This window comes from Balearica regulorum, chromosome 1 (assembly GCF_011004875.1).
Source record: "Balearica regulorum gibbericeps isolate bBalReg1 chromosome 1, bBalReg1.pri, whole genome shotgun sequence".
In the NCBI taxonomy this organism is placed as follows: Eukaryota; Metazoa; Chordata; class Aves; order Gruiformes; family Gruidae; genus Balearica; species Balearica regulorum.
This window is the reverse complement of record NC_046184.1, coordinates 55,056,921-55,172,854: the sequence shown is the minus strand read 5'-3', so window position 1 is coordinate 55,172,854 and position 115,934 is coordinate 55,056,921. Positions and strand designations below refer to the sequence as shown.

Here is a 115,934-nt window from a genome sequence, read left to right as displayed (position 1 = left end):
TGGCGGCCGCGCCGCCGCCGCCTCCCCTCCTCCCTCCACCTCGCGGCTGCCCGAGGGCGGCCCGTTGGCGCCAGGGGAGCGGCCTCGGCGGGGATCCCCCCCTCCTCTGAGGCGCGGCGCGGCCCCGCTGAGGCGGGGCGGGAGGAAGGACAGCCCCGGCCCGGGCTGCTTCGTGCCGACGGGGCGGCGGGAGCCCTCGGCGGGACCGGGGCTGCCCCCCGCCACCAGCAGCGGGTGTTGACGGGGCTGTGCAACGCGTGTCCTTTTGGGGAAGGCGTGGGATGGCTGCTGGGGCCGCGGGCCTGCTTAGAGCGAGGTGCGTTGAGGCCTCTTGAATTTAGCAGCTGTAGGTCAGTCACCGGAAAAAAACACCCCTAAATCCTAAACATGATCGAGAGTTCAGTTGCGAGGGAGACCGTTTCCAGGCTGCGAGGGCATTGGTATGAACGTGGCATCAGCACGCGCCATATGATGTGCTGCTGGATCAGCGGAGAAGATCAGGGTTTGACAAAATTGCTTCGTAAAGGGTTGAGCCCAGCCTGCTCGGGCAGGAGCGCAGGCACTGCTCTGGTAGCCAGGCTGACCTCTGAAGAAAGGTAGCTTGTTCTGCAGCCGTGCCTGGGCTGCAGGGTACCAGCTCTGGTTTGCAAGGAGCAGTTGTGGGTTGGTGAGGAAGAGCTGTCCCCTAGATAGGGGACAACGAAAGGAAGGCAGGGTATGAGCAGCAGTGAGACTTCCTTCGTGAGCAAGAGCTGCCTGCAAACAGTGCAAGTGTTTCAGTCTGCCACCACCTACTTTGACAGACTGATGGCTGGTATTTCCAGATGGAGATGTGCCACCAAGGCACTGCTAAGTTTCAGGAAGCTATGAACATCTTCGTGTGCACTGTATTCTCCAGCTTCATTGGAGCAGAGAGAAAGACGTTAACATTTGTTGTTCTTTTTTTAGCCCCTACTTTGTTCTCTTTTAAGAATGTACTCAGGTTATGCAAAGCAAACATAATTTACATATGTGTATTATTTTCGATAATTATAGCAGACCATTCTGTTCAGCACATGATTCCACTTTCCAAACTGCATTCATGACAGTGCTTGATGTTTTCCTCTTACTGCATATGAAGTCTTTCGACCTAACTGCTTACTTTCAGCTAGACTCCAGAGAAGATTCGTGACACTAGAGCAGTGTTACTGAAAGTTACGATTTCACAGACAGGGATTGGAGGACGTTCCAGAATACTGCTTGCAGGAGGAAGTCAGTGGAATGACTGACCTGAGCTGGGAAATGTAGGCTGTCTCCTTTTGAAGCTTGAAAGGCTTTGTTGCGCTTTATAGTCAAAGAGACTTCTTTTATCTTAAAACCTCGTGTGTTCTAGTATGACTAGCAAGTTCAGTAGAGGTAGTCCTCAAATATGTTTTTACTTTCAGCATGATAATAAAATTATTTGGAAATCCCACTTGTTCTCCTATTGAGAATTTCATACAGCTATCTGTTTCTGAATTCAAACTGAGTATCACTAAGCTCCAGATCTGCACATCCTGCCAGGAATATTCTAGTTCTCATCAAAGTTTCTATGTAGTCTATGTCAGTAAACCTTGTGATAGTAGAAAGGGGAAAACAGCAAAAGAGCAATTTATTGCTCAGCAAACAAAAGTCTTACATGGAAATCATGGGGTCTTCTGCAGCTCTGCTGAATGCTTGGTTTCTGTTACCAGATGGGAGACCAGACATTGAAATAAGTACAACAGGAATACAACAAATTTTTTTTTTGCAGGTAATACTTGGACATATCCATGGAAAGGGGTGAAACTAAGCTGTGCAGTTTAAGTATCCAAACTAAAACTCGGGTCGTGGTTTAACCCCAGCTGGCAGCTAAGCACCATGTAGCTGCTCGCTCATTATCCCCCACAGCAGGATGGGGGAGAGAATTGGAAAAGTGAGAAAACTCATGTGTTGAGATAAAGACAGTTTAATAGGTAAAGCGAAAGCCACACACGCAAGCAAAGCAAAACAAGGAATTCATTCACCACTTCCCACCATCAGGCAGGTGTTCAGCCATCTCCAGGAAAGCAAGGCTCATCATGTGTAACCATTACTTAGGAAGACAAACACCATCACTCCAAACATCCTTCCCCTTCCTCCTTCTTCTTCCCCCGGCTTTATATGCTGAGCATGATGTCATATGGTATGGGATAGCCCTTTGGTCAATTGGGGTCAGCTGTCCCAGCTTTGTCCCCTCCCAACGTCTTGTGCACCCCCAGCTACTCACTGGTGGGGTGGTGTGAGAAATAGAAAAGGCCTCGACTCTCTGTAAGCACTGCTCAGCAGTAAGGAAAACATCTCTGTATTATCAACATGGTTTTCAGCACAAATCCAAAACACAGCCCCATAGTAGCTACTATGAGGAAGATTAACTCTATTCCGACCAAAACCAGCACAACTCAGTTCTGCCTTTCAGTCCCCTAACATATGTATTCAGAAGTAATGAATGTAGGACAAGTACTCCACAAGAAAACGAGATTTGCAAGTATCTGAATTCGGTCCTTTAAATTGTCTTGGTTGTAGTGTAGATACTCCTGGAAGCACATCCTGGTCAGATTTTTAACACTCTTTTTTAGTAGGAAAACAATAAACTGGATAGGAATAACTCATCTGACCCATGACAGGGTTACAGAGAAAACTAGAAGTAGTTCTTGGGAACAGTTTCAGGTAGCCCTTTGTTCTAAGTTATGAGATTGCAGACTGTGATAGTAGAAGTAGCCTTTCACATCAAAGGTTTTTGTAGAAATTTACTGGTTAGTTTATATAGCCCCTCTTCCTCTTTCTGGGAATTTAATTAGAGAAATAAACCCTCATGTTTATATGTTATCTAACCTCTGAGCGTCTTGCAGCACACATCTTTTTTTTTTATAAGGCTCAACATTTGTTTATGCGACTGGACAAGCAGTAGTTCTGGATCTTTGAATTTAAAGTGAAGTTACCAAAGACAGCTTGCTCTGGATCTGAGTATCTGAACTAAATCAGAAAGAAACTTGGCAGCAGATCCAAGCATAGCAGTTACTGGAATATGTTATCATTACATTTGGTTTAAGATACCGGAAGCACTCAGAAAAGACTCCCAAGAAACACACCAAATCTGCTAGATCTTAAGTTCTCCGGGAATTTAGTTTTGAATACACCAGAAGAGTTCCAGGCTTCTGCCATATCAAACATTTTCAAGAGGTGTGAGATTTCTATTTTTTTCATCATTGTTTTTCTGTTCTGCCACCTGTTTTGTTCAGTGGTGTTAAGCTCTGTCTCAGGTATTGTTTGTACGTAGTATAATGTGCTGCACTTGTCAGTGGAGCACAAAATAATTAGATATGTTTTGCCAATTATTTTGCTTTCTCTCAGGATGTCGCTATGATAAAATAGTCCAAAACAGAATACAGATTCCTTCCCCATGTATGTTATCTGAAGGACAGTTAATAACGAAAGCCTCTCTTGGAAGAGGCACATTAAAGGTTCTAAAAAAATGTAACAACTGCAGAAAGAGAGTAATTTTCATGTGAATTTGAAGCTGTTTTTTTATTTCATTGATGAAAGCCAGTGTGAGCAGATCACACAAAGTGGATGCTCAGGACCACAGGTGCTACAGCCACATCAGTGAGTGGCAGTTTCTTGACCTGACTTTGTTTCAAATACAGAAAACGATGGAGACAGCCAGGTAAGCCACCAGAGGCCTCTACCCTGGTACAGGTGGGATCTTCCTGCTCTGCTTTCTCTTTTGTGAGAATATCCTCATTTTCCATGGGTTGCTTCCTCACTATATCTTCCTGGTATCTTGGTCTCTTATGGTCCAACCAGGCACCTTGTTGATCCTCATGGTCCCTTCACTGAAACTGCTGCCACAGCAGCTGTGACTTCCATTGCTGTGTCAGGAGATGATACAGCTGCAGGTAGGATGGTCTTTGTGTAGCTTTTACTAGAACTGCTGCTGCATCACAAGAATCCACTGCACCAACAGTGTGGCTGGCATTGCTGGGTTTCTATTTAATGAGACTCTCTGAATTAAAGCATGCTTTTTTTTTTTTTTTTTTTGAACTTGTTCCCTCCTACAGTTTTACTAAGTTGCTGCCAGATCCGGAATCAAGGAATAACAAAACACCTCTCTTTCTCCAAACCAAGCACCAATGCCCTACAAACCATTTTGAAAAATAATTTCTTTTATCTAGAGAATCCCTCTCCTTTTTTTTTTTAAATAATTTTTAGTTATTGTAATTAAAAATACTGTTTCCTGCAGAACATATCTCTAGCTTTCTCTCCTCAGGCACGTGTACTTAGAGTTGTTACCAGCTGGTCTGCCACATCCTTAAAAAGTTCAAAGTACTTTATTCAGACAAGTAAACAGTGGTTTAGAAGGGCTGTAGACAGGTAGAGAAATGCCAGATGTTGGGACTAGCAAAGGTACATTAGCTTCAGGTAATTAGGATATATTTTAGGGCAGTAATAATACTCATTTATCACCATTTCAAGGCAGAGGAACCGTGACTGTGAACTTTACCCCGTGAGCTGTTGTATTGCTCATGGGGAACCGGTCAAACCTTACTTCTTGGCAAATAAAAGTTTGAGCCTATGAGACAGTGGACTCCTTTCAAGAACTTCAGGAAAAGCTTTAAACAAACCGGATCAAAAGTTGAAGGTTTCAATGACCATGGGAAGTTTTAAGAGTAGCAACAATTTTTACGCAAAAGGTGGTTACTGCTCCTGTGACTGGAAACACTTTTTACCTTTAGAAGTGGATTTAGGTGCATCTTTTGTTCACTTCCTGAAATGAGGGATGGTCTTCCAATAGTGTGCTCTATGCCAGGACGGCGTAAATGGCAGTACTATGTAGCTAGGAGGTAGCTCACAAAACCAAAATGCTGGCTTTTATCTCATGTTAAAAATAAGCTAGAAACCAGGGCAAGTCTTCATGTTAGAAAAGTAAAGGGATTTACAGGACTGCATGTGTCATGGCAGCGTGAATTCCGCAGCCGAAGGTGGGGGTGTTATCTATCACCTGTCCTGTTCACGTGCAACGAGAACTTCAAAAGTGACACAACTTCTGACTAGTGATTTTTATGATCTACAGAATATTGTAACATTCTGTAGGCTAATAAATAAGATCGTTAACTTAAAGGAACCTCAGAGAAAACGGAAAGCTTCAAATGCTGCATTTACATGGGTTAGGAAGAAAAAGAGATGAGAGAAAATGGAAAGAAGAACTTCATGTTGACCAAAGAAGAGCAAGCTGCTCCAAGAAGCTGCTGTTGGGAACAGCTTTTGATCCTCTCCTCTGGAGAGGAGGTGAGATATTAAGACATTAAACATCAGCTCTTAAGTGGGTGCATTTACCAAGCAGAACGCAGGTAATGTGTTCCCTCACATAATGGTAGCAAAAAGTCAATTGTAATGAACAAGATAAGAACACTTTCCTAGTTACACCTTATTTTTTACGTAATTGTTAATCACTGTTTCTGCTTTGGGTGTCAAGATTTCTTGCTGGAGCAAGCATGCAACTTTCATCTTTAAAATGTTAACATCTTTCCTAATGTTAAGGGTGAACTCAGTTGAGGCTGACAAATAAGCTGTAAACTTCTCCAGTAGTAATGATTGTAGGTGAAGTGGTGTGTGGATTCCGTGTCTTAACTGAAATTAATTTGGGAATGTCAGCATCTGAGAGGTTTTCTCTGCCAAGCAGTGAAGATTAGTTTGACATCTAAAATCACTCCTTGCAGGTTTACTCTTTTCTGAGAAGGAGGAAGAAATAGAGGCACAAAAAATTAGACACCTTCTAAGTGGTCACAAGAAAATTAAAGCCACCGAATTACCAAAGATAAAATAACCTTTTAGCTAAAATCCTGGAATTTTCTTGGAGATATAAAGAATAGCAAGAAAGGGTACATCAGAAATAAACACAGAAGAGATTTTGTAGAGGAGTACCTGGTAACTAACGCTAACACGCACACCACACGCTTTTTTTTCTTTAAAAATACAAATGATACATAGGGAGCAGAATTCAATGAACTGGTGAAGAAACTTATCTGCCTGTCATGTGTTGATTGTGACTAACAAAGCCACTTAAACCGTATTTAAACTGAGTTTAAAATTGAAGAGGGGCTGCCTTTGGAAAGAATAGATTCCCTTAATGGTAGCTCTTTTATGATTCACACCTGCTCATTTGACAGTGTAAAAACCACCTAGATATTTACAGAGATTGAGAGGGATTATGTGCTCTGGAGGGGGTTGTCCCTCACTTTTTTTCCTCATTTGCACCATTTCTTTAAAGATACTTTAAAGTACCTTGGATGTTTATCTCTGCTGAAAAGCCTGTTCCATCAGGCCAGCACCCCTGGAGGCAGCTGAGGATTAGTAGCCCGTCTGAAACTTTGGAGTCAGGTTATTGTCTTATCTCTGTATTGTTGTCTGCTGGTTTTATTCTTCCAATAGTAATTAAAACCACACAAGAATAGATAAGTCGCAATTTCAAGTAGCTACCTCACCCACCTGTAACACGAATAAGAAAGATGGGCGGTGTAGGGAATTCTCAGCTCGAATGGCAATTTCTACGCTAAAAGCAGTAATAATGCTGGTTAATGAGGTAAAAGGGTCTGGAAGTAGTTCTTGGCAATGCAGAAGGTAATGTGCCATAGACTTGCTCTTGCTGAGGGTTCCTCTTGCGAGTGCGAGTGCGGATTTAGGACAAGACTCTCTCAGTGCCCATGAAAACGGAGCCTGTCAGACCACCGCAGGCCAAATGAGCCTTGGTTTTTAATGAAATACAAATATTTTAATAATTATAAAAAAATTATTTCATGTATTAAATACTGTAATATATTAAAAATCAGTATAGTAGCTGTTCAGGAAACAACTGTCAAGCAATGTTCATGCTCCCAAAAAAGAGAATTACATATCATACATTTGTCAGTTGCAAAGCAACCTTCTAGGAATCATAAAGACATGCATCATACTATTTGGCTCTGATCTTGGAGGAATTTTCTTTATTTTTTTCTCTAGTATCTCCTTTGGCTTTGAGACTGATTTTACAAAAAAAATCCAATTTCCTAACCATTTTCTTTCAATACCTGTCAGCACTTTGGAAACCGCTTTTACTTTATGTAAAGTTCTACATCTAAATAAGTGCACATTATCACAGACAGCTGAGGGTGATTGCATAAACAAATTACCACATTTTTAACATTCATACAAGCTTACGATCAGAACAGTCAGAAGCATACTTTGCATGTGCAGTTCAGCATTTTCATACTTCCATGATTTTATTTCCAAGCCAAATTGCCTTCAAAAAGCAAAGCACATATTCATCACTGAGAATTAACTACATACTGAGCTTGCAGATTCAACACAAAGCTGCTTTTGAGTTGCCACAGCATTAAAAATAGCATCTGAAAAATTACTTATGAAAAACAATTTTCCATACATGAATAATTTACATAGGCAAATGGAATTTTATTAAACTCTGTTTTCTTACCACCTCAAGTTGTATTTTGAGAAGATGTATGAAATTTAAAGACTTTTGGTAGTATTGAAACAAGTGTAGAATAGCAGCAACAGCAGCAACGATTTTAAGAACAGAGTGGGTGCTACATGTCAGAAATGCTTGTGTAAACAAGCTACGTTTTCTATAAGATAGCTGTGTTTCGAATGTCATTTTCCTGGCCTTTAAAGAATTCCCCCTTACATTGATAAGTAATTGTACAGTCAGATTTAACTTACATTGAGCACTTCTCTGAATACTTCGTCACCGTTTTAAGAGATCGAGTTATTTCTTAGTGTCGTGCTGATTTCTAGTCCTCCATAGGACTTGGTATATTTTACAAATCCGACCAAATCTTGCCTAGAAAGTCTGTGAAGCAGAACAAGGCAAGTAATGCTCAGAGGTGGGGCGAGGGGAGGAAGAGATCTGTGGAAAGCAGCAGTACTTCGGCAGTACTTTGTGGTAGTCCTGTAAGGCCAGTCACATGAGCGGGCAGATGGGAAGGGAAAACACTTGGCAGGGAAAGAAAATGTGCAGAAATGAAAAGCAGACACAGTGATAAAACCTGTTTGGGACTAACTAGCTGAACTGAGTGGGAAGTCTTGTAAAGCTTGCCTCAAAAATTACTTTGCTGTGACCTGAAAATAGCTCTTCTGCCTTTAAATGGTGGGGAAAACCACCATTGTTTTATATAAATAAATAACTTCCCAGTTTGTTCAGTGATGACTAAGTCAGCACACGTGGCATCATGAACAAGTCAGACAAAAGTAAAACTGAACTTGTAGAATACCAGTATTATGATAACCATCAGTATTGGGAACGTACCAGGTGGTTTAAGACCTGGTTTATCAGGTTTTGTAATTTAGTTTTTCTATAGTTTTCTTAGACACAGCTATCACACACGGATTGATATTAGAGATACATTTACTTCATGTGATATGAACTAATTCACCAGCTCTGCAAAGTAAGACAAGGTGTTTTGTCACATAATGGCTACCCATATAATGGCCTCACCCACTGATGTGAGGTAAGAAAAAGACTGCCAGTAGCTTTAGAGTAGACGGGCATAACGATCCCATCACGCTTAAGAAGGACAACATCGTCAAACAAAATTATAGCCGTTACAACGCACAATGTAACTGTTTTAGAATTGAAGCATCGTTCTCTTCTACATGACATAAACCACCTCAACATTATTATATGTATTCTTAAAAGATGTTATTGTATATTATAGAACTCTGCATTGTTGTGTGTGTTTTTTCACAGAACTGGCCACATGGAAGTTGCTTACAGTGATCAAGGAAGAGATGGTGGAGTCTGAGGCTCATCACTCTCCCCTAGTTAAGGGCCAGCTTAAAGTGTGGTTTGAGGACTCCAAAAAAGCAATGCAATTCCTAGGTCCATGGAAGTGCGATGCAAAGACAACAGCACAGGTAGTATCCCACCCTTCAGATAGATTTAGCTGTATCTGAGAACTGCTACAAACTATCCCATAGCATATTTGCTGTCAAAATAACTCAAGTCCCAGGTTCTTGAAGATCTACTTGTAAACACACTTTAAAGACCATTACTTATTTTACTGCATTCATTATTTTAAATCTTCTTAAAGAATTACTAAGAATAATAAAATGTGGAGCAATTAAGCACAATACAATGTGTAAGCATGAACTGAAACAGAGGTTGTCTTTTTATTTGAAGAATACACTGTGTCTTCTCAAAAGTCACATCTCTTACTAAATATAGGTTTTTATTTTTAAATCTATAATTAGATGCTAGTGTAATTCATCAATTAAGCAAGACCTATAAGGAATTTAGGAACTGTCCCTTGCCCAGACATGTGAAATGCCTGCTTTATTTGTTCCAAACAAAAATTTAAACTCTACAAAGTCAAAAGTAAACTTTTGGTGTGTGGCGTCTAAATGTGACTATAGGGAAAAAAATGTTGTTTCAAATTCTGCAAGCAGTCTTGAACAACTGGACTCCATCAATCTTTCTGGGATGCAGTAAGGCTCATCTAACAAAGAATGAACGGGAAGTATTAGCTCCCATGACATGGATCTTTTACAAGTTTAGCTGAATATTGCAATTATACAAATGTAATATATACATTTCTAATATCATATACTAATTTAAAGAATAGCATAATACAGTTTCTGTAAGGTACATGTTAAATAAACTGAGAATTACAAATTATGAAAATTAGCCATCAGTCATCATTAATAGAATGTTTTGGGGGTTTGCCTTAATAGGGCCCTGGAAGGATGGAGGATCCAACATATCCCTTGGTGATCCAGAAATGTAAAACAGCACTAATAAAAGGCTGCAGAGAAACAGACTAGTAATTAGTGAGGATAAGACAGTCACACAGAGTGATCTGCATAAGCTGGAAAACAGCTCATTCAAAGAAAGTACATTTTTTGTAGAGCTAAAGGTAGGCTGTCTCTTCAGAAAGGTGGACTGTATCCTGGAAAATACCAGTTCTGGAGAAACCCTAGATGTTGTGTCACAGTCGAGAAGCAATTTAATGCAAGCTCCCCCTGTGATAATATGACAAAAAGGGTGAATGCAGTCTTTGAGTACACATGTAGAATAATGAGCAGCAGTATGGAGGAGCATAGTCCAGCGTCACATACAGCGATAAAGTATGCCCAGTGCTTCATGGCCATATTTTTTAAAAAAATCTGTTGACAAACTGATTGCCAGTTTTCCAGCCTGGAAAATATCCTTACAAGGGATGCTGTCTTCAATACAGACAGAGGTGACTTGCTTGCAGTTTATGCATACTTAAAGATTGAAAAAAAAAAAAAACCAAAAAACCAAACCCACTGAAACAAAGAATGCTAGGCTTTAATATGAGTAACAGCAAAGATGAACATTGGATGAATCAAATATTAGAAAACAAGGCCAAACAAGCTGAATTTAGAACGAAGGTACAATTTCTAGAAGAGCAAAGGTAATTTAACCATTTGAGTAAATTGCGAAGTAAAACTATGGATTTTTGTTAACCACCTTCAAATTAAGACTCTTAAGTTTTTCTGGCAAATATTTTTATGGAAATCCAAGTTATTGGATTCAACACAAAGATTAGCAGATGAAATCTACCATGTTGCAATATGCAGGGTCAGGCCAGATTATCTAGTAGCTGATTGAAGAGTTGATTTTAATGGTTAGTGGTGACACTTTCATGTAAATATCTGCTTAATCAGTGATCATACCATAGAATCATAGAATGGTTTTGGTTGGAAGGGACCTCAAAGATCATCTAGTTCCAACCCCCCTGCCATAGGCAGGGACACCCTCCACTAGACCAGGTTGCCCAAAGTCCCATCCAACCTGGCCTTAAACACTTCCAGGGATGGGGCATCCACAGCCTCTCTGGGCAACCTGTTCCAGCGCCTCAGCACCCTCACTGTAAAGACCTTTTTCCTAATATCAAATCTAAATCTGCCCTCTCTCAGTTTAAACCCATTACCCCTTTTCCTACCACTTCACTCCCTGATAAACAGTCCCTCTCCAGCTATGAATAGGTGAAACGGGGAGAGGGAATTCTGGAAATGAACCTCAAAAAAGATTGACTGGAAGTTACTTCTGGACATAATACAGTGAAAAATTTGGTTAGAGAGTAAACCAGTGGGCAAAACCCAGATGTTTTTCTTAATGTACATACAGCTCCCATCTAATGAAGCTACAGCAACAGCTGTACATGTAATTGTTTATGTCGTATCTTACTAATTAACGGACAAGTTCCTTATTCAACCTTAAACAACTTTCTTATGAAGATCAATGAGCGATCTTCAAGCTGAGAGAACCACATAAACCTAAATGCCTGCTGCAGCCTACAGAGGTGGAACGTGACACAACTTTTCCTTCACGGTGAACTTGCCACCTCCAGTTTAGGTTTACATTACTTGGCCCCAGCTGTTACTGTGCTTAGAAGTTATATGCTGGATTCCAGAATTAATCCAAGAGGGCTGCTGCTATATTGGATCAGCTCAGATGCTGGCCAAAATGGATGTTATCCTGGAACTCGCAGCAACAGACAGGATAAACGTCCTCCCGTGCAGTGTAATTCACTTAGATGTTATTGGCAAATATGTTGTTCAGGTATGACCAAGCTTAATTAAAGGTCATCTTCTTTATCTATCAGGAATGGGTCAGTGCCCAACTAGAAGCAGTTACACACTGTTTCAGGTTTGGCTTTCTCTACTAATGATATGATTGCTAGCACAGTACCTTCTCTATATCCTATTTTTCAGAATCAGATGCTTATTCCAAGTGCAAGAAATAACTGTGTTTTCCATACTCTTCCTTGAAATTCTAATGACGCAGCAATTTCTTTCTGCCTTAGTCTCTCTTCCACTACATTATCTGAAATGCTCCTGTTATCAATTTTATATTCACTTACTCCTGACCCAATAAACTTAGCTGTTTCTCTGCCTCTGCACATGCATTCTTCACCGCCTGTTTGTTCTGTATAGGTCACTGTTGTTTTTCTCTACATCTACCTTCACTCCCAGCTGTACTATTTAGAGTACCTTGACTCCTTAAATTCCCACAGTTCAGGGAAACGGCAGGGATAAAACTTTGTTAACCCAACCTGAGAAACAGCTTTAGAAATTCTTATTAACTTCCCTTTCTGTTTCATCTAAGGCAACTTCTATTCACACCTCTGTTCTTTGAATATGATCTCAGATTAAACAATGGAAAATGTTCTTAGAACATGTTTCTAAGGTAAAATAAACACCACTATTTCAGCACTTTTCTTGTTCTGTATTTTAGTAGTACCTACATATCTGTTCCATTACCAAGACTCTAAATGCTAGGACAATGTGTAATATATCTTTTACTTTACCGTTGCTCAAGGCAAAGCCCTGCAGTACTCTGTTCTTTCAAGACATAAAGACGAAAGCTTTATTACTGGTCAATAAAATGCACTGTGCTAAACCCCACATTACTTAACATATCAAATATGACTTTGTGACTATAGTTAATAGGTGACGTTTTCAAAACCTTCTTCACTGGTCACAGACAGAGAATTTAAAATTAGTCGACAAGCCCATATGCTGTAATGCCATCTCATTTATTTCAGAAGATTCAACCAACGGGTAAAATGGTCTGCAATGGATTTGGATGCTCTTCAGCCCTCCTGCAGGTTAAGCTTCAATAAAGGGAGGAGTAATTAGTGCATTTAACATCTCTTACAAAGCCACCAACATAATTTTTTGAAGCTTTGTACCAAGACTCATAATTGTATTCCGGATCTGTTTCCAAGTTAATTAAACTGGGTGGAAAAGAAAAATGCCATTTACAAATGAAAGGTGTTTTCAGACTGCTTTCAGTGAAAGTACTGCTCCTTTCACACCTCTTTTGAATCAGTGTAAAGTTGCCCCTGCTGAAAGGCTTTACTGTTGTTGCTGGTATGATGGACCAGTATTCTAGATGTAAATACATGTAAATGCAAGTAGCCACAACTATCAATGTACTTTTAGATACTTGAATGATGATACCCACAGTTTTTGCTTAAAGCAGTAAAAACACACACATGCTATATGGCAGAAAGGTGTATATGTTCCATATACACCCAGACTCCTTATTTTCAGCATCAAACCACCATAAATCAGGACCAAGGCCATTGGCTTGCCTTCGACTGATTACTGACCAGACATTTAATGACCAGTCACAAATCTGCCCTCTTCCACAGCAAAATGAATATACACTATTTCAATTTCTGTTGAAAAGCAGAAAAGTATGAAGCAACACAAGACCAACGAGACATTCAAACTGTAGATTCAATTAAGAGCTTTATTCAAAGCAGAGACAGTAGAGAAAACAGTATTCTGAGTTCCCCCCCAAAAAAGATAAAAAAATAGTTTGTAAGTATTTTACAAATTGTAAATTTTCCTTTTACAAATAATATACAAATGTTTTTCGCTGCAAAACATATAATACATTTCTATGTTACAACTGCTGCATTCTTTTAGAATTATGTATTCCCTGAACTGTTTTCCTTAGAAAACAGGAGAGTATAATAAATCCAAAAATATAATAAATATATTGCTAACTAGGGTGGTAAATGCTGAAGAAAATTATTCAAAACATCCAGTTCTTTTATCCATCAGATTGCTGAACTAAAGGTATTGCTCACATGAATTATATTAACATGAATAAATATTTTGAGATTCAGACCTCAAAGCAAGATTGAACAATAGAGTTGGTCAAATCTCCATGGTCTGAAAAAGATGGTCATGTTTTGCTACCAACCTAGAAAGCAGATAAGCCACTTTGGAGCTTAGCATTTTGGGTTGATTAACCCTCATCATCAGAATTAAGGGTAAGAGAGAAAACAATCCTTATAGACAAAAATAAGAGATGAAGGTATTAGTTACTGAGATTTATCCAGAAAAGGACAGTGCTCAGAATACAGTTTGTATTTTACCCTGGACAGGTAATATATAGAAGTCTTTATGTATTATCTGATACCCTAGTACTGGCTTTTGCTTGTCACCATCATCCCCTCTACTTGCCACATTCCACCTCTTGCTGAAGCAGATTTATCTCAGCCCTTTAGCAAATGATTCTTCTCCAGAGGCCAGAAGACCTGTTAGGAAATCTGGGGAACATCTGAGGAGCACTTTGACTTGCGGACAGTTGGAATTACTACTAAAAACAATGAGAGACTTTGAATGAGGAATAGAGAGTAGTGCAACAGAAAAAGTACCAATAAAGTCGTAATTAAAAAAAAAACAAACCCAACAAAAAAACCCTTGCTGAATGTTTTGCAATCTCACTGCACTACGCTGCTCCTCAGCTGAGTCAACCTGCTTGATAGTCTCAAGTCCTGCAAGGAAGGTGATACCCAGAATGCACAGGAGAAACCAAGATCTACACCTTACAGTCACACACACAACAGTAACTGACCCAGTTCATTTTGTGGCACTGACTTAAACAGGGACTCTGTTCTCCTTGGCCCACTTTTTCATGATGCGGACAATGTATTCTACTTGAGAATTACCAGTGCTCTTCAGAAGATGCAATACTTCCCGTAGAGTCTCTCTACAAAAGTGAAAAGCAAAGATTTAAATGGGGGTGAGACCCAAGCGATACAATAAGCAACTACCCACATCCAAACTATTTTGCAAAACATGGTTTCTAGACAGACAGTCCATTCATGTGCAGAGTAGGGATAGGTAAAAATGCACAGTAGATTAGCACCCAGGGGACCATAAAAAAAAAAAAAAAGTCTTGTATACAATTGCAATAAGGAGAGAAATTAAAAGAAAAAAAAAAAAGAAATCAGCAAAATGTAATTACTTTGGAGTTTAATGTGCATGCGCATGTGTGTATTTATATATAAATCCTTACTCTTGCAAAATAGTTCCCCACAACAAGACAAATGTTTTTTTGTCTTTAATGCTACTTGCTAGTCTTCAGTACGGCAACATCTAGCTTAATGCTGCCAAAGCACCTTGCACATAAATTCAAATAACATGGAAATGAACATTAGGATAAACCAGTATGAAGCTGTGGTTTGCCAGCTACTTTACAGCAAGAACTTGTATGCGTATTGAAAAATAGGCAAGCTATGTGTATTTTGCTGTATCTACTGTAGTAATTGCTAAAAGGACACTTGAAGGGTGCAGCAAGTTAATGAGATGATTGTTCCAGCAGAGAAGGGAATACAAGGAAGATGTAGAAGCCAAGATACACAACTGGTAGGTGTGTACGAAACAGCAACTTTGGCCAGGGGAGAATGGCCATCCAGCATCACAGCAGAATATTCATGAGGGAACAGTTCTTAAATACAGCCTCACTATTTTCTCTCGTTCTACCATCCAATGAAATGGGCCAAAAGCAAAATTATCAGTAACACAGATAACCTCCTTTAAGCTTTCATCAAGTGAGTATATTTGTCTGACATGGACAGCGTCTTGAGAAAGCAAATTTTAGTGAAAACACAGTCTCATCTACTCACTGTTTAAAGAAATCATGTTCTTCCTACAGCGCTGAGTAAATGTTTCCTTAGTTCTGTTCTATGAACCTTAAAATGTCACAGGACAGTTTTCCATTCTTAAGCCATGAACATGAAATGAGGTTCTTTTCCCTCAGTTCCAACCCAAACCATTCTATGATTCATGAACAAACCACATTTATAACTTAGCTCTTCCTAGTATAATGACTAATATATTTTGGATTCCTACAATTCATAGCATTTGCTGATAAGTTATTCTCCACCATATATTTTACAACTGTTGGTGTGGAAGATGATACACTTCAAATTGAACAGTGCATATAGAACCACTGGCCAGAGTGTCTGTTCTCTGAAAGGTCAATAAAGAATTGGAAGAGGATATGTAGTCCTAAAACTAAGATTATGATTCTGGCTTAACTGGAAATAGGAAAAGAGCAAAACAAATTCAGATACAACACAGAATACTCACTTTGCTTCTCGGCCAGCTAAGATCATTTGAAAGACGCCCACACAAGCACCTCTCTTGCCTTCCCAGTATTCAGGATTACTGTCCAGTCTCTCCAGAACATCAAATGCTTTGGCTGAATAGTAAAACTGACGCATCTGCACAGAAAGTGAAACATTATTCCTGATTATATGACCGTCTTTCAGAAGGGGATTAAAGTTTTTGATCTCAGTTTTCTGAAATCAGCAGTAAGTCATAGAAGCAATGGACATTTTCCTGTTTTTCTGCAGGCAGCAAGTGACACAGAACAGACACGTTTCAGTTCTATGTAGAGAAACAGGTGGTATTATAACATTACTGCTCTATGTCTTGGAACATATTATAGACAAACTGCACTGTGAACTTTATTAGTTGGCAACAATCAGCACTGTTGTTTTGATCATATATAGATAGTACTAGCTTAAAGAACTTCTCTTTAATGAGGTGCCCTATCTAGTGTCATACCAACTATATCAAAGTCCTTAATAGAATATCAACTTCAAACTTGTCCAAACGTTTGAAAACGGAACCACTTTTCCTCATCTAGAGATGGTCACAGAGACATTTTTGGATGTCTTTTGGGTTTAACTTAGAGATAATTCTTTTTTCTTCATTGTTACAGTACACTGCAAAATAAGATTCAGGGACTCTATAATCCAAAATTTTCCTGAGCATAGGAAAATCCACTGTGTACCCTATCTTTTCTGCCTTGGGTTCTCTACGTGTAAATGGGAACAAGCAGCAAGTAGTTTGGCAACAGTCAGTGCAAAAAGAGTGACCACAGTAACTGTGGCTTTTGAAGTCAGCATAACTCATGTGAGTCGTATCTGTGACTGAGTGTTCTTCACTTAGACAAGCCTGAATAGCAATCTTGTTTGTGGCTAGCATCTTCCTATGAGAGAGCAGAGGAGGTAGAATGAGCACAACCTCCCATCCTTTGGTGGCTGGAAGCCTGTATCTGCTGAGAAAAAAAGGACAGGCTGTGGGAGTTATGTTTGAAAACTTCAGTCAGAGAAACACAGGTACTACTGAATGAGTAATAATTCCCTTTTTTTCACATAAACAGTGATTTTAACCACAGGTGACTCACAAGCACTTAAATGCACTAAAAAATTAGAATAAAGGTAGTGAGTATAAACAGTATCAGATGTGTCAGCTAAAAAGAAAAAATTGAATACCGATTTCTCCAAACTGGCATCTGATGTAGTTCCACTAAGCAGATACCAGTTTAATGTCCTCCTCCTGTCTGACATAAAATGCTTCGCCCCAAGTGAAGTGCTGTTCCCTATATGGATAAGATGGGCTATTGCATGAAAAGCAGCAAGAAAGTCCTGCATCCCAGCTTCCTCACTGAACAACTTCTATCAGCACAGAAATGAGGCATCAAGGTATGCCTAGTCTCAGGACACTGTTGACCTTGCTCTATCCATGTTCATTCAGCATTCTGTTGAGTGAAGTCTAGTGCAACTGCTTTCTTAAGCTACAGCTATGCTGCTGTTTGTGGATGTCCAATATAACGTTTCAGAAACAACTGGAAAATTCTACATAAACTCAAATAACATGGACCTTGCCATTTATTGGAAGAGGTACAAACAGCTGGTAGTGTAGAAAGACAAGTTATAACACTACAGTAATAATTTTTGAAATTAAATTCCTTGTGCTTTGGAGCAGTCATCAATGGCCATATCTAGACATATAATTAGGCTGAAAAATTTAGTCCTGGAAGTGCAGTTTTCATGAGCTCTAGATAAATGCAAAGTGTGGAGCTGCTTCTCCTCTAGAGTACAATAAGGTTTTGAGAAGAATTTAGGCAAAGTAATCAACTGATTTAAGTGAGACTTAAAATGGTCTAGAGAAAGATTTTACATAAGGTCTGATTGTCAACTTGCTTTCACAAATTGCAGCTATGGGAAACACCAGAGGCATAGCCGCTTGCCTGAGCAACAAGACTTTTAGGGTGAGATGGTTGATTGAATACTTGAAAGATGTGCAAGAGAGAATTTGCTCAGTTTTAGAAGAATGCTTTTGAGATCACAAGGTAGATTTTCTGACTTTCAGTTATGTGTTTGTTAGAATGTTGAGAACTTGTTACTTTGTCAGACGAAGGAAAACAGCAAAAAAAGTGTTACAAATAGTACATGGATATTGCTGCTCTTTGGAGAGCTTGGCTGAACTGAGAATCATTGGGAGGTTTTCCAGTAGGACTTAGTTTACTGTCTTTCTTCTATGATGGCAAGTTTGGTCATTGTATCTCTAATAAACCTATGCTAATAGCTGCCAGCTCTTAGCCAGCTGGCATCAGACTCCACTGAACCAGCTCCATGAGCTTTACATGTATTATCTGTGTTCTGCTCTTCTCACATCTGCCTTCTTAAAGCAGTGAACTACTATATTTACACAATCACAAAATTACAATCTGTCTTTACATTCTATATTTAAGTTAAATTAAATCTAAAATGGTCTCTCCCCAAATAACTTCAGTCCACCTTCTGGCTCTGGCCAATACATTCTGAAAACTGGATGGCCTGTGTCTCACCATGACAGTTTTCCAAAGAACATCCTTTTCTCCTATCACTTGCTACTCCTCTAGGTCCCAACACAGTGCAATCATCCTTGTAGACGACAGACGGGATGCCGGATACAGCATTCTTTAATTGTCTACTGAAATCTTGCACAGCAGTACTCTGCATAGGATAACCAATTTTTCTTTCTCCTATAGTACCATTTACAATCCTGTCAAACAACTTTCTGTTACATGCCTCTACATCCATCCTATGGATTAAGCTCTCATGTTGGGTTTTTTCCATGCTTTGCAAAACAGCAAATAACTTGAACCAGAGCTAAGTCTCACTGCGTATAGACACCATCTGAAGAATTAGATGTTAGGAATTTAGGCAGAATTGTAATCAGCTTCCCAAGATCTCTTCACCATTAACATAGCTTTGTATAAACTAGAATTTGGAGGTGTGCCAGCAGTGTATTAGCACAGAGCATCAGAACTACTAAACACAATCTAGCTCAGTACAAGTAAGGTAGCATATATTTTAACTAGTTCTAAAATGCCCAGAGCATCCCTACAAAAGTGGACATTGTCTTGTCTAGCTTGACTTTTAAAAATGATAGACAGCTTAATCTAACCTCATCTCATTAAAAGTCCCCTCTAGAAAAGGTTCAAAAGAAGAACTATGATGAGTGAGCAGGGATCCCCACTGCAGGCAGTTAAGCTTTTTTCTAAGTAGTTTTATGCCTAATGACTACACACGTCATGTGTCTGCCATACTTGGGCAGATAGAATAGTAGTTGTGAGAATTCTCTTTCCATTTCCTTATGATTAACAAAGGAGTATCTCCCATTGCTATTACAAACTTTAAGGAAAAAATAATGCTGTCCCAGAAAAAACGCAGCATAAGCTTCATTGCTGAATCTATGCTAGATTTTTTTTTTCTTAAAAGTTTCTTGTCATTTCTACCAACAATGAATCCCTAGTAGAAGAAACTGTTATTGATAGCTCAAGCATGCAGTAATTTACCAACATTTTAATCAGTGGGTTGTCTACCAAGAAGGCCTGTAGGTTAAAATACTGACTAGTACTTAACAACTCGTCTACACTATTAGACATCCCGCTGTTATAGGAGAAAGTGCACTAGTTATGACAATGATGGAAAGTATCCAAAAAATGGCTGTTGGTACAATCACTAAATTAACATGCCATACACCAAGTTCTAAAGAGAAGACTCACTTTGTAGCAATCATTTGCAATGAGTTGCAATAGGTTAAAGGACTCCCCTGAGGTCTCCATCTTCAGATAGAGCTTCCAGGCCAACTGTGGTTTCTTATTCATAATATCTGCAATAGCAACAAAAAGCTGGGATTGTGAAAACAATACGCCATGCACAATACTCAATGGCAGATGGAATAAATGTTCCTAAATTTCTTTGCTTAATGTAAACACATGCCTCACCCTGCAAGCATGAGGTTGGGAAGGGAAACTTGTTCTTATCTGCTGCCTTACTAGAGATAACAGCCAATTCATCAGAGAATATCAATGTCAAGAGGAATAATTATGGCATTTACATCTCAATTTCTATTTCACAGATACAGCAATAAGCACAACTCTCATGATTTCAGATTTGATTAAGGAACAGAATAGAAAGCATTAGAGAAGTTCTTTTATGCAGGACAATGAACTGTGGCAATCCATTTAGATGGTGAGATTTAGGATTATGTGTTCTTACACATAGACAAATTTTAATTGGCACCGAGCTGAGGTCTTTAATACTTGGTGCCCACCTCAATCTAAACATTCAATTCCCAAGATTCCTAACAAACCAAAAGCGAGGAGGGGACGACACACAAAGCCCCTCCAAGCATAACAAAACTTGTCATTATGTGTCTACTAGAAAAAATGTTTCCAAATGCCTGAGATTTGTCCTGGAAATTTGTCTATATGAGTAGAATTTTTCATTGGCCTTTAACTTTAATCATCCCTGCTATACACAACTAGAAATAAAAGAATCTGAATCTTCCATCCCAGCTATACTATTTTGCATGTGATGCTGCAGCACTATCTGTACTGAGGTGTAGTCTGCAATGTTTTAAAAACTGACTCAGAAATACTAAATAAAATTTTCTGTAGAATATTAAACATAGCAAAAATGTTCCAGTTTCAAGGAAAGAATTGAAAAGTTTAAGGAAGAAAAATATGCTGGAGATAATAAAGGACATCCTTGAGGCACAGGAGTTTGAACAATGCAAAGAATAATGTGATAGGAAAAAAAATACCACATATGCTTGCCTGATTCTTCTCTTCCCTAGGCATCTGACACTAGCTACTCTTGGAGTTAGACAGACCCTTGGGCCTGACCCAGTATGGACGCTTCTATTTTATGTTTTACTCTGAACATTTTAGAGTTGTAACTCAGTTTTTAAAGACAGAAAATCTTCACTCAAGCAATTGAGTAGACAAGGAGAAGAAAAAGGTTCACTGGTTAGGACAATGCTGACGGAACTACGGCAGCATTGCACTGAAGCAGTAATTGTTTGCTAAAGCCAGATGTATGAAAGGTGCAATAACCACCCACACTATAACTAGTGCAATCAGCTTTTCACTTTTGCAGTTCTGAATCCACCTACAACATTAAATTCAATTAAGAAAGTGGATTGCCAAGACTGATGCAATAGAGGAGGATCTGTATTCTGCAATGTTGAGGGTAAAGTGACTCACAGCAGCGAGCTAGCCAGCTAAGGTAAACAAAATCATTCTTTATCTTCTCACTCTGGATCAAAAGGAACACCTGCAGGAAGAAGGCAAATAAAAGATTATACATGCATGTACTTTAAACAAACAGAAGGCAGACCTGCCTCGTTTCAACACGCAGCTAAGACTTAAGCCACACAAACAACTGCTTCATGAGAAGAGTTAGTGTATGCAAGTGCAGTGCAGGGGCATCTCTCTGTATCGGGTAGGTGGAGGATTCAAACAGTGCCACGCTTATCTAGGGACTTCTGCAGCTGCAAAACGCCAAGCTGCGCGGAGGGTGCGGCCTGCTCTGAACAAGTGCCAGTGGGCGGCCATGCAACACGAACAGCACAAAGGAACACTGGGCCTGTGGGAAAAGCTATTTGGAATGTGTTTGTTTAGAAAGCAATGCAAGCAATTACATTAGCATCTTCTTGAAATACCAGAAGTTTCACATATATATAAGCCTTTCCTCCCCATACATGTCAGAGACCATTCCAGGTCAGCAATAAGCCATTTCTAATAATTTTGGTGTCAGTAAGGCTCCAAGGCAAAATGTTCGTCTTTTCTAACTTGCTGTACAAATTCAGGTTTATTATATTCTACATCTAAAGTGATGCATGGGGGGAAGTTATAAATTTTAAAATGTACTCTGGCTTTACTCACAGAAAAAACCCCAACTATTTATGCCTCTCTGGAGGTATATTTGTAACTATACAAGGATGCTACTGGCAGAACTTAAAATACCTTTATAGGAGCAGATGTATGTACTGGAACAATGAGTTCCACAAATTACTGACATTTTTATTGGTTAAACATTGCTGACCCCCTAATTTTGGGAGTGGTAAAGGGAAGGAGAAAAAAAAAAAAAAAAAAGGAACATTATCAGTGTAAATATGACTTTATCATAGTTTTGGGGTTTTTTTTTTTCTTCATTATGTCCAGCGAGGTAAGCTTCTTAGTAAGTTAATAAGTGTTTTATGTGGAGATATTTTACAAGTTTATGAAACACTGGGGAATTGTGGTGTTTATATGAAAGCATCATCACAAGCAAAGATCAGACATTAGGACAGTCTAATCAATTTAATTACATAATCCTGTTATTTAAATGCATCAGCTACATAACACAAGTTTACATAGACTCATTTGTAGGAATATAAGAGGAAAAATGTGGATTAACAGCAGTTTACACCTTTGTGTTTCTTTGTTGCCTGGCTGTAGCTAAAGCTTACTCATAGCATTATCATTTTTATCAGCATAGCCTGCTAGCATAGTTTTAAGATACTCACCTGCATTTTCATTAAGCTAACTAAATTAAGGTGGGTGAATTGAAATATATATACATTTTGCCTGACAGTCTTGGATATTTTTCTCAAAGAGAGATGCAATTTCAGCTCACAGAAATTAAGGGAGGGGGGTACTGGGAGGAAAAGAAAAGAAAAGAAAACAAGAAAGAAACCCCCCAAAACCAGGGGGCCTCTGTTGTCAAGAAACAAGAGTTAAAAAGTTAAACAGGAAAAACACAAAAAAACCGCAAACCAACCAAACCTATATGATTCACTTTAGACTACATGGTTGTTTTTTTCTGGCTTGTCTTCCTTCTGGTCTTGTGGAAAATGTTACTGCCATCTTCATAATAGCTATTTGCTTTTGCATATTTTAGTTGTAATTAAGGTTCTACTGCACATAGACACAAAAAATGCTGTGCATAGAAGTTAATCTCTTCCAGCTGCATCTGGATGCTGCTGAATAAGATAGTGAGCACTTCCTCTTTTCCTCCCACATCTCCCAGAGGAAGAAAATTTTTTTTAAACACAAATTTCCAGGGACACCTAGAAGGTCTTAACTATTCAGTGTCTTTTACTCAGCATGCCCTAGTCAGTCTCAACAATAAGACTGCCTGGGATCCCAGACAAAGCATAGGAAATTTGATTAAGAGGGTATTCTTTGATCAATTAGAGATAGCTGCAAGCACTCTTGTGATGCACCACAAGCAGCATGACTCCCCATATACCTCACATTACAAGATTAGCAAGATAATCTTCTCTGAATAGTGTTCACTGAGAGTTTCAGTTCCTCTAAGAAGGGGAAGATGATGTTCCACCCAACCTGCTTATTTTCAACCAACATGAAGATCTGGAGGGAGAAAAGGAAGGAAAGAGGAGAGCATGTGGGAAATATTTCCATTGTTGTTTTTTAAAGAAAGTAAATACATACCTCTTCAGCCTCACTAAAATTGCCCATGGCAGCTTTGGCTTGGGCGTAGTTGAAGTTAAAAGTGTCATCGTTGTAGAAGTAACTCTGGAAAATAAGCCATACAGACAAAACCCAAATAAAACAAACAAAAACCAAACAAACAAAAGTCCTGCCATAGTATAACAACATTAAAAATACCCCCTTCCCCAAAAAATCTGAGTCACACTATATCAAGACAATGGGAAGGAAAAAGAAAAACCCACATTATGAACATACGGCATTTATAAACAGTGGGTAGAAAATTATGGACTGGCTTTTCCATCCTACATTCGTGACTACAAACACAGCTGGAACATTCCACAGTATTAACCATGAGAGATCTGGAAAATGCTCCAAGCTCAAAATTGCAGGGGCAGCTTTTGTAAGTGTAATTTTCACTTTGGGCATGTGAAGACATGCTGTGCTGCCATGGTGTCTTTCACCTCCCAAGCACTTATTTCACCACTAGGGTGGTAAATACGCAGTTGAGTCCCTAATGGCTTAAGGAGACGAACAGTTTGTTTTTCCAGGACTTCTCAAGGTTCAATAAGAGATCCTGTGGATCTGGTTATGTGACAGATGCTAGTCTGACACACTGGATCACATGATGGAGGTGGAGCCATAGTACCAGGCTGTAGCCAGGCAGCACATAATGCAATAGGACTTTCTTATGCTCAAGCCCTGCTCACAGGCACCCTTCTGTCTATCTGAAGTGCAACACTAAGTTTTTCTCTCCCATAACATTAGACTGGACACATCTGGTTAATGATAGATCAGGTTGATCTATCTGTATCTTTTCTGAAAGGCTGCATGGGTCAAAGCAAGAAATGTAACTCTAGGTGCAGGTGAGCCTGATGTTTGGGTTTGACCCAAATAACTTAGATTTGATCATGGTCAGATGTCCAGATTGAAGTATAACTCAGATGACCAAAGTCAGCTGAGCGTGTTCTACATTGAGCACTGTCCCACACTGCTGCATGGGTAGACCTGGTAGAGGTAAGGTGAAACACAATACCACAGCTACAAGCGTGGATGGGATTGAGGATCCCTGCTGAGGAGAGGTGCAGTGCTTGTGAAAGAGCATGGAAAAAAAAGCAGGGTGGTTTATCCACTGTAGTTACTGTAAGAAAAGCCTTCCTGGGTGCATAACAGCAGAGTGTGTGGAAGAAAAAATGTTTTTCCTTATATAACATCTATAAAAGAAACAAAACTTGTGTAGGAAGATCAAACTTTTGTTCTCTTGCTAAGGAGTAAGGAGGAGGTAAAAAGCATAGTTGGGACTGTACAAAAAGATATGGGAAGCAAGGGGCAAAACCCTTTCCCAGTGCTTTCTATCTTCTCTCATGATGTAGGGACACTGGAGGAAACTCTTCCTTCCCCTATCAAAGGCAGTCAGCAAAGGGTACTGATCCAGTCCACCTGCATACATCAAGCTAATGCCTTGAGGCGTCGGTGGGGGATTGCCACCATTTGCTGGATGTCTGGGCTTCACAGAAATAGTCTATGTTAGGGTCCAAAAGCTGGCAAATATAGCAAGCTATGTGAAAGCATGAGGATGAACCAATCAGGTGAATCTTAAGCTCAGTTTGTGAAAACATTTCAGTACCCTTAGGGTGAACTAACTGGTTTCACCATATGAGAATTACAACACTTCACTGTATTCTTCCTCAATGATAGTTTCGTGTGAATCAGCACAAGTCCAAGGTTAAGCAAAGCTGGCGAGCAAGATCCTAGTTTTACTGCACAAACAGTTTTGTCTGTTTGAACAAAATAGCCCTCATTGTATTTTTGAATTAGAACAGAAAGGAAACTCTGTCAGCAACTAAAGTAAAAAAATGCATCATTCTATCCTAGATGTATTAGTGCTAGAGACCAGACCTGCCATAAAAACAAAACCGGTAGAAATGAACTAGTGCTGCTGGGAGTGCAACACATTCACAGCAGCTAGATTTTTATTATTATTATTTTTTATTTTAAAGCCACATTACATGTGCTGGACTTCACTCTTTTGTGGTCTTTTTAGTGGTATTCAATCTTTTCATAAAACTAACTTTGCTCTGAGTGATGTCCATTTCAATGAGATGCTCAGATACCTAGTTGAATAATGAAGCAGTTGTTGTGGCCAGAACTCAGCTGAGCCTGAATTAGCTTGTCTTCTCAGTTGATCCTCAGTGTTATAATGTCACCCTCAGGGCAGCTGGCAATACATTTATAATAAGGTGTCCTTTGAGACATTCTCATGCCCAAAGCAGTTTTAATCAATCATGGATGAAGGTGGTGTTTCCTGAAGGAATATCATGCAAACAATCTCCACAGAGTGCATAGCTCCACATAAAGTGCTGCAGAGATTCTGCTGAAGTTTATTGCTGTGAATGAAACACAAAGGTGACTGTAATGCCATCTAAACCTTGCCTGTAACATGCTACAGGAAGAATTATTTGCGTCTCTGTGACGAGAAGGGGACTGACCTAAGTAAATCTGAGCAGTGGCTAGATTCAGCTAAAAAAATGATGAGAATGATCAACTACTTCAAAAGGACCATGCAAGGAAAGTGGTAGTAGGCAGAAAACTTTTGTCCTTAGTCCTTGCTATTTATCAACTGCATTATCTCTCAAGTTATCAGTACTTATGATTCCCTTCAAGAATTTACCAAATATGTATTTTACTTAGGCTTGATAATTTTGCAACTTGCTAGATACAATCTACAAAACCTTCCAAACTTGCAACCTCAACCCTACCTTGAACTATGACAAATTCCATAAGCCAGCTGTGTTTTGAAAGGGACAAAATGCATTTTCTTAGAAAAGACATTGTGAATTTGCTGCAATTCCAGCAAGCTGTATCTTGTTTTCAGCCTCTCCTAACACAAATGGAGGTTTCAAATCTACCTTGTCTATTCTAATCCTCATTTTGTATAATTTTATTTTCTTAGCTTCGCTCTACAGCAAATAATATCTATCTTCTAATTCTCTTAAGACAATAATTCAATTTCTAATTATTCTCTCAATCACATTTGAGGGGGTAGCGGCCAGTATTTCAAATAAGAGTACACCACTATGCAATGAAAGACACCAATCTATAAATACATTCACATTACAACTGTGAAAACCAGGGGAATATTTAAAATATTATCTTTGTCTAAATATGGGTCAAATCAAAATAGATATATGGTTACTGATGCTGAAGGCATGTATATGTGTACAAGTCCAGTTCGCAAGCTGAGATCCACACATATATGTTATAATGTGCAACAGTAGTTCTACATATTTTCAGCAGAACAGCTAAGTTTTTAAACCAACCAAAACAAACCACCCAAACAAGCAGTCAGATAACCCTTCCCTGCTCCTATGCACACATAATAAAATAATTTCTCCCAAATCTGACAAGGTAAGAATGCTCCTCCTTCTGGTTGATAAATCTAGCAGGATTGAAGGCTTGCATACCTGTCACTATTTTTGCCTCCCTCCTGACAGTTTTTAAACATTAAATCTATTCCTCACCTATATTTCCCTCTGCATGGGAAATATCCAACATCTTACAAAATAACACTGAGTGTTCTGTGCTTTTCCTTTTCCCTGCAGATTTTCTTTCCAATCCTTCCCACAACACTTTTTGCTTTATACCCTCACAGACACAGAATTATCCCACCTAAAGCCCTCCCTGTAGCACTTCTCTTGACTCATGAGTCTGACCTATCCTCTGATCACTCTATTGCCCACTTTCACCTTCTTAATTTCTGTTTAGTCCCTTGTTCGTTTCTGGCTTTCCTCTACAAACACTAGCCTTACTTTCTGATATTAATGACAACTCCATTTGCCTCCCCAGATGCTATTCTTCTCTCTCTCATTTCTAAGCTTTCCCATATAACTTGGAGGTGGTGAGTAATCACATTTAACTAACTTTTTCAGGTTAGAACTAGTTGTTTAAGAAAGTTTCTAAAGGAAATGGAAAGAGCTGGGCATTTCTGTGGGGTGACTCATTCCATTCTAAGATAAGTGCAAGAAACACACAGGATGAATTCTCCTCTGGAGATTACCATCTGCCCCTGTTGGCTATGGACTGAGACCAGATGATCAGTTATAACTAGAAATTTGACTTTTAGATGGCTCAAGTTAGGCAAAAAAATCTCACTGTTAGTTTCCAGCTCTCCTTTTCTTCAATTACACACACACACTCCAATTTGGGGGTGGTGGTGATGGGGTGTCTCTTCATTCCGCTACAGTGGAGCCATTCCAGTGGCTACAGCCACTTGGGATTTCGTCAATGACCTCTTTCCAGACAAAGCTTAAAAAAACACTTCACCTTCATAATTTTTCACCCATTAGTTTCTCTTGGCACCATTACAACCACACATTTTTCTTTAGATCTCACCCTCCTGAGAACACTGTAATTGTAATCTCCTTAATAATTTCTTCTTAGATTCTTGTTCCTCTTCCTACCAAATCTAGCGTTCTTACAACTCTAGTTTCAAATCACTGGAACAAGACAGCAATCGCTTAACCCTATAATCACACTCCAGCCTCTCTTTCCTCACATCTGACTTATAACTGGATATCTGTAAGTTAAATCCATTTTATCCGTTGAATACTGGTGATCTGATAAAGCTGTATTATGATAACTGCAAACTCCTCTTATTTTGAAAAATGCAACATTGCCTGTAGGGTACCACTGAGATTACTTCTGCAAAAATAATATTCTCAGTTGATTGCTTTGGTAATACTGCCCTAACTTAGCTCTTCATAGACTGTTTTCCCTGTAAAATATATGAGCTATTACTTTCAGGGTCCTTCATGTCCTATCTTCCTTACACACTTTTGTTCATTAAAATGCTGTCCCCAATTATTAACCAGTGACAATAATCTCCATCACTCATTTGATAAGTTTTAAGAAAACATTTGGGTTTTTTTTCTCCATGTTGCCCACCACATAAAGATCCACAAATTTTTTTCATTGTCTTCCTTTAATTATCTTCATCATCTTCTGTGATGCCACCAGGAAGCCAGATAATGCTTAAATTGCAAGTGTGATGAGACCATCATACCCACCATGCTGCACAATGCTCTTATAAACCGCTGCTTTATGTTTTAATCCATTTGCTGTATTGACTAGTTATGTCCCACTGTTGTTCCTGTGTTTTGTTGTTACTGTTTCATTTCTGTATCTTTGTATGTTTACACAGTGTCTCACACAGCACAGTCTAACTCCATAAGTAGTGATTCCATGCATTAGAGTACTACTAATACTAAATACTAATACTAACCTTGACTGAGTTGAGGTAAATCAGGACATTACCAAACTGTCTAAGAAGAAAGAAGCAGGAGGACATGCACTGTCTCCCTGGAATGGTATCTAAAATTCAAAAGAGAAATGCAGATTTGTACAATTTAAAAGTCACATGGTAATAGACATCACTGCCAAGATTGCTGGCAACTACGAAAGTAGCTAACTTCTAAAAATAGTGTAACTTGCCTTTTCAGGCAAAGGGCCATATGAGAGGTTAGAAAAACTATTAGATCATCTTGTCAACTTTCTCTACAGCATACAATAACTATTGCAAGACTGTATTCAACAGCAAATTATACGGAGACAAATTGTTTAAGCAACAAGCCTTTTGCATGACACAATTTATGCAGCATAATTTTACCGTGAATTATTCTTACTCTTAGGAAACAACACTTGATACAAAGCCTGAGTTTGTTATTCCAACCTCATTAGCCTTTTTTCTTTAAAATTATGCTTTTCAGTTATCCTGGACAAAGAAACTGAATAGATTTTTAGTTCCAGTAAGAGAATAAACTTGATACATGGAAAATATTATTATATAAAAAAAAATACATGCACAGGCAAAATACTCAGTGATAAAATATAATACGAAAATTAAATTGCATGCATTTGGGATTACCACGTTGCTCACAAGTGGTAAAGCTATAAGCTAGGCATATCAGTTCAAATGAGCATCAGTAAACTTTGCTGCTATCTATGTCATCATAAACTTTGCTACCATCACACTATGCTGTCATCTATTCTGAAATTGCAAGCTGTGTTACTGAAAAATTATTTCAAAGCTTTTTTAGGGATTCTGAAGTTTACTATGACTAATTTTTGTTAGACCCAACCAGCAGAGATTAGTCAGAGATGGATGAACCCAAGTAGCAGCTGGGAAGGCATAAACACAAGTGATGTCAAGTCACTACTGTTTCACTATATCAAATGATCAATAGAGAGCGTGCTGCTCTGAGCACTTTGGTAGGGTGACAGGAGATAAGATTCTAAGGCAACCAAGAGCCCTGAAGTAATCTGCTCCTGTAGGTTAGTTACCATCAATCCGTCCACACTAGAAAATTAAAATATCTTTTCTGTAGATAGAAATTTCAAGTATCTGAAGACCAATATTTTGACTCCATACCACAGCACAAAACATAGCATTCCACTGGGAAAATTGTACATTGCCTTTAAATAAGGTAGGGTAGTAATTATTTCTGGAGAGCACTACATAAGATCTCAAAATATATTTCAAAGGAAAGCAGAATATTCTCATTTTTTCTCTTTTAGCACTAGGAGATACAGGACTTGGTTGTTCTGTCATTTCCATATAGAAACAATCCATCCTTATCTATGTCTGAACCACATAATTCAGTTCTCCAGCTGAAGAAAATTATTTGGTTATTTATGAAGTGTTCACCTGGGAGCAGAAACTTGCCTGTATATTTATCTGTCCTTTTTTACATGCAGGCATACTTATCATGACACATATATGCTTTGACAGGATAATAACAGTTTTCCTCAGTATTCCTATGCTCTTTTTTCTTCTTTTCTTTTATTGTAATGAGAATGCAGGTACCTCAAAAGTGCTCCTTTTTTTCTCACATTCAGTTTTTGAAGTTTACATAAATTCACCGCAACTGATTTTAAACAAAGTTTTAAAAAATGCAAAGAAACATGCAAAGAAGACTTAAACTTGAGAATATATTTTCAGTAAAAAAGAATCACAGTAACAAAATATTAGAACCACACTTTTCTTTTCCCATATATGATTGGAGAGTTTCTAAGTTTTAGTATTTATTCTTATGTCCACGTTTTGTCAGAAAATTTTGTTATCCCAGCATACTATCCTGCATATACCTTTAGTGAAAGATTTCATTAAAAAAAACCAAACAAGTGAAACATCTGTAAATCTCATACAACTCAGGAATGAATACTACTAGTGACAGGAAAACTAGAGTTTTATAGTTCTAATTCATCCCATGTGATTCATGCAGCTTCCTTTTTCCAGGAAAAAGTTCTCAATTTGAAAAATTACTTAGGGTGACCTAAGAATACCCCAAACAAAAGACTGCACAAAGTCCAGAAGAAATATTTCATTCCTCCCACCCAACAGTAGATATGCCTGACTCGGTCCTAAAAGATGACCACTGAAAATGAAAGGGGTGGGTTTCTCCATTATGCTTGCAGTGTTTTAGAGCAGTTTGTAAGACTTACGTTAAGCACTAGAAACACTGCATTTAATAGAAATGTTAATGTTCACTTACTTTCAGTAATGTTCCTTTTGCCCCATTTCCTTCTTAACTTATCTCAGAAATCTGATCTGTTTAATTTTCCCAGTTAAGATTCTGGGAGAAGCGCATAAGAATTAACTATAAAAATCTAGTTATATCCTCCTTTGTAATGCCAATTCCATTTTGTGTCATTGGGATTAAGATTTTTTATTAAGTTTAAAAAAAAAAACCCAGTAAACAAAAATCTGCTGTTCTGGGTGTTATTTACTGCTGCTAGAGGGTGAATATTGGCTCCTATACTGTAAGTGCTTCCTGTTTTGGGGGGGGGGGGTTTGTTCTGGGTGTCTCTAGTCCTCTTAAAGTATATCTTCCAATATGAGATGAAACGTTACATGTATTGGAAAGAACTTTCACATTAAGACTGTTTGTTCTATGCTCCTTGAACCTCCAAGTCAGAAATCTAATTAAAAATAGCAAAGGGATTAATTGATGACTCCGAATGACTTCACAAGTACTTGATACTGTATTCTTCCTAAACTGTCTGTTGCTGTTTTTTTTCTTAATGCAGTCATGGGATTTCTACAGTTAATAAAACCAAGTCAGAAAGACAGGACCTTGTTTTGAAAAAATAGTCCACATCTTCATTTTAACCCATTAATTTTTGATAATCCACATTAAAATCAGAAGCCTTGTAGGCCCAGTTGTGAGCAAAGACAGAGCATAGGATTTCCTCACTCTAGCGAGCACAACCTACTTTTGTGTTATAAATCTGCAAAGCAGCTAAATAACTTGATAAAGATCTTAAACAGACAATCTAGTGCTACTAGCTCCTTGCAAGGATTGGCACAATGGCAAGTGCTGAAGCATAACTTACATGCTTGAATAGCACAGCTGGCTACTTAGCAAAAGCCTCAGTATACAAACAGGGAGAATTCTGTTCTCCATTCTAAATCCAGCAAAAGAAAGGCAGCAGATCAAAAATGGCCACAAATATACAACAGAGTGGCTAATAAGCTAAGTTTCATGAGAACATAAAAATGATTATATTGGATCCAAAGACTATCTGGCTCAAAAGTTTGCTGAGTAAGAAAATACAGCTATTGAAATAATATAGTCTAATTTCACATATAACACGTGCTGTGGTATGTAATGCCACTTCCTTTGAAGTTTCTCCCAGCTTCCAACAATCTGTACTGAGGACTTCCTAATCATCACTGAAAAAATTGTGTTAAACTGCCAATGGACTTTTCTTCTACAAATTTCTTTATACCTTCTGGTTCTTGCAACATTCTGTATCAAGTAAGTTGTGTTATGTGAAAAAGTAATTTGTGCTGTTTAATTGTCTTACATGATGATTTATTTCAATGCTCCTTGTTTTTTGTATGTAAAGTAAGTAATTCTTCTCTATTCCTCTTCTCCTTGTCATTTATGATGTTCTGTATCACGAACACAACCAAACCCAGTCATCATTTTCCAGGCCATATATTCTCCTTTATTTAATCCGTAGATTAGATTGTTCAAGAAGCTATCCCCTTTCTCTGATCATCCTTGCTGTCTTTATTGTACCCTTTCTTGTTCTACCATACTCTTTTTTGCAATGTAAGAACCAGAATTGCAGACAGTATTCAAGAAAGGGAACCACATCTGTATACAATGACACTAATTATTTTTGGTTTGTTCTCTCTTTCCTCATCAGTTCCTAAGATTCTCTTTAATTTTCTGATAATTTTGCAAATATAGTTAGTTTCCCCCCATGTACTACTTCACATTTATCAAAGCTAAATTTAATTTGTATGTTATTGTCCAGCTTCATATATTCTTCCACAGCTTTCATCACTGTGGAAGCTTTCATTTTTCCTACTGTGGGTAATTTTGTACCATTGGCAAATCTAGTCATGTCATTATTTGTCTCCTATATCTCATTAATTATGAATACAAGCTGTTTCTTTAAAGAAACAAAAGGTTCTTTCAAGTGTTCAAATCAGGTGCATTTTATCCTTTCCACTGCTACTTCACTGAAAATTTTCTGTTAGAAGTGAGAAAGGTTATTATGTAGCTTCCCTTCCTGAAATTAGTACTGTGGAAATTTTTTAAGGTATTTGCTAACACATGGACTTTGAATTTGATTATACTCAGATCACTGTAACAGAATTGGATTTTCATAATAAAATTTCAAATCAGGTTCTATGCAACCTCTGTATTGGTCTGGAGTCACCTGTTCACTTGTGTGTTCCCTAAGATGAAAACTTAGCATTTAAAAATTAATTCTCTATATTGTGCCATGTCATTGCATTATGGGTCAATATAGGCAGAATAGAAGTCTCCAACTATTATTTAATTATCTATCTATATAAAAATCTCTAACCTTTTTAATATGCCAGTCACTGTTCCTATCCAGGCTGGCTGGTGAATAATTTAGCCTCAATACGATGAGTCTCCTATCTGAGCAGGTAATTTAAAACAATTTTATGTTACTCACTGATTAAAAAAAAATATTAAAAAAAATATTTACTTTATTTTGAGAGAAGGTTTCTCCAATGTGTAGAACCATTTTTCCACTGGCATCATCTATTTAGTAATACCCCATTGTAAATTAAATAAGAACAATATCCTACATGTTACCTTCCTCCTATCACATTTAAAAATTATATTAGGTTTATAGCTTCCTCTTCTAAAACCAAGTGTTCCACTTTATTCATCTTCTTGTAAAAGATTTAATATTTGTATAAAAACACCTACATATTTGGTCTTCATGTGTTTGTTTTTTGTTTTGTCCTATCTAAATTGAACTCTGTTTGCCTCTTCTATTTCCTATCTACAGTTTGTTGACCTCCACCTGTCCTTCATTTGAGGATGCCAAAAAAACCCTCACACTATTTCACCTTTAAAGGAGGAGTTACCTTGACCTGCATGCGCTTCTGTAGGTCAGCTTTCTCACGCAAGTTTTTAAAAAGATGACAAAGCAGTTTTCACATGGAAGTACCAAGAGTGTAAGATGTTTGCAGTATTAATGTTTCCATTTACCTTTATTTGGAACCAATCCTTTCCGGAGGCTCATTTTTTCAATTGATCCACCTTCCTAATCAGCCTACATTTCTATTACCTTCCCCCTACAACCATACCTCAAAGTCTCAGCATCTCTATCTTGTTTTGCATATGAGTTTAAAAATATTTCACAGTAAAATTAAGACTTTTAGCTTCCTAACAATTTCAGTTTTGGTTTTGGGCTATATCTTCATGAGACATCGTTTCAGGATGTCTTTTCTCAGATTATCTCTGTATTATTTTTATCCATGTGTGCTACGGTCACTCATCACATCTGCATGACTGGCATTAAGAGGTCCACCACCATTGTAGCAATCATCCTGTGACTTTACTGGCATCACAAACTGAGTTAGCTATATGCCCACCAACCGAGTGCTCCACTACTACAGTTCATATTGTTTCTCTCTATTAGCTGGGATCCCAACTCCAAAAGGATAGCCTCAATGCAAGAGGAATGTTTGGGAAGGCTCATGGAGGGAACCACTTCCAGCCTTCCAACCTGAAGCTCTCTGCTGCACAATCTCAACAGTACAAGGGCTGTAAGGGGAACAGAATGGCTCAACAGTATTTCTGAAAATTTCATCAGTGCTGCCACTTTGTCTCTTGGGGTCCTTCTCTTTAGTCACCATGGACACAGGAGACAGCATTCTGTTGCTGAGGACCATGAGCTGTCACATCAAAAACATGTATAAGTTACCCACCTAAAGAAATAGTCCTACTGACAATGCCTACAAAGGAAACTGGGAAGCCCTGTTTCAGCTGAATTTCTGTGTTCCAACAACTGGCTTTTTTGATTTGGGATTTGTGGGTTTACTTTGGCAAGGGGAAGGTAAGACAAGGTCTTGTTTTAGTCTATTATTGACTAGCAATCCTAGATTTGCACCTGTGAGTGCCTATACCTGTGAGGTTTCAGCCATACACTTCATCTAATTAGGCTGTTGTCTTCTGTTTCTATAATGGGGATTATCAGTCAAAGGCAAGCTGCCACAGCATCTATCAGTGAAGACTAGCAGTTTGCAGTATAGTCTCTTTTCCAATCAAATTCATACAGTAGGGTTTGGAATTCATTGAGCCTTCTAATTTAAACTTGCAAATTTGTTTTAGACTATAAATTAGACCTGCTGTTACTCATACTACAGCAACAAAATGCCTAGCAATAGTCATGCTAACAGTCAGCAGTTAAACAAAGATGCGATGTTATATATTTGGACATTGTAAGAAGGATTACATAATGGAGAAAGAACATTTCAAACATACCACATTCGCTGGCTGATTCACCCACCAACTGGAAGAACTGCTGAGCAATTTTCAGATGATCTCTCTGGGAGAGGAAAAAAAAATCCAATATGAGTTCCAGAGTTGATGCTACAGTACACAGTGAAAATACGCTCCGAGGAACAGATGGGGAACAACTAACAGACAAACCAGGGCTGAAGTAAAAACAGAAAGAGTAAATGTGCAACTGTACATTCCTAGATACACAAGAACACTTAAAGCAAAGAGGTGTTTTTGGAAGCAGGACAGAGAAGCCAAATTCAGCTCGATTTATTGTCAGGACTAGCAACAGAGATTTGCATCTTACTCATTCTGGGCCGAGTACTGTATGGAAGAAGATTAAGAGACTTAGAGATCCTGCAGTCTAAATGAGAAATGACTTCCTCTGTCACTCCATTCCAGTCCCTACAGATCTGATCACATCCTACTGTTGGAGAAGCTGGAGAACCTCATGGGCTTCACTCACCGAGCCCATTTCTTGTCCAAGCGCTGCATTTACCACTCCTTTGAGAATGTACTCCTGAAAAAAAAAAAAAGTAAAAAGGATCAGAGAAGACAAGGTGAAGATTTCAGAAGACACATAAAAGCCTACTTGCACATTATTTTCTTCCTAAATTCAACTCTGTCCCAATTCAGTTTAATAGGTAGCTGGTTACTATGATAGTGTTTCAGCACAGTAGTACAAAGTTAACCCCCCAAAGTCCATTCTATTTGTTAGCTAGTCACTTCTGCTAAATATGTGGGATGCAAAGGTGTAGTGTGTTTTCTGATTAACTCTTATGCTCAAAGACGATGCACCAGAAGAAACGCCATAATATACTATCACCCCCTCTTCACCATCATATGGCCAATAATCAAGTGCAATGTTGTTATCTTAATGCGCAGATCCCACTTCAAGTTAACCATAACTTGGTTAACCATAACATTGGTTAACCATAACCACTATGGTCCTTGCTCCAAAATGCATAGCGTTTCCCATCACGGCAAAAATGTTCAGAGGTTTGTGCTCTGTGGTCATGTTACTGTACTGAAATTAGGAATAGGAGTACACTACCCTGTAATCTCTACTATGAGATACAACTATAGTTTAATTCTTCTCTGAGCAAGATCATCTCAGCATCTAACAGACTCATTTGTTTTATTCAAATCTTACAACAATTGAGAGTTACAGCTATAAACCTGCTGAAGTAGGTATTCCTGATAACCCCTGACAGCCCTGTCACAGATGTAAACATGGAAAAAAAGACATGTACACAGACCAACAATGGAGTGCAAGGAAACAATGCGAGAGTACTAGCCAGTATGCTAAGTAATAATTTTAGCATACCAACTCTCTTACAGATGCCAAATTATTATCCTATAGATGTCATCACAAAGATGAAATTTGAGAAGGACAAGTAGTTTTGCAAGTCTTAGCAGGGAGTTCCTTCCAAGTGTGAGTGTGAAAATGGAAAAAAAGCACAAAGATACTAATTTCAAAATGTGATCAAGAATGATATCATGTTATTTATATTAGGCATGTATATAGAGAAAACAGAGGCTAAAGGACCAATAGCTGCAGAAAACTGTTCAAGTCTTGCTATACTGAAAAATGCAAGAAGTGAAAAGCAACAGCAGAAGACACTCCTCAGCACAGAATCACCAGATCTGTTTTCTTGAAGTTTTCCTTTTCCCTCCCTCCATCTAATCCTCACACAGACTCATGAAAGGTCCCTTTCATGCCCAGCTATGTGACCTTTGGAAAATAAACTGCAAAGAGGAATAAATCAGAGACTAAAGATGTTGGAACAGCAACAAAAGAAAATTACAGTAGCAACCAAGGGACACTGCAGTTTTCACTCATTGCAGCCAAAGTGAGGTGGAATTAGAAAAGATCTATTATTTAAACTGTTTAATCTAATCTAGCTCATTTTTACTGAGATGGCTTCAGGACAAACCACATGAGCACATGAGCTAGTAGATCTGAGGGATGGCAACAAGCACCAGGGCAGAAGTGACAAGTAGCTGTAGTTGGAAGAGGGCTTTTACCTATGCACTAATGGTCAGCTCACTAGAATCAAGTCTGCACACAACAGAACTGTATTCTTATCGACCCCAGGTGGTACAGCAATAAACATGCTAAGTACTCATATATAATACTTTATACATGCACATTAAGTCTATTGTTGATACAAAGAAAACACAAGAGTTTTAAAAGTGGGAATGGGCAAACTGTATCCTCAGGATACTAGTTTTGTATGTGGCAGATTTCATACCAACTTATAAACTCTGTCTTTATGTACCATGACATGAGTTTCCAATTACCTGTGGAGCTGTAGGTTCCAGGTCCTTAATCAGGTTATAAGCCTCCTGCACATCATCTGAAATATCAGACGTTAGAATATATGACAACCCATAGCACACTGTATTAGAACAAATCACTTATCCTCTACCACATTCCCCAATAGTTGCAGACTAAGAAATAAAGCATTTAGACAGGAGGAGAAAGGTAACTATAAATCACTGGAAATTTATATCACAATGGTGATGGCTTTCTAGAACTCAAATAACAAACACAGAGTGAGTAATAGGTTCTTTATTACTACAATTTTCCTAGTAGAGATGACTTGGCCCCTTTGTTCATAATCCAGTGGCTGCCTTCTCAACAGTACAAGGTCAAGATAATAAATCCATCATCTTCCTGTCTTTTCTCTTCTCATATTTATTTACCCCTCAAGGAGGATAGGGTAACATGATTCTGAAGGGAAACTTCATCTTTTCCTTATCAATATTTCAAAATCTTTTCAACAGCTCTTACCTGATCATAATTTTAACAAGGAGGAAACATTACTAGTGTAAAAGTTTAAATGTAAAGTTTGAATTCAAGAAACAACTTCATTTCCACCCAAGAAATAAATAAGTTGAAAAGATCCTAAGCTTTATCTAAATCAAAAAAAGATGTTGGCACTATAGTCTGCTTAGTAACCCAACCTAGTGAAGATGCCCTTTTTACTGGCAAAATTTTGTTAACACAGCATTACACCACCTACCCATAGGAACAAGCCTTATCAAACAAAACTTTTGGTTTTTTTGCTAGTACATACCACCCATGCACTGTGGGGACAATACTCCAGGGTGACTTAAGACAATACATATTGGAGCTGCCAGGCTCCCATCCAACCCCTCTGCTTTCCTGTCCATTCCCCTGAGCAGTCATGTAGTAACCCAGCACAAGGTACTACACTAGCCAAAAGTCATCACTTTTTTTTTAATAGAAATAGGCTTTTTTTGTTATTTTTGCTAGCTCAGCTCACCACCAGCAAAAAAATGACAGCAGCCTAAGCAACAAGACAGGTGGGGAGCTGAGTGGCTAAGAGGCTACCTGGGGGTCCTGACAGACAGTGCGCCCTTGCAGCAAAGGAAGCCAACTGCACACTGGATCATATGAGCAAGAATGTAGCCCTCAGGGCAAGGAAAGGGATTCTTCTCTATATGATGCTTGTGAGATTGCACCTGGAGTACTGTGTCTGGTTTTGGGATCCCCTGATCAAGACAGACATTAAAATACTGCAATGAGCCCACCTGAGGGCTCCCAAGGCAGGTAGGGGGCTGAGTAGAGATTGAGAGAACTGCATTTGCTTAGTTTTCAGAGAAGGCTGCTCAAGGGAGATCTTATCACTGTCTACAACCAACTAATGGGAGGGTACAGAGAATCCATAGGGTAAGATGAAAGGCAGTGGACACAAGGTGGAAGAGAGGAAGTTCTGACTAGAAGCGTGTCTGGACAAGGCTCTAAGCAACCTGATCTAATTGGACCTGCCTTGAATAAAATGTTGTGCTAGAGACCTCCTGAGGTCCCTTCTCACTAATAATGTGATTCTGTTATTTACCTAGAACTCTACAAACTTATACAATATAAGGCAGGTGATAATGTACTTTTAATAATATACAATTGTGTGTCTAAGTGGTGTAGCAAGTCGCTAACCGTTTCTCCTTGGATTATGGGGACTTCTTTCTGCCCCCATCTTACAACTCAGGGGACTGGGTACCCAGAGAACAACTGCTCTTAATATTAAAGACAGAGGCAAAGAAGGCATTAAGTACCTCAGCCTTTTCCTCATCCTTTATCACTATGTTTCTCCCTGGCATCCAATAAAGGATGGAGATTCTTCTTAGCCCTCCTTTTGTTGCTAATGTATTTATAGAAACATTTTTATTGTCTTTTACATCCATAGCCAGATTAAGTTCTACTTGGGCTTTGGCCCTTCTAATTTTCTCCTTGCATAACCTCATGACATCCTTGTAGTCCTCCTGAGTGGCCTGCCCCTTCTTTCAAAGCCCATAAACTCCCCTTTATTTCCTGAGTTCCAGCCAAAGATCTCTGTTCAGCCAGGCCAGTGGTCTTCGCCTCCAGCTCATGGTGGATGGCCTGCTCCTGTGCCTTTAAGATTTCCTTGTTCACACTCACTTTGGCTTATATTCTCTTTGTGCGATATTTACAGAAATAGTGGTCCTTGCCTTCGTAGGACATACACCTACCATTCTCACATATTCCAGCAGAGGAGAGGTCCTCTTGCTACAAACATATAAATACCACCATCCCTAAAGCCATCTCCTGCAATCCAAGGAACCTCCAATACTCTGCCAAAGCAGATTTATTTGACTGCATACAATTAAAGCTTTTCTCTGCAAGCCATGGAAACTCTTACATCACTACTTTCCAGAGGAACAGAAAATGAAATAAATTACATTTTACTGCAAATATTAAAAATCCCAAAACATTTCATGGAATAGTCAGTTGAGATCAGACGAATGAATATCATCCCTGAAGTTATGAAAAAGCCAGAGGAAGGTGTATTTACCTTGCCGGAGATAGTAAATGACAAGATTCAGTCTTGCCTCAGGAATAACATCAACCAGAGGAGGCAGAACCTGCAAAGCCCCTTCTCCTCCTCGGAACACCACCTGCAGAGAAAAGCAGCATATTGATAACTGTGTATCAAAATCTTGTCTATGATCTCTTAATTCAAGGAAATTAATCCTTTAATTCCTATATTAACAGTAGAAAAAGGTCAGTGGTACTGGCATTAGCATAATCTCTGCTTTAATATAACTATAGAATCACGACATGTGGAAATCTTTATTCTGAAGAATATAAAGTATTTAATCTATCAGTAAAGATTAACTTATTTCAGCCTTTAGCAGCTCAAAGCAGTGATACATTATATGTCAAAGATTTTAAAGAATAATATGGACTGAGACAAGAGTGAGGGGAACACATACAGAATTACAATTTGCTTATGATATATTCATACGAAAAAATCAGGCTAACAACTCTACATTTATTTAGAATGCCACAAGATCCTAAAATGATCAGGTGCAGTCAATTCTTTATACTTTGGTTTCACGTAACAGTTCCTCCAACAAAATCTAACAAACTTATTCAATGTTGGCAAAAAGACCACCATGCAAAATAAAGAATTACCAAAGTCCAGTTTGAAAGCAGTTTTAACTCTTGGGGAAAAAAGTGTTAGCTTTTTGTGACTGCTCTTGAAAAAATGACAAAGCAAGCAACTGCCCATCATTACAAAAGAGCAATCTACTGTTACTGGTTGTTCAGCAAAGTAGTAACACTACTGCAGGGAAAATTAGTGACTGCAGATGGTTAGTGAATCTTTTACTGCAGAACACACAAGTATTTTGGCTTTTGTCAGCATCTTTCTCCCTATGAACTCCTTGTTAAGTCCTTTTTGATGAAGACCATTTTCAGGAGTTATCTTAATTCCACTCACATCTTTGTCATACTAAATAAGAGTTCAGGGTCATGCATTCTGACTTGTTTCTACAATATCCTTACTGACTAAGCTCCACAAAGTATCTTGAAAAGGTATTCTTACAGGACATAAATTATTTTAATATGTCTTCCGGGGCAAAAGCAACAGCATTATTATTTTCTTGACACAGTCTCAAACTGACAGGGAAAAATTCCAGGAAAAAATAATACCCTTGACAGCACATTGATTATACAGGTAGGATTTCTGGAATGGGACTTACATGGCAGCAGAGATTCAACTGGGTCTGCAGTTCCCAAAACATTACATTTTATGAATCATCAAGAAAAGCCCTACAAATGAGTGCAGTTCATATCAAGTCTGAGAAATACATTACTCACCAGATTGTGCTTAATGAGCTCCTTCCCAAACTCAAAAGATGATGAGGCACTGTCTGTCAAGTTCTTGAGCTCTGCCTGGAATTATATATATTCCAAAATTTTAACATCAAAACAGAAAAAGTACAAAGCATAATGAATAGAGCTTCATATGAACCCCAAAGCTGATAGAAAGACATCTCCAGCAGTGCTGGATCACTGGAAGATTTTTGCCTTCCCACTTCCATGTGATGATTTTAGCAATTGGATAATACATATAGACACAAGGTCAAAAGGAGACTGGGAAAACTGTAAGACCACTTTGCACACATGTGGACAGATAGCTTAATACCAGGGAAACTGAAATAGGCGACATTCCTAAGAGAAGGACACAATGACAAGATAAAGGCCATTATCAACATTACTGATTAAGATAGATAACAAGGAAAAGAAACCTATATGAAATCTTTAACTAAAATAAAGGTGAACTGAAGGGCTGTCCAATAGATACCTCTGCAGCCTTCCCATTGTAAAGTCGGAAATGGTTACAAGCCTTAAGGTTAAGAGCAATGGTGCTGTCAGGAACTTGCTGAAGATAAACAGCTAGCACTTCCTGTGATACATCATAGTAATCCAGTTTGTAATAGCATAGGGCCACATATACATTCAGAGCCAGGTATTCCCTGCAGGAAAGAGGATTAAAGAGAACATTTAAATCCCACCAGATAGTTATACTACAGAACATTAAAATCAGTAACAAAGCTTTCACATGTCTATACATCTTTTACAAGCACATCAAAACTGGAGTTTCTAAGAAATGCTTATTAGGTATGTTTAGAGCTCTAGTTTGTTAGGTAAGATTGCACAGATCCAGATCCACATTTTTTTTTTCAATGGCAGCTACTGCAGCTTTAAATAATTACCTACAAAACTGTTGGTTTTCAAATCTGGGAAATGGTGGCAACTTCACACTAAGGAAATGCACTGAACACGAGCATTGTATTTGGTGTGGCAGAACAGGATTTTCTATGCAGTATGTGCAAAGGCATTTAATATATACATAAAACTTTGAAAATATTTTAATGGATCTTATTATCTTATACAAAGTACAATTATTTCAAAAAATCCTTGCCATTACAAGCTATCAAGCCAGAACTAGACACAGAAATAAGGGTATTTGTGGTAACAATAAATAAAAGGATAATTGTTATGAAGGTTACTCATTTAGCTTTGAGTGATTGCTTCTACAGAGGACTTGGAAGTTAAAATCTCTTCCCCAGGCATTACATGACATACTTAGATACATTATGATGGACTTCTCTGAAGCATTCAGGAGGAGATACTGCCAAAAGATAGCTACATATTCTGGGACACCAGTTTCTCTTTTATTAAACAATACTTCCAGCCACTTCAGTACTAAGAACTTGCAGAATATGATAGAAAAACACATCAACAAGTGTCATAGCAGGATAAATATAAATGGAAAGAATTTTGGACTTAATGGAATGTAAGGAACTCTCTACCTAAAACCTAAGAACTGAACACTTCTTAGAAAGGTTAAGAGATGAAGGAGAAGTCAGTAATCACACGCAAGGGTCATCAGACTGGCCATCAGAGGAGGGAAAAGACAAAGCAGGTACATAACCATATGTAACATAATTTCAGAAGAAATAAGTAACAAAATAAAAAAATAAAGATCTCAGAATGAACTACATGAAAATATCACTAAAAGAAAGCAACAGAGAGAGGACTTATTTTTAAACATGCATTTTTCAATAATGATTGGCAATGAACAAAATTGAGGGGGCTGCAAATTGTTCACATTTTGCGGTAGGAAAGGGACACAGTAATTGGGGAAAATTCCTACTTTCAGAAACCAAGCAGCTAAATGGAATTCAAACACCAACAGTATCAGAGACACTGCAATAAGGTTTAGAGTAGAGATGCCCACCGATTATCGAGAAGAATGCGTTTGTAGATATCAATAGCTTCTTGGTAATGGGACCGCATGTAGTGGATAGATGCCAAACTAAGCTGATCTTCTGTAATGTCTTGCAGATTCTGGTGAGAGCTCATCAGTTTCTTCTCATCACTGAACTGAAGAAGAGTGTGACACATTCTCAGAAGAGTTCAGTAAGAAAAAAAGAAAAAAAAAAATTAAGTTAATTAGTTGGATTAGTTTTGTCCTTGCTGGCAAACAGCAGGTGATTCATATTGGAAAAACTCCGTTACTTTAAAGTTAATTTGACCAGTGGAGAAAGCCAAACATTAAAGAGACAGACCAGTTGAAACTAGATAAATGTGAGGCTAAAACTAAGTATGCATTTTCCTTTAAGGTGTGATTTAGTACATAATTACATGTCATATGTCTTGATGGATAAGAGGGAAAGAGATGAATTAATTATTTCACAAACAGAATTTTGCAACACAAGATTTGACTGTTATTGTTCAAACCAGCAGAAATTTTGCTGTTTGTAGATCCAAATCTTATTTCTCATGGATAGCAGAAAAATGTAAGACTTGCCAACAAAACAGCAGTAATTTTCAGAAGACTTCTTTACAGCACTAACAAATTCTCTTTCATCAACCCCTTAAAATTCCAGGTTTTTTAACTGAATGGTTTTTTTTTTAAAAGCGTTGCTATACAGCACATAACACACAGAAGGATAAAAATAAGGAACAGAGTTAAACATATCCATTATATTTGTATTACAATAGTAAAGTTGAGGCTATTCACCTAATCAGTCTGCTCAAATCACTTATTCCAGTGCTTCCCTTTACTTATTTTGCTGATTCAACAGTAATTACAAATTTCTCTTACACACAAATTCTATGTTACATATTTTTAATTTATCTGCTCAGCTTTTGACAAATCCTTTTTCCTTCCTCTGAGCCAGTCACAAAATGATACTCCAATACAAAGGCAAGAGAAGTTGCTTAACAGAACAGCAGCGGGCTTCATAGTTTTGTAAACCCCATTATTTCCAAAAACTAACTAATGAACTAGAAATTATTCAACTTCTCTTTATCACAGACATCTGTAAGCGCCAGTGTCGCTGCAAAAATGTTTTAAGATTTCTCTCTTAAACTTGACAGTTAAATAAAGAGAATCTGACATCAAAGCTAACATTCAGGATTTATACTTTCTTTCACATAAACCTCAGTCTCTTCAGCAGCACAGTACTTGTTAAGTATAAAACAGGATGGTACAAAACCAAATTTATAGTTATGTGTGGTAAGTGAAATAAGCATTTCATTTTTGTTGAAGTATATTTCACGCTATAAACAAAATTACTTCTTGGATACTGAATGACTTTGGAGGATCAGTAATAGCATATATACTATTTTGCTCAAATTGCTAAGTATAAGACAGCTGCAAGTTAGGAAAATTTGGTACACTTCAAAGAAAAATAAAAATAGTGGCTTATAAATTTCTGTTTCTATTCAAGTCCCAGGTTCTTCATAATCAAAAATACCATCAGGTTCCTGTTGTATGACTTATGTGAAGTGAGTTGGTAAAACTTTCCTTAGATACATGCTGAGAGCATCTATTCTGAGATCATGTTTTCACACTTACTTTCTCCTCCACATTTGAATACAGTAGGGTGGTTGTGGAAAACGTTTGTTCTCCTGCCACCACAGGAGATTTAAGTATTCTGCCAGGTTGCCAACATGAATTACACATTACCCAATTGAAACAAAAACAAACAAAGCATGAGTGAAGAAAAGACATCATACCTTATGTGCCAGGTGAAAGAGTAAACGGTTCTGGAGACGACTTTTAGGTGCTGTAAGAAAAAAAAAATAATCAGTAAGTATCGCTGCAGAGGACAACTCAGGGTGTCTCTTTTTATTTTTAACTCCCTTTCCCAATAGACATACACGCACCCATATTCTTTCATTAACTAGCCCAAGTACAGTTCTTTGCAGGTCATGCCCTGGGGCAGGTTCTACCAATTTTAGAGTGGTTGAAAGGCTTTCCTGCTTCCTACCTTCATTCCCTGCCCATTTCTTTTGAAATTCCTGTTGAAAATAACTTTTCATTGGCCTCTGCTTTCCATGAGCCTTAAAACTTTTATGAATTGCACCATCATTTGCCTGCAGGTCCTTCTGGATAGTTCTCTGGTTTTGCACAAGTGACACACAGCAGAGCATAGTATCTTACAAAATAAAAAGCAGCAACAGACAAACTCATAATCAAGGCTCCTTCTATGATAAGTTGTATTTGAAGTTGTGATTCATAATTCTTAGAATCTTGTCAACTTGCAGTGCATTGCAAAACCCATTACTGCTACCATTTTGTTGTGTATGCACATTATGTTATACTTAGTTCTAATATTTCTTCTGTCTGTAGGAACAAAAGGCACATGAAAGAATCCTGCAGTCAGAGCAGATAAGATTCCAACTAAGATATGATGAGAGATTTAAGGGAGACACCTCCCTTCTGGAGCCACTAAAGTTCATGAAACTTCTTGCTCTAGCAGGATTAGGAATTCCTTTTAACCACTCCATATGACACAAATTATTAACTGTAGAGCTTTAAGTCACTAGAGAGAGCCTTGTGCTTCACCAAGAGTGACAAAGGTCCTCGTCCAACAGAGCTATTAATTTCTTTTGCAAGCAGTCTTCCAAAAAGCCTTCCCTTGTTTCCTGTATTTTCTTTAGCCTACTCAGTTAATGAGCACTTTCATTCTTGCTCAGACCAACCAGCTGGCAACCTATGTTCCACAGAAAGGATGTACATGGAATCTTTACAAAAAGCAGAATTACTTTCTGTGTTTATGAGACCACAAAAGTGCAGAGTTAGCAAAGCAATGGCCTGTAACACAAGGCTGTAATTCTTCTGACATCCTAAACCATGAAAGAGGGCTCAAACCACCAAAACCTCTCCCCTCCCCCCTCCAAGACTGAATTTTCTAATAATAAGTTAGATTTTTATTTTTTTAAAGCAATTTAGGGAGATATTTCCAGACCTCTTACTCTTTCTCCACATAGTAAGAAAGCTTTGTACCATAGTGAACAATGCCAAAACCTAGGCCATTCTCATCAGGTTGGCAGCGTAAGGCTGTCCACCTACTTCTGATAGCCTGGGAGGGAGAAATAATTGCTGTGCCTATGTCATTTAACCATGTTCGTAGAAAAAGAGGACAGTGAACTGTATCTCTAAAGAATTGCTAGAACAGAGAAGTCCCAAAAGGCAAAGGCGGTATGAGAGAGTTCTCATAAAACCACAACATCTTGCAAGGTATTACTAACAGAGCATCAAATTGTTAAGAAGCTAAATGGTCTTCAATCTAGGATATATGTGGGAATTCTCATTAGCCTAATTAATAAAGAGCAGAAAGTTTTTCTGTTCTACAATCAATATTGTATAAGCAGCAGTAGTATAACTGACACGATAGTACATTCTAAAAATGACTTCATCCATTGAGTTTGAGTACCTTAATTTAAACGTATGTTCTTCAAAATGTTACCATAGTATCATTGCTGACAACTCCACACGTAGCCCAGCGTGAATCGATAGGTTTTAATATCAAAGTTTAGAAGGGTTGCACATGGACCCCACATGTGCTTTTGTGCGAAACTTCAACCAACCACAGCCACCCTTCACAATTCAAAACATTTGGTCATCAAAGACTCCAGAAATACAAGCAGGACAGATTGTGGGATTTACACTGAAAATAACATATTTTATAATCACAGTACTATGGGTAAAGACACCAATATTCCATTTTGAGTAGGTTTTGTTTCTTTTTTTTGAGTGGGTTTTAGCATTAATTTCACTGTGAAAATTGTGACTTGCAGGCAATACTCCCTCAAGAATCTAAACCGAGGAATTCTTGTTTCACTCGTCAACCAATGACTGCAGTGCTGCCCTCACAAACCTGGCATCTGATCTGACATCAAAATTATTATTTACTTCTTGGTAAAAGCTGGAGGGTCAGTCCACATTATTTTACTCCAAAAAACAGGCAAAAGGAGAAACCTGAGTTCTGATGGTGTGCATGGATATATAGAGGGAGGAAAAAAAAAGTCCTGCTTCATATGGTATTATACGATACTATCATTTTGATATTCTTTAAAATAAGACACTTCTACTTAATGCCAGCCAGAGAAGGGGAGGGGCAAAACAACAACAAAATATAGTCCTGTTGATATAGTAAGCAGAACCATGGAAACATTTAATATCAGCAGTTTCTTTTCTCCCAGTGCCAAATGCAGGAAGACAAGGAAACAGATGAACAAGGTCAGAAGGTCAGATTAGTTTCCAGAAATAATTTGGTTACAAATATTGGATAAAGCTGTTGTCAATCACTGGAGCAGGAAGTGATACAACTGCCTCAGAGACAATGATTTTTAAAGGGATATTAGGCTTGCTCTTTTATTACTCTCTGCTCTACCGAATTTCATTGTCACTGATCTGTTAATGCCACAAGGAAGCAAAATCTTCTTCTCCTGTCCTACTTTTCCAAGAAGATGACTGGGTTTTGGTTGTTTTTTTTTGTTTGGTTGGGTGGGGTTTTTTTTGTTTTGTGGGTTTTTTTTAAATCAGTACTAAGCAATCTAGGAATCATAACAAACATGACAATTCTGCATGGCAACAAACTGGATCCTGCTTCCAGATGCTGAAGACATCACTGAGGTAGCTAGATAGCATGTATCTCTTTCCAGCTAGGAAACACACTGACATTCCTACGCTAGAATTTTTGGCATGATCAGTGCTGATATTCCAGGCACTGAAGTCATAGTTGACATTGATCTTAAAAGTGTTCTGTTTATTTTTATGTGCTGACACTGAACAGGCATCTAGCGAAGCATTTGTTAAAGTATAATAAACAGCTACAATAAGAGTGAAGACACTTATCTTCACTAGTTATTAAACAAAAAGTTAAGCTCCCTAGAAATGGGAGCTCAGACTCTTGGTGAGTTCCATATTGCTGCCACAGGCATTAAGAAGATAATGAAATACAGTCATGGACAATCTGGCATTTGTGCCCTCTTGTAAAAGTGCAAGGCAATGCTGGTCACGCATCCAGCATTAACAAATCCCATCTAGCAAATATAATGCATATGCAATAGCAGCACTTCACACATTAACAGATGTAGAACACATCTTAAACATACATAGGCAGGAGCTGGTAGGAACGGAACTGTGCTGAGAAGGCTCCAGCCAGACAGCACAGAAAATAAGACCAGAGGAAACCTTATTCTCCTGTGCCTGAGAAACAAGGCCCTGCTCACCTGAATACAGTAGCTGAATGAAGCCCTCTGTGCCACAGAACCACAGTCTCATTGGTGGAGGGGAAATGCAAGGGTATGGGAAAAATGGTTGGAAAAAACATGGTCCAACAGTGAGGTTCACACACACACTTGAATAGCTCAACTGTTCAGAGTTTTTTTGAATGAAATTTACAGAGGACATTGATTGAATTTTTCCCATTCCCAAAACACTTAAAAGCCAGTTCAAATATGCTCAGGTATTTGCAATACATTTCATTTCAGTCATGTCTAAGCACAGTAAGTTAAAGATCATCAAAACAAAAACCTATCAATTATTCCTGTTCTGTAGCTTCCACTATACTTCAAAAAGAAAAACAAGAAAATAAGGTTAGTAGTTTTTAAAATTTAAGTATGTATAAATTAATATTTTCACTTGTTCACTTTGAAAGTTCCATGTATCAAACTCTGCTGGTTCAAAACTACAGCTAAAATGCAATGAAAATTAACTACTGTTCTCAAGAAATACAGTACAAGCAGAAAGCAGATAATTTTGCATGTAGGTGAATGCAGTCTATAGAAAAAGAAAACCCAGCAACTTTTCCATGCCCACTTGTAACTGCACATTTTCACTGGTGACAACTATCTGATACCTGGCAAACATTAGTATATGCATAAGCAAAAACGGTTTGGCAAATGTCATTGTTCTTACTAACCCATCTCTGTTCTGCTTTTATACAATATTGCTCCTTCCAGTATAGGCTGTGAAATGAGAAGTATCTCTGCTCAGTGAAACCACATGCAGATCTGACACACGCAGGGTCGGGAAGAAGTAAAAGTAATTACAAAGCTTTGCCCAAGAAAAATTAGAAGGGAGAAGAAAAAAAAAAAAAAAAAAAGAAGAGAACTTTAATGACTGGTTTAGCAACACAACCGTCTGTGCATGAAGTTTAAATTTAATTGTAAAATTCTGTTTATCCTAAAAAGACTGTTTTTCATAACAGATTTAACTGCAGCCCCACTTATGTGCACATTATGTGGTTTAAAAAACACTGTTAGTTCTTGTGTTTTTCTTAATGCAGTGTTAGCCAACGGCTTCTGAGAGCACTGTACAGGCTTCTAAACACAAGGATCAGTTGCTAGGATCAATGTGCAAGTGTGCCAGGCTGAGTTTCTGGTACTTGTCCTTTGCAAGGCACAGGAACTGGGAAATACAATATAAGATTATTTGGTTTTATAATTTAAAAATGATAAATAATTATTATTATTATTATTTAGTAAACCAAGATGAAAACTTTCAGCTTCATTATCCTAAGACTAGATGGGCTAGCATACCGCATGGAAAACATATGTTCAGCCAATGTATGACAGCACAGATTCAAAAGGAGTAAACAAAGCATCACTGGGGAGCTTCACTATGGGACAACTATGAAACAACAGTAGCTGACTTGAAGTAACTCTACCTTCACTTCAGATTCAGGAACATTAGTAACTGTAATGTAAGGGGACAGCAGGGAAAAAGAAGCCAGAAATATCTGAAAGGAATTTGGAAGAAAGCCTAGAGGACATAAAGTGTAACTGTAATGAAAAACCTTCAAAGAAGAATTTTTCTTTATTGCCTTTTTGCTCTACTTCTTAGGTTATATATGTAGTAATTCTGGTTTATGTGACTTTTGATATACAGATTTATTCTTTCCTGAGAGAATGTACCATGAACTTTTAATTAAGTAATGACAAGCTAAGAGAACACTTCACATCCATTATAAAATAAACATAAAACCTTGCTCCACAAGAGATTGTGGACTATATATCTTGTATGAAATGCAATCATTACCTCATGGATTTTAATGCCAATTTCCTAATTTTTAAGGATCCTGCATATTTTTCCTCAGTTAACAATTTTTTAAGCAACAGCAACAGTACATGGCAAGAAGGAACTGCTATTTGATTTCTAGATATTTACATGTTTGTGTGGAAAATCTGTTCCAGAAAGCTAGCTGACATTTATGTTCACTTTCACACAGAGATTCCATCACTGTAGAAATTTAGAATTATAGCTGAAAATAAATTATTTCTCTCTCATTTGTTTTAGCACTATGCTACTTTCAGGGGCTCAGCATAACTGCAGCAATAAACAGCAAGCAGTGTGCAAGAATTCAGGCAAAATAATCCCAAAATAGCAATGGTAAGCAGCCCAACACTAACACTATCATTTTTTCAGCAGTATTCAATGCAGTACTGGATAAATGGTGTTCTTCTACAGACTTCACCTGTTGCGTCTATATCCAATGAAATATTTTGCTTCTCTGGGATCTCTGCAAAACCATGGAAGAGATCACGATGTTACAACCTCAGCTGTCAATAACATATTGTGAACAGCCATCACTAATGCAATCCTAAGATGTTAAAAAAACCTAAAAGAGGATCTCTCTTGAGCGAAAATAAAATGGTTCAACCTCAATGCAAGAAAGACTGAAGTGATGGGAGTGGAAAGGGGAATATACAGCACTTGGAAGCCTGCAATGGAGAAAGGATGTGTTACAAATCTTCAGCTGTGACTGCCTCTCCACCAAGCTTAAGTAGCCAGAAATCATTGGTATTACAGTACTCACAACAAAGGTTTAGTACCTCACTATAAAAACTGGCATGCTGTCCTTCTTAAACAATTACATAAAATCAGGAACTGATATTACTAGCACGAGCAGTCAGTTATTCTCTGTTCCTCCCTCAGCTATACTCCCTACATCTTACACTCCTTTCTTAATATTCCTGCCCTTTACTCCAGCACCAAAGTATCACTAACCACAACCCCTCCCCTGTCACTCACCATGCTCTACAAACTAATCTGGAGGGGCAGGAAAAAATTAACCTTCCCTCACTTCCAGCTCACAGTTAATAAAGATGAACGCCCAGCTGTGTATCTGTCATCTCTAGAATGGATTACTGTAAGTCACATTATGTGAAGTTGATGACAATGACTCCAACTGGTACAGGATGCAGCTGCTTGCTTCCTCCATGGTTTAGGTCAAAGCGACATCTCAGGCTCTATTGCCCAACTATTTTTAGATTCCAGTTCAAGTCCTAGATTGTAATTGCCAAAGATCAAATTTGTGGTAAAGATTAAATTGTTTTCTGTGAACATTGAAAATTTACACACCTCCTGAACAATACAGATCATAAAGTTCTGCATGAAACTTTTTACAGTTGCAAAAAACATTTCCCGTTGTGGGATTCAAGCTCAGCATGATCTTTCAGATACAAGAATCTAATTATTTCTAAAAATAGTACAAAACTGTCCTTTTTGAAGGCACTCCTCCACAATAGCAGAAAGTACACACTTATTTTCTCCCTACCCTATTTTCAGCCCAAGACTAGAAGACTAAAGAAAGAAAGGAGAAAAAACATATTTCAATAAGAATTTTATCCTAAAAAAGCAAGAGTCAGAAGCTGACTGAGAACATCACTACTATTAATTCTACTTAGAAAGCACTGAGCCAGTATGGTTATGGGAAACAATATAAATAGAAAGTGTTGGGTAACAAAATTAAACTGCAGAAACATTTTTAGGCAGTAAAAATTATCTTAGAATATAATTTCCATTCCTCCTCTTTTAATGATCCCATGCATGTTCAGATTAAAGTAGAACTGTAACAACGTGACTGCAGTGAACTCCACGCCTTGAAGAATCAGATACCCAATATCTGACTTATAAGGCAACAAGACCACCTACTAAGTCGCTCAAATTACATAAATAGAATTCTTGTCCACATCAGGGAGAATGCTGAAGTCTCTCAGATGCTTATTTTTTGACAATTTCACTAGCCTAATTAGCTTCATCTGCACTGGCTCAGAGACATGGAATCAGTCAAAAGAAACGTAACTTTTTGTTGCTGGTCAGCATATACTGGTTTTTGTATTTAGAAATTAATAAGAGAAATGATTTTCCAGATGCTTCTTTCAATTCCAGTTGCTCCACCTGCCCAAGGTTTATTAGGATGCAAACTGCATCATAACTGTCCTGTTAAACAAAACCCAAAACAAAAAAAAAACCCTTTGCTCAAAAGTATCCTTTATTCCTATGAAAAAAACCCAAAACATTGAATACTTTCTCTGGAAATCACTTTAAGTGTTCAAGTTAACAAATAGTCCTTTCCATCTCACCTTTCAAGGCTGCTTGTTCAGCTTGTGTATACATCCCCAGAAAGAAGTACGTACAGGCAAGGTTCACCCAGACATCTGGATTGCAATCTGGTTGTTTGGTTAAGGCCTCATATTCCTGTAACAGAAGAGAGGGTTGATTTTTTAAAAATGCATAATAGCACAGACTTGTATTAAATATAATTTTCTTCCACCATTTTACACTGTATTATCATTTCAGATCAAATGACTTATTCTCAAGTTCATTGCAGTTCATACAATGAAACTATTACATTTTAACCTAAGATACGTCCCTAGCTCGCTCTTGTTTACAGCAATGGAACAGACAACAGGGACAAGCAGCGCTATAAATCTTCACTGTAGGAGCATGAATTTTGCCAATACTGAAGTTACAAATATATATAAAGATATTTGTATTATATTTATTATAAATGCATTATTATTTATACTTATAAAAGATAAATATATCAAAGTTATAAAGGCATCAACAGAACCAACTTTTCTGATGCTTTCCCAACTTCTCCCCCAGTCAAAGCCTGGGAGCCATAAACACTAGGGAAGTCTCTTTGCGAATACTTACAGGAGCAACTGTTAAACATGCTTTTATAAACTTGTAGGTAGTGTCTTAGTATAGATTAAAACAGTGGTCTCCGAAATGGGGTGTGCACACTCCAGTGGTTGTGTAAGACAATACTGCTGGGTGCAGGAAGAACATTTTTTGGTACCGTAAATAACTAAAATAAATATTTTAAAAATAGTATTTATTTCATCTTTATATCATCCTTTTTAATTTCTATTTTTGTGTATGTTTTATAATTACATAATAAATTAGTATGTGTATAGAATTTATAAATATATATATATGTATACCAGAGGAGCATGCTCTGTGATAGGGGCACATGATCAAAATAATTCGGAGACCACTACATTAAAATACAAGCCTACAAATTGGTATTGGGTAAATTCTAGATTTCCTAATAGATAAAGATACAATTATAGTAAATATTACTAAACTGTGGCTAACTTCACCATTTCCCATTTTAAGACTTACAGCCAACAGCTATAGAAAACCACTAGATACCATATTCTGATATTTCTTACACATCCACATTCATTATATATCCCTTAATACTGTGACATAAACTGCTTCATTTCTTGTTATTTGTGAAACAGTAAGAACTTAACAGATCAGTCTTTCAATATACTTTTTAATGAAGAAAAACTTTGCAGCTACCAAGTGGTGATATTCCTAAAGATAAACATCTTTGCTCTGCATAATGATAGATACTAAAAACAGAGGCAGGGAGACATCTCAATGCCATTTTTTTTCCTCTGTCAGGTTCCTATTAAATTACTAGGAAGGACCATCTCAGTGAAAGTGCCTCCTGCTGGTATTTCTGCGCTCCATCCAGCCATGCCCAACAGGCAGGGTCACCCAAGGTTCTCACAAGACCTGCTGAAAAAATGCCATCCACATACTCCCAATCACAATAAGCCTCTCATCCCTCCCAGCAACACAACCCCTTGTCAACTCTGTACTCTAGCTCCAAACATGAATTGGAATTTCCCTCTGCCTAGGGAGAGTTTACCAGATTGGGCCACTATGGGTGGAAGACTTTGTACCTCTGGGGAAAAGGCACAGATGTATATATAGCACTAGATAAAACAAACCATGACCAAAGGACAGTGAATCCCAGGAACACAAACATGCTGACAACAATAAAGTTTATAGTTTGCAAGCATAAAGATTTATTTTTTCCCCTGTTGCCCAGTGAAAGTAAACTGCACTCCCAATCCCAGAAGATACTGGCAAAGTATGTCCTTAAAAGCCAGCTCAGTCTTGCTAGTGCTTCAGGGACTAGCTGTCCTTCAAGAAGATTTTAAATAAATAAATAAATAAAAGAAAAACATTTACATAGAGGCCAACCTTTCCTACTGAGGCCAGTTCAATCTTGACATAGGCCTGTCACAGAGCTCTGAGAGACAGGCCACTGCTGTTTATTGGGACCATCTGGAATCTTTCAAAATCCGTTCAGATTAAATGCACCCAAAGGTCTTTTTCAGCTATGGCTTCAGGCAGATTAATTACAAAAGACAAAGTGCATAAACACAAGTCATGTTCTGGCTTGGCCATTCAAAGCAAGCAATAAATAAAGAGTGCTCTAGCAGTACCAATGTGAATCTATGGAAACACAGTAAATAAAAATGAGGACTATGAGTGCTCCTTACCCTGTAGTTCTGGGCCATGAGCCCAGACTATGTGCTGTTGCCCCTTTCCTCACTAACAGACATTCAACATCAGTCTCTCAAAGACTGCTTCACAAGAGCTTTCCTCCCTCCTCTCCAAAAAACCAGCAAACTAAACACTCCAAAAGCTTTCCCAACAGTCAATCTGTGGCATATTTTTGCCAACCAGAAGCATAACAACTTCTTGCTATTTCACCCTCCTCCACCTCTCACCCCTATTACAAGACGCATGTACTTTTCCTCAAAAACAGGGTGTCAGGTTGATTGCCTACACCTACTGAGGCCAGCAGGATTCTGGTCAGTGTCCTTATGACTTGTCTGGGTTCTCCAAGCCCATAAACACAGATCCTGAGGAGCCAATGAACAGGCCAACCTATAGGGCTGCCCCACAAGTGCTCAAAGGAGGTGAGCTCAAAGAAGCCTAGAAGTCTTCCCCAAGCCAAAAATCCATCTTTTATTTTCTAGCTTCGGCTGTCAGGAACTGAAGCATACCTGTATTCTCTCAGTTCCAGCACAAGTACTTAAGCAAGACCAGATACTGCTCATGGACGGACCATTACCCTAGTAGAGCCCTGTTGCTTTCATGATTTACTATTTGAAATTATCCTGAGAAAAGTCAGCATAGGCAGGAGGACCCATCCAGTGAAGAGGTGAAATAGCTCCTGGTTCTCTGCTAGGAGGGAGGTGGAAGATAGGAGAGACAGTTGGAATAGCTGTAGTTCATGAGATTTTGACAAAAACAACGCATTGAAGGCTCTGGCCCAGGGATCATGCTTTGCTCTCACGTGTACAGCTGATGGGCCATAACGGCACTACCAGGTGTGATAGCTGTACCATGCCAGCACCCACTGTGCTTAAGCCCAGTCAGAGGGTGCAGAGTGCAAATGTGAAACCTGTTTTTGAACCCAACCTAGCAGTACGCCTGCCCTTGCCAATTCCTCTCTTAAACTGTCAGTACCTCAAATATGTCTTATAACCTTCCCTTTCTGAGGCTCTGGCTGCTTCAATTTATAAATCAGGCAGCTCAGAAACAGAATCAGACTGATGCTCTGATTCTGGTCCTTGGGTGACATTGGGAAATTTTTCAGGAAATATTTAAGATTAGTGCTATGAACAAGTCACGGCAGAAAGATGAGTGGGTTTTTCTCCATTAGGGATAGTAGAGGTGGAAGACTCCGGAAAATTAATTAGATGCCGCCATCCACTAGGGGAGTTGTGGTTGCCATACGATGCCAGGAAGACACCAGCCGCTCAGTGCTTGTAAAAATCAATTTGTCAGAGAAGGAAGCTAGACAGTTCCCAGGGAGGGACTGCCACCATGACTGCTGGAAAGGTTGAGTCCAGTGCAGAACCATTTGTAAACTGATGTACAGCAGTAGGTATGATCCCACCAGACCAAGTGTCGGTGACATATTCTTTGAGAAAGGCATCTACCTACTAAGAAGGAAAAAGTGTGACCCTAGTGAAGCTGAGGTTAGCACTCTACCTAGAGAACACCTGACTATTGATCTGCCTATGATAAGAGAATGTAAATTCTCTCATGTGAACGTGCCAGATATTTTTCTGTCATTCTCTCCAAAGAAACTCTTGGAGCTGGAGGTCTGTGTGGTTTTCATTTTTCTCCTGCTCCTCCCAGTAGTGGATGATGGCCACCTCACCCCAATTCACAAGCCTCTCCAAAAGCTGCTGTGCAACCAGCACACCTATCTCACTATGAAAGTATCATTACAAATAAAAGGATTATTGAGCAGCATAATTTCTGAAGACCCTCACCTGGTATATGGCATACAAACCATGAACTGGGAATACAGTCGCACAGACTACGTGTTGTCACTTGCAGGCACTTAGCTGTGTGAATCATTTAGATCGCGTGTAATGTCACTCTGGAGAATTCCGCAGAATCTTCTACCCATACTATTTTATTTACAGTGCTCTTGGCGCTCCCCAAAGAGTGCTCCAGGATCTAAAGGGTATATAGATAATCAAGGAATTTGTCCTTGAGAATACAGCAACAATGCCTCTGTAACGCAGAGAAGATACAGCATTACACTTCAACCTTGAAGCTGATAACTGAAAGTTCAATTCAGCCTCCACAGTCAGCACTCTTTGCCTTGATTACTACAGGCTTGGGAATTACAACTACGGTGTTCTGTCCCAAAAGAAACTAGGTTGAGATGCACAGGCTCATCTCCCACATATCACCACAAAGTTATCAGGACTCGTCACTGTGCCAAAAATCAGTCTTAAATCGGAAAAGATAGGCCCTGTGATCTCTCGCAAAAAAACCACACACACAAACAAACCAACCACAAACCATGCATACAAACCTTTTATTGTCCCTACTTGGGCAGAAAAACGGAGAAAAGACGTCCATGTTGCAGTTTTTAAAAGCGTGAATCAACAGCATCACCTAGTGGCGAATCAAACACCACACACAAAACCTAATCTCTAAAAAAATTAATTAAATAAAATAAATGCTGTTACTCCTTCGTTGAAGGAAACATTTAAAATCTACTCTGACTATAAAAGCATCTACTGGGTATTCCAAATAGCAGAATTTATTTCAAAGAAATGGAAAGCTATTTTTCATTTGCATACAAACATTTTTCTTTTTTTAAACTTTCACTCCGTATTAGCACCTAACATCTAGATAGAAATTAACTACAGCAACTAATTGTTACATTCATAATCTTCAAATTCCACAACCCTAAACATGAATATTAAGTTACCACTATGTCCTATACTACTATTCTACATTCTGTACTGTGTATACTGTCAATTTAATTCACTGAGCATTTCTAACATCTCCAATGGATGTTTCCTCTTAAATTTTTTAAGGGGAATAGTGCCTTGTGAACTTACTCGGAAGCTTTAGAAAATCTATTTCCGCCTCACGTATGAATCTTGTGCACATGACCATGTATTACTATAGTTAAACACCTAATTTTATCTAAGAGAGAAAATATCACCATTGTTCTATAATCTATTTCTCTATTTTCTTTTGTTAATACTTTAAATTATCATCTGTTATTAATATTTCTTCCATGGAAAGCAAGTTAAAAGACTGAAAAACCAGCTATACTTCACAGTTATGCTTCACAGAGAATAGTGATGGGGAGCTCCCCCAGCTGACATTGCACTGTTTAAGGCTTATTGGTTTCAGTCAATACAGCATTGTATGGACCCAGCAATTCACAGCTGTAGGAATACAGCAATGAGACAAACAATACTCAGGCAGACTAAGTTGTTTTCAAATCTTCACTAGCTTATATGCAGCCTTGTGGGTACCACCATAACACTCCCTGTTCTGGTGTGCACACTGATTCCAGTGCTCAGAGGTACAGAGCAAGGCAGGCAACAAAAATTTGTTAAGAATTCTACAGAGGAACATGCTGGCACAACTGAGAAGATAAAGGGATCCCAGGGACACTGGCAACAAATTGAGTTTTGTTGGAGATATAAGTGGACACAAGAGAAAGAATTGCATACAGACTCATACACTGAAAGAGACACATCAGCACTGTATGGTGCAAATATTAAAAATGTATGTGTATTTGAATAATCAACATGTCTTTTAGTCACTTAAAGCTCTTGGAGAATAAGAATGTCTCATTTCATTGAATTACCTAATACAAGAAAATATAAAGAAGGACAATAAAGTACATTAAATGGCCAGGGGCATTAACCTCTGAAGGAAGAATTAAAAAAGCATGCATATTACACATAAGCTACACAATGAAGACAAAGATGTAATTAAACCTGAAAAACAAAACTGTGGAAAGCTAGCTGCAAAAAGGAAATGGAAAATTTAGGACATGAACTATGTGACATTTAAAAGGGCAAGTTAGGCTACTGAGCTTAGTATTAAATCAGACAGTTGATAACATAAAAAAAAAAATCTATTTTCATAGGCTAATACCATTGTTTCCAATCCAAACTGCTTTCCACAGCATCTGCATTATTACAGTACATTTGTACCTTAACTGGCTGGCAGAACTGTTCCCTATTACAGAACATCTTCCTCCCATTGTCATCGCTTTATCACAAGATCCCAATTTCCAACCTCAGGGAGCAGGATTTCCCCACTTTACCTCCAGTGCTCTCTTGTAGTCACCCAAATGAAAGGCAGAGTATCCAATCCAAAGGTCAGCATCCTCCTCCTGCTCACCCACGTGCCGTTTAAACTTTGTAAAGAAGAAAGAATGTAAGAATTTCATCAGCTACCGCACAGTTTCATAAAGCCCCACAGATAATCAAAGTAATACTGGGCCATCTTATATCACGGATGGTTTCACAGCTGTGGATGCTACTGGAATGGAGCTACTCTCACATTTCTAAAGGAAGCAGTGGGCAACCCTCACACACCAAACCAAGTTCTGCAAAGTGAGGGCAAAAGCTGTCACAACAGTGACTAACAGCTGCCAAAGGAGGCGAGTGGGACCCAAGGCAGGTGAAGGGTTTCCCTCGCTCCGCAGCTGTGTCGGGCACAGGCCTGGCAATGACGGTACCGCTCTCCTGAGGGGAGCGGGAGAACCGGAGTCTCCGCCCCCGCCGCGGCCGTTACCTCGAGCAAGGCGATCGCGCCGGTGAAGTCCCTCAGGGCCAGGAGCTCTTCCAGCTGCGGCACCTTCTTCCCCTTCTTCCTCCGCCTGTCTCCCGGCGGCGGGGTACCCCCCACGGCCGGCTTGGCCCGGGAAAGCATCTGAGCAGAAAGCAGAGCGGGGCGAGACCGAGTCAAAGCGGGACCTCGGTACGGTTTCCCCCGCCTGAGGTGGAGGACAGGAAACACCGCGCCCGCCCCGACCCCCCCACCCCGCCACCTCTCACCATCCTGCCGCTGAGCCCGGACTCCTCGCTCGGCCGACGGCGCCGTTGCCAAGGTAACCGCGGGACGGCGGAAGGCGGCGGCGCAGACCTGAGCGCGGCGGCGAAGAGGCGCCGGCTGGCGACTGGCGCCACCTCCCCCAGGGTTCCGCCTCCGCTGCGGCGGGCGTCGGTGTCCGTAGCGACCACGGGAGGGGAGGGGTCGGCCCCTCAGTCCGTCTGTCCGGTTGCTGGCACCCCGGACAGGTAGGCCTCTGTGACTTGTGGTCTAATTCTAGCCGCTGGTACTTAAACCTCCACAGACACACTCACGCACAGAACAGAGAGTCTCCTCACCCAGGACAATAGTTAGAAATGGAGTTTAAGATGACGACAGGACACCGCGCTGATCGGGTGCAGCGCGCGGCCAGAGGAATGCACTGACGAGCAATCAGTTTGCACATCACCAGCCCCTGTTACCCCCCTGTCCTGTGTCCCATACTGCTTCCTCCCCAAATCCCCTTGATCTCTTCCTTTCCCCACCTTTGTTCCCTTGTCTAGACATCCCATAATAAGTCCTGTGCAATCCTGAAGTGCTCTTCTCTGGCATGCCGTCATGAGTTTCATAAGCTCGTAGTCAGCAAATCCCTCAGAGAGCTTCCTCCATTGACCAGAGAGCTTCTCCCGTGGGTGATGTTGGGTTGATCACCCTCCCGTGACAGCCCTGTGGGGAGGGAATCCCACAGATGTTTTATCCTTTTTCTGGTAAACATAGCCACTCCATCTGTATTTCCATGATTATAAAGATGGAGAGCATAATATCAAATGTTAGGTATGTGGGTTGCGTACATTTTAACTGCATGCAGTAGCATCTGGCCAGCTCTGGAAAATTTTCAAGTGCAGCTTGATTCCTGTGGCACCTCTGTCATTGCAATCTACTGCAAATAAAACAGATCTCTCCTAGTTACACAGGAACACCATGCAGCGTAATTCCCCAAACTTTCATTTTTATATTGCCTGAATTGCACCATTAGCAATTTTCGTGCAGAGGTTCAATACATGACACTACTGCTCACAACTCAACTAGCCAAAAAATACATGCCCATGGACAGGACTAATGAGGTATCTGTATTTCTACCATTTTTCCTTCCTGGAGAAGAAAAATTTTTTGCACTCCATCAGAAAAAGAGGCTTGTTTTTTGTGTTAATAAACATATCCTGTCACACTGCAATCATCTGTAACATAGTCCAGCAGTAAAGAAACACGTGCTGCTGCTTCAGTTCCACCTTCACCTTCTCCCGATCGCTTCAAGATGGCTTGTCCCAGGAATGATACACCCGGCTTGCAACTGTCCCTGAGAGGTTACTCTGCAACCAGGAACCGCTGGAGCACAACAGCATCACGATGGTGTCCCATGCTTACGGATATAATGTCATACCATGGGCCATAAAGAAGGAAGGCAAATAATCCACTTTCCCACAGAGGATTTCTCTGAATTAAATTAATTTTTAATTAGTCAGTCACTGTGATAAAGAATGTGTGCCAGTGATTTGGTCTCCTTTTATAGCTCTTCTTTTTTAAGTAAGATATAGTTCTGTGAGGAGAAAATTAATTTTCCATAAATAATTCTGAAATTATTTGCCTTTTCAGAGATTTGATTTTGTGGTTTTTTATGTTGTCAGGATTGCCTATGTAGGCTAATACATACAACAGATATCTGTCCTCTTATCAGTTGTCCAGGATTTTCTATTATCTAACAGAAAAAAGAAAATTCAGCAGGCTAAAAGGCTTAAGAGTCTTCTCTATCAGAACCCTGTGAAATCAAGAAAAACATCTAGATTGACAGCGATATTGTAAGATGCCTTTTTTCTTCCAGATCTTTAACAATGTCTCAGAAGTACTTAATTTTAAACTGAAAGAAAATGATAATTGTTGTAAATACCTCAGAGTAATTTTCAGTACTGCCATAGAATATTCTGGCTCTGTACAGTAAGCTAGGAAAACTGAAGATTTTTGTTTGGGTTTTTATTTTTTGCCAAAGCAAACTGAGTAAAGGAGGAGAAAAAGAAGGAGCAGAAGGTGTCACTGATGAAGGTGTTATATTTTTGACTGAAATGCAAGCAAGCAGGCAGTACAATTAGGCAAAATTCTTATTTTTTTAAAAAAAGTAACTGAAAATAGAATTTTACTACATTGCTTTCTTCTATTTTTTATATAGATTCCTTTACAAGATCCTGCTGTTCTAAGAATCAACATACTAAATACAGCTAAAATATTGACTCAAATGGAAGAAAGCTCTCAGCTGCTCCACTGGTTTTTCCCATTTCCCGGTGGCTTCCTGAACTCTTACATGGTGGGTCCAAAGCTGACGAATGTGTGAGATCTAACAGATATGCAGTGCCAGTGGGTTAGCTGTGGGCACAAGAAGAACAGTATGAACTGAGATAAAATGTAATAGTATCCAAACCAGTTCCTTTTTATTTGCAGACAGTGTTTTGCATGGCACCAGTGGGATTCCAGCATCCATCTGCATTGTGGGGAGGATTTTCTTGACCAAAAGTTTTGTGATCATGCAGAGCAGGGAGTGCTCAGAAGCACGACATGTTTCTCTGCTGCCAGCTTTCTGCCTGTAAGGGGAACTCAGATGGGAGACATCTTCTAACCTTAGCTGTGCTTTGGAGGCAAGACCCCTAAGCACTGTCTGTACACACACACACCTCTTTATGTGTAATTTTTTTGCCTCCAAAAAGATAACGTTCCATGAGGGTTAGCTTCAACTGAGCTTCACCTCACCTGCAAGATGAGAAAGTAAAAATTTATTCTAACTGGACATAGTGGTCTGGCTTCCAATCACAAAACTGGAGACACATTATACGTAAAACGGAACTGTAGGTTACATTTAATAGCAAAGATCCTTCTCAGCTGCTTCAAACTCAAACGGAGTTCTTCTGGCATGTTCTCAGCAGACAAAGCTGTGACTGCCTGTCAGATCATTCCCTCATAGGTGAGGCCTACAGCAGTATTAAAGGACAAGGTGGTGAGTTTGTTTGTGACTGTAATCAATCAAAAACACAGACTTTTCCATCAGCAGGGTTGCTAATTATAAATTGCACAACTCAACAGGTTGGCCATGGATTGAACACAGCGTAAAAATTATCTCTTGACATGTAGAAGTGCTACCTGTGTTTGGTGTGTGAGCAGTATAAGTAGGGGGCAAAATTTGGCTTTATGGCAATTAGTGTGGACTCTGCATATAGGAGTGGTCTAAAATCCTTTCAGAGCAGTAGGAGTCTCCATTCATATCTAATGTTCACTAAAGTCAATTGTGTAGGAGGACACATATAATTTAATCCTGTATTCTCACCAGCATCAAATTAACCAAAATATTTTTAGCATGTCTGATGTAGAAATTATTATTAAGATGCAGACCAAAGTAGGTAGAGATGTTATAATTTTTTCCTGATATGAAATGCCAAGATGACACTTCATAAATTAAAGACAAGTCAAGAAGTTCAGCTACTCTATTAATAATGCTGGAAAACTGCTGCAGTTCTTACCATCATCATTCTATTAGCCAGTGGCATTATCTTGGAGGCTGTGAGCTGGAAAATGATTAATGATCATGTTTATTCCCACACAGAATTGCTAGGAGAGATGGAATTGACTTACACTGATAGCAGGAAAGGCGAAGTCATGCACCTGTGACTAAACACCAAGATAAGCATCAGAGAAAGTAATGAGTGTTTAAATAAAAAAATCAGAGAGTAGAAATGAGGTCTAAGAAAAGGAGAGGAAGGAGGAGAAGGAAGTAAAAAAGGGAGAGAAAGAAAAAGCAAGAAGTGAAAAAAAATCATCATATAACCAAAGCGAGAGGTTAGGAAGTGACCTTTGCATCAGCAACAATCACATGCTTCAATTTCCATAATGTCTGAGTAAGATCATGGTTTTTTCAGTAATGATGCTTCACCATGTTCTGCCTCTTCTATCTTTGAAAATGCATCTGACAACATCTCAAGATAAATGGTATGTAAAAGTGAGAGCAATGAAATGCTCCCCTGCTAAAGCTACAAAATCCCCTGAGCAAATGGGAAATGATTCCTTTGAAAGGAATTTGAAGACTATTTGCTTCTTTTTTATGCAGTCAGCAACATCTGGGCCTTAATCCACCCTGGCATGATGAGAGAAGGTGAAATACCTAAGTTGACAGCAAAGACCAGCCTGCAGAGGTGACAGATCATGTGCGCCTTTAATGCTCTTGTCAGATCTCTATTGTCCAGCTCAAGAAAGCAAACAACAGTCATGCCAATGAAAGACCTCCAAATGGTGAAACAAAAATTCATAACTTTTATCTTTATTTTGGTAAGGGAACCTCTTTCTTTAGTTTTCACTGGTGTTTATGTCTGTCATTGCATGGGTTTGTGGGAACTGCACCTTCAGAATTTTCCTGATACTTCTAGCACCCAACCTGCCATCAAGGTTCAATCAAGTTAATAAAAGTAACTTAAAAGCTGTCCTTGTATTGGATTTCAGCATCACATTTAGGTAAGTTTTTGGAAGTTTATGTATGTAGAGCCAAGGGAGGGGAGGCAAGACAATCCGCTGATCCGGCACAAGTCAGTGTCAGAACTGAAAATGCAGTGCATGATTAGCTGGATCCACACAAACTTACCCAAGCCAGAAAGCCACATCATTGCAAGTGCTACGTCCCAGAGAATGTAGTTGTACTGGTCCGGGATGTGTGCTGATACATCTGCACAGTATTCCACTGCCATATGGATTTACAGGATCATGTGTGCACTGGCTTGAAGATCTCATAACTCCATCCCATCACATAGTATAGATGTGTATAATGTCTGATAAAATGAGTTTAAGGGAACTGACATACGTGTCTGAGATAAATTATTACACACTCCAGCCATTTACCTTTGTAAGGAAAAAGAGAACAGATGTTTGCACATTACAGATAGCTTACATTCGGCACTTGACAGAGCTGTATCCTGCTGAGTCTAGAACAGAGGCTAACTCTTACACTGAAAAGAAAAATATGTCCTGTCACTCTGGAAACGAAGTCCTTTAGAGAAAGAGTACAAAATCAGCAGTTAAGAGGAAAGACTTCTTACTATTTATTTTGGTAGTATACAAGTTAGATGGATAAATAATATGAACTTCAAAGTGCATATGTGTGGGGAAAGGGTTAAAAGGAAGACTTTTGTAATTGAGCTAGATATTTATGACACATCACTGTTTAACTTCATCTTTTGGTATTTGGCAACATAGATCAATGGAAAGATGGGGCCACCACCTAAGCTGCTGGTAGTATGAAGCAATTTCAATTACAACTTTTCTTATCCTTGTCTGTAGATTTCCTCTTACTAGATCGGCAACTTCTGATGAGAATAGTCAGTGCTTTGCAGCAACTATGTCAGTCTGTGGTAGCAGCTATGAACTCCAAGAATAGACCTAAACTCTTGATAACCCATGGGAATGGCAATATAACGAGGACTGCTACTTTATCAGGATCTGTACTGGATCAGGATCATGCTGTACTATCAGGATCATGCAACACGACCCACATATTTACATGCTGTTTTACAGGCTTGTTGTTTATCAGTAGATAGTTTCAGTCCCAAAGAATATTTGTAAAGTCTTTCTTTATGTTCTTGTATAGTAAATGAGGGAAAAAATCAGTTCTGAGGTCAACATAGCTGCTATGCAGCTGCTATACATGCATACTATATACAAGCATACAGCCACTAGATATGTATCCTATACAGCTAAGTTTGTCATTATTTACATTACTGTCTTCTAAATCTGGGTAGTAGAAATATTGTAAAAATAGTTTAAAAGACAGAAAAAACTTATTTCATGTCCTTGGTCTTCTCTGTAATATTGAAAGTTAAAGAAGATATCTTTATACTATACAGTTTAGACCTGTAAGTTACTGACATTAAATTAACACAGACATTACAGTACTGTGATGTTTTCTTTTCTGCCTGTAATCACATTTGTGATTCCAACCTCTAACAAAACTGGAAAAAAAAAAAAGGAAACTGGAAAAAAAAAAGGAAACTGAAACATTTCTATTTTATTTTTCTTCAATGTGGCTTTTTAGATCTTGTTAAAGACAGGGTAAAAACTACTTAAGCCTCAGACAATCAAAATAATCTGGAATCAGACTTAGTCATAGTGGGTAGAACTTGAAAACAACATTGTTTGAAGTTTTTATATGTTTATCCTGTTGGCTAAATATTATCAACTACTACAACATATGCAAATTTCATATTAAAATTCTGTATTTTATGGAAACAATACTGTTAACTTCATTTATTTAGAAACATAGCCATGGCCACTGAAACCAAGGAAATTTGTTTTTTAAGTAAGAATTAAACATGTAAATGAATCTGCTGTTCTATTTATTGACATATATTTACAGATATTTTAAAATGCTATTTCTTCACATTTCCCAATTCTGCAATGCTGGAGACTTGCAGCATCTATTTTATTTAATGGAACCTCAGATTTTTGTGTACTATCAAAGTTCCCAGCTCTGGACAAAATAAAAAATAATGTACAATTGTGAGTTGATCATAACAACCATAACTAAATGACACTGAGTAAATAAATAATTGTAGCAAATATGTAGAAAAATTTTCCATTTTAAAGGACACTGTCAAAATATTCTGCAAAAGAAGACAATTGTATCACAATGCATGTTTCTTTACAAAATAGTTGCTTGATAAATGCTACATTGGTTGTCCTTGGTATGAAAGAAATTGAAGATGAGCTGACAACATGTCCACATTGTCTTCAGACTTACTAGGACTATTGGTGCCAACCTCCACAGCAGTAGTTTGACTGGGGGCCGCTGATACTTTCATCTAACTCTTTGGCTCTTCTAAGCTTTCTGAAATTTTCATTCCATATCTTCTCTTTATTTTCTCTTCTCTGAGTGGCCAAGTAGAAATAATGATTTGTAATTAAGTAAAAAATAAATTAGGCTACATGCCAGTGAAAAGATCCTAAAAATGGATGTGTTAAAGGTATTGGAGATACACAGTGCCACATTCTGAATATGGTGGCACTTTTACAACATGAGCTGGATAGGCAAAGGGACTCTGTGATGCCCGGGTTGGCCTATGATTCCCGTTTTTCAGGACTTTCAGACTCTGTACAAAAAAGAAGCCACTGAAAGGAGGAAAGCCCTGTCACATGGACCATTAAAAAAGGACTGGAAAATGTTCTGTAGAGCATAGTCTTACATAGACTGAGAGACTTAGAGGAACAACTCTTTGGGTTTTTTTGCTCTTATGGTTTCTTTTTCTCTGAGTGTCTTTGAATATTCTAGAAGACTGAGAGAACCTCTCAGAGTAGTTTTAGATCAGGAAGTCAGTGTTGATTACCTGTTTCAAATACACCCTGTAATACCTGGTTGTTTATTATCCAATAAAACAGAGGGCAAAACAAACAAATAGTGCTGTAGAATCAGGCACTAAAAATCTTTTTTCACTAAAACCAATAATATAGTTCTCCGATGAGTTAATTTGAGTTGGCATTTCTAATCTAACACAGATTATAACACCACCCGCAGAGACCTATTATGGTGTTTTGGAGCTATGCAATATATGCATAGGTATTATTGTTGTTTGTGAGGGACTGAATTTCATCTTCAGACAAATAAATACAGGGCCTGCTTATCTGAATCTTAATTGTCCCTGTGCTTCTCAAGGCAGATTAAGTGATAAACTACAGGGTTTGTATTCAATGATTCAAGAGGAGACCTCCATCAGCTGTTAATAATGCTAAGATTACAAAGATGAGGTACTCAAACTGATGTACACCTAAGAACTGACTTTTTGATAGATGCTTGCACATAGTGAAGATATTTAATGCTGGGATCTTTTTTACCTTTCTGACAGACAATCACACTAGCTGATGGCTAGAAACCATCTAGAAAAAATGTGCTGGGGATCTCAGATGCAGTTTCTTAGCACCTTATTCCTTAAAAGGTGATTAAACCGTGACTCTTTTAAGATAGAATAAGTAGCTCTAGAAGATGTGCTTTAAATACATATTTGGGATAAATTTTATGGCTTATCCTGGGGGTGTCAGGAGAGGTTACCTTAGGGAGGATATTCCTGGTGTTTGAGTCTCTTGCTCTGTTCCTCCATGTCATCACCTTCTTTCGGAGGAAGGCAGAGTCATTTGCATTGCCTTCAGGATGCTCTCATTACTTGTAGTTCTGTTGTAAGACAGTATTTCTAATCAAAGCTGCCGTCACCTGTAAAAGCCAAAAAGCTATTTTTTTTTTTTCCTTTCCTCTGACACATAATTTGACTTCTAGGTTTCTGAACTGTATCCCTCCCTGACTAATCTTTGAAGTGTGAGAGCTGGCTCACGGTTGGAGAAGAGTTACTGAGATAGCGGGGTCAGTGTCCTGAAGAGATATGGAAGATTTGTTTCTGTATCTGCCTGGTTTGTGTTACTGGTAACCTCTTGGTTTTATAGACTGCTAGATCGGACATTAAGAAAGAATTAGATGAAGTTGGCTGGGATCCTTGGGGGCTTGGCTTCATTCTGCAGCCAGAGTGCTATAATGGACTGGCATTGGGGTCTCACCTTTTCTATTCCCTGGGGACTAAACATCTCTCAGGCAGAAGCAGCAACAAACACAAATAGAAGTTTTTGCTTGTGGCAGGCCCATCAAATATTGTGCTTTACACATGACTCTCTCGTCTACTTTTTCTTTTCTCCACCCTCACATCATCCATAGTATCTGTATCTCTCACGTTTACAGCATGATGCCACAGCTTTTCTTTATCTCTCTTATTCCATGAAGCAGAATTTACTGATCAGTCTGCCAGGCAATTGTGCCTGATGTGCGAAGCCCCGAGGTACGAGGGAAAGTGTGGTGTTCAGCCAGTTCCTGGGAGAGCTTGCTTCACCCCAGCTGCAGCTTCCTGCCACACTCCCTCCTGCTGCACATCACTCCCTCCTGCTCCACGTCACCCGATGCTCAAGGCGTGCTCCCATCACGGGACTTGACACTGATAGACTACACACACAAGGCAATTAAAAAAGTTGAGAGGTCAACAACTTATTTATAACATGTTCTGGCTGCAGACTCCCTGTGGCACTGTGAAGGCGGGGGGCAAGGGAGAGAGTAAAAAGAAATGCAGTGTAAAGGCTAGAGTTGATTTTACCTTTTGTTTTTAAAGGATGTTTTTAAGGTGCTATGAAAACCAAATAAATACAAGAATAGATACAAAACCAGGGAGACCTCAGTGCCATTACACTCCCTGTGTGACCAGCAATGTAAAATACTCAGTTCTACTTACATTATCCATGCTGGCTAACTGTTTCTCTCAGGTAGGCTAAATAAAATATATAAATAAAAATGCGAATCTTGCTCTGCTAAGTTAATGACAAATCTCTTATTGACTTATATGGGATAAGTTTCAAGGACTTTGTAAATACCTATAAAATGGGGCAGATGAGCAGATGATCTCAGCATGAAAAGCTATATTCTGGTCTCAGTCTGTGGCTCTAGCCAGCCATACTAGTCCAGATGTTTACATGACAGACTGCTAATTTAGAATTACTGTATTACTAATTACAAATGCTAGATTAGATATGCTGAGGTGTTCAAGGTCTGCTCTTAAATGCTAGGTCATGGTCTCTGTTGTTGGGTATAAGAAAGAGTCAAGCAATAATAATTTGGTATAAAATAGGATCATGTAAAAAGTCTGTGCAAATATATTTGAAGTGTATTCAACACCTTTTAAAGACAGGCTTTGAAAGAAAGCATGGAATTGAAGTTCTGTTTTATACCAAAAGCACTGTTATTTATGCTGTTGCTGGTTATTTTCCTTGTTTGTTTTAAAATTATTTCAGGAAGGTAATAAAAATAAATTGATTTCTTACCTGACAGCCTCAGTCCAAGTTTCAGTACCAAAATAGAAGCTGCTGTAGGTGTGCACAAACACCCCAAATTCAGACCAAGCACACTCAGTACTTTATTTAAATTTGCCTGTTGATTCCTTTTATCTTGCAGGTCTCCTCTGTGCCCAGACTTATCTGTAAGGCTTGTAGTTTTTTTTATCTTCCCTTCATTCTACCTACCTTCCCTGAGACCATTCTCGGGAAAAATACTCAGTAAAGCCCAAGAGCCCTACCCAGGAACAAAACCGCTGTGTCCTTTAGTGTGTACCTTTTAGTGATGTCATTTGTAATTTACCTTTGGTCCCACAGGTCTGAGATGTGGCCTTCAGCTTTGCTAATCCTTACCTGATGCAAGAGATTGCATCACATAAAGTATGAATATGTTGGACCCCCATTTGAAGAGCCATCTGACAAGGTGGGAATGGGCAATATGAGACCTGTGCTCGCTGGGAGCAATGTATCTAGGGCAGACCCGAGGTGCTTTGGTGGAGCAGACAAGCTTTGTGCTAAGTCTACTCTGTAAGTAGAAACAAAGGCTGTGGTCTGGAGGACTGCAAGTCAGATATTTTTGCCAACACAAAAAGTACTTTGATTGTAAGAGCTAAAGGAATGAAATTGGTAACTTATCACAGAAGAAAATATACCCTTGATTTATGAGCCCAGCCAGCAGATATGGTGTGGCAATGTAACAAGAGATGTAGGGCAATGCAAACATGAAGTAACCATCTGTTTTCCTCTAAGCTTTAACGGACCTTGTATGTTATTTCCATTTTAAAGAGTTGTCTTTACAGTCCATTTGTCCTCTCCCCTTCTTTCTCTCAGCTCATCTCTGTCATGAAGAGTTAGTGCCCTTATCAGGCAAGGTTTCAAGTAATGCTTCAGTTTTATAGCCTCAGCCTTTCCATGAGCAAACATTCACAGCAACCTTTAGCCTCTCTCCTTTCCTGAGTTTTGCTGTTGCTAGTTTTTCATAAACAGAAGTGCCACCTAGTACCTCGGAGGGGCGGGCAGAGGTGAAGGCAGGGAGTGGGATAGGGAAGTGCCTGAGAGAAGGATCCTGCAGCCTGCCTTTGAATCTACGGCGTGGAGATCTCTTTCGTCCTATCCAGGAACAAAACCAATGTAGAATATCTGAAAGAAAGAGGATTGGAAGAGAAAAAGAAAAGAGAGAACACACATAATGGGTCTAAACTGAACAATAATGAAGGAACGGATGTTGGGTCTGGCCCTTTGGCCTTTGCTTTTCTCACTCCAGCTGCAGCAGCAAGTTGTTTCAAATGAGTGTAGCAACAACAATTATGTGATCAATGTGATGCTCATGAATTACTCGGACTTTCCATCAAGTACTAATAATTTGAAATTAGCTGTGAAGCAAGCCTTGGAAAGGGTACAAAATGAATTCAAGATGACAGGTAAGACAACGGGTGTTGGTTATCCCTCTCCTGCTGTGGTTTCTTGTCAGACTTTGTGCCACAGCTTTCTACTCATCTGACCTTCAGCAAACTGTTCCTCAGACAGGCTCCTTGCCTGTCCATTCACCTTATGTAGATCTTACAGTAATAATGACCTCGCGCTGTAAAACCAGAAATACTCTACAGAGGGGCAGAACCATATTTGCTTTCATGGTGTTTGGGCAGATTCTTCCTGGATGCTTTTCTGGAGATGTTCAGTTGGGATTGTGAACATGGGAATTGCTGAACTGGATCAGACAAGACCAGTGATCCATCTAGTGCAGTAACTGGGATGCCCTTGCTTCCTTTCCTGGTTGGATTAGCCTCTACTTTCTGAAAATAATTTTCCTCTTGACCCTATCTGTTGATCACATTATGACTTGAAGTATGAAGAATCTGCAGTCCATATGTTTTCCCCTCATTTAGAGTCACTGCAGATGATGCTTTTATTTATTTTGATATCTTATCTCTCCTTTCAGTATCACCAATCTACTGTCACTCTCTAGAATATCATGGGAAAAAAAGGTTCCAGAGAAATGATACCTATTCCCTTTCTGCCCTCTAGTTGAAGAAATTTTGTTCAATTTTATTGGAAAGTGGTCTCTCAGTTACTTCCTACAGAGCCTTAAAAATGTCTCTAATAATGGCCAACACTAAAAGCACTTTGTACTGAAAGTACACTCAGCAGAAGAAGTCAGCAGCCCACACTGGAGCAAATTTTACAGTCTCATTCTAAGCAGTGGGGCCTAGGTTGTAGGTGGACTTTTGGTGGGAGACATCCTAGCATAAGACTGCTCAGACCTGTATTAGAAGAAGAAGAAATATACAGTGTATTAGTGGTTGTCTGCAACTCATGATGCTGTTTACTTTTATGTTTGTGTTACAGGAGAAAATGTTACAGTCAATGCCACCTTCCATACCTTTACCTCATCACTCTATGTCTCACAAGGCTGTCGTACCAGCACCTGTGAAGGTGTGGAGCTCTTCAAGGAAATTTATGTGAGTAGCAGGCTCCTTTAAGTTGATCTCCTAAGACGACAAGACTTTTTTCTTTCTGCATGTGCACACGCATGTGCCTCTGTCTTTCCTTGTTAACTTTTGATCCTGTTGTTCAGTTCCAAACAAATTTGACAGGGAAGCGAAGTTTTGAAAGAGAAGATGTTCCTGTAGGTTTTATGTGAAGACAAGCAGGCAAACACCGGAGAGAGATTCTATGAATGCTTCCTGGAGGCTCATTAGACATTTGATGGCAGTGCCGGCCAAAGCAGCCTTCCGCTTCAGGCTCCTTTTCCTATATTTAAGTTGCCCTCTTTTTTATATCTGCACAGCTCTTTGTGCGGCCACATAGCCAAAGCAATCCATTAAAAAAACCCACAACCCAAAACGCCAATGCCCCCCCCCCCCAACAGCCCAAGCAGAGCAAAAAAGGTCCATTTCCAACTGGATCAGACCCTGATCTGGTCCACCTTCAGCTGACACAAATACACAAAGGAGAGAGCTGTGCAAGGATGGGAACATGCTGGCAGAGAGATTATTATGCTGGCACTGATACCAAAGAAATGCTTATGGAACTATGCCCAGAGGGCGAAGATGAAGTGCTCGCTTCTCACTAGAAATCACAGAAGTCACATAGCAGAAACCCTAATATGGGAAAATATGGGAAAAAGCTTCAGTTAGAATGGGTGCCTTACAAGAAGCTGTGTTTCAGTGGACTTTCTCATGTCTTATAACTGTCACCTCTGAGGGACACATTGTCAATCCAATGTGAATTCTCTAATCTACCAATGTATATGCGCATGCTAGAGTCTTTGTTAAGAAGAAGTCCCTCGTGACACACAAAGCTAGGTCAGGCCTCATTTGGTGGTCATGGAAGGATTTTTTTTCATATAAACTTATATGCACATAACTAATCATTTTTCTGATACACAGTATCTTGTAAATTCAATCCCTCTGTCTTCTGCAAATGCAAGCACTGCTGGAGTGATTTCATAGGCGCAATTGTAACAATTGCAACATTTTAATCCTAACTTGCTATCTGTCTCTTAACGAAGGTCATACTCACAGGCACTATTCTGTCCTCTGCCTTTTCTTAGCTGTGATTCCTCCCTCCTTTGCTCTAGGTTTGTTCTTTTAATCTTTCTATGGCTCCTTTGCTACCCTGTTCTTGCTTTTGCTGTGTAAATTTCATTATTCCTTCTCAAATACTAAAGTTTTCTTCATTCTCCCATCCTCTTCTCTCTGTTGGTTACCTGCGCTGTCCCCACTACTGACCCTTTCTGATCCCTTGCAGAATAGTGGCACGCTTGGCTGTGTTGTCATAGGACCCGCTTGCACTTATGCCACCTACCAAATGGTCTCGTAAGTACCACCTCTTCCCCTTAATATTGCGATGTTAAAGATATCAATTGCTGAAAACGGTTATTTTGTGTACAATAAGACAGCAGAGACTTTGGGGTTTAGGATGCATCAGACACGTCAAGGTCTATGGTCAGGGCAGTAAGACTCTTATACATAGCCACTATGTTTGGTAGGGAGAAGAAAATCCCTTTCCAAAGCCCATTGATGAAATCCCATTACTAGCAGGGAAACTTTTCTAATTGCTGACAATTAGTTGATTGATTAAGGGCTCTTCAGCAACTGCAGCAGGAAAGAGATGTTAGCTGGAGGCATGTAGACGTCGCAGTACTGCAGCAACAGGGGTCCTGCTGGGTGGGTGTTCAGTCACTGAGAGGAGCCTGAGTTACACGCGTCAAGAGAAGATCCAAAAGCCCCAACCATCTTCAGTAAAGAGTGTTTGTATAGGGAGCTGCCAGTTTCATCCTAACTCTTCTGCCTGAGGAAGCTTTCCTGAAGAATAAATCTCTCTACTGGTGTGTTACACATGAACCTGTATAATTCTATTCTATATTATATTATACATTAATATGTTCATTCTCAGATATTAGGAAAAGCTGAAAGCTGAATCTGCAGACTTCTAGTATAAATCAGTTAAAAAAACCCCCATCAGTCATGACGTACAAATCCATATTGTTACCCATGTGAATCACTTCCCTCTTTGAACTTTGGTAGCCTTTTGGATTCACTGAGAGAGACTGGGAAGATTGAGACACTTTACCTCAAGATTTATCTGCTTTTAACTATGTACTTTTCTTTGAGTGGGATGAGCAGAAGTGAATACAATGTTACGGATGAACGCAGATGGTTGATTTAGAGAAGAATCAAAAGAATAAGTCTTATGTATGTATTATGCAATATACCCCATTTTATTAATTGTGCCTCCTAACTTTATGTTTGCTTTTCTATATCTGCTGGATATGCCCAGAATGATGCCAAAGTCTTTTCCTCGGACTCTGGCACAGTTAAACCAGTAAAAAGTACGAACACCGGAAGATAATGCAAAGCAATGAAGAACACTAACAAACAGGCAGCTGGCTTTTGCCCAGGGTGCAATAACTTTGCAAATCAGAACAAGTGCTTTACTTTACAGCACTTCAAGTGTGGGGAGGCAGCTACTCTCCGGGTTTCATCTTTGGCTTGTCAAATGGACATTAAGTGACACTGAGTGTTAACTGCAAGAGCTCTATAGGCACAGCGGCTGGAAGTAACAAGCGCGGTTTAGGATTACCCCAGCTGTCTACTGTGGCCTCACCTGGAGAACTGCGTGCTGTTCTGGGACCCACCAATTCAGAAGGATGAGAAGGACCTTGAAGGTCCAGAGGAGGGCAACAAAACTGGTGACAGGGCTAGAAGGAATGTCCTGTGAGGAGCAGTTGAGGACTTTGGTCTTGTCCAGTTTGGAGAAAAGGACGCTGAGGGGCCACCTCATTGCTCTCTACAGCTTCCTGAGCAGGGGAGGTGGAGAGGGAGGTGCTGAGCTCTTCTTCTTGGGGTCCTGTGATAGGACACGTGGGAATGGCTCAAAGCTGCACCGGGGATGTTTAGACTGGATGTTAGCAAGCATTTGTTTACCAAGAGGGTGGTCAGACACTGTAACAGGCTTCCTAGAGAAGTGGTCGATGCCCCAAACTTGTCAGTGTTTAAGAGGCATTTGGACAATGCCCTTAACATACTTTAGCTTTTGTTCAGCCCTGAAGTGGTCAGGCAGTTGGGCTAGATGGTCGTTGTAGGTCCCTTCCAAGTGATATAGTCTATTCTATTCTAAGTCAGAAAAATACCCATTTCATTAGTGAAATACTCTCCCTGGCATTACTTATGACATCATCTGTGTCTGTGTCTGTTGCAACAAATATAAACCCTGTAATTTGGTAAGTGGACTTTACCTGGAAAGGTTTTTCGCAATAATGGCAACAACTCTAATGGCCATGTCTTTTGCAGGCAAAATTCCCTGTCATAAAAAAACACTTAGCATACAAGAACTAAAATATTTTTAGCCTAGTCTGATAAGACTGCAAGAAAATACTTTTATCCTTAAAATTTTATTGTCTCTGTGGATAAAAAATATCTTTGTTTTACAAATTCCCTGCCAACAGAGGGTTGCCTTAGTTTTTCTCCCTGACTGCTGCTGTTGTACAGCTCCTAAAATATGCCATAGTGAAACTAAAAGACTTTCCCTTTGAGTTGTAGGAGTAAAGCTTTTTTGATGGCAAAAAGCTGTCACCCTCCAGCACTGCCCTAATAAAGACATCAAATCTATCCCATGTTAATGGCAGCCGGGGAGCAGAATCGGGTGGGTCCTTGAGCCTTTGGACTCCTGTCAGAGCCCTTGGGCTGAAATGGTGCATGGTACCCAAAAGGCCATGGGGAATTGGGGGCAGTGAGAGAAGCTGCCTGGACCAGTTCAATGGGGCTTTTCAGTGCCAACGCTGACTTGAAATCTTCTTGTCTTCTTGAGGAACCTTCTCTTTCAGGTTCAAATTGCTGTTGAACTAACGCAGGGCACAAGAGGAGAGGGAGCTGAGGATGAAAATCACGTGGTAGCTGCCTTGGCATGACAGCAATCCATTCAGACTTGTCCTCTTGTCTCTCCCTTCAGAGTTGAAACAATACTGAGCCTGCCTCTGATCTCTGTAGGGAGTTTTGGACTGTCCTGTGACTACAAAGTAAACCTAACCCGCCTTCTGACCCCAGCCAGAAAGGTGAATGAATTCTTCTATTATTTTTGGAGAGAATCTCAGCTGCCATTCAAAACCACAACCTGGGAATCTACCTACATTTACAAGAGGAATGAAAACTCGGAGGCATGCCTCTGGTAAGATCTGGATCCACATCTGACCTGGCTGTCGATAAACCCTGTCTCCATCCCCAGACATGATTCTTACAAGCTGTCCTTTGAGCCCTGCATTTTGGGAGGTGCCTTATGGCTACCAAGGAATGAGAGAAGGAAAAGATGAATCACACCATTTAGCTGTACTGCATATCTGAATGTTTCACTCCGTCTACTTTTAATTATTCTCAAGCCTTAGCTTTTCCTGTGGACAGCATAGCCCACATGTTGTCCCTGCTGGAAATACCTGTTTACTGCATCCTCGATGTAAATAGTGTGGCATGAGAGGCTCCTCCATCGGGCTCTCCAGAGATCCCTTTTTAGGTCAGGGGTCATATCAAGCTCTTGCAATGTTTCTCCACATTAATGGCTTCAATCTTTGGGCAATATTCTTACTCCAAAACATTTCCAAAGTTCAAACTGTATCTTTCTTTGAACAACATGACTCCCAATACTTGCAGAGTTTAAGCTATGCTCTCCCCAGTTTGGAACAAAGGAGAAAGTTTTCACTTTGTGGCCTGAAACCTCAGCCTGTGCTTGATTCTCAAGAATTCTGGGTTTTCTCCTTGCCTAAAATCAAAGGCTGGTTTTAGTCAAATGAACTCTTTAATATACTGATATTAATAATTATTCTTCTATTATTGACTCATTTAATTTTCAGTTCATGTGAGTGTTTCTATGATGCTTTGAATTCCGCCCCCCCCCCCCCCCCAATTTTGGGACAAAAAATGCTGATTAATTCAAAAACATCATCTTGTTTCTCCTACTAATTTTATAAATGTAGCTCAAAGGCTGCCAAGAATTCATAGAAATAACTATAACTTTTCTTTCCAATTCATAACCTGAGGAACTTGCAGAATTTTAAGCAAAATTTATGACTGTATTAGCTTCAGAGTGATATAAGACTATACTTACAGAATATTTTGTGTACAGATTTTTTTTTTTTTTCTGAATTACTGGATCTAAAAACTGATCTCCAATTCACTGTTTTGTAGACTTTTAGGGACTTTTATTGTTTCCTCCTTCTTCTTTAGTATAGATAGCAACCTGATCCCATGATGTAATTGCTATGATTACCTTTCTTTGATGCTTTGAAACATTAATGCACCTTGCTTATCTCTTACTAAAATCCATATTTCTCCCTGTTTGCAGCTATAATTGCCAATGCACTACACAGACTTTAGCTAAATCCCTTTAATCCTGCAGGTTTCATAACTTTCAGGGAAGTCAATACATGTAAGTTATTTCCCAACTGTTTCTTTCCTTGTCTTTACTAATACTTCTATTCAGGACCTTCTTTATGACTTCAGAATTGTTTGAGCACCTTTTCTTTATTGTTGAATTAACAAAAAAAATTAAAATTAATTTTGTATCTCTGCCCATTTTTCATCCTAATATAGTTGTAAAAATGTATCTCATTCTGCTTTAATAAAAACTGTGAGCTTGAAGGCTTTTGAACTAATTTAAACATCCATTTTTGCTAAAGCACAAGTTATACTGTTATTGTTTCCCCCGTATATGTATACAAAATGTATAAAAAAGTGATAGTAATAGCAAAATCAGGTTATGTCTCAACTATGCATTCTGTTCCTGGAAAAAAATGGGAAGTAAAATATATATAGTACTTTATAGGACTGGGATCTCAGTTTTGCTAGATCAAAAGTTAAGCAGTTTGAAAACAAAGAGATTTCTTTTGGTTTTCCCTCTGCATTAACTTTATTTCAGACAGAATGTCTCTTCTCACACACAACATGTTGAAGCAAGAATGGGATTTAGGATTTGGCTAGTTTTGCTTAATCTTTTAGCTAGCTTTTGCTCACTTGGTTGTTGGGTTTTTTTTGTTTTTGTTTTTGTTTTTTTTTCCCCTGTCCTCATTTTCCCCCTTCAAGTTTTAACTGACTCAGTACAGGGTTTTTTTGTTGCTACTTTCCTTTGCTTCTCTCACAGTCAGGCTACATGTATGTTTTTTATCTCAGTTCTTTCTCAGCTCCCATTTACTCCATTGAACCTTCACATGTGTCTTCTAAGATTACCACTGATGTCTTAAAACAGCAGAGCTTCTTGGCTCTGCCTCCCAGTTAGTCTCACTTACTGTAATTTCCCCATATCTCTGATTTCTTTTCTTAATTGTTAATGTCTTATTACATCATTGTATTCTCCAAACCCATCCTTTGTTACAACAAGGCTCAAATACCTCTGGGTGACTTTCCAAACACTTTTAAGTCTTTCACACCCTGTATTGATTTTCTCTTTTCTATTGCTGCAGAAAAAAATGTTCCATGCTGCCTTACAAACGCTCTTGTGTGCTGTAACCAGTCTATCTCACTCTATTTTGGCTTATTTAGGAGAATGTAAAGAGTTAGCAATTTTCTGACAATATCTGTGCTCCCTTGTGTCAGGTACATGAATGCGCTAGATGCTGGAATCACACAGTTCTCTGAAAAACTGAAGATCAAGGAGATTTTAAGGACTCCGGAGCAGCTTAGAAAAACTGTGAAAGATCCAAACCGGAAAAGCAATGGTAAGGGAATGGGGGGAGGGGGTGGAGGGGCGGAGTGGGGGGGAACTGAGGGTGCGCTCTGCCCTGCAGGTAAGTTGCTTTCCTCAGAAAATCAGACCTACCCCTTAGTTAAATTTAGGGACAGTCTTTCCATAGAAATGGCAGAGAAATGCAGATATACCATTTCACATGGATGCAAACATAAAATGGCACAAAGTTTCTAGATTCTTCTCTCCATCTCCATAAAATATGGGGTAACATCCTGGTTCCAAAGAGCTTTTGGGGGTGAATTAACCCAATTAACAAGCTTCATTTTGTGAAAGATTCAGAAATCCAGGAATCATTACTCCTCCTAAGAAGATCCTTAGATACTACAAGAATGCTTAGCTCTCTACTATTCTTGTGTTTGCAGCCCTGGTACATATATGGGCATCATTTGTGCCATCGAGGGGCACTTCTTCTGGAAGTGATCCATCTAAACTAGAAAAATGGATGAGTAAATACCTCATCTTCTCCTAAGACTAAGCACCTGGCATCAACAGGCCAAGTGAGTGTGAGACTAATAAGGAAGCCAATGAAGCTATTACTTGAATGCCATTTAACTGAGAAATGTTCGTATTTAGTAGCCCATATTGCATCAGAACTGCTAATGCTTATTTGAGTGAGATAATGGTAGCGCTCTGGTGCAGTCAGACAGAAAATGGTGCAGCTGTTGAGGCACCTTTTACCACCGTCCCTCAAATATCCTGGTGTCACTGCAGAGAGGGTGTAGCTCTGTGCCTGGGCAGGTAATATGTGCCTTAGCCCAGCATTGCTCTAATGCCTGCTACTCAAGCATGGGGGAACAGGCAAATCTCCTTTTCTTGTCTGTACCTTTCACCAATCTGTCTCCGTTTTTGCCTAATCCGTAGTGATCATCATGTGTGGCTCTCCAGCTGACGTCAGCACAGACCTAGGGATGGCAGAAGTGGATAAGGACATTGTTATCATCCTGATAGATCTCTTCAAGTAAAGTATCATCTTTGATTTTCCTCTTTTCTCTGCAGTTTGCTGAAGGATAGAGATAATGGAAATAGTTTGAGTGGAGCTGTTTTGTTGAAGAAATGCTGTCTCACAAAACGTTTTCCATTGCCATCTTTCCTCATGTCTTGCCATTTATCTAAGCTGCTTAGTGTTTAATTTGTGGCACATCCTCTATAACATCCGCTGTAGTTCCCATAATATTTTTCTAAGGCAGTGACAGAGCAGGTAGGGTTAATGTCATCCTGTGGACTCCTCAGTGCAGGAAGCCATGAGAGAACCACAGAGTCCAAAGTCGGAATGGTCATGAGCTGTTCATATGAGATATTGTACATTTTTCACACACTCTGTCCAACCAGACAATTATGTAAGTGTGGCTTACAGTATAGTTTTCTAGGTTCTGTTTATTCCATTTTTAAATTATTTAAAAGAGTGGTACAACTGTCTCCTCCACTTTATAACTCTTCCACTTTATAACTGTCTCTTTAACATCTTTATAACTACATAAATCTAACTTTTCAGAGATGTTTCTTACTATACAACCTAAGTATTCTGTTATTCAGTTTCATCTTTGTGTTACTAATTACAAAATCTTTATAGATGAGGACTGATATGAAGTGGCCTTATCAATGGTAGCCTCAAAAGCTTTATCTGTGTACGAGGACCAAGAGCTGATCTCTGCCCCTAAGCCTAAGTGACACAGCCCAGCTCACATCTGTAAGGCTAACTGTAGATGCCCAAATTGCTTTTCTGGGTATGGCTCTGGTCACCGTAGCGAGCCACAGTCAGGGAGGAAGCTTGTTGGCCTAGACCGAAACCATGCCCGGGACTGTGCTGGCAGCTTGATGATATGGATGATGACAAGGCAAATGTATGTACCCATATCTCAATCTTACTCATTTCACTGTTGATGTAGCAAAAGAATTCATGAACTTCCAGGGCCTGTGGGACTTTCCAGCCCTCACGTTTAAAGCCGACCTTGACAGGGCAGGGCTGAGGCACTTTGGATTAATTACTTCAGTCATTTAACCTTTGGGTCCAAACTGCAGCCTGTGTTTCGAGTGTTCTGACAGGATCTTTTCTGTCCTGTACACTTTCAAGTTCACTATACTTTCCAGAAGTGCCTCTCAGAGCTTTAGACTTTCCACCACTTTATCAGGCACTAGGAATCCCCAGTTGCTTTTCCTGAGGCAACTGGCCACAATTCCTGTTTCTTTGCAAATGCATAGTGGGGACTATGTACGTGAGTGCTTTTGCTTACTGGTGTTGCATGTATAATTGTTGCCTCACAATAGGTGAGGATGACGAGGGGCTTCTCTGCTGTGATATGCATCCTTCTGATATACCCAGCTGCTTCAACCCTTTTCATATGCTGCCCTCCTTAAATTTGCTACATACCCCTGATTTTGCTGAATATCTCAAATCATGTTGTTCTTAAAACAGAAACAAAATACAGACACGTGCTAGATCCAAACTCAAGCTGTAGGAGAAGGCAGTAGGCAAGGTCCCATGCTTCTCCAGGAGTCAAGTCCCTCAGACAAAGTGATGGATTTAAATTTTCATCAGCTCTGAGCCCTGGCTCTGAGCAGCCAGGACACAAACACAGTGTTTAAGCCTCTCTCAGGGGAGGTGGGATGCTGTAGGATTATCCAGTCTGGTGGACTACAGTGAAGTTTCCTTTTCACCTGGCTAGTTCAGTCCAAGCCTGAATGAAAAGCACTTTGAAATTCTTCAGTGTGAAAAGTGCAATGTAAAAGTCAGAAGGTTCAGGGAAAGGCAGGGACAGGGTTCTGGTGTCAGGATCCCATCTGATGGCTGTGGACCAGAGCCTGTGGTCTCCAAAAGTTCTTAATACAGTACTGACTGAAAAAATAAAAGGATGATCAAACACAAATAATGAGAGAAGGCTCATGCAATTTATTTTTTATTAATCTAGCTATAGCAATGTCAGATGCTGCCACCTGACACTGATAACTATTGCTAAATTCTTCTGTAACATATGAATACAGTGGTTGCCAGTCTGTGAAGCACTTCCAGATGGCCTGTCAGGGTGGTGAAACCAAAGATACCTGAAAGCTACAATGTTTTTCTGCTTGTTTTAGCATAGTTTTCAAGTTCATACAGTTTCTTCTGATTTTCCTAGCTCACTTTTAATTAAACAGATAAATCAATAAGCTGCTCTCTGCACCTCTCAGATTGTTTCATGACCTCCTCTTAAATGCTTTTAGTGCAATTCCTGCTGTGATCAATTCTAGCAGGAAATATCAAAATTAGAGGAACACGCAAAAGTGTGCAGAAGAGGTCAGAAACATGCACCATAACATGAAGAAACTACAGATTGCAGTACTGTGGATTCCAAAAAGAGACTCAGTTTTAATAAGTATAAACTCTTGCTTGAAAAAAGAGGAAATAAACAGCACAGAAACCAAACAGTTACAATATTAACAATAATTCACTGCAACCTTTGAGTTTCAGATTGCCAGATCTCTTTGATATTACCTTTTAATGTAGTTAAGCACAGAAGCTGGCATCAGGGAATTAACAACATGAAGAGTTTTGTCCATGATGAAATTTTATTTTTAGAACTACTGTTTTAACCTGTTAAATAACAGTGCTGCTGGGGAGAGGTGAGTGATTCTGTCATGGTTACCACTGCCCCTGTTGCTGATTGTTCGTGGGGTTCTTGTGCTTTGCTTTGCAGTAACACATACTTCAGGAACAACAACTCAGCCCATTACATGCAGAATGTACTTGTCCTGACTCTACCACCGGCTAATTACAGCTTGAATACCATAAAGACTGAGGATGCCATCCTGGTAACCACACTATTTTATGTCTGATTATTGCATTCAGTTTATTCATGTTCATGTGCTGGGAAACGAAAACTAAAAATGCAGCTGTAATCATCCTCCATCATGCTTCTATTTTCTTACATTATGACAGGATGACATTTTGTCCTGCTGTAATGATGTAAAAATACAGTATCATAAGGCAAACATGCAGGATCTCATATTCCTGCTTTGTGAAGTTCAACTCAAGTTTTTAATTTGGCCTGGAAGTGTCATGTTCATGGGGCATGAGGGACACCTACAGATACATGGCCTTCTGACTCCACTTCTGAGTGACTGATAATCTTATCTGTAGCTGCATGACATCACTGAAGGAAGATCTATAGGTGTAATTGAGATGTGAGCATGGAAAGTTCAGAACTAATAATTGTTAACTGATTTTTGTGTGCAGATATGTGTAAGTGGTGGCAACCATTGCTGTTTCTGTCCAGGAGATTTCCAGTTAAACTTCAAAAACATGAACTTTTTTTTCTATAGGAAATATGTATTTTTTTTAATTTCCTGAAAAGCAGAAACTATGCAAACCCTTTATCTGCTTAGTGAAGCTGATACTCCTGCCATCTGCCCAGGAATCAGGCTCTACATGTAGAATTCCTCCCAGGATTTGTGGCTTTGAGCTCCTGCTCTCCAGCAGGCAGCCCAAAGCTTCTGGCTGGATTTATAGGGCTTCCAGATCCCCCAGCCTGGGCTCAAAGCTTTTCGGGTGCCGGCTCCATGGCAGGCTGCTGGAAATTCTGGCATAGCTCCTTGCCCCTGAGCCGTGGCCATCTGGAAGCCCAGACTCGCTGGCACCACACCGGATTATCTGCACAGAAAGTCTAATCCAAAGCCAGGGGCTTTGGGTCCCACTGAGCAGGCTTGCCCAGAACCTACAATGTAGGATTTCTCAAATCCTTTGTGCCAGGATCAGCATGCCAGAGCTTTAACTTATAAAAACTCATAAGTTTTTACCACCTCCCTGTCTTCATTCACCAAAAATATATTTTGTTTACCTTTATTTTTCCAAGCGAGAATGCTGATGTGTCATTGCCCATCTACTCACTCAGTGTTCAGCAGATTCTGGTCTTCCATGCTGGAGTTTTTGCCAAATGGAGACCACCAAAGATATTGTAGCTTTAAGGCAGAAACATGAACTCTCAAATGTTTTTATTTTTCTCCTGTTCTAGATGGAAGATGACTTTGTTGTTGGCTATTTTAATGCAGTCTTGCTGTTTGGACATATTCTGAAGAAATTTATCTTCTCCCAGAAGCCAGTGTCACCTCTCAGTTTCATCAATGAATTCCGAAATACCACTTTTGAAGGTAAAAAAAAGTACAGTCCTGTGCAGAGTTCACAAAATTGATGAGGGGAAAGAAATTTGTTCTCAAGCACTCTTAGGATAAGTCACATCTACACTAAACGGTTGGACTTGATGATCTTAGAGGTCTTTTCCAACCTTAAAGATTCTATGATTCTATGATTCTATAAACAAGTCCAAGCCCTTCAATGAGTTTTATTCCCACTCTTTTTTCTTTTTCTATCATTTTTTCCAAGGATGTTATCTTCACTATTAGCAGAAGCACTACATAGCAGTCATGCAGAATCACCTCAGTGCATGCAACCAGTGGGCTTTCGTAGGCCACGGGCTTAAAATCACATAATTCCATCATTAGGAAAAGACAGAAGCAAGACTTACACAAAGAAGTGACAACAGCAAAGTCCCAGCTGTCACTTCACATTAGAGATCTGTACCAAAATGACGATTCAAAGCTTTGTGTTTATGTCCCAACTGCTTCCAGCAAACCTATGTGTAGAAATTTCCCAGATTTTCCTAATACAGCCTCACAGGTTTTGGGCTTATCTTTGCTTTAACCATAGTATCCCAAACCTATCAAAATATAGTTTACTAATTCCTCCTGGAGACAGCATTCTTTTTTGAATATCAGTAAATGCATTTCTTCAGTTTCACTAAATTTGAAAGGTAAGTTGCACAAACTTTTTTACTTATCTGAAATAAATCTTGCATCGTAATGCTCCACATTAGTTATAAGTTCAGTTAAAAAAAAATCCTAAAAGTGAATGGTATTGAACCACCTTGATTCTTTCTTTTGTGGAAGCTGGTAGAGTATGGAGTTCATACATATTTTGATATTAAGAAGGTGGACCATGAAAAAATTGGCATAAGTTTTTGAGGTGAAAAGGGAGTCTCAAACTAAAATAATGATGATGCTGAGCTTTAGGGGAAAAAAAAAAGTCATCAGCAACAGGAGCAAAAGAGCAATCTGAAGCTGATCAAAATCACTCTGCTGAAAGAAGAAGGGAAAAAAGGAAGGTGAGACTTTCAGGAGTGGTGGGTATTGGCTAAGCTTGTGCTCTTGTTGAAATGACTGACTTCGTGAGGGAAAAGCCAAGCCACACTGAGTGACTTAAAAGTTCCACTTTAAAATCCTTGGAATGTGCTACATAGTTAATTTCTCAATCTGCACATTTACTGACATACGGAGGCAGGAGGTTAAAGGGAAAAAGACCTGATTAAAATAATATCATTAGAGCCAAGCAGGTAGCTCTTTAAAGAGCAAAGGGAATGAAAGTATCCCTGTATTTCCTTTCTTGCTGATAGATTCAAACTGCAGGTGGAAAAAGGCAATTTCCCTTCTCACTTCTAAAGTGGTTCCTTCAAGGGAGGTTACTCTGACATTCTTGGTATGCTGAAGAAACCTGACAAATATATTTTTCTATAGCTAGAGGGAGACTTTTCTATTCAGTGCAATCAATTCAACACCTTTTATTGGGTTTCGTAGAGAAAATGTGACATGCTATTAAGGGAGAAGTAGAGCCACACTAAGCTGATATGTATTCTAGCATATACATAAAGAAGAAAAATATCCTGAGCGTCAGAAATCCTTTTATTTATCCCATCCTTCCTGACACATATTTGTGTTTCTGAGAATGCAAGCCCTCTGACTAATTCCTTGTGTCTGCAGGTGTACTGGGTCCTGTGACCTTAGATGAATTTGGAGACATTGATACCAATTTGACCCTGCTGTATACATCTTCAAATCATGTATGTATGTCCAGGAAGCAACTGTTTGACCTTATATATGAAAGGAAAAGCAAAATGCCCTGTACTATTGCATAAGAATGATGAAAATAACTACAGCAGAAGTGGTGGCGTGCCAAGGCGTGCTGTGCATGCCAGGAGGGGGTCATGAGAGGCGTACTGGAGACTGAAAGGATTGATGTCATCTGGTGATTCAGTAAGTGCAGCTGGTATTTTGTGGGATTGATACATTTCTTTTCCAAGAGAGGAGAGGAATGAAGAAGAATATGGCAGCCAAACATATAGGTAAGCTGAGGAATGCACCACTGTAGCAGAAAGAGCAAGAATTACTTTGAGTTTGGGCAATACATTTATTAAGGGTAGTTTGAAGCAAGGGTCAAAAGAGGGAGAGCACAGCTGCTGACTGGATTTCTTCCCTCCTATACCCACAGTTCCACACTCTTCTGTATTTCAACACTCAAAAGAACAAGACACACATGACGACTACCAGTCCGGATTTTGTCTGGAAGAACCACAAGCTGCCCAGTGATACTCCAGGCACTGGTGAGACACCCATTAACCTACCTCTTCTTCAAAGATAAGTCACACAGTCCTAAGTTCCACCTGCTGTGCAATCCAGCACGCTACCTTCACACTGCTCCCAGCCAGTGGTGCCAGGAGCTGGGGGCAGAACAGCATCTTTCCTTCCCCTGCCCCAGCCCCCCATGGTCCCCCAATTCTAAACCTGCATTTCTGTTTAGGCGATACTAAGTCTTTCATAGACTCCACACTGTGGCAGTGATCGTGGGGAATACCATGGTGTGTTTTGGAAGAGGTCACCCCTGAACTTTATGTTTACGTTCTCTAGAAGATGGTGGTAGTGTGAATTGTTTGAAAGACTGTTCAGGAAAGGCAGCAGAGACAAAAGTTATGATGGGTTATCTGACTCTGCCTTTCTGTATTGCTGATGCAGCATGGTAGCTTCTGCTTGTCTGTTTATCCTTGTTGTAGGGAGCTGAGGAGAAGACACAGCACTGTGCAGATTAAGGGTGTTTTTGCTGGAGGGGTTTCTTAGACAAGCTGGTTCCTTGCAGATAGACAATAGGAAACTAGGTTATTGCTCTATCTCCGGCCAAACTTGAAATCTGAAATCCCAGACATCACCACCTCCTTTTCTTTTGAGTTTTTGGTGACTCCTGAATAGAATAGTTGAATCTCCTTGTAATTCAGCATAGCAGAGTACAGCCTTGTCAGTTGGAGCAGATTTGGATTGTTTCCCCATGTTGACTGCTGCCACATGGTGATTGGCAATGGAAAGATATATTCTTCAGGGTACAATAGGCAGGATAAAAAATACTGCAGTGGCAGTGGTTGCAAGGGTTAGTGCACAGTGTATTAGTTTTCACCTGAGTCATTCCCATCAGTGAGTGGTCCAAAGGTGCCGCTGTTAAAGGTCTCTGCTAAAGGCTCTGCCTCCATTAGTTTACTGTATTGCTTACCTCCACTGGGGAATATTACCATGTAAACCAATAACTGGAGGAACAAACACCTTCTGATAACTAAAAGTCCATTCACAGTAAGATGGTACATCGGTTCAAACACTTTTATTGCTCAGTAAAGGAAATCAGATGTCTCCAAATTAGGGCTTGCTGCTTGGCCCCAGTCTTCTCAGTGTTGCTCCAGTCCCATTCTTACTCATCCCTTTGTCCTCACAACATGCCATGTTGTTAGAGGATCTCTGTATCTTTAAAATATTCCCCTGACTACATCCTTGTTTGAAGCTGCTGTACAAGGGCAAAAGAAAAATATTTGAGAATTGCAGAAAGCCAGTGTTAAACTAGTAGCTTAACATTCAGCGCTTAACAAAGGCCTGACTTTGTGGCCAAGCTATACTAAATCAAAGTAAAACCATCTTCCACAGGCACTTGATGATTTTGTTTTCACATTTTTTAAAAATAAACCTTCCTTCGGTGTGATTCTAAACAAATATATTCCCCCAAAGGGCAATTTTTTACAGCCAAAATTTAAGTAAATTTAAGTACGGCCAAAGCCAGTCAAAACTTTCCAACCAGAAAAATGTTTCTTCCTCCAGGGAGGTGCACAAACACAGCAACCAGAGCACTGCTCCTTCTTTAGCTGTAATTGAGAACAGCTGACCCAGTTCTGCTACCCTCCTTCCTCCTGGAAACCCGTAAAAAAAAAAGGGGTCTTCATCCACATTTTGCTATTATGCAGAGCTTCATCCACATTTTGCCATTATTCGGAAAGTTTGAACCCTCACTCTAAACATGGATAAGGTCAGCCTTCAATACGCAAACGTTTCTGGTTCCAGAGGACCTGGAAACAGTTAATTTGTGATGCAGTCTCCCTTTGCGTGTTGTAATACAGAGAGCCAGGAGGTGGTAGCAGAGCCTCAGGAACGGCAAACCGCGGCCCCCACAGCCTTTCCATAGGCAACTGCAGCCTGCGGATTGTTAAGGTGCAAACCACTATTCACAAAGCTTAAGTTTTAGAAAATTCGTGGGAAATGGCTTTGCACATTATTATGTATATGTCGGTTTATAGTGGTATCTTGATATGCTTCCTTGGGGGAGGGAAACGGTAGTACTGACAGTTTTCAATCGAGAGCATCAGACTAATATTAAGTTACTAGGACGCCCCGAGACCAACGCTGGGATGAACACACAGAAAGAAGGTGGGGAGACATGATACACAGAACAAAAAAATCAAAGCCAGAAAGCTGGGTCCAAAATCCAGAGTTCCTAAACTGAATTCAATGTCAGATGCAGACACTTACATTGGTATGTTCAAAATCCCTGCCCAGCCGGTGTTTGATTCTGGAGGCAGCTAGTGTGTCTTTTGTTGCTTTTTACTTATTTATTAATTTTTACACTTTACCATTTTCCTGTGTGCCTTTATTTCTGTTTCTGGGCACACAGAGAAGTGCATTAGCCTCAGTAAGGCTAAGTAACCAACATGGAAATCTGTGAAACTAGATTCTCCTCTGCCTTCTTTGTCTAAGACACTTGCTCAATAGAGTAGGCACACTCCAGGTGTGTGGCTACCAGACAAAGCTCTGCACTAATGGCTTGTCGCTCTTTGAAGAGTTGGTAGCTGCAACTTTCCTTCACAGTACCCCTGAGCTCCAAGAACTGCCCAAGACAGGCTTCAGTTCGCTTTTCCACTTTAAGACAATCAAAATTATAACCTTAAATAATCAGTTCCCAGCCTCACCTGTTCTGCCTGCCTGCTGAAGACTAAGACCCTTGTGCGTTCTATGATTTTGGGTCTAAGTCCTCATATGCCTGAAGAGCCTGAATTTCAAATCATTTGGCACCTTGCAGCTTCCAAGGACATGAAGCTGGCAGCTTTGTGCTGCACCAGATGAATTTCCCTCTATAACATATGAATTTCATCTTGAAGAGTAGAGTCCCCTCAGTACCACTTGTCATCCCAACACAGTGTCTACTGACATATTTGGAAATGAGTCCACAGTCTCCAAAGCTCTGTCTGCATCAACTACAGAATCACTTTACACAACTGGGCCAATAAGGGGAGAATGCAGGTGTGACATGTTGACAAGTTTTTGTATGTTAAAAGCTGTACCATGATTTTCATCTTGACCTCTTCCTGGATAACAAGTTCTTGTGAGAAATGCCGTTCAAATCCACAAGTGGCTGTACTCCATATCAGCCGAAATTCTATGTGGAAGCTGTGGTCTTCAGGTGTATCCCATCCTGAAGCAAATTATATCAGTCAAGACTCCGAGTAACAAAGGTTATAAAGCCTGAAGTGGAAAGTCATCACTGAGTATTGTGTTTAATGATAAAAACCATAGGGACCAGACCTTTATTCCCCAGTTCAGAGAAAGCCTTATCCAAAGAAGTCAACAAAGAGCCCATTTTGCATTAAGCCCAGGGTATGTTGGGGGAAAACAATGCTGCCTGCCTGCCAGTGACTCTCATTTCAAATGGTCAGCTGCTTACCCCATCTACATCCCTATCCCGCACAGAGTTGTAGCCAAGGTTTGCCTCCACCATCCTTTCTTAATAAATTATTAAAGAAATTTGGCTGCTTGAATTTTTAAAAAGTGGTTACTAAGAAAAGTCAGCTTTATTCCTGGACTATCCTAGTTTGTTTTTAAAGAGGAGGATACCTGGAAACTCTGCTGCTGAGCTGATGTGGGATTTGGTGCTGTTAAATTCACCTCCCACCTGGGTGTCCCATCAGAGTGCCCATCCCTCAGGTAGGGATGTAAGACTCTGCTGCTTCAGGTCATGCTTCATCCCACAGTGAAAGAGGCAGGCACGTGTCATCTCTGGGCAGTGCCAGACTTTATCAAAGCCTCTCAATTTGGATATGACCAAAGAATATCCCTGCTTAGCTACCGTGACTTGCACATGTGTGGGTGAGGGTAATTTCTTAAATGTAATATTGTTTTTCAGTGTCTTCTGTCAAGTTGTTTATTTTTCAATGTTTCTTTTCTGCAGGCCCACACATATTGACCATTGCTGTCTTTACACTCACAGGAATTGTGGTTCTGGTTCTGATCATCTCTTTGCTGATTCTAAGGTACCAACCCCTTTGGCCCTCTGTTTGTCCTTGAACAGTTTTCCTCCTAGGGCAATGCCTTTGATCTCTCCTTGAAGAGCCATTCATTAGCTTACCTTACATACTTGGGTGGTTGCCCTCAGTGTGAACTCTTTAGTATATGCCAAGTAGTGTTTGCATCCATTGCATTGTTGTGTCAGGTTAATAATCAAGGGAGAAGATGCAGCAAGGCTCAGAGTTTTTGCATCTGCTAAAAAGCTCCAATTCCAATACATACACAGAAACATATGTCTCAGACCAATCTGCAGACTTTTTCCACTTACTGCCCATCTTTAGCTTACTTGGGGTTCATTTATGTTTCTTTAACCTAAAAGTTCAATCTAGAAGGAAGTATTTGTCCTGAGTCACTGTAGGAATAAAAACATAATTAGGTTTTGGTGTTTTAATTTCATGGATCCATCCTGTCTTTCAGTTTCCGCCAACTCAGTCCAACTCTTCACATACCAACTTTTCTAACAGCTAGAATTCCATAAGTGTAACAAAGTTCAGCTTTAACATGATGGAAGAAAGGACAAATAGAAATCAATGATGTCTCCTTTTGCTGGAGGAAATGCCACCTCAATTCCAAAGTATATGGTTTTCTCTCATATTTTAAAAAAAATTCTTACCTGTGCATCTGTTTTCAGTAGCTCAGCATCCCTCTTTGCTATATATCAGAGAACTTCAGAAAAAGTGAGAAAATCAGAAATAAGAAAACTTGATTAGAAATAGATACTACCAAGGCTCTCTTTTTTTTTTTTTTTTTTTTGAGTGCACCAATCAGCCTTGCCAACTAAAGCTTTTCACAAGGGAAAAATGAAAGATGAAGGTATACAGCTCTTACAGATCCAGTTGTACTCCAGAAATGGAAGAGCTAATCATTGCCACATCTAAGCACTAACATAAACAGACAGGTAAAGTTTGTAATGGCTAATAAAAATTTGTTTGGAGGCAGTTTGGACTTGTTGTAAAAGGTTCTGTACTATTCTAAAGATTCTGTTTAGATTATTAGATTATTATTGTATACATATCACTGTAATATTCCCAAGCATCAAATATAGAAGAGATTCCTGAGGATTTTTGAGTATAAAGCTTGCCATTTTAGTGTTGAAATAATAGCAAACTTCTCAACTATAGTTTCTATTGAAGATTGTCCCCTAACAAGCAAAGGAGAAGAGAGATTCAGCTATGAAAAAGAACAAAATGCCTCACTATTCCTTCTTTATCTTCCAAGTTTCTAGGACATTTGAACTATCCCACACCACCCTGTGTAGTTCTGACTGCTAAGTAAAAAGGCAAAGTCCTGAAAAACACATAACTAAATATTAGACCTAGTAGATTTTCATGCAGTTTGATATTTACTTAATCACCAGGTGATACTAGTTTGAATTACAATGCATCCTGCTGATATAACACAGCTTACAAGATTGAACTGAGAAAAACAGTTCTTACGACAATTATTGGTTTCCCTTTCCTTATACACATGTGAGTTAAAATATGTTGGAAAAGGAATATTTATGTTATTAGCCCATACCATGGATTCTCCCATTTGGAGCATTTGCCAGCAGTCATCGGGGTGTTGTGATTCCCCTGCAGTCTCTCAGTCAGTCCTGTGTTTTTATTAATGGAGGAAGGACTTGCACGGGTAAGCAGGTAGTTTGATGAGTGCTCGTCTTCTTGAAGCTTTTTTCTAAGAGAAGACAGTGTCTGCTCTGAAGTTCTGCAAAGGAGTCAGCAGTTTCCTTCTCCCTGTTCTGCGGGCTCTCCCCTCATTTTTACAAAATGTGCAGAATACAAAGGACGCTGACAAAAAGGCATCTCATCTCAACACTGTTGTTACCTCCTCTCCTGGCATTGTATTCACACCAGTTCTTACCATCCAGCATTGATGCCAGGATTTCCTTTGGCTTGCATTTGTTTGTGGGACCTCCCTTCAGAGTACATTCGATAACACAGAGGAGAAGACTATAAAAAAATCCAGACAGCCCTTTGTGCTTTAAATTGTTCTGACCTCCCTTGAGACTCTGGCAATTGCCTAGCAGTTGTTCTGCTAAATCTGTTCTGTTCTTCTGCTACATCTATGGATTTGAACAAGCATTTAGGCTTTCCCAAAGCTAGAGGAATTAGAGCAGCCTCAAACTGGAAAACTGTACGAGAGCCACAGGGGTTGTGCTCAAGCCTTGCCCACCTGACAGTCCATCCTTGTGTCATCCTGACACTGGAAGCTTCCCTGTCCTAATCTCCTGTTGTGAGTTTCATTTCACTGGGAGGATATTCTGAAAGAGTTCACTTGTTTTGCAGGAAGTACAGGAGAGATAATGAGCGTCGGTGGAAGAAATGGTCCCATATACCGCCTGAGGAAATCTTGCCTCTGGAGACCGGTGAGACAAGTCATGTTAGTTTGAAGGTAAGAGAAGCATGATGCCTGAAGCTGGGTCTTGGATTCTGTCTTCTAAAGACCATTGATGCTGGGGTGTTGGTATGCTCCAATTACAACGCAGACTATGGTTCTGGTAGAACTAGGATCTATTAAAATATTTTTTAAATTTTTTTAACCCTCCCTTGCTGTATGAAAGAAAAAAGAGATTATTCCCATCTATCGCTCCTTAATAGAATATATCTTTTTCCCAACAGTAAAGCTCATTTTGTGATGGGGAAATGGGCTGGTTATTGATTTCCAGTCTCTTCCACCTCACCACTGTTAAAAATTATTTCCCTGTGCTTTGTAATGCCCCTGTAACACCCAAGAGTAATGAAGGCAGCAGGCGGAGGCCCCAGCAGCCATGGGAGCGGCATGGATGTCCCACACTTTCTGTGGCATGTAGTGGCACTCCCCAGAGGGACAGGCTTATGCTTTTCTGCGTGGTACACACTGACTTCCTTATCTCTCTGGACCTGCCAAGTGAGCAGTAGGTGATAATTGCAAGTTAATTATTCTTCTTTGTTCTCAGATCGATGAAGATAAGAGACGTGACACCATTCAGAGGCTGCGCCAAGGCAAATATGACAAGAAGGTAAGCTGACTGCAGTGTCCACACTCCCTTCCTTGGCTTAGGAGGGCTCTTTCTGGGAGGAGGTTGTTCATCTCCAGAAGTAATTCCACCTCTCCTGACCTTGCAAAACGGCTTGATCTTATGGAAGGAATAAGCCATTTGTTCCCTACCAGATGCTTTGCATTTTGCTTACTGACCAGAGGCAAAATATTAGACTGCATGAACCCCTAGCCTAGTCCAGAAGCACAGAAGTAGAAACAGAGGGACCAGAAATCTGATACATTTTGGAACCAGGGAGATTAATGGATTAATGGAGGACAGGCTGTTTACATGGCAATACTTGTACATTCAGTAGAGCCATCTGCCTGACTAAGATATATTCATATTGAGTTATAATTTGCATCATTGACAATTCTAAATAGTTCCTGTCTACCTGGTAAATCTTTTGAAGGAAATATAACCCCATTACTTATTAGCCGATTGACTGAAACTGCAACAGTGAAGCAGTAGGCAGGTGCTTCTGAAGTATTTCTTTGTATGGAAATTTCTTGGAAAAGAAGGATGAATTGCTGTTGTGCTAAACCTATGATTTTTTCCCCCACTGTTACTTTTTCTTCAGGTGGTGATCCTAAAGGATCTCAAAAACAATGATGGTAATTTCTCAGAGAAGCAAAAAATAGAACTGAACAAGGTAACTGTTGCACGTAGCAACTGGACACTGCAGGGTGGGTTGGAACCTATGAGTGAAGTCATTGCTTTCCACTGTCAACTCCAACAGCCATATGCTTGTGCATGTTTGTGAGGTGGACAGGTAATGAGTTCCTCAAAGGATATTGCTTGGTGAACATTCTCTGTGTGTGTGATCTCATCACCACTTCAGAATCTGAATTGTATGCCAGTGAAGCTGAGGATGAGTGAAGTAATTCATGCTCCGTCATATGGCCTTGCTAAATGCATTTTTATAGCTGATGCTAAAAGGCAATGCACTCTTCTTGCTCCTATGCTAATTCATTAGTAGCAGAATGTTGTAGTTAAATCTTACTATTGAATGCCAAGTGCAGCTCTTTAAATATAAGTAACTCTCTGCTGACTTGTGGATACAGACTCTTCCAACATGAGAAATGAATTTGGCTGCAGTAGTGCACCTTTTTTGAATGGTTTTCCTTTTTACACAATACAGCTATACTGTGAATTCAATAAGCTCTAAAAATACTGCAAAGTAAACTACAGTTGTCTATATAAATGGACAAAGTCCATAATATCATGCAGCATAATTAAATTTTTATTACTTGCTCATTTACTGACTGATTCCCAACATTCTGTCAGTCATAATGGCTATTCTGGTCAACCAGGAAGTTTGAGTAGAGAGGCAATATAGGGGGCTCTGGAATTAACTTGCAGTATCCAACAGTAGCCACTCTTATCTCCCTAACCCAGAAGGCTCTGGAATGACAAATGTCTTCAAGTACTTCACTCAGTGCCTTAGTACACACTGGTTTAAAGGAAACTCATACATCTTATCAGGGCCTGAGATAAAAGCCACATCACACAAGTATCCTTGACCTATGTTTCTGTACTAACAGTGACTGCTTTTAAAAATAGATGCAATGTTTCTGCTCTAGCTCCTACAGATTGATTATTACAACCTGACCAAGTTCTATGGCACTGTGAAGATAGACACCATGATCTTTGCGGTGATTGAGTACTGCGAAAGAGGTTCTCTGCGGGTAAAGAATTTTGCAGGTCTCCTTCCATCCCCAAACTATGAAATTTCAAAGTAAGAAAAAAATTCCCCATCTCTGTGTCTCTGGTCCTCATGCAGCAGCCATGGACTGAGCAAGTGGTGGCAGGTTTTAGACTCCGAGTTCCCTCTCCCTTGCTCGGTTCTCTCCAGCCTTCCTCAGGTGCTGCTGTGGCTGCCCTCAGTCTGATGGTTCTCAGCAGCCAGAGGATGAGGTGAGGTGCAAGCAAGGAAAAGTACAGGCAGAGCTCTGCTGAGGCAACAGCAACAGTCAGTATTTGTATTGTGTCCCCTATTGGGACCATATATGATATAAATTTTTCTTTGTTTTCCACACTGTAGCTGTTACCTCTGCTGATGCCCTTGTGGACCCCACAGTGCCCCCAGAGCGTGAAAGGATAGAGAAAAGAATATATTCTGTATTAATAAGGGACAAACAGTTCGAGGCTGGAATATGGCAAATCCTGTGCTGCAAAGGACAACAGCCCTTCATTTCTGTTTGTAAAAGGAAATGATAAACTGATGCCTGGCAAGATTATGGAAAGATTTACAGTTTATTACTACCGATGTTATTTCAGTGCTAATCATGAAGTAATGGTGGCATCAGCTCTTCTGCAGGTACACATTGTCTCTGCTTCTGAGTTCATACAAAGACTCTCATCAGCCGCAGTGGTCTCTGGAACAAACTCACAGCAAGGCAGGAAAATAACAGCTCTATCTCTAGTTCTTTTCTTGTAAACTGACATATTCATGGAGGTTTACTTTTAGCAACAGAAATCATAGTGGCTGGAAGAACTGTAAATAACTAGTACTTCAGGATAAAGGAACAGTCTACTTTGAACTTATAAGGCCATGAGTAAATCAGTAGAAAATGGACTGTGAGCTCAAACCACAGAAATTAATTTCCCTTCCCCTTGCACATCTTGCCCATTTCTGTCTCAGCTATTTTGCTTTATTAAAGACTCAGCTTTAAAAGCAAATTTAATTACACAAACCCCTGTTTCTGGACTCCTCAATCTTCTAGATCTGTGTAAACCTAAAATATATTTCATATTCCCTGTTTTCTGAGTCAGCTCCTGCTCTAGTGCATGTACTCCCTATAAAAAATGAAGAGCTACCTCTTTCAGTTGCTGGTTGAAAGGCTGTGTGATTTAGATACTCGTATCTCATTTTCTCCTTTTTCCCTGATGCTGTTTAGAACCACTCTTTTCTTATATTCACAGGATGTTTTAAATGATAAAATCTCCTACCCTGACGGCACATTCATGGATTGGGAATTTAAAATCTCCGTCATGTACGATATTGCCAAGGTAAGCGGGCTGCTGACAGTGCAATGTTAATCAACCTGTCCTGTCTTGCAAAATGGATCCTCTGGAGAAGGGCACCTCTCAGGGTCTTCTCGTTCCCTTGCTAGAGGATGTATGTCTTTCCACTCTTTCCTCCTGTGAGGATAGGTGCATGAGGCAGGAGGAGCCCCCAGCTCTCAAACTGGGGAAAATGGGAGCCAGAGCTGGCTTTGGCTGTTTATAAACAAACAAACAAAGTATGCCCCAAAGAAATGTGACCCAAAGATCAGAGGGTTACAATCCGTTGACCAGTGGCTCTGATTAGTAGGGCCTGTGCAGTCACAAGACCTGCAAAACACACTGCTCCCTGGCCTTAGGTAAGGCACATAAAGGAAAACTGTGTTTTTTCAAAATGATGGAATTATTCCAATTTGTATCCAGAGACAGGATAAACTTTTTCTAAATAAACTGTTTATTTTGCATCCTGATTTTCTCACCCACTAGAGTGAGAAACTAAAGCTATCCATTTCAGGCAGTTTGAGAGGGAAGAAATTAATCCTGTACAGAAACCAAGACTGCTTTTCAGTAGCTTTCAACAGATCTTTACATTTTACGTCCTTGTGGTAGGAAGACCCAATATGGGCGGTAAAGGAAATTCTATTCTACAGTACAAACTTGCATCTGTTTAGCTAGTAGTTACAGAACCTTTATAATTCACAGGTATAATAGTTCCTTATACCTCTGCAGGTTATGTAGAGAATTACCTCTGCCTTTTTGCCAGTGCTCAACTGCTCTCCTCTTCCTATTGCTGGTTTGCAGTTGGACAGTCCTCCCTGTTCCCTACATGCCCCAGTTCAGATTTAGTCTCCACGATGAATGACTCCACTGTGTCTGTTCTAAAGAGATATTGAAAATCTTGCTCTTTAATAAAGCCCTCTTAATCCAAATTGTCACAGTTTGTTGGACTTGTTAATCACTTTCAAGTTCAGTTAACGCTCTGCATTAAGTTTCATTTTAAATAGCAGCAGTGGAGTTTCCCTTCCTTCTTACAGCATATCAAAAACCACAGTATTTTTTAACCCTTTGAAGTTCACTTGCAGATGTTTCCTAAGAAAATAGGGATTGGTACTGGTTCTGTTGATGAGAAGGAGAGAGAAATCCCATTCTGCCTCTGGGACGTAGACATTTCTGTGAACTTCTTGCATTGCTTTTCCCAAACCACAGCTTCCCAACCTCCAGGAACCCTGTCTATTTTTACTTGAATGGCTTCTTGCTTCATAGCCCTTCAGCTCCACTTCTTCTCATACCAGCATCTGCCCTTTTCAAATGCAGCCCCAGCTCTCCAGGCTCTGAAAATCCCTATGACCAGCTCCTGAAGTTCCTTTGTCTTCCTTTTGATATGCTCTTCCCTCTCCACACCACCACTTTCCTACGCCCTGCTTTTACTGTTGCCCAAACAGTCCTCATACTTCACCTACTCTTCATCTGGCACAGAAGGTGCTGCATCAGCGTTTCTGAATAGAGGAGGTTGTATCATTTCTATTCCCTGGTACAGCTAGCCAAGCAGTGACTATTCCTAGAGCATCCTCTAGTCCACTACAGGAGGTGGAGCAGGCAAAGAGGAAGCCCTAAATCTGCTCCATTGACTTTTTTTTTTTCTTTTTCCTTTTTTCCCCCCCTCTTTTCTATGTTTGGTGTCTCCAGGTCTGATGGCACCACCTGTAGCTACATGGATTTTGGTTACACGTGACCAAAGAGCTCTGATGAAAGGTCTGCTAAGAAGGAATTGCAGTAATCCAGCCTTGCAGTTAATGCATACACTGTTGTTGCAACACTATTAAGTCAGGGGATGCTGCAGGATATTGTGCAAGGGATTGTAATATTCTTGCACTGTGTCAGGAAAAGGGTTCTCAGTCTAGAACTAAAGCTTCAGATCTTGAGAGCAGAGGTTACAAGAATGCCTTAAGGATTTAGGAGTACTGCACTGAAAGACATTATAAATTTTGAAAATCACATCACGGGTTCTTAAGAAGTGCTGTGTTTTCAGCAGGGTGCATAGGATAGTTGGAAGGAAAGAGGAAAATTTTATCAGGCACATCTATAAGACTTCTGCCTCCAGAAACTGTTAACAAGAAAGCCCTGGTATAAGGAAATCAAAATTACCTTTGCCTGCCATTTGATGCAGAAACTGATTACGAATTCTGCTGTAGCAATGGGTATATTTCCCGGCTGATGAAAGCAGGTGCTGGAAGAAGGCACAGCTGGAGGAAACAGGACCAGAAGCAGGCGAAACATCTTGGATAGTGTCATCAGGGCTGCGTGATAAAAGCTGCTTAATCAAGAAATGTATTCCTTGGATATAGTGTGCACAGTCTCTGTAAATTTTGGCATAGTCTAGATAGGTCCAGGATAACCAGTCCAACAACATTCTCCAGGGATTGCATCTCTTGCAGGCTGCTTGTGCCTCAGACATACATCTACTGCGCCCAAAACAGTTCATGTCTCAGTGATCTCTTGTAGCATTTGCTGGTCCCTTCCCAAAAATGGGTACCAAAGGAGAGAAAACCCAGGACGTCATACAGTGTATTAGTGACCATATGAGCTATGTAACCCTGATTAAAGTCTATCTACCAGTTATCATACAAGAGGATGAGTTATACATGTAGGAGTCTAAGTGGAAGACCATTCAGAGAAGAAACTAAACAAATATGACGTACCTGTTCTGGCTTCCAGAGAATATAAATTGTGCTTCATATATTCAGCTATAGAAAAGAGAACTATAGGAAGAAAAACAACCAGCAGTAGGCTGTAAGTAGGTGTGAGCTTAAGTAGTTCAGAAGAGAGAGATGAAATGGAATAAATAATAGCAAGAGAGTGCAAATTAGCATACCTACTCCCTTCTTCAGTTTACACCCACTTACTAATGTTCTTCTGCTATGCCTCTGTATTGGCCCCTTCTCATGTACTGCACTGTATTTGTGTCTTACACTAACTTAGATACATTCAGAGGTGATAAGTAAAAAGGGGCAAACCACACACCTTTGTATGCCTGTGTATGCTGCGAATCAAGAATCTGAGTCTCAGGAAATATAGCTGGAACTACATCAGCCAGTCCTCATGGTGCCCACTTCCAAGTGTGGCTCATGGATAGCTGGTATTTGTTGACTAGTACAGAGAAAACCATAATTAGTCAGGTCAGAAGAGACCTTTATGATTGTCTAATCTGATCCCCTGCCTTAGATAAGCCTTAGTGCATCATCTAACACTGTCTGCATTGACCCCTCTTTAGCCCTGTGCTTTGCAGAAGAGGATCTGCTGCTATGTTTCTGAGTGAAGTCTCTGGTGTATGGTAATCTTCAAAGATGACAGAAGCATAAAGAGCAATTCCTCTCACACCTACGGTGTCCATTGGATGAACAAGTAGTCAGAAGCACTTTTTTTGTGTGACATTCCAACAAGTCTGTATGAAATTTACCAAAAAAGCATTTATTGCAAGTGAAATAAAAACTTCTGTGGGAGGAAATAAATTTTCCTAATTGCTTAATTGTGTTCGAATCTTATCAAAACCCAAGATGCTATGCCAGACTTATGTTAACTAAGAGGAAGGATGGTCTTCCATGCCATGATCCTTCTAATGATCTCCTCATTTCTTAATATTGACTGTTCCTGTCATCTTGGAAAGTCTCCTCTGTAAAATAATACTTGTTTCCCTCCATGACAGAGAATTGTGATTTATGCATCTCCATCGCTGATGAAGGCCATTTAATTACTTAGATCTTACATTAATACTTCACATTCTTGTTGACTCTGGTAACAGCTGGGTGTCTCACATATAGTCTTGCTTTCTTCCTCTTTATTATCAACCACAGGGGATGTCTTACCTGCACTCAAGCAAAACCGAAGTCCATGGTCGACTCAAATCCACAAACTGTGTAGTGGACAATCGCATGGTAGTGAAGATCACTGATTTTGGCTGTAATTCAATTCTGCCTCCAAGGAAAGGTAAAAAAGAATACCCAATTGGACTCTCCTTCATGATTTCCAACCCAATGGAATTTTCTTATATGCATAGTCCAGTTGGGCCTAATTACATCTTGTACACAATACAAAACATACAATATGATTTTGCTTCATGTAGTAGCCATCATACAAATGATATCTGAAAACACTGTCTTAAATAATGCAATGAAAGAGAATTATTAGCAGGTAGAGAAAGAAATGGGGCAGTGTAGGTGAGAATGAAAGGAAAGATGAATTCTAAATTTACAGGTTAGAAAACAGAGATTTCACATGTGGCTGAGATGCAAGAAACATTTTCAGCATTCAAGGCCTTCATGCAAACAGCTCTTCAGCAGTAATGCTGAACTTGTGTGAAGGAAAAAAAAGAGTTAAGCACCACATGATCTCATTGATGAGATGCACGTGTAACCGCAGTGCTCTGTGATTTAATTTAAACATTAACACTTGTGACTCTGATAATCCTTAAAAAAAAATCTGTAATGATATGCAATGATGACCTCAATGTTTTTCATTCCTTAGGTAGGAAACTAGCAATATGTGTTCAATCAGACTAGAATAATTTTAATGGCTTTTCTTTACATTTTCTATTCATCTCATATTCATAGGACACTTCTGTAAAATAGAGCACTACTTTCTACTCATCTTTTCCTTCTTTCTTGATCTTGAGTGAAAAGATGAGCCCATCTGAAATTATGTCATCTGAATCTGTTTAGTAGAGCTTGGGGTATAGTAAGCACAGCACTGTGCCATAACTGTAGTATATGATCTGAGAAGAAACTGTGGTTGCAACTGGGCTGAGAGAAATTTTTTACATTCAGACACAAACATGTTCTAGAGTAGCAATAAGAACATAAAAAAAAAAAGAGTAAGAAAAGTGCACTGAATGTAAATGCTCTATTCATTCTTCATTTTAAAAAATTCATATTGATATTTATATTATGATCATATTGTAAAGTATTTATCTTCTTTCATTGCTCATGAGATAAATACTCATAAATACAAGCAGCCTCCAAATTTCCTTGAAGAAAACGTACTGTTTCACAAGAGAGCTACAGATTAATTGTGGCTGGATGTTGCAGCCTGATAACATAACACTGTCTCCAGGGTCACTGTGTTCAGGTCACTGTTATGATACATCACCAGAATGTCATAATAAACTGTCATACCATGGCAGCATTCTGGTTTTGAGGTACAATTGTGCTTGTTGCACTAGAAATACAGATTAATAATTTCTGTAGAAAGAAAGTGGTTATGAGCAAGTAACATTATGTCAGGCTCAAAAGCACTTGAGAATTATTTCAATAGATTCATGACATCAAGGCTGCTGGGAAATATTACAGTCTTCTCATCTGACATCTTGTATAAAAAAACCCCATGCATCTAGCTCAGTAAGTTATGGCTCAGCTTTTTATTTATAGCACTGGCATTCCTTGGTCTATATTATTCCAATAGGCTATTGGCTATTTCTAAGAAGCCCATGAAAGGTAGCTAAGAAAAGCAAGTTCATAGCCACTAACCATAACTTTTCTGGAGGGGAGAGGGTCTGCACGTAGAGTGGAAAACAGTAGGGTCAGCAAATCCCAGACAATTTAAAACTACAACATCAGAGGTTTATCTAACCTGTGTTGAAGTCAGCTTCTCAAGAACAATGCTGAAGTAGGAAATAAACAGTACCAGTGGGCTCGGGGTTTGATATGGAAAAAGCAAAAGGAAACATCACTATAGCCAATGGATGCTCTGAGAAGGATCACTCTTTTTCAATTACTTCTGTCCCTTCTCCCTTTACCTTACCCCCCCGTTGTCATCTGGATCTTCAGACCTGTGGACAGCTCCTGAGCATCTCCGTCATGCTGATGTTTCTCAGAAGGGTGATGTGTACAGCTACGGGATCATTGCTCAGGAAATCATCCTACGCAGGGAGACCTTTTACACTGGACACTGCCGGGACAACAAAGGTAAATCCACAAACTTCTCCTCCATTGCAGCATCCCAGAATGGTGTAGCCATAACTGGCCCATTCCCCACGTTTTGTGAAAGGCACTGTCTCTGATAGATTCTTGAACTGCTGCTTCTTTCACTGTGTGATGAATGAAGAGCCTGTTTGAAGGATCTCACTGTGGGGGCAAGGGTCCTTATTCTTTCTGTAAATAAAGTTTGCATTGAGTTTTCTTGCCCGTTCTCCTCCCTACTTACCTTGGCCACAGCATTACAGAAGTTAACATTATACCATGCTGTCCAGACTTACTGTAACATTTAAAGGCCACAAAGGCTTTTTCTATTATGAGTTGTGCACAACATATAATAATTCACTCATATGAGGCATTGTAAATCAGCAATGTCAACAATGAACAATAAAAGCTCAGCAGCATGACACAAGAACAGCTGGCATTAAAAAACTGGCAATTCAGACTTTATTCAAGCTTGTCAAAATTAACTTTAGTCATTTAACTTCTGTCAGAAAAAAAAAAAAAATCTCCTCCTGCATCCATTAAATCCCATCTTGTGCATTTTGTGACATTGTTTTTGAGTGGCCTACAGCCCAGTCAATCCCAGTTCCCAGAATCCAAGCATTATTATATATTAGAACTGACATTAACGCATGTGTGGGTTTGGGATTTTCCTAGTGACAGTTACCAACAACAAGTTTATACATTGCCTTTACCTCTGAGTCATTCTGATAGATCTGCCTCACATTTGTTAAAACATCTAGAGCAGCAGCTGGGCAACCTAATAGCTCTTTTCCTGAGTTACATTTGAGAATAACTTCTGGGGCATGTTCATCATCCTACATTATCACAAATCTATGTTCATATTTGGGGAAACACAGTATTTCATGTCACCAACTCTTTAATATAAATGTAGACCTAAAAGATTAGAAAGGCCTGTTGCCCTTCAAGCAAACTCTTCAGGACTCCATACTTAAGATAAGGTAGAGGAAATAAAAATCTGTTCCTTTTTCTTGGGAAGAGGCAGGTACAATCCTCAAGAATGCAAGGATTTTATAAATATTGCCAAATAGATAGAGAAAGGAAAGAGCAATGCTCTTCCTTGCAAAGCAAATCCATAGCAAACTACATTCTTTTAACTGTTCAGCAGTTACAGTCTTTCTGTGTTATGTTAACGGTCATTAAGTTAACCTCAGACACAGTGCTTCTGGGTTCTTCTGAGATGTGGTGGCATCCTTACTGCTCTGTGTTTTACCCTGGCTGTCATAGTCACAATCTGGTTCCTTGTTTTAACTGTGACCTGTTTCTTAACACTGCATTTTGTCATTTGAGAAAGATTTTCCCTTTCAAATAGCATTAAGTTAATCTATCCAACTGAAACAATTTTTAGCATCTCTAAGTGCTGTTGCTGGAGATGGTCACACATACCAGCATGTTTAGTAAGACAGTAATAAACTTACTGATCCTGAAGCCTGTTTGGTAAGTCTGGATTCAGTGTAACTTAAAAAAAAAAATCTGCTTTGTAAACTTCAGTTGAAATTTTAAGTTTTCCATTCAGTGAGGAGATTTTTTTCTCCCCAAAGCTTTTTCCTTAAAAGTATTAGTAGATGTCTAAGATATATATTGCTGATCTAATGGCTTCTGGTATTATTCTTGATTTTTGATTATGCAATTCGAGTAAATGTGTTCAGCTTAGTTTCAGCAGTTCATCAAATTTCATGTAAAAGAAAGGAATGAATGTCATTATATATTGCTGAAGTGGCTCCTCATTTAAATATCTGGGATTCATTCATTAGACAAGATGAGGCAGCCAGAGGGCAGACCATACTTATTCAAACACCTTTGAATTTTGTTTGTGGCATCATTTAACTTTGGAACAGAGTAGCTCAAACTTGGGGTGACCATTCATATACAAATATCTAAGATAAAAAGAGGGAAAAGAATACCAAATTAGAGTCAATGGTAATGAGCAAAGAAATGTCTCTGTTGCATGTTAGACTCATTTGGTTTTTAAGTCTCCTGCAGAAAGTCTTTCAATGGCTAGGCTATCAGAAGTTAATCTCTGCAAGTTAGAAGACGTAGAATCATAGAATCATCATAGCATGGTTTGGGTTGGAAGGGACCTTAAAGATCATCTAGTTCCAACCCCCCTGCTGCAGGCAGGGACACCCTCCACTAGACCAGCTTGCCCAAAGCCTCATGATATTGATATTTCAGGACAACTGATATAACTGCTTCTCCAGGACTTCATTGGCAGCAGCAAGGACTGTGTTCAGATTTTAAAACAGTTGTTAAACCTCCCCTGTACCTAGCCTCCATCCACCAACTTAGGAAAATTAAACTCAACTTCCAGGTACTAAGTGAGCCAATTTTCTCAATCTGCAAATATGTATCAATCAACTTAACATACAACAATATTGCTACTAATGAGAGAAAAGAAGTCCCACGAAGACGACGGGCATACAGAACTGTATTTCTAATGTATAGAAGTAACTAGGTCATAGTCCTCTTCACTGACTTCTCTGTGAGACAGCTGCTAGGCCAGCTGGTTGCTCCACTCTTCTGCAGAAACCCCTCATTCACTGCTCAAGAGTGTGAAATCTTGTCACGTACCAACGCTCAATTCAAGCTGTCTCCTTGTTCCACTACTTTCTGCCACTGGCTAATTGCAGTGTTGCTAATAGTTGTTGTTACTTCCGCTCTCAGGTGTGCACGCAGTGTGGAAATCCAACACATTCCTCTTGCATACATGAGACTCACACAGATTCTTCTGTCTCTTAGCCCACAGAAGACTTCTTAGCAGTCTCTCCACTCCATAGCATTTGGGACACTCAAGTGTCTCATGCTCCTTCTCTAGTCTGTAATTTCTGTACCACAAAGCTGGAAGCTACTGCATCTTTTTAGGGTGATCACGCACACTGGGCATCCCTAGCTGCTCTAGACTTGTACCTACCATCACAATTACAAACCCTCCTCATCTCATTATATGCTTCCTTCAGTAAAATTGTCTCCCAAATATAATCAGATATTATTTATAAATGTGTTTCATGGTTGTTCATGGACCCCTTTCAGTTGCTCTTTCTGTCCCCCAGAGGTGAAAAATAGCTTCTCTTTTTAACTCTCTCCCTCTGAAACTCTTGAGGTCTGGAGGAGAAGGACACAGAGAGAGATTTTTGCTTTAGCTCTCGCTTACTGTGCTTAAATCGAGTTGTGCAAATGCAGCCATCATTGTAATGTGTTCAGAATCCAAATAACTTTCATAGAGCAGATTTCATGAATAAGAATACAAATGAGCTAACAAATGCAACATTTTAAAACCATATACATTAATAGTCTAGTTTTAAGGAAGCTGAGCATCTGCAGGATGATTTGAACTGCTCTGATGAGAGTTGTATGTCTCCACAATTTTGATCAAGTTGCAATGGGCTTTTCGCATTGTTTTTTGCTATGGCTATACTTCATGCTGAGAGGCACACTAATAATGCCTAACGTTCATTTGGGAAGATGCCATAACCATGTCTACCGTGACCAATAAATACTCATGTACATTCCTATTCATTTTGCTTTCAGGGGCCTTCAAGGCAGCCAGTTTTGAATTTGTGCCATATATTTAGAAAAGCTCTAAAGTTGAAATTCACATCAAAATGAGGGAAGTGTCTTCAAGGTTTCTGTTTGTACAATAACGTGTAACATCGTAGGATGCTATCCACAAGGAATGTCCTTCTTATGTTTTTTTGTTTAAAACTTTGCATCTTTTTCCTGTGTTAGAGAAACTTTACAGAGTGGAGAGTGGCAAAGGAGTGAAGCCTTTCCGACCAGACTTGTCCTTGGAAACAGTGGGAGAAAGAGAGATGGAAGTAAGCTAATAATTAACTAAGCCATTTTCTGGGTGAAGGGTGGAAGTCTCGGCCAAAATAGAGCTCCTAATCATGGGAGGATGAAAGCTATGCACATTTTATGCCAAATGCCCTAACCTCATGGGAAAAAAACCAGTATTCTATAGTTGTTACCAGTGAAATGAAATACAACTCATGAAAGTTATTTCACTGGAAAGAAATGGACCCTTATATGGTGCCAGTCTTCTGACCTATTTTAGATATCTTTAAGATGGGATGACTCACACCTCAAATATACCTCTATCCACTGATTATATAGTTCCTAAGGCATCTTGCTCAGGTAAAAATGTCTGTATTGTAGACCTCCACATATTCAGCAAGGAACCCCATTCTTTTTGGCTGAATCACCAGTTTCAGAAAAATCCCAAACTCGGGATATTGGAAATATAATAGCCACAGCATTTACCTCCATGTCAATAACTGTACTTGGCACCAGCTGCAAGACTGGATCCATTTACTTGCCTTTCATTTATGTATTGCAAATTCAAGTTAAGATCATGTCACTAGTCACCACAGAGTTAAGTTTAAGATGCCTGCAATGAGTGTCCTAACCATAGATTCAAAACAGTTAGTCACACACTTTAATATGTTGCCAGTCAAGAGTAACCGGAAATTCCCTAAAGAAATAGTGCTGTTTAGCACCATTATCCTTCTATATTCATTACTCAGGTGGATTTTCCTTAAATTTTTGTTTGAAGGTGTATACACTAGTGAAGAGCTGCTGGGAGGAAGATCCAGAGAAAAGGCCTGACTTTAAGAAAATTGAGAGTACTCTGGCTAAAATATTCGGGTGAGCAGCAGGGGCTCTGTTTTTTAAGATGCTCCAAACTCCTCCTAAGTCTTTGAAAGCTCATATTTTTAAGTATGTAAGATGATGTGATTATGATTCAGTCAGTGGAAAAACTGAGTGTCTTCACTTAGATCCTCTTTTATTCTTTGGCAGAAAAGTAGGTGAGCATGTGCGTATGTATACGTACATGTGTATACATGAGCATCTACACATGTATTAGCTCAGTGAGGGTAAGACAATCACCATACCTCAAATTGGTACATTGTGAAAGTAGCAAGCTGGATAATTAGAGATTTAAACCATTCAAGTAATTCACCCCCTGTCTCTAGTCAAGATTTGGATAGTGACTCATGTCGTCTTAAGTTTCAGGAAATGAATGCACATAAATGTTTGAAGGATGATTAGAAAGTTTGGATGAGTTGGGTTGTGCCATAAATGGGTTTGGATCGTCCCAAATTAAGCTGACTAAAGTGTTGGGTTCTAACACACCAGAAATATTAATTACAGAGTTTTGTTGGTATAAAGTGGGATAATAAGGTCTATAGCTGGATAAACCCTGTGGGCTTATACAGGCCTTTCGCCTGGCCAATGCTGCATTGTTCCTACAGAGTTTGGTCTGAATTAATTATTTTGATGTCCAAACAGTAAGCTTTTAATCACTTTTCTTGGGAAATTGCTCCTCCAGTTTTTAAAGCTCTCCTCATCAACAAACCCCAAGAGTACTTGCATCATTTTACACTTTACATAGGCAGAAGGACAACTGCACTGTGCATAACTGCATGTATCAATTGAATAATCTTACTGCAGCTGAATAGAAAGACATCCTGGATCATCTCCTAAGCCTCCGTCCTACAAAAGCAAAGAGGTTGCCTCTTGCCATGTGCAACACAGTGTTCTCCTTATGAGGGGGGTCTAAGATGGTACATCCCTGACACAAAGATTTGTTTAAAGTAAGAGCGGTTTTAAAGTCCTGTTTGGTACAATACTAATCTGACTCTTTCCATCAGCCTGGTCCCATCTACTTTCAGCCTGCTTTGGTGAGTACAGGCTGCCCAGACAAACAAGGGTTACAAGTGGCTCGTATTACCATACTTCTGCTTCCAGGAGTTAGTAGGCTGGAGTCTGCAGGATCTTGTGAGCAAAACTAGCCCAGGGGCTGCTAATTGTTCCATTGCCTTCTACACAGGCAGCCCCAAATTGTCTTAATCCTGGCTGAAGTCCCAATCTAAATGTTATATGCAATGTTCTACCTACTATCTTTAGCTTCCTCTCAGGATTTGAGCTTATCAGTTACTTTTTACAAATTACTGCTCATGGATTATCCAAGGTAACCTGGAGTTAACAATATTAGCAGGGCTACGTGATTTACGGGTGCTTTAAGAATTAGCAGCTCCAAGTGACAAGCATGGATCACAGACTTTCAATTCATATACATAAGACCTCCAAGCAAGAAAAAGAATTATATACTTGTGGCACTTTGCATTCTAAGTACATGGAAGTCAGACACTGGAGAAGTTTTCCATTGCTCCTTTTTTGCCTCTTTTTTGCCTCTCTCAACAATGTGCTTCCATCAACCTTTCTTGTTGGCTCCTGTGTATTTCTGTTATTCGCAGTAACTGCCATGGCCAGACCAATGAAAGCTACATGGACACCCTGATCCGGCGTCTACAGCTGTATTCCCGGAACCTGGAGCACCTGGTGGAGGAAAGGACAGAGCTATACAAAGCAGAGCGAGACAGAGCAGACAGGCTTAATTTCATGTTACTTCCAAGGTAACAGGCCAGGAGGATTTTCACTGGCATTTTAATTACATGTATCACCTGATTCTTGGAGAGTGGGGGTTAGGATTAATATTAATCTTCTATTTCCTCCCCCTCTAATCTGATCCTGCTAGGGAGGAAAGAAGAAGCAGCTGTCCCTGAGGTCTCCACCCTATGGTGGAGTTTCATGCCAAGATGGTACTGGCACCTGTTATCTTCCTCAGTCTCTCTTCATGCACAGGATCCCCCTTTTCAGCACAAACCTCTTTTTTCACTGCCTTCCTGGGACCACACAGATCTACAGTGATCCCACATCACTGTTCTGTCCAGCATTTTGCTAGGTAGAAGGAGTGTCTCCCTCCAGCTGGAGAGCAGCAGTACAGTCCTGCTTCAGGCTGGGGTTTACCAGTGCAACAGAGGGGCTGAAGTGGTCTGGGTCAGACTGGGCTAGATGGATGATACTTCAGAGTACGGTATAGGACAAGTATTATTGATATTATAATATTGGTAATACCAATAATTTTGGTATTGCATACATTCGCAATAGTAAAACTATCCTGGTATGTCATGACTAGTTTCAAGGGTATTTAAGTAGTCAGGATATTGATTTTATGACTCGTCTTTAAAAAAAAGAAGTGTCTGTTCAATCCAGTTTTGGGGAAAATTTGAAATGATCTGGCTGTGTAAACCATGTGACAAGGAATCCATATTTCCTTCCACTCTTTGTTGTTCCTACCACTCTATTATTGTGTCACTGTAGATGGATCACAGCATTGTGCAACACCTATAATTTTCTGGGTCTCTTTCAGTTATTCTCTTCTAATATCTCCACTAGGAACAGATATTTTCCTGGATTTAGAAATGCAAGAAAATGAAGGTCCCTCTGAATAGATATTGAGGTCATGGTATTGAATTTTTGTTCCATAAAATTATCAGACTATGATATCTCATCTGAAATCAGGATGAGGTGATGTAATTGTCACGGTGAAATTACTTCTGCACTGGGGAAACGTAAAAATATGTCTGCTCTTACTTATTGTGTGGGTACAATGTAGGGCTACATGTCAGAAATTTCAGATTTTCAGTTTTAAACTTGACTCAGTATCCCCATTTCTGACCTTAGCCAAGAAGCTCAGTTTCCTGTGCCTCTGTTTTCTCATGTTTATTAACACACTTGGATTTTGTAAGGCTGTAGTGCATTAATTAACATTAGTAAGTGCTTTGAGGTCCCTGGCTGAAAGGTATTATGGGCATCTAAAATGCAATTATAGTGGCAGTTTTCAGCAAACTATTTGATGTTTCCTATACAGAAAGCAATGATGTGGTTGGGTTACATGAAAAAAAGCCTTTAATATTAAACACAGACTACTCATCCGTCTTCCCGCCTTCTCTATTTCCACAGGCCAGTAGTAAAGTCTTTGAAGGAGACTGGACTGGTCGAGCCAGAGCTATTTGAAGAAGTCACTATCTACTTCAGTGACATTGTTGGCTTCACCACACTTTGCAAATACAGCACCCCTATGGAGGTGGTAGATATGCTGAATGATATCTACAAGAACTTTGACCACATTCTTGACCATCATGATGTTTACAAGGTGATTAGCTCCATGCTTTTGCTCAGTTAACAACCAGGGGACACACAAATCAAATTGGATGATGTGGTGGATTTGGGAATCTGCCTCCTAAGCAAAGACAAAAGAGAGAAAAACAGCTCAAGATTACCTCATTTCAATATGCTTTCAGTGTGCCTGCTTATACCAAATTTTCTATACAGATTCAATAACTGGAATGCTGGATACAGTTATAAACACTTAGATACCAAAAAGGTGTCAGCTACCTTAAACTAATCAATCCTGCTGTCCAGGGAAGAAATGTTTAATCATGAACAAGAGGATCTGATAAAACCTTTCTGCTTTTAACTAAATATGTATTTTGCTATGTCTGCAGGTAGTGACTTCTAATTTTATTTCCACAGGTGGAGACCATTGGTGATGCTTACATGGTGGTGAGTGGTTTACCAAAGAGAAATGGCAATCGGCATGCAGTAGACATCTCCATGATGGCTCTAGACATCCTCAGCTTCATGGGATCTTTTGAACTGAGACATTTGCCGGGTCTGCCTGTTTGGATTCGCATTGGAATTCACTCTGGTACACAGTAGTGCTAGATCATCGATGACAATGTTGTTGCCTTGCTTTTGAACAGAATAGACATCCAGAGAAGATCTGGTAGTACATCATACACAACTGCTCTCCTCATGAAGAATCAGGTTGAAAACAATGTACCTGGAGGATGAGCAACAGAAGTAAATAAGCCACTGGTTTGCTCCCCCATAGCAAAATAACCCATACCCATTCAATCATAGCTTAAGTCAGTAGCTAGGACGAGCAACTGCCATTGTTCCTGGTATGATTATCTAGTTGTGTCAAATAAGCCTTCGCAGACTTCTCCCTCCTGACCGCAGCGCAGATCAGCCATGGCCAGATATGCTTGTCTAGCCACAAAATGCAGGCCTGTATTTTATGCTTTTGGAGGCAGAAGTTCTGACAAGCCTATGTGGGAATTCATATTTTAATTAACCCATAAAATTATTTTTTTCTCAAAGGGAAACTGCAGATAGCTCAAGCAGATAGCTCCGAAGTACTTTGGGAAATTTTATCTTTTTTTTTTGTTTGTTTGTTTGTTTCAACAACCACTTGAACACCAGTTGCCAGGGAGGAGCATACCAGTGAAAGCAACTGAGGCACTGAGAAATCCTTTGAGGCACCACTGTGCACCCTCTGTAATGAAGCTTATTTTCTTTTCCTCTTGCTTCCAAAACTGACAGTTAGTAATTGTTTTGGGGTTTTTTTTCCTGCATAAAAATTGTGTTTAAATACAATTAACACTGTGTAGCCATGTCCTTTTTATGCTCTTATTGGGTTATGCAAGATGAACAGAGCTAGGCTTGGTTTGGAGTGGAAGGGGAGACCACCAGATACTTTGGGAAGTGATGTACAGAGTATTGTCATCAGTGAAGAACTCAGAGCTCCTGCAGGTACTGCATTGCTCTGCAACAGTGAGACACCTTCCAAGCAAATAATGTCTTGATCCACTTTTTTTTCATTCTCTGCATCCCATTTCCAGGTCCATGTGCGGCTGGTGTGGTTGGAATAAAAATGCCTCGTTACTGTTTGTTTGGAGATACAGTGAACACAGCTTCACGGATGGAATCCACAGGCTTGCGTAAGGATTTAATTTTAGCTGTCAGTGTAACAGGACCAAAGGCTGTTGGTTAGTTTGTGACTAAAGTGTCTGTTTTCAGCTGTGAACAACTTATTATCAGCTCACAGTTTTAAAGATTGAGAAGCCCTATTTGTTTTGATTACCAACTGTTTCACTGTCCTGCTGGGCAATGAAGAATTGTTCCTTGTTCATGCTTCAGTGCTGGTAACAGGGAGCATGTAGGCTGGTTCACTGGCTGAGTTCCTCTGGAAGATATGATACTTATGTGTCTGGGATTTAATTTTACTCTATAAATGGTAGATTTTAGTTCGACCTAGAATTGTATTACAGCTCTGGTGTGCAAATACACTGACTGTATATTTTAATTTGAAGCAATTATGTTTTCAACTTCACCATTAGGGAACTGTGTCAAGAGCCAGTTTGTCTTCCTTCTGCCCAGTGTCTTCACATGACTATTCTCTGTATAGGACACTCCCAATTATTCTTTTCCCTTTTGGCATCTTAGTACTACAGATACCACGGTCAGATCAATGCCTATACCAGCTATTCTTCCCTAGATACAATGCTATGTAGTGGACTCAGATTTTTCGTACAGCAGCATAAGTGATTCTCATTTGATTTGACTCTCAGAATTTATGTTGTTAATAATTGGAAGAGCTTCTGCTATAGCACCAGTTTTCACATATACTTAATATGATTATGTGGTACATTTACAGATTGAGCTTTTGTTGTGTCTTTATTTTTTAGCTTTAAGGATACATGTAAATGGTTCCACTATTAACATCCTGAAAAGAACAGACTGCCGATTCCAGTATGAAGTGAGAGGAGAAACGTACTTGAAGGTAACCTTTACCATGTGCATTCATGAACATAAAGAAGAGGGATAATATAAAAGTATTATATAGCTGAGAGTATCCCACAACTTATCAGCTGGGGAACAAGGGTTACAGATCAATTGGTATCACAGTCTCTAGTGGTTGAAGACAGTTCTATAAGGACAATGCAGGCAATGAAGAGCTCCCTAAGTCATAAATTAAAGCAGCATAAAGATGCGGAGAATAAATGAAACATACAATTTGTAAGAGAAAATTGTGGAGTGAATTAATCTGATTGGAAGGGAAGCTGAATCTATTGTTAATTTGGTCATGCTCCGATATCTGACTGTCTGTCTACCAATTCATTTATTTCAGTCTATTACACTTGGCAGATGTCTGTACTTGGGAGCTGATGGCAGGCAGCACAGCTCACCTCTCCCATGGTGTGAGTTTCAGGTCACGGAATAAGGGAGCAGGTGTGAGCTGCATCTCCCCCATCATTATTCTTCTCACATCTGATTTTTAATCCTTTGCTGTGAGCATCAGTTACTGAAAACAAGCAAAGGCAAAGACAGCAATGTGCAATACAGTATTATTTAACTAAATTAACTACAGGAAATTGCATTCTAATCTCTAAACTGTGCTTTCTCTTCTTTGTCATACGTATTTAGGGCAGAGGAACAGAGATTACCTACTGGTTGACGGGTACCGAGGACAAGAAATACAATCTCCCAACACCTCCTTCTGTGTAAGATGGTCTTTATATGTGGAAAAGGAAGAGAAATTCCCAGCCTTTGAACTTTAGCCCTCACTGTTCCTCCCTGGCACTTGTGGTTTTTCTATACCACTCAACTTGCATTCAGTAGTTAAAGGCTTAGCAGTGTATGTGCATATAAACATGATGTGTAAATATTCATGACATGGGACTATGCGTGTGCTGAAGGTTATTTTTATATGTAAGCGCTTAACAGGTTCATTTACTTGTGAGGCAAATAAGACTTACAGGACAAGCTGCTGATGTGGTAAGTGTAAGAGATGGACAGAAAAATGAAAAACATTAATATTCCCCAAACTTTAGTCCTAATGGCACCTGTGTGTGACAGTACGGTGAGAGGATAACTGCAACTGAATGTGCCGCTCTCTGTAATACCATGTTATGCCTGTGAGCTCTTGTGGGAGGATTTCTAGGAGGAATGAAACTTGAGGATTTCGAGCAGTATTCTGCTAGAAGAGGTGGTCAAAGTTACTGTAGTATTGCACAGGCATAAAGTCTTTAAAAATTGAACAAAAGCTTACTTTCTAATACACAAAAGAAAAGTTGTCAAGAAAAAAATAAGAGGTTAATGTCCTGGAACTGAGCTATCATTTTGCATTGTATTGAATAAAATACAGTAAGAGCAGAAGTGTTGTTTTTGAGAAACTATGCAAAATTGAAGTCAAGATAACTAGTTGTGTTTATTTAATGTGTATTTTCAATATGAGTACTGAATTATTTCCTGCAAACTCACTAAATGTGGAAGTTCCTCACTGTCTGCTCTAAACTCTGGTGTACAGTCACTTTACTAAGTGGGAATTTGCTGCCATCTGCTTTGAAATGACAGTGTTTCAGTACAACTTGAAGCAATTATATAAAGTCCAAGTGTTTGTCTCTGGGCTGAGCAGGAAATTACTCTTTTGTAAATTCAGAATTCCTTTTCTGAATTAATATGATCAGTTGAGACTATCAGAATTATAAAATTGGCAATTCTTCTGGAATTCAACTATTGAAAGTACCTCTTGAGCTGGATTACTCTGGTCAGTGATGGTTTTGTTTTCACTTCCTCATATAGGCTGTGACTGATAAAATTGCTCCTTAAAATTGTCATATGTGGGGTACTCCAGCAAAAGCCAGACACACTGCAGAAATTTATGAAAAGGTGGCAACTCTGTTACTGAAGGGCACCTGAAGTTGAATAGTGGAAGTGCTGGTGCTGGTGTTGAGAGCTAGAATCTATTTTGATTTGGAGTTAGTCTAATTAATCTCTTCCTTTTGATGCAAATGATGCTGAAATTTTTTTAAGGTCGATAATGACACAGCTACAGATCTCCTGTGCAGGGACAGTGAGCCGTACTATCCGGAATCACATGTAAATCTTGAATTCTATTCCCAAATCCAGAACCTAAATTTGGTTCTGCCCAAACTTTTCTATCAGTAGTCTGTGAATGTCATGAAGATAAACATAGGATGGAAATGTTTAAAAACCACTGGGGATCACTAAAAACATCTGAATCACTGATTTTTTTTTTCCATCCTGTCGCTTTCAGGGAGAATCAGCAGCGGTTACACGATGACTTAGCAGAGATGATAACAAATATTCTTCAGAAAAGGGAAAACGAAGGGTTCAAGACACGGGAGCTTTCACGGGTAGCTAGCTACCGATCCGGTACCCTGGAATACTTGCAACTGGCCACCAAAGGGAATTCTGCCACATATCTTTAAAACTGGATGTATAGTATAATTCAAAAGCTGCGGCAACTCTCTGGAGTACTTCATGTGAAGGCTGGAGGCTTATACTCTCAGCTAAAAGAGAAAAAAAATAACTTTTCAAGCATCCTGCCATCCGACTTGCTATCAGTAAATCAAACCTCTCCACTGTAACATCAAAATTGTTGGATGACTTCAGTAGGACACATGCAGTGTGATTTGAGGTAAATGAAAATATCTGCACTTGAGTCTGGAAAACATTTTTTTTTCCTTTTGGTTAGTTTTTTAAATGTGATAGTCTGTTCAATAATCTGCTTCTGAAAACATTCACAGCAAAACCTTAATTTTTCATGATTTTTAAATATTGTATTTAATTTGTAATTTTTATTTGAAGAAAGATTTGCTGTACTATATTTGAAAATAATATTAAACGTATTATATGTAAATCTTGGATATGTTGCCATTTTGCTGCTTCTATTGCTTTCCCCTGTCTCCCACATGTTTTGTTAAATCAAGTTGACTTTGTTCAAGAGACAACACTTCTGTTATTTACCTTGGGAGATTACTCCAGAAGTTGTATGGTTTCTAAAGCTTA

General features: G+C 39.4%; 2 protein-coding genes and 1 long non-coding RNA gene across 3 annotated transcripts; 2 read left to right on the top strand and 1 right to left on the bottom strand.

Annotated features, from left to right (window-relative positions):
- Positions 1-13,291: 13,291 nt before the first annotated feature.
- IFT56 (intraflagellar transport 56) lies at positions 13,292-59,914 on the bottom strand. The gene is made up of 18 exons (XM_075750780.1): positions 59,834-59,914; positions 59,571-59,708; positions 59,098-59,190; positions 52,763-52,877; positions 45,122-45,171; positions 43,335-43,480; positions 41,895-42,066; positions 41,408-41,482; positions 40,098-40,200; positions 37,561-37,616; positions 35,723-35,776; positions 35,239-35,302; positions 28,701-28,789; positions 23,423-23,506; positions 21,191-21,260; positions 19,706-19,812; positions 15,952-16,085; positions 13,292-14,566 (listed from the first exon to the last, which is right to left on the bottom strand). Exons 1-18 carry the CDS (start codon positions 59,834-59,836, stop codon positions 14,455-14,457), a joined length of 1,665 nt encoding a protein of 554 aa, XP_075606895.1. The 5' UTR covers positions 59,837-59,914; the 3' UTR covers positions 13,292-14,454.
- Positions 59,915-59,993: 79 nt separating this feature from the next.
- On the top strand, positions 59,994-64,340 carry LOC142600057 (uncharacterized). Its single transcript, XR_012833521.1, has 3 exons — positions 59,994-60,076; positions 63,764-63,833; positions 63,952-64,340. It is a non-coding gene; the product is annotated as an uncharacterized LOC142600057 (long non-coding RNA).
- Positions 64,341-71,154: 6,814 nt separating this feature from the next.
- Positions 71,155-115,677, top strand: GUCY2C (guanylate cyclase 2C). The gene is made up of 27 exons (XM_010305051.2): positions 71,155-71,161; positions 72,087-72,199; positions 73,491-73,558; positions 76,194-76,409; positions 78,824-78,945; positions 79,836-79,932; positions 82,646-82,760; positions 83,960-84,095; positions 85,758-85,837; positions 86,266-86,377; positions 90,304-90,385; positions 92,705-92,810; positions 93,355-93,417; positions 94,016-94,087; positions 95,019-95,123; positions 96,361-96,447; positions 100,293-100,425; positions 102,261-102,398; positions 106,158-106,246; positions 106,984-107,075; positions 108,689-108,847; positions 110,238-110,430; positions 110,811-110,985; positions 111,962-112,060; positions 112,808-112,902; positions 113,547-113,623; positions 115,180-115,677. Exons 1-27 carry the CDS (start codon positions 71,155-71,157, stop codon positions 115,352-115,354), a joined length of 3,006 nt encoding a protein of 1,001 aa, XP_010303353.2. The 3' UTR covers positions 115,355-115,677.
- The last annotated feature ends 257 nt before the right edge of the window (positions 115,678-115,934 follow it).

What these genes read in the sequence shown, in the direction of transcription:
- IFT56 (XM_075750780.1), bottom strand. An exon ending in CGCATTCTTCTCGATAATCG is followed by an intron (nt 42,067 to 43,334) that starts GTGGGCATCTCT and finishes TCTTTCCTGCAG; the next exon opens with GGAATACCTGGCTCTGAATG. An exon ending in ATTTTAGTGAGGCTGAAGAG is followed by an intron (nt 21,261 to 23,422) that starts GTATGTATTTAC and finishes TTCTTCCTGCAG; the next exon opens with GTGTTCCTTTTGATCCAGAG.
- GUCY2C (XM_010305051.2), top strand. An exon ending in TCGCATTGGAATTCACTCTG is followed by an intron (nt 110,986 to 111,961) that starts GTACACAGTAGT and finishes TCCCATTTCCAG; the next exon opens with GTCCATGTGCGGCTGGTGTG. An exon ending in CTCCCAACACCTCCTTCTGT is followed by an intron (nt 113,624 to 115,179) that starts GTAAGATGGTCT and finishes TGTCGCTTTCAG; the next exon opens with GGAGAATCAGCAGCGGTTAC.